Source organism: Lacerta agilis, chromosome 14 (genome assembly GCF_009819535.1).
Source record: "Lacerta agilis isolate rLacAgi1 chromosome 14, rLacAgi1.pri, whole genome shotgun sequence".
NCBI classification, from domain to species: domain Eukaryota; kingdom Metazoa; phylum Chordata; class Lepidosauria; order Squamata; family Lacertidae; genus Lacerta; species Lacerta agilis.
In genome coordinates this window covers 19,432,749-19,558,036 of record NC_046325.1, presented here as the reverse complement: position 1 = coordinate 19,558,036, position 125,288 = coordinate 19,432,749, and the positions used below count along the sequence as shown (strand labels likewise).

Genomic DNA, 125,288 nt, shown 5'->3' with positions numbered 1-125,288 from the left:
ACTGGATCCAAGTCAAGATGCATGGTGGAAATGAGAGTGGGGAAAATGGGAGTGGCGCAAATGGGAGTGGTGCAAATGGGAGTGGAGGAAATGGAAGTATTGGAAATGTGAGTGGCGGAAATGAGAGTGGGGAAAATGGGAGTGGTGCAAATGGGAGTGGCGCAAATGGGAGTGGCGGAAATGAGAGTGGCGGCCATGAGAGTTTCGGAAATGGGAGTTTCGGAAATGGGAGTGGCACAAATGGGAGTGGTGCAAATGGGAGTGGAGGAAATGGGAGTGGTGCAAATGGGAGTGGCGCAAATGGGAGTGGCAGCCATGAGAGTTTCGGAAATGGGAGTTTCGGAAATGGGAGTGGCGGAAATGGGAGTGGCGGAAATGGGAGTGGCGGACATGAGAGTGGCGGAAATGGGAGTGGCGCAAATGGGAGTGGTGCAAATGGGAGTGGAGGAAATGGGAGTGGAGGAAATGGGAGTGGAGGAAATGGGAGTGGCGGAAATGAGAGTGGTGCAAATGGGAGTGGTGCAAATGGGAGTGGCGCAAATGGGAGTGGCGCAAATGAGAGTGGCGACCATGAGAGTTTCGCAAATGGGAGTTTCGCAAATGGGAGTGGCGCAAATGGGAGTGGCGCAAATGGGAGTGGCGCAAATGGGAGTGGAGGAAATGGGAGTGGTGCAAATGGGAGTGGCGCAAATGGGAGTGGCGGAAATGGGAGTGGTGGACATGGGAGTGGAGGAAATGGGGGTGGCGGACATGAGAGTGGCGGAAATGGGAGTGGTGGACATGGGAGTGGCGGAAATGGGAGTGGCGGCAAAAGAGACCAACTACACAACGCCCATGTTGTGACATTCACTTTGGTGTCTCTTCTGCTAGCCCTTCTGTGAAAAAGCAATCTATTGGCTTTCCATCCTACCTATACTTGCCTGGAAAATATAGGCTGCTGGAGGACTCTGTTTAAATCACCACATGCAGTAGATCCAGGGAAACCTACCCCTACTTCTCTGATTAATACAGGCATTAGCCTTGCCATGTTTCAATTCCTTTGTAACCATTTGATCATAGTTTTAGCATTTATTATTAAATTTTGATCCCACCTTCCATCCATGGAGCTGAAGATGACATACATGGCTCTCCTCCTCCCCATTTTTATCCTCACAACAACCCTGTGAGGTAGGTTCAGCTGTATGACTAGATCAAGGTCACCCACAGGCTGACTGGAAATTTGAACCCTGGTCTCCTAAGTCCTAGTCCAACACTCTAACCATGACACCTCACTGTTACACCCAAAGAACCCCAGGATTGTCACTTGGAGAAGAAGCTGAGAGTTTTCCATCAATGGACATCAGTTGGAAGCTATGGTATTTCAGAATTTTACAGTGATGCTGGAAGTGATGCCTGTCGTTCCGTTCTTAAAAGAAAATTAATGTTTTTAATTGACATTTTTAAATGACGTGGAAACAAGTGGTAGATAAATTCAACACCTGGGACAAGACATAATAAGTTATGAACTTTAAATTGAATTTCTTCAGTCACTTGATCTTTTATTTGTGATGTTTCAGATTTTTTTAATTATCAATTTTAAAATAATCTTATAATTTTATAATATTCAATAAATTATTATAAAATACTTGCAATAGTTTTACTGCTTTATTCTTTGTATGATTATTATTTCTTCTTCTTTTCTCTTTTAATATTTGTGTGTATACACAAAGAGAAAGAGAACGTTTTTATGTACTATCTCTGTCTGCCTCAACTACCTCCATTTCTTTATGCTTTGCTGAGCTTTTTCCTCTTCTTTCTGCATCCTGCATGCATGCATATACAGTGGTTCCTTGGTTCTCGAACTTAATCTGTTCCGGGAGTCTGTTTGACTCCCGAAACCATTCAAAAACCAAGGTGCTGCTTCTGACTGGCTGCAGTAGCTTCCTGCACTCAATTAGGAGCCACGGAAGCCGCATCGGACTTTAAGCTTCCAAAAAACGTCCGCAAACCGGAACACTCACTTCCGGGTGTGTGGCATTCAGGAGCCAATTTGTTCGTGAGCCAAGCCGTTCAAGTACCAAGATACCTCTGTACTGAGTTAGAACATTGTGGGAATGGGCAGAGGCTAACAGAATCACTAGAACTACCTCCCCAGTAAATGCTGGAGATACTAAAGATTTAAACCAGACACTGGTAACCTCTGACCCTCCACTGTTGCTGGTCAACAACTCCAACCATCCCTGACCATGGACCATGCTGGATGAAACTGCTGGGAGGTGAAGCCCAACAACATATGGAGGGTTTCAGGTTTCCCATCCCTGATTGATACACTTACTCCATCTCCTTTACCTTATTTGGCTCTGGTGTCATTGTGGGATCTATCTCCCATATCTTTCTCCACAGGGAGACTCCAGGAGAGCCTTTGTTTGCCAACTCAAGTTGGACCCAGGCTGGGGTTGTGAGCTTGGGAAGATGCTGTGACGGCATCTACACTTCAGTGCCTTTCTATGCCAAGTGGATACAAGACAGTAGAAACAGGTTTGGTAGACAAAATGGCGGACCACCCATTACATGTTGTAATGCAAACCTACCTAATTCACACTACATGCAAACGAAAACACAGCTATCCTTTGAAATCCTCCTAGTTTTCCCCTGCAGTTATCCAAACAAATAATGCATACAAGAACACATACATTAGGAGGAAGTGTGATTAAAAGAGGACATACAAAAATATGTTACATTACAAGAAATAATAATAATAATAATTTTACTGATTATATCCCGCCCATCTTGCTGGGTTTTCCGGGCCACTCTGGGAGGCTTGCAAACATGCATATTAAGTAGAATTGCATACAAAATTACAAAAATGCACATTAAAATGCTAAGTACAGTGGTACCTCGCAAGACGAATGCCTCGCACAACGAAAAACTCACTAGACGAAAGGCATTCGCTAACGAAAGGGTGACTCGCAATTTTTCTATGGTCGTGCTTCGCAAGACGAAAATTTCAATGCATTCCTATGGGAATTAAATTCCTATGCATTCCTATGCATTCCTATGCATTCCTATGGTCGTGCTTTGCAAGACGAATTTTTCGCAACACGAAATGACTCGCGGAATGAATTAATTTCGTCTTGCGAGGCACCACTGTATTTTTGGTGATTGCAGGGAATCACACCCAATATACATCCCTGTTGGTTGTCATTGCTGTCTTCTGCAGGAGCAAGTTTCATGGTTTAACTATGAAGAAGCCCTTTCATAACATAACACAATTTTATTACGGTCAAAGACCACCTCTAAAAGCACAACTGGGACAGCTTTCACAAGAATAAAAAATACATTTAAAATATTGTACAACAGCTTAAAGATTAAAATCTGAGGCATAGATAGGAAGAATTATTATATTAACCAAAATCTTTGGAAAGACCTCGGTAGCAATTGATTCTATTCTTCACTGGTTTTTTTAAAAATAAAATTTATTAAAGATTTTCATGAAATACAAAATAACATGCAATGCCTCCATTTTTTTGTTCAGATTATAAAGACTTTGGTTAGATTCAATGTAAGACAATATGGTGTTCCTCATTGTTGACAAACATAATGACATCGGACCAAACATACACTCTCTTTAATTTGACCCCTCAAGACCCTTCAATTAATATGGTGATTTTTCAAGAAGTGCCATTTCCCAAACTTTCAAATAATATGTAAGATTAGCACCAGCAAGATCCTTCCAGAACAAGGTTAGAGTTAGGTCAAGAAATGGTGGTTTAAACAACAGCAGGTGTTTGAGTAAAGCAGAAGTAGCAGTACACTGAGAAGAAAATTGTGGTTTTATACAATTTATACAAAGGTTTGAGTAAAGCAGGGGCGCTGTGGTGTAAACCACTGAGCCTAGTGCTTGCCTATCAGACAGTCAGCGGTTCGAATCCCCGCAACAGGGTGAGCTCCCATTGTTCGGTCCCAGCTCCTGCCCACCTAGCAGTTTGAAAGCACGTCAAAGTGCAAGTAGATAAATAGGTACCACTCCAGCGGGAAGGTAAACGGCATTTCCGTGCGCTGCTCTGGTTCGCCAGAAGCGGCTTAGTCATGCTGGCCACATGACCCAGCTCCCTCGGCCTACAGAGTGAGATGAGCTCCGCAACCCCCAGAGTCGTCCGCTACTGGACCTGATGGTCAGGGTTACCTTTACCTTTACCTTTAAAGCAGGGATGGAGTAACACTGAGGGGACGGGGTTGTTTTTTTGTTAAGCCAGTTTCAGCAAGTACAAATAGCAGAGATGAGCACAACACAAAAAGCTACTACAACAAAGCCTTTCCAAACTCTGGAAACGAGCTCTGGATTCAAACCTTTTTTGAAACTGCCACTTCCCCCTGTGTGGCAGATACTACAGGGAAGAGGGTTGAAATGTTGGAGGGCTGAACTATACTGCATTACAGAGGGTTGGACTAGATGAGTCATGGAGGCTTAGCTATACAATTCTATGATTCTGTACATGCCACATAGCTTGCCGCTTGCCCTTTGCCCCTTACACAGCCCTACTGCACTCAGGTGCCATTGAGGGTGCTGTGATTTGTCCGTGTTGAAATAAGATTCAAAAGTCAGTCTGTCGCTGTTCATCCACCTCAAGCATCTGATTGTTCACTTCAGTCAGCAAAAATGCCTTGAGTCGGCGCTGCCTGACTTAAAGACACAGGAACCCGGCCAAAAAACCTCTCTCAACACCAGTAGCAGGATTGGGGAGATGAGAGGTCTGGGATTGTGGGAGAGGGTTAGGATTTGAGGTTTTGCAATGGGGCTTAGATAATTCAACAGACCTTCCAAGTCTCCCTATTTCCCAGGGATAGTCATGGATTTATAAAAGCTGTCCTGGTTTCTGATTTTATCCCAGTGTATCTGAAGAAGTGTGCATGCACACGAAAGCTCATACTAAGAACAAACTTAGTTGGTCTCTAAGGTGCTACTGGAAGGAATTTTTTTATTTTTTATTTTGTTTTGACTATGGCAGACCAACACGACTACCTACCTGTAACCACTCTTCCTTAGGCTGTCTCTATTTTCATCGGAGAAATGTTGCCAGGTATGGAGTCATGCGACCTCTGAGTCAAGGAGATAAGTAACAATATAATCTTTAGAAGATGTCTGAAGGCAGCCCTGTATTTTTTTAATGTTTATTGTTTTATTCAGTGCTGTTTTTCTAGAAAAAGAAGTGCTGGAACTCACCATGAACATCTCCTTTGTTCTCTTATAATGGCAATGGGGCCCACCTGAAAGGTGGCAGAACTAAGTTCCGGTGAGTTCTGGCCTGTGCTCATTTTCCTACTCATATTGAAATACTGCATCTCAATGAGGCCAAACTTAGATTCACAAAATGTTTAGGGGTATGCGTCCCGTCCCGTCCCGTCCCCCCAAAAACCACTGGTTCCAGCTGAAAAAAGCCCTGATTTCATTGTGTTTTTCTATATGTTGGAAGCTCCCCAGAGTGGCTGGGGCAAGCCAGTCAGAGGGACAGGATATAAATAATAAAATTATTATTATGGAAAAGGACATCCCTGTTTTCATCAGAGAAATGTTGGAGGGTATGTATTCAAAGAACTGAGATTTATATGCTGCATCCCCACTTCAGACTTAGAGAGACTCTCAGGAACCCAAAGAGGAGGAAATGCAAAGAAGCGCCACCCTTTCCCCTTGATATGGAACATTATATAGCACAGTGATTTGAGATCGAAGTTCAGCTTTTCCTGGCATTTGCTGGAAAAGAACCATCCGGAAGATACTTCAGAGAAGGACTGCCGAAACAGAAGCAAGTGGAGCATGTCGTTTTGCCCTCCTTACTGGTACTGCGGCTGCTGCAACTAACTGTGCTAAAAGGTGATGGATTGGTGAGTGGGAATCAATCCCTCAAGTTTTCCCCAACTTTCAGGGGTGTAAAAAGGAGACGGGTTTAAAGAGTGACAGCTCTAGACTGTCACTATTTTGCGGGGCAGAGGGATTCAATGACATAACCAGCAAAATCAGGTTGTGCATAACAAACCCACTTCCTAGCAAAATTAGATATTTTTGTGATGAGAGTGAGGAGAAATACACTAGGAAGTGGGGGAGAATATCTGCTCAGCACAGTGACAGCGAATCTCCCTGCTGAAAAATTAGGATGAATGCTCCATAAACAGGTTGCCTGTAAGGGGAAATTGTTTGTGGCAAGGGCTTAAAAAGAGGCATCCCTTCTCAAATGTATATCATGGAATGTTAATGGACTGAATAGTATATCTAAAAAAATTAAATAGAACTTTTTAAAGGGGTATTATATGCCTCCAAGAAACCCATATAAAATAGGAAACACAGAAGAATTCTAATTATTAAAAGACTGGGTTCAGAATTTATTTCAGCAAGTTCACTGTTCAAAGACGAAATTAACTATTATAGGAATGTATGCCCCCAAATAGTTAGAAATCAGAATTTTATAAGAATTTAGAAGAAAAAATCTGGGATCATAATAATGAAAATATAATTCTCATATGAGACTTTAATGGTATGACCTCTGTAGACTTGGACAGAACAGAAAGACACAGGGTTATGAATGGTGGGAAGTTACCTCTTACCTTCTTCCAATTTGTAGAGAATCTTGATCTTTATAACATATGGCGAATTAAACACCCAAAGGGGAAAGATATTACACACTTCTCAGAATCCCAAAAATCGGGAGGTAGAATAGATAATATTTGGGTTTCCAAGAAAATAGCATCAAGAACAAGTAAAGCAGAAATTTTGCCCAAAGTAATGTCAGACCATAACCCGACAATGCTGGAAATATCACAGAAGAAGGAGTATATGAAAAGGTGGAGACTAAATGAGAGTAACCTGAATGATGAAGATATAGTTTAAAAAGTCAAAGATACATTAGAGGTTTTTTTTTTCAAATTAATAACAAACAAGGGACAGACATTAATATAATTTGGGATGCCAGTAAGACATATATGAGGGGATTCCCCATCCAACAATCTGCTATGAAAAAGAAAAACAGAGATTGAAACTTCAACCTAATGCTTAAAGAAATAAGACAGAATGGAAAAGAATTGGCAAAAAAAATCCCAAGAACGAGGAGGCCAAAGTGAGGATTAGGATATTACAAATGCAAGTGGAGAATTTACTAAACAAAGAAGTCGTAAATAAAATGAAATGGCTCAAACAAAAAAACTTTTGAGTCAGCAAACCGTTTGAAAACTGAGGTTCCACTGTATCCTTTCTAAAGCTACCTTAGCAACTAAGATTTATTTATTGTCATTGTCCGTATATACACAGTATACACAACAACGAAAATCAAACACCCAAAGACCGGATTTACCATACACATTTGCACATATCTCCAACACTCTCATCCTTATTAAAACATAATCTATTAAAACATAACATAATCCAGAGTATAACATAACCTATTAAAAGCATAGCATAACCTAAGATCCTGTCTCATTCCCTACTACTCACTGCTTACTATTTCTTACTACTGACACTGAGATCATTATTAAGTGCAATCAAAGCTCTTGGATAGAAACTATTCAGAAGGCGTGTGGTTCGAGTTTTCATTATCCTGTATCTTCTGCCCGAAGGCAACAGTTCAAAAAGCTTGTGAGCAGGATGGGTGGGATCTCTCAGGATGTTGTGTGACTTCTTCAAACAGCGAGACGTGAAGATCTCGTCCAGGGTTGGTAGTTGGAGCCCAATAACATTCTGGGCAATTTTTATTATTCTCTGTAAAGCCTTTTTATCCGTTACAGAGCTGCTCCCATACCACGATAGTATACTATAGGTTAAGACACTCTCAATGGTACTGTGATAATAGGACAGGAGTAGGTGCTGAGATAGATTCAATCCCCTGAGCATTCTCAGGAAATACAACCTCCCCTGCACCTTCCTCACAGCCTTCCTCACTGGGTGATGTGCTTCTGTGTGTGAAATTGGGAAATGGAAAAGTCAGTTTTATTCTGTCAACCTAGTATCTTTTTTCTCCCTCTGGTAGATTAAAAGAGACAAAGAAGGGGGGTGCCCCTCTGTTTTTGAGGTTATTTGTTTGTTCATTTCTCCTCCCACCTTCCTTGGAGCTGGAGACTGCATGAACAATGTTTACTGGTGGTCTCCCTCCAAAACTGCTTAGCCTCTCCAAAGTTCCTACAGGGAAGTGCTTTGGTCAGGAAGCAAAGGTTCTGAGATTGGAGAAGGTGGCACACCCAGCTCCCTCTGCCAAGCCAAGGAGCAGGTACAGTATGTGCATGCAGAAATGAAGAGAAGAAGCAGTTTTGGAGAGATGCAAAAGCAACAAGAGGGAGAGCTGGGAAGGCACCTTGGTGGTGCCAATATCTCCCTAAAGGGAGGTGGAAGATCTGCTGCAAGGGGGAAGTGTATATATCTGTAAATCAGCTAAATATTACAAAACAACAACAACAATGATATATCATTATTGTTATTTTATTGTTTTATTGTTGTTGGCATCCATCTGTCCCCCACCAGAGGTATCACTCCTGCCCTAATACCCCATCCACCCCAATAACTACTTTTCACTGTTATTAATTGGTAATTGGTTATTTTTATTGATTTATTTTAAAACACTTACGTACTACTTTTTATCTAATTCTTCCAAACCTATAATATCACCCAAGCACTGCCAGACAGTTTGGCAACCATAGCCCAAGGCATGCAGACAGGAGGTCTCAGGAGATCAGCAGCGATTTGGGGTGCTGGTGCTGCTAGGATGCAGAGGATTGAGGGACTTGGGGGTTGTGTGCTGCATCTCCAGATTCAATGAAGGGAGCATTATCCTTTCACGCTTGATGCTGTATTTGATCCTAGAAGACATTCAGACCGAAATAAAACGTCTGTTATCCAGAACCGACTGGTGCTCAACCACTCAGAGGACACTTCCGAAGAGGGACAGCCATGGCAACTGTGTCTTTCATGCTGGCTGTGGGGCTTCTGCAGCTGACCATTCTACAAGGTGATTTATAGGGTTCGGGGAAGGCAAAAATCCCCTCCATGCAGCCTTCATTTCAGGGATAGGAAGGAAATCTTGAGTTATAAACATATTTTAATTTAAAAGCTTGCCACTACATTTCTTCCTTGTAGCTCAATGCAGCTTCTGTAGGTGATCTCACATTAACTACATCTTAACCTAGCAGTTCCTGCCAACCTAGCAATTCGAAAGCACGTCAAAGTGCAAGTAGTAAAATAGGTACCACTCTGGCGGGAAGGTAAATGGCGTTTCCGTGCTCTGCTCTGGTTCTCCAGAAGTGGCTTTGTCATGCTGGCCATATGACCTGGAAGCTGTACACCGGCTCCCTCGGCCAATAAAGCGAGATGAGCACCGCAACCCCAGAGTCGTCCGCGGCTGGACCTAACGGTCAGGGGTTCCTTTACCTATACCTCAGCAAGGTTGATGCATCTTACACCTTAAAGCCATGCAATGCAAAGGTGGGAAGCTATCCAAACAGCATTTCTCCTTCACCCAAAATCGCAGGCAATTGCTGTTGCTTTGACGAGGAAAGGAAACCACATGCTCAGGATAACACAGAATACTTATTTCTAAGAGCAAAGGATTTTGAGAGTCAAGTCTACCTGGCTTCATCATGTGTCCCTCATTCTAAACTGAAAGAGTGGAGGGGCAAACTTGCCCTCTACTACACTTAGAGGGAAGAATTATGCTAGGTGCTTTCTCTTGTACCCCTGCTGCTGCTACATAGAAGCATCTAAAATCTCTGAGAGCCTTTGTTCTGTTGTAGTCCTAGGGAACGCACCCCTGTTCACATTGCTTGCCAGTATGGAATACCCACCACATCTGAACCGCCCACATCCCCCCACAATTCCTTCAAGCCCCACCCCATAGTCACCTGCTCCTTGGAGCCAAGGCACTTTCAGGGGGCATTTTTAAGGGGGTGGGGCCCCTCAATGTTTAGAGGGTGTTCAGCTCTGTTCCCTGGCTCCTCACAACACTGTGTGTGTGACGTCAGGATGCTACGTCAGGTCCCCACAAACCTCTTTAGAAGTCCGTTCCTCTGCCCCAGCCCATTTCCTTACAAGATATATATCTTGTGCAGACACATTCACATGAAAACATGGATCTCAAAAAAAAAAAAAGTTTATTGGGAGCTTCTTGCTTTGGTTATGGATTGCATTGCATTGACCAGGTCCCTTCCCCTTGTTCCTACATACAATCCTATGCTATACCTTTCTTCTACAATATTTCTTACCTGAAGTACCTGCTTTTTCATTTTCCTCAGGTGCTGCCAACTCAACAGCAGGTAAGAGCAATTCAATATATTGGAAGCATCTCAATTCAATTCAACACCTTTATTGGCATATATATGACAATAAAATCATAAAAGAAAAAGGCCATCCATATTCATTATATTTATATTACATACAGTAAAAAGAGGATCCTCCTCAGCCTATTATGTAGATGGAACAGCCCCTGATTTAACTTCAAAGATCCTGATCAGAAATTGTACCAAAGTTCTAGTGAGTGTTGGGGAGTCATCTCTCAAAAGGAACTGCACCTTGAGTTGTTTGTTAGGTGGGGCCTCAAGCCATAGAGAGGATGTTATAAAATCAGCACACGGGGATGTTAAAAAGAGGACAGTCCAGAATTATGTGGTCTGGAGAGAGAGCAATTCAATATATTGGAAGCATTTCTGTGCAGGAGTTTCACCTGCGAGGAGATCAAAACCAAACAAGGACTGCTAAAATCAGAGGTCATGTTATCCAATCTCCTCACAGCAGATAAGATACTTATTAATGTGCCACATTAATATGAAGACAGTAGATCCAAATCAAGTTGGTTCCAGAACATTACAAGAATAGAACAAGAGGTTTCTCCCATTCCAGGTGTTCTTGCATGGTTTTCAGAAGCTATGTCTTCTAGATGACCAACTTCCTTAAGACATTAAGCCAAGCCACAAACAAGGATGGGGAAGCTAGGCTCAAGGCTCTCCCCATTCTCCATGTACTCTCCAAAGGCCACATCTCTCTCCAGCCAGGCTCCATGCTGTCCTTGAGTGGTTCTGTCTGCTTGGAAAGCATCCTTGAACTGTATTGGTGCCTCTTCCTTGCCAGAAGAGATGTGGGGGGATGTAGAAACCGCTGGACTTTTGTGTGGCTGAAATGTACCTTTCTCCACAAAGATAACAGTCTCATCCATTCCTTTGCCCACTTTGCCTGCAACTCTACCCACGTAGCTAAAGAAATGGAGGCCCACCCATCAAGCCTCTCACACAAAGAATCTTAATCCCTCACCCATAGAAACTTGAAACCCCAAGATTTTAGGAGGTTCTGCTTCCAGCTCTGGTGACAGTAGAGTTAGTGGGGAAAGTTCTGGACTGAGAGCCAGGAGTCCAGAACTCAGGGAGTCCATTGCCACATCTATGACTAGAGCTGGGTGGGGAATTTGATTCAGTTCACATTTAAAGATGAACCTACCTGATTAGCATTTTCTGAAACAATACATGAACTTAAACACAGCTCTCCTTCCAAATTCTCCCTTCTCCAGAATTCACAGTGCAGTTCTCCAGTCAGGTAATATGCAGGAAAGTGTGAATAAATACATATGTTAGCAATTACATACAAAGATGTATTATAGTAGGGGAAATAGTTTTGCAAAAATATTAACATTAGGGGAAATTGTACAAAAATGCTGGTGAATTTTCATTAAGGCCTTTGGGGGGGTGCAAAGTTGTGTGGAACTGAACTTAGAAGACTGGAAGAAACTGAAATTGATAAATTTGCCCATCTCTGTCTGTGACTAACTATGGGCACTTCTAATGCTAAAATGGAAAATTAAAAATACAACTGGGTTTCCCGAAATAATTCAGAAATTCAAGATTTAGCAATCAGAAACACACACACACACAGGCTGTAGCCCTATGATTAGGGGAAAGAGATTTTTAAATGTTCCATGTTCTCAATATTTGCATTTAGCTTTTATTAGTATATTCTAGAGAATATTGGTTTATCAGATAAAACAACTTTTTGCTATTCACTTCTTCAGTAATTTTTTCAAGGTCTCTGACCACTTACATGGCAATTAAGGCCAAAGTACAGGTGGTGTTAATTGGGACCCCAGTGTGGCAGGGAAGGGCACTCAGCTAAGCCTTTCCCTCAACTTTGGTTCTGCAGGGTAACCTCTCCCCCATGCAGAGGAGGGCCTAATCCTGATCATGGCTGTGGTGAGGCTAAATGGTTAAAGTTCCCAAATGCACACATCAAGGTCCAAATCCAGATCCGGGAGCCCACATTGGAAATCTGTGAACAAAAGATACTTCACTCAATGGCAAACCACATAATTAACACCACATGTAGCTGGGTCCTTGGTCTCATTGAAGAAAATGAGACTTACGTGTGATAAACATGCACAGCATTGGGTCACATGTTCTGAGGAGAAATTATTGGGCAATAAATGTTGTGTAAAGAAACAGTAAGTCAGTTTTACTTACCAGATTAAATGTTCACTAAATCCAGCAAAATCGATAACTGGAAATCTTGTTTTGAAGATTGCCAACACTGACTGGCAAACCAATTCAAATTCAGAAATTTTGATTCCTCATCTCCTCGTCATGTTCTGCTCGAACAGCTCCAAGATGGCTGTGCTGCAAACCATAATAGCAAGTCCTCTCATTTCCTCCTCATCCTTCACAGGGTGTGGGCAACCAATAACCTCTCCACGAATTGTTGGTGGCCAACCAGCCTCAAATGGGTCGTGGCCCTGGCAGGTCAGCATTTTACGGGACTTTTATCCTATTTGTGGAGGCTCCCTCATAGCCGAGCAGTGGGTGCTCTCAGCAGCTCACTGCTTCTTCAACAGGTGAGTATCTGATAGGTAATGCTGTGAAGCCATTATCAAGCGTCACCCAAAAGACGGCTCAAGGCCAGGCTAATATCCTCTGCCCTCCCTGTCAGCTACCTGGTGTCTCAGGTGTACGATGCATTTAAAGCAGAACCATGTCACTTTAAACAGTCATGGTCATGGCTTCCCCCCAAAAAATTCTAGGGACCATAGTATGTTACAGGTGCTCAGAGTTGTTAAGAGACTCCTGTTCCCCACACAGAGCTACAGTTCTCAGAATGGTTTCAAAAACCATCCCTCTTCCCAGGGAATTGAGCTCTTTTAATTGTAGTTCTCTGAGGGATACAGGGTTAGGGTGAGCAGCAGGAACTCAAAGGTCAGCATTGCCAGATCTATCTATCTATCTATCTGTTTGTTTGTTTATTTGTTTGTTTGTTTGTTTGTTTCTCCCCTTCTATTCACAGAATCGGGCCCACGTTCAATTACAATGTCCTCTTAGGTGCCTATCAGCTCTCACATCTCTCAGATAATGCAGTGATATCTGACCTGCAGCAGATTATCCTCCACCCTGACTACAATGGCCTGGATACCTCCAGTGGAGATATTGCTTTAATTAAGCTGAAGTCCCCTGTAAAGTTCACCAACTACATCCTCCCCATCTGCCTGCCAGAGTCCTCTACACAGTTCCCTTTGAATGAATACTGCTGGGTGACCGGATGGGGAGATATTCAATTTGAAGGTGAGGGGTGTTGTTCAAAAGGTTCATTCAGACTCTGAGACTCATCCTGATTCACCTGCATAAGGCTTAAATAGTGGTTAATATTACGGGTGCCTCCAGACTGGTGCTTCTTTGAGGGTGCGTTCTGCAACGTGTTTTTGCTCCATAATAGTGTATTAGTGGTAGATTTATACAGGGCAATCCACACATGATTCCATTTTTCTGCAATGCTTCTCAAATGTCCTAGCATTCTTACTATCTGGTAGGGCACTTCTGCACTATAGTGCAACAGAAGTAGGACCAAAAAAAAAAAGTCACAGTACATTTTTTATATCAGAAGTTAAAGGATTTCAGCAGGAAGTTACAGAACATGCACCAATGAGAAATGAAGCAGTATGTCCACCCCAAAACTTTTGCAGATGCGGGCAGTATTGAAAGCGGAATGCACAAACAAATGATATCCAGAAGGCCCCAACTCTAGTCCTTCTTGAGGCAGCTCCAAGGGGTTAGGTATAAGCAATTTTTGTGCATGCGCAGAACACCTAGAACTGAACCCCTGTGAAAGATGTGATCATACTGCACTTGGAATCCCCAAACCTAACATTCTGGTATGTGCTTGAATCCCTCCCACAAAATGCTGACTCTCTGGAGGCAAATTCAGTGCCAGGATTGTCATGCCGTCATCTTCCACAGTGCTTTACAGTATGAATTGGTGGGAACAGCTCGCTATACCAGGGAAAGAAGGAGGCATGGAATAGGACAGATGGGAGAGAAATTTGAATCCATTTTCATTTAAAGACAAACCTGCATAAATTGCACTTGCTCCAAACTATACTCAAACGAAAATATTGTCACCCTCTGAATTTTGCTATGCAGTTCTGCAGTCAAGTAATCTGTACAAAAATGCTGGGGGTAAAGTATGTATAAAAATGCATGAGTTAATGAAAATGCATGCATATATTAGGAGAAATTTGCACTGGGGTGCGAATGGATTTTCATAGGGATTTCTACCATAAGCAGAGTGAAGGTGGCAAGTGCTGAGAGATGTGAAATAGCCATGTTATTTGACTTTCATTCCAAAGCTAGCCTGCAGCTCTTAGGTGTAGTAGTGGCACCCCAGCTGGCCTACCCACAAGGCAGGCTTCAGCAGCCACCTCAGGCGGCAGAACACTGAGAGGTAGCACCCCTGCAAGTGTCCCACAGACTCCACCACTGGCAGAGAAGCAGTGGCAGTGACAGCCTTCAATGAGATCTGATGAGATCTCACCCAAATCTGCCATCGCTGCTGTTACCCAGGTAACAGAGGATTTGTGGGGGTGGGTGGCAGCACCAATGGCACGTTCCGGTTTTTCCGCATGAGCCAAATTGGGACATGCCACCCCTGAGTGGAATATGATATCCCACTGCGCATGCTAAAGAAAGCACCATATCGTGCTCTGAGGTGTGGTGAGTGCACCCCCTCCATGCACTCACTGCTAAAATTGTGTGTGTCTGAATGTACTTGAATGATTCCGGCTCTGGCTTGCAAGAGCGCTTTCCATTTCTCTCTCTCTCTCTTTCTTCCAGTGCCTTTGCCAGAACCACGAACCCTCCAGGAAGTCAAGGTGCCACTCATAATTCGAGAAGTCTGCAATATTCTCTTTAACAGTCGCCCAGTGCCAGGCCTGGGCAGGGATCCTGTCAAGCAGGATATGATCTGTGCTGGTTACCCAGAAGGTGGGAAAGATTCCTGCCAGGTAGGTTGCTCCATGACCTGTTCTTCATACAGCCATTGCAGGTGGCAGACAAAGGCATTTTAAAATCCCTGTATGTTATTATGTATGAACTTATATTGTGTGAACATGGTACTTAGCCATTGCTTACAAATTTGGCTCCAGCTAGGGAGATGGGAGAATCTGAAAAAATTGTCAAGTACCATTTTTCAAAGAGTTGTTGCTTTTGTTTCATCTTAAATATTGTGATGCTGCTTCTTTGGGCAATACCCCAAATATTGCAGGTGCCAGAGGCTGGCAGAATCACTAGAACTATCTTGTCCATTCATGCCTGATGTGATAAAGAATTATTGTCATTCCTCAGGGTTGTTTATTCAATTTTACAATTAACATTTACATTCAAACCAAAATCATAATCATCAGATTCCCTGAATCCTTGGACTTCCCTCCATGGGTTCCATTGTTAATCTTTTTCAACTGCATCGTATAATGTTCTCTATTTTTCCTTAAAATCTCATTCTTACCATAATTCTTGTTACGTTACAAGTGTTGTTAAAATCCTCCCATTGTTTTTAATTGTTTACAGTTTTCTCCCAGGTAACTTATAAATCCCCCCGCCCATGCTTTATTGAATTTGTTTTCTTCTTGGTTTCTGATCTTCCCTGTCATTTTTTTTAAAATAATGTTTATTAAAAATTTTAACATAAAAAAAATAGCTACAATAACAACAAACATAAAAACACAACAAATACAACAATTTACTACTTTCTTAAAAATAATGATACTTCCTCACATCTTGGTGGGACTTCCTCCTGTCTCCTCCTCCTGCGTCCCTTATGAATACCTTTTTTGTAACTTCCAAAATCTTCTAATTCTATTCTGTTTTCTAACAACAAAAAATCCATTAATATCTCCTACCTGTTAACTTATATTATATCCTTGTCTAATTAATTAAATTTATATCTTATCTTAATCCTTATCATCTTTTAGCTAAATCATCTATCTTCAACTCTACAACCTATCTTGTCCTCACATTATATCTAACTTTCAATCTTACAATGATCTTTTAAATACAATTTAAAAATTTTCCACTCTTTCTCCACGGCATCGTCCCTCTGGTCACGGAGTCTCCGGGTCATTTCTGTAAGCTCCATATAGTCCATCATTTTCATCTGCCATTCTTCTATCGTTGGTAATTCTTCTGTCTTCCAGTTCTTAGCTATCAAAACTCTAGCTGCTGTTGTGGCATACAAAAACCAGTTTCTATCACTTTTAGTAATGTCCTGGCCTAGGATGCCCAGTAAAAAGGCTTCTGGTTTCTTCTTAAATGTGTTTTTCAACACTTTTTTAATTTCATTGTATATCTTTTCCCAGAAGTCTTTCACCTTAGGGCATGTCCACCACATATGGAAGAAGTTTCCTTCTGTTTGTTTACATTTCCAGCATTTATTACTCTGACCATGATATATTTTGGCTAGTTTCACAGGGGTTAAATACCACCTGTACATCATCTTCATAATATTCTCTCTTAATAAACTGCATGCTGAAAATATTATATTTGTATTCCATAGCTTTTCCCAATCTTTCAACATGATGTTGTGCCCCACATCCTTTGCCCATTCAATCATTGTTGATTTTACCATCTCATCTTTAGTATGCCACTCCAGCAACAAATTGTACATTCTGGAAAGATTTTTGTTGTTTGGTTCTATTAGTTATTCTCCAACTTGGATTTTTCTATCTGAAAACCAATTTTTCTATCTGACTTGAATGTCTCGTTTATCTGGTAGTACTGTAACCAGTCTGTAACATGCTCCTTCAAATGTTCATATGGTTTTAACTTGAATTTCTCTCCTTCTTGTATCAAAATGTCTTTATATTTTGGCCATTGTCTGTCCATATTTGCTCTTTTATGGGCTTTAGCTTCTAACGATGACAACCATCTGGGCGTTTTCCTTTCTAACAAATCTTTACATTTCAGCCAAACTTTAAACAGAGATTTCCTAATTATATGCGTTTTAAATCCACTGTGAGCTTTAATCTTATCATACCACAAATATGCATGCCAACCAAACACATTATCATGACCTTCCAAATCTAATACATCAGCATTATCTAAGGTAAACCATTCTTTCAACCAACAAAAGGCGGTGAAGTCCAGCAATGGTCAGAGTTTCCCCCGCCCCTGATTATCACACTGATTCCAGATGCTTCACCGGATCAGGATTTAGAATCTGATGTCAGAGTGTTCACCGTAGATCCTCTGCTATCTCCCATCTCTTTCTCCACAGGGCGACTCTGGAGGACCTTTGGTTTGCCAGCTCGAAGGAGTTTGGACCCAGGCTGGGGTTGTAAGTTGGGGAGTTGGCTGTGCTGAAAGCCGCCACCTCGGCGTCTACACTTTAGTGCCTTCCTATACCAACTGGATCCAAGACAAGATGAGTGGTAGAAATGGGAGTGGCGGCAAAAGAGACCAACTACACAATGCCTGTGTTGTGACATTCACTTTGGTGTCTCTTCTGCTAGCCCTTCTGTGAAAAACCAATATATTGGCTTTCCGTCCTACCTATACTTGCCTGGAATATTTAGGCTGCTGGAGGACTCTGTTTAAATCACCACATGCAGTAGATCCAGGGAAACCAGCCCTACTTCTCTGATTAATACAGGCATTAGCCTTGCCACGTTTCAATTCCTTTGTAACCATTTGATCATAGCTTAAGCATTTATTATTAAATTTTGATCCCACCTTCCATCCATGGAGATGAAGATGACATACATGGCTCTCCTTCTCCCCATTTTTATCTTCACAACAACCCTGTGAGGTAGGTTCAGCTGTATGACAAGATCAAGGTCACCCACAGGCTGACTGGAAATTTGAACCCTGGTCTCCTAAGTCCTAGTCCAACACTCTAACCATGACACCTCACTGTTACACCCAAAGAACCCGGGATTGTCACTTGGAGAAGAAGCTGAGAGTTTTCCATCAATGGACATCAGTTGGAAGCTATGATATTTCAGACTTTTACAGTGATGCTGGAAGTGATGCCTGTCATTCCATTCTTAAAAGAAAATTAACGTTTTTAATTGACATTTTTAAATGACGTGGAAACAAGTGGTAGATAAATTCAGCACCTGGGACAAGACATAATAAGTTATGAACTTTAAATTGAATTTCTTCAGTCACTTGATCTTTTATTTGTGATGTTTCAGTGTTTTAAAATTATCAATAAATTATTACAAAATACTTATATTTTTACTGCTTTATTCTTTGTATGATTATTATTTCTTCTTCTTTTCTCTTTTAATATTTGTGTGTATACACAAAGAGAAAGAGAACGTTTTTATGTACTATCTCTGTCTGCCTCAACTACCTCCATTTCTTTATGTTTTGCTGAGCTTTTTCCTCTTCTTTCTGCATCCTGCATGCATGCATATACAGTGGTTCCTTGGTTCTCGAACTTAATCCATTCCGGGAGTCCGTTTGACTCCCGAAACCATTCAAAAACCAAGGTGCTGCTTCTGACTGGCTGCAGGAGCTTCCTGCACTCATTCAGAAGCCACAGAAGCTGCATGGGATGTTCGGCTTCTGAAAAACTTTCACAACCTGGAACACTTTCTTCAGGAGCCAAGCCGTTCAAGTACTGTACCAAGGTACCACTGTACTGAGTTAGACCATTGGCCCAGATGTTATGGGAAGGGGCAGAGGCTAACAGAATCACTAGAACTACCTCGCCAGTAAATGCTGGAGATACTAAAGATTTAAACCAGACACTGGTAACCTCTGACCCTTCACTGTTGCTTGTCAACAACTCCAACCATCCCTGACCATGGACCATGCTGGATGGAACTGCTGCGAGGTGAAGCCCAACAACATATGGAGGGTTTCAGGTTTCCCATCCCTGATTGATACACTTACTCCATCTCCTTTACCTTATTTGGCTCTGGTGTCATTGTGGGATCTATCTCCCATATCTTTCTCCACAGGGAGACTCCAGGAGAGCCTTTGTTTGCCAACTCAAGTTGGACCCAGGCTGGGGTTCTGAAGAAGTGTGCATGCACACGAAAGCTCATACCAAGAACAAACTTAGTTGGTCTCTAAGGTGCTACTGGAAAGAATTTTTTTATTTTATTTTGACCAGGCTGGGGTTATGAGCTTGGGAAGATGCTGTGAAGGCATCTACACTTCAGTGCCTTTCTATGCCAAGTGGATACAAGACAGTAGAAACAGGTTTGGTAGACAAAATGGTGGACCACCCAATGCCCCATGTTGTGACATTCATCTTGGTGTTTCTTATTCTGGCTCTTCTTTAAGAAACCAGCAGCCTTTCAGTCTGCCAGATAACAACATGGAATATCACAAACTGTCCACACCCAATGCTTTTTGTAGAATAGCTACAACTTCCACACATTCAGCAACAATGACTATCTGAATGGGCAGTAATCTGGGGAAAGGAATGAGAGGTGGCAGAGAAATTCAGTTCTGTTCACATTTAAAGGCAACCCAATATAATTTACACTTTCCAAAGCAACACACCAAAATATGAATGTGTACAAAAATGCATATATTAAAGTGTGTGTTTGAATGCCTATGTTAACAGAAATAATATTTTTGAAAATGCATTAAGTTAGATAAAATTGGTTTTGCAAATATGTGCATATTCGGAGACACACTAAAATGCTGATGATTTTCATGATCACACACATACACACATATACATGGAAAGGAAAATTGGAAATATTCCACACTCTAATGCTAAGTTTATTTTCAGGATGGACACACTGGTATGAAGTCTTGTGTCTGTGCACACAGCCTCCATAACTGTCAAGCCCTTACTTATCAAATTAATTCCATTCACATTTTAACGTACATCTGCCTGAATTTACACCAACCAAACCAATATGTAGATCGAAACTTGGGTATCTACTTAAATTCACACTTCTCCAAATGCAATTCTCCAAACTCCCCCCCCAAAAAAAATCCAAAACCACAAAGATGTGCATATTAGGGGGAAATGCATAAAGAAATGTGTGTGTTAATAATAATAATAATAATAATATTTATTATTTGTACCCCGCCCATCTGGCCGGATTTCCCCAGCCACTCTGGGCGGCTTCCAACAGAAATCAAATACAAAAATATCAAACATTAAAAACTTCCCTAAAAAGGGAAAATCATGCATTATATTAGGCAAAATTGTTTGCAAAAATGTATGAAAATGCACAGAAAGGTTTGTGAAGATTTTTTTTAAACTGCTGCAGAGATTGATCAAATTGAACATAAAACTGGGGGGGGGGAGAAACTGATAGAAACCCCAAATGACATGCTTGCCCATCTCTACCAATGAACCATACATCCTGCAGAACCTGGCCAGGCAAAAATGGGGCACTTAGTTCAACAAAATATGTTTCTGCCTCTGCATTAGCGTCTGGTAAATGGGTTGACTTTTGGGGTCACAAGCAGGAGAGGGCTATTGTCTTCATATCCTCCTTTTGAGGTTCCCTATAAGCATCTAGATGGCCACTGTGGGAACAGAATGCTGAACTACATAGGCCTCTGCTCTCACCTAACAGAACTGTTCTTATATATTGCTTACAAAGCACAATGTTATATTAATAATACAGCGCAGTGTTCAGCTTTCTTATGTTGCTGCTAAACCAAACTGATCCCCTGAAAATTGCCCTTTAATTAAAAGATTAAAATGGAACAAGTGCAATTGTCTCCTCAGGCAACAGGAACTGAAGAACATCCTTCAATGAAACTTGGAACTCCGTGGAAAGCGGGTGGCCTTGGAAAGAACAACTGGGAGGCGGCAGAGCTCCCCGAGAAGAAGGGTTGATAGTTAAACCATTCTGCAAATTATAGCTCTATGAAAGTGTCTCTCAAAAATGCTCTTAAAGTGGTGCAATAGTGCTTTCAATGTATAGTGTGAATGTCGCCTGAAGCAAAGAACAAAATGGCAGTCCCCTCCATTCCAGCTGACTATGTTGGAAGTTGGCTCTTCAGCCTTGGGGGCAGGATAGAGTCCTCCACCTCACCTCAGAACAGCATGATAGCCTAAGGGGCAGAGGGCTGGTTGTGTGGCACACACAGCTATGCCCTCCAATAGAGGAGAATGGCTAGAGGGCCAGGAGGAATGGCTGTAGAACTACAACCACCTCTATTAAGTAGATAACAACCTCCCTACCCCAGGCATCTGCCACCCAAGGAAGCCACCTCAGTCCGTCTAATGGTAGGGACATCCTCTGCATTCCCACAGTCAACAGTTGTGTGAATCTGAGTCAAGACCTTGTAGAAATACTCACTCTTAGCCAGATAGACTGACAGCCTGACTTCACTACATGTGGCCGCTTTGTGCATGTCAAAGGCACTCTGCACATGCTGAGTCAAACTCTTGGCAGTCAGTTCAAAATGAAAAACAAAAATGAATGATGGCATTTCTTTGTTCGAACCAGGAAGCAAATGTCTTTATTTGAAGTGATTAAGGTGTGGTGTAATTGTACAGAAAGAATGAGATTGTGTATTTATATAATGTGGTGTGTGTGTGTGTGTGTGTGTTTTCCTCCTTCTCTCCAAAATCAACAACCCTTCATGGTATACAGTACAGTCTTTCCAGGCAGGTGAGTCCAGAAACAGCCAGGTAGGGTGCTGCAGCTAATGGAGAACGCTTGTCTTCCTGGAGAGGGGAGGCGGCAGCATTGAGGAGAGGTCAGTAGCATTTAAGGGGGGGTTGCAGGAACATACAGGAAACTGCTTTATTCTGAGTGAGACTTTTGGTCCATCAAACTCAGTACTGTCTTCACTGACTGGCAGTGGCTCTCCGGGGTTCAGGCAAGAGATCTCTCCCAGCCCTACCTGGAGTCGCCAGGGATTGAACCTGCGACCTTCTGCATTCACAGCAGATGCTCTACACCTGAGCTAAGGCCCTTCCCTCAGAGGGAAGGAGGGCGGTCGAAGGAACATCATCAGACCTCTGTTTAAGCCATGTGCTTATTCTTAAATGAACTTCCATCTATTTAAGCAACGAGCTCGGGCTTTTCTCTCCATAAAGGTTAGAAACACTGTCTTTGGATTGAATATTAAACCACTTACCTGCTAATGCAGCCAGGAACGAGACCACAAAACAGGCAGGCAGAAATGTATGGCTTTTTTTAATGGTTAGCTCATAAGGGAAGGAGCCTGAATAGCCTTCAGCTATGAGAGGGAAGGAGTTTCTAGCAGTTAAAGTGGCAGGGCTCCTATATGCTGCAACAGGAACAAACCCTTCGTTCTGAGAAATCATTGTTTCGCCCTAGTTTTGGACTTCGGGAGATGATACTATTGTACTTTTAAAGCACATCCCACCACAACTGCTAAGACTCCAGGGAACTAGAGTTGGGAAGCGTTCTGGGAATTGTAGCTCTGTGAGTTCCCAGAACTCTTGGAGGTGGGAAATGTGTTTAAAATGTGCTTTAAATGAATATTGTGTGTGTGTGTGTGTGCACACAGCCTTAAAGTGAATTGTGAGCCTTGTCATTCTTTTCCATTTCACATCTCCCCCTTCAGGGGAAGTAAGGAGGACGCAGGGGGTGCATATTTTCTCAGTCTACCTCATACCTGTTTGCTGTACACAGAGACAGCTATTTTGCCTGCTGCGTCTGCTGCAGAATAATGGGAAGGAGAACTTGAGCTCTGTTTGGGCATCGAACAAAATGTGTGAGGCCGTCAATTGTGCAGGAGGCATGGAGGGCGGGGAGGGAGGGAGGGAGGGAGGGAGGGTGCCCCCCTGCACCAGGACATCCTTGCACCTGCCGGTGTCGCAGGGCGGGTAGAGTTTCAACAGGGGACGGCTGTGCCCAATCACAACATCTCACTGTGGAATGTTTGCCGCAGGAGCTCTGCCAGGAAGCTTGGCCACACAGGCACTAGGACTGGGGAGCTGGGAGATCTCAGGTAACTGGGAGAGAGCCAGGAGTTTTACTGAGTGGCCGAGAGGAAGGATTCAGGGAAGCCGGGCTTCTAAGTTGCATCTCCACCCCCAGAACTCAGGGAGACTCCTGTGAGCTCAGGGAAGAGGAAATGCCTCCAGGCCTGCCCTTTCACCTTTGGACATGAAATTGTATAGCACAGGTGACCGAAACTGAAGCAAAACAGCTTTCACCAAGAACTGGTTGGAGCAGAACTATCTCGAGGACACGGCAAAAGAAGGACCAGTGAAGCAAGCAGACAAAGGGGGGGAAACAATGGCAGTTGTGCCCTCCTCACTGCTGCTGGGGCTGCTGCAACTGATTGTGCTGAAAGGTGATTGATGGGAAGATGGGGCGGGGAGGGGAGGGGGGCGGGAATGAATGTGGGAGTCAGTCTCTTACGTTTCCTGCACCTTTAAGAGAAGTAAGATGGAGGACGGTGTAGAAGGGAGTCTTTGGGTAATCAGTGACACAGGTGGAACAAAGATACAGGGTTTGTGGCAAGTCAAGGGTGAACGCAGGCTGTGTACAAACCATGCAATTAAAGTGCGCGTGCACACATGAATCCTGGGAACTGTAGTTGTTAAAGGTGCTCTGTAAAGGGTAAACTACAGTTCTCAGGATTCTTCAGGGGGTGCTGTGGCTGTTTGATGTGTAGGCAGAGGCCTCTTCCCCCATTACCATTTTTGATATGTGAAAGAAAATGAGACCGCTAGAGAGTCATATCTTCAGCCTTCTCCTTTATCCCAAATGTATGGGGAGCTGGTTCAGTTAGAGACACTCTGCACATTCTCAGGTGCACTCTGAAAACAAAGGTTGAAGAGATGTGGACAGTATATGTGGTTAAGGAGATTTTGACATGCATTCACTGCATTCTAAAAAAATTGTTTTCAGGACAGAGAATCTGTTTTCGAAAGCCATTTCAAGGCACTTAGGATCCTATGTCTGTATTCTTCACTCCAAAATGAGATGAGACCTTGGGTGCATTCAAACCTGGGGGATATTGCATTAGTTTTCCTGTTTTTATAATGCTAGAGATCCTGTCCTGTTTCCTAATGTTCCTTTCAGACTGAAGTAAATGCTGTGTTACGGAACTGTGGCTTTTTAACCAATATACTGGCATGTCTTGCCCAATTGCTTTCACACCAGTGGGTGTGTACAACACAACAAGCAATGTCCCCCACCCCTTCTGCGCATGTGTGCTTCTGTTTCCCCCATTATTCTCCCACAAAAACAGCAGGGCATCACTGTATGCTGATATACTGCCCCAAATTCCATCACTTTACGTCTGTGATTTTCTGGGTTAAGGAGGCTACAAACAGATTTTTTTTTTCTGGAATCAAATAACCCAGAAATGAGCACTAAACATGTGCTATATTCCATTGTACTTCTGAAAATGGCTTTTACACCATGTGAAAACTCAGGTGTGGATATTAACAGTTAGGAAAACATCAGGAAAATGGAACAAACTACCTTGTGAATGCAGCCCTTGTTCAAATTCATATTGTTTTCAGTTATCTCAGCAATTGGGGGGGTATAATTTCTGCATTGTCTTAGTCTGTTTATTAACATATTTATGTCTGTGATAAATTAAATGAGGAGGATGTGGAATGCAGTTCTATTTTCAGGATTATTTAGCTATTGATTTTCCTTCCCGTTAGTCATGGCACTGAAGATCACACAAGCAGGGTTAACCGGTGGTCTCCCATCCAAGCACTGACCCCACAATCTTGTATCCAAGCACTGACCCCATACTTGTACCTGAAGAAGTGTGCATGCACACGAAATCTCATACCAAGAACTAACTTAGTTGGTCTCTAAGGTGCTGCTGGAAGGAATTTTTGTTTGTTTGTTTGTTTTAAGTCCAGCTTAGCTTCAGCAAAGTTTCTGTATTCTGTGCCTTTTTCAAGCCATGCCCTTGGCAATAGCAATCACAGAGGCAGAACAGAAGCATTTAGCTGGCGTCCTGTCAATTGTGTTGCCTTCCCCCACACACACATACACACACACAGTATATCGCAGTGACATTGTTGATGGGCAGTCAGATAAGTGCCACCTCCCTGGCCTCCCAACTTTTACTACCTGGGATGCGCAGGGTCATTGTGACAATTTTCCTCTTACGCACACATCCACTTTGACAAGGAAGGAAAACACATCCTCCGAAGTGCAAAACTTGGAATGTTTTCAGATGAACCTTCTATACCATTTCCCAGTTTCATTGCTGTGTTTACACCATGTCCGCATGACATCATCATCATTCTTTTGCAATCACCCTGCCCATATCTGACATTTATGGAAGATCTAGAGCATTAGCACAAAAATACTTAGATGTGGGTGCTTGTTAAAAATTGAATCTTTTTTAAAATGGGAGCTGGGTGGTATTGTTCATCAAGGAGAAACTAGCCCCACACCCAGACACCCATGGCTGCACATCTTCACCCCCAACTTGCTTCTCCTCTCTTAATTTCACCCAAGCTCTTTTTGTTTTGGCTCCTTGAGATAGCCAGACATGCTTTCACTTTCATTCATGCAAATATTGGCCCTGTAGAGCCCTTTGCTCAGGACCACTAAGTAGTGGATGTGAACAAGTTCCCACGGCTTGCTGTTTTAATGTTTAACTTTAACTGAAGACCTTCCAGCATTCTGCTATCTCTTAATGATGAACCGCTGTAATAATGTTCTGACCTTTAGAACAAAGACATGTCTTCCAGTTATATTTCATATGTGTCATTTTATGGAATGCATAGGCTGGGTTTCTCGATCTTGTAATGCAAATTATGGTGCGTATGTATCCTTGCAAAACCTACCCTCTTTGGTGGCAAACCAGTTGGGAATCTGAGGTGAGATTACCACCACCACCCCCACAGTAAAAGTTGTTCCCAGTACCAGTCACTGCCCAGAATCAAGAGAAAGTTTCAGATAGTTTACTCCTGCAGAAGATAAGGCTCAATAAGTTCTGGCTGTAGATATACTGTATAGAGCTTGTAGGCTTTTGCAGATACAAATATATACAGATACAGATACAGATACAGATACAGATACAGATACAGATACACACAAGTACAAAGTTTCTCTGTTGCTCTAAATAAGTTCAGTAATTCACTGGACAAGTAACACCGACTAATAGGCAAATACACCTGAGATGACATGCATTAATCACAGATATAGTCCAAGTTAGTGGCCATTGCTACCTCCTGGGGAAGCAAATCCCATAGTTTAACTATGCGCTGCATGAAGTCAGGATTTTCTAACAAAACTGGGCAGGGTCTCCCTTCTGCTCTTACCTACAAACTTATTTTTGTGCATTGTCTCTTATTTGAAATGTATATTCTCTCTTTTTTTTTCCAGATGCTGCTAGCTCCGAAGCAGGTATGTAATATATTGGAAACTATTTCTGTACAGGAATTTCACAGGACTGAGGGAGAGTGAACGGTTAAACAAAAATAAGCTCTCTCAGAATTATAGTGCTGATACAAACCTAACAGCCATCCAGTCCAACTTCTGATCCCAGCCTATCACAACCTAGTGTCCTCTAGATGTTGTTATATTCCAGTTCCCATCAGCCTCAGCCACCCTGGCCAAAGATGACAGAAGTCACAGTCCAAAAACATCTGGAGGGGCACAGGTTGCGTGAGGCAGCCAAAGCAAACAAGTTAAAGGTGGGTAGCCGTGTTGGTCTGCCATAGTCAAAACAAAATAACAAATTCCTCCCAGTAGCACCTTAGAGACCAACTAAGTTTGTTCTTGGTATGAGCTTTCGTGTGCATGCACACTTCTTCAGATACACTGAAACAGAAGTCACCAGATCCTTAAATATAGTGAGGGAGTGGGGAGGGGTATTACTCAGAAGGGTGGTGGGAATGGGTGATCAGCTGATAGGGATCCCCACTCCCTCACTATATTTAAGGATCTGGTGACTTCTGTTTCAGTGTATCTGAAGAAGTGTGCATGCACACGAAAGCTCATACCAAGAACAAACGTAGTTGGTCTCTAAGGTGCTACTGGAAAAAAAGCAAACAAGGTGTCCCATAGACATAACTGTATTTTTCCAGAAAGACTGCTTACCGCCAGCTGGAAAGGAGTGGTGCAGTCTGGTGCAGCCGAGGCAGTTTGTGGCAGCCTTCTGGCTTCGACATGGTCAGGAGAGGATGTCACTTCCTCCTCTATCAGCCGCACTGAGTGGTGGGGCTCACCCACACTTGCAGCCAATCACAGGCAACCTTGGGGGCGTTGGTAGGGAGCGGACCAGAGGGGAAACTTCTTCCGTCTGGTTCACTCCCTGGCCATAAAAGCCAGTTGCACTTCAGCCCCAGCCTCAGTCATGGGCAGCTTCCCCCACCCACCCTTTGGTTGCCATATTCGGGACCAGGGATGATTTTACCTTCAGACTAATTGGGCCTTTCAGGGAATTGGCCAACCTCATAGCAATTGTTACAACTTGGTGTCAGATATGGCATTGGGTTGGATCCTTAGTCTATTGGATGGAGGGGTGCCCTCCCTACTCCAAGGGATCGGGGTATCCCCTAAAGAGATCCTGGGAATTTTGCTACCACCAGTGTAATAGTATCAATCTTATCATCAAGGAGAACCTTGACATGAAAAGAGTCAGCAATTCCAGGTTGTTCTGTTAGTATTGGTTTGTTTATATGCTGTCTAACCTGTTTATGCAGATGACAATGTAATAAAATGTGTTTCATACATTCAACGTTGCAAGATAATGTACATAGTATTGTGTTTTGGGGGGGGGGCAAGATCATAAGGCTGCAATCGTTTCACACCTAGGACTAAGTACCAAATGACTCCAGGGGGGACTTACTTCTGGATAGGACATATATAAGACTGCACCATAAAATTGGACAGTGTTCTCGAAGCTACCAACATGAGTCTGACCAAACTGCGGGAGGCAGTGGAAGACAGGAGTGCCTGGCGTGCTCTGGTCCATGGGGTCACGAAGAGTCGGACACGACTAAATGACTAAACAACAACAACAACATAAAATTTAAGTGTTTACTTGCCGGGCGGGGGGGGGGGAATATTCCTCAAAACTCAAAAGGAGCAGTCATTGGAAATGTTACTTAGAAATTATTATACAAATAAATTTGCCAAGGCAAATTGAGATGTTTCATATCACATCTTGCCTTGTAAGAATTCTGGTTTTTGTGATCATTGCAATCTACCTTTCTTTCTTCTCTCTTTTTCACAGTCTGCGGACAGTCTGAGATATCTCCACGTATTGTGGGAGGGGATCCAGCCCCCGAGGGCGCATGGCCATGGCAAGTCATCTTTATGACAAACAGCCAGCCTATATGTGGAGGCTCCCTCATCAACGAGAAGTGGGTGGTGTCGGCAGCTCACTGCTTCCTTAAGTGAGTATCCAATACCTGCATGTCACTGGGGAGCCATTATGCAGCTTTGTCCCAGAGGCAGCTGTAAGGCCAGGCGAATATTCTGCACCTACCAGACAGCTACTTGGTCCCTTTGTCTCAATAACGCCAAAGGTGGTTTTTGTTTTTTTCCCCAAAGTGGTTTGGGAAGGATCAGTTGTTACTTTCTGCTCCTCCCCTTTTCATTACTTCCTCAGTGTTTTTCTTTTCTGGCCATACTCATAACTATTTCTAGAGTTCTTCTCAGAAGCTGAATCCTTCAGATTGCACATAAGGGGGGGGGCGGGGATAAGTTCTTTACAAGCCTATACCAATTCCTCATGTATCAGGATCCGGACAATGAAGATGGAGGGAGGGAGGTCTTTAAGAGACCAGTTGCAAAAGCGATGGAACTTTCGAGAACCAAAAACCTGCTGTTCCATGAGGGGAGCCATGGTGTCATGGCAGCCCCAACAATATTTTTCCTCTCCAGGCTATGTACCCAAGTGACTTAGACAGGCAGCTGAATCTTCCTACAACACTGGCAGTGGGACAGCTTCCTCCACCACACCTAAGGGAAGCGCCGGTTTAGCTTAGGCGTCTGAGGCAAGCTACATGCTGCACACAGCTGAGTCCACCCAACACCTGACAGACTCAAGAAGAACAGCTGCTGCCATTGCACCTTTTGCCCAAGGTGGCCACCTCCCTCTGCCCAATGATAGAGCCGTTCTTTCACAGTGTAGCCTATATGCCACAAAGCCGATGACAGGGGATAGTGGGAAGCAGAGGTGAATGTTATGAACAGTGGCATGTTTAAAGATGCATCCTGTTATAAGGCATGGTCAGCAAAGCATAGCCACTCAAAGGAAGCAGTCTTGCTTGCAGCCTCAGCAAGACAGGATCTGAGGTTGCACAGAAACCAAAATCTCCCTGCTTCTCTTGTTTTTGACTCTTGTTTTCCCTCTTCCAGCGGTTTCACACAGTATGATGTGCTGCTGGGGGCCCATCAACTCACAAACCCGCCTCCCAGCCTTAAGGTAACTACTGTGCAATGGGTTATTTCTCACCCTGACTATAACGGCAAGGATGGCTCTCCTGGAGATATCGCTTTAGTGGAGCTGAAGGCCTCAATGGATTTGAAGGACTACATCCTCCCAATCTGTCTGCCGGACTCTTCTGCACAGTTCTCTACGAACACAACCTGCTGGGTCACAGGCTGGGGGCAGGTTAAAGACGGAGGTGAGGAAAAGAGACAGGGCATGCTCTCATGCAGACCAGCCTTCCCCAACATGGTGCCCTCTAGATGGTTTGGACTACAATTCCCATCATCCCTAGCCAGTGTGGCCAGTGGACAGGGACAATGGGGGGTTGCCATCTAAAGCATCTAGGGAAGCGGTGGCGAACCTATGGCACACATGCCAGACTTGCCATGCAGAGCCCTCACTGCTGGCACACGCGCCATCGGCCCATCTGCACTGTTGTTTTTCCCATTTGTTCTCCCACTCCCCCCCCCACGCTACAGCTTGTGTCCACTGTTAAAACCTGGAAACTACCTTCCTTCCTTCCTTCCTTTCTTTTTTCTTTTTTGCTGTTAGCCGAAGATTGTGTTCGGCAATTGGTCTGTTTTTCAATTTGCTGCGTCAGTGGCTATTTCTGATTAGGCATAACAGTGTTCGTTTTTTAACCTTTATTGTGCTGGGGGTTTCTTTGGCACTTTGGCAGACGATGTCGGTGCTGCACGTTAGTTCCAGCGAAGGTATTATTCATCATTTATTTCTGTTCTCTCTCCCCCCCCAAAAAAAAAAAAAAGCTCAGCAGCTTTGGGGTGTCGCCCAAAAAAAAGCAAAGCAACTTTTGCGACCTGCCCCCGAAAAAGCTCCAAAACTTTGGTCAGCAGCTCTCTCCAAAAAGCTCAAAACACCTCAATGAGAAGCTCAACAACTCTGGGCACTTTGCGATAAATAAATGGGTTTTGGTTTGCAGTTTGGGCACTCAGTCTCTAAAACGTTCGCCACCACTGATCTAGGGAGAACCCAGTTGAAGAAATCTGTTTTAAATTTTGAGGGCCAAACTAAATATTATGTTGTTCATGCTTGCTTAGAATGACTACTTTTATTTTGGAGGGAAAGTATGCAACTGGGTTCGTGATTCACATTTGCAGGGAAGGGTTTCCAAACTCAATTACTGCTGAAAAATCAGCTTTTCACAACTGTTATATTACCCAAGTACTGTTTACTTCTAAGAAGCAGTAGAACAGGCTTCCCCAGTGCATGTTACCAGGGGCGGGGGTTTGTCTGAGTGTTCAAAGTGTGGTGTGTTCTTCCACAATGTGCTCACTGCTAAAAGTATGTATGTCCACACGAGGCACCCAGAACTCAGCTACATTGGCAAAGAAAAAGTGCTTTATATGTGTTATAACACTGTGACACCAGATGGCACTGTGGAGTCCCATCTTTCATCAATGTGATTTCCCTTTATGAAGTTTAGAATGCGTTTTCCTGAAACGTTTTTTTGGACGTGTCTAGATCCAGCCCCAGAGACCCTCTATTGCATTTCCATTCAGCTGTCCAATTTTTGTCTTCTGCAGAGGCCTTGCCACCCCCACAAACGCTTCAGGAACTGGAGGTGCCCCTCATTGACCGAGACACATGCAACTCTCTCTTCAACAGTGCCCCGGCGCCAGAGCTGCCTCAGAATCCTGTCCTAGATGATATGATCTGCGCTGGTTACCCAGAAGGCGGGAAGGATGCCTGTCATGTAAGATACTCCCTGCCCTACAAGTCATAAAACCATTGCCAGTCTTGGGCCTAGTATTATTAGTGAAAACCAACTGTTCAGAAGTGTTTACTCAGTTTACTCAGAAGTTTGCACAGGGGGAAGTTCTATCCCTGACTCTACAGTATCCTGAGAAAAGACAGGGAACTAAATGCACCGTAAAAAGATGTGTGCCTACAGAACCCCAAGCCATGTCTTCCTGACCTGGACCTAGTCCATGGATCAGCCATACCAGTCAACTGTCCCAGACACGCCTGATTTACAGAAGCCGTCTCGGCTTCTGATGAGCTCCCGGGATGTCCGAATTTGGCCCCCACAAAAGCACAGTCCCAAAAGAGGAACTTGGAGGGGGGCATGCTCTCAGAAGAGTCACTTAACTTATGCAGGACCTCCGCTCCGAAAGGCGCATGTCCCGATTTCACTCAGAGGCATGTTGGAGGGTTTGGGAGCAGCAAGCTTTTTTTTAGGGGATCTTTCAGTGCCAAACTGTACCGCCACTGTGTGGGGTCAGGGTCAACATGGTGGGAGCAGAGCCAATAGCAAATGATTGCTCAGTGAAATGAATTAGAGGTGTATAAAACGATGCCTGGTATAAAGGAAAAGGATACCTGTAGAGAGACAATTCGCCTCCCTGCCTCTCTCATAATACTAGAACCCAGGACCATCGAATTAAACGGAATGCTGAAGGATGCAGGGTGGGTGAAAGGAAATACGACTTCATGCATCGCATAGTTAAAACTGAAATTCGTTCTCACAAGTTGCAGCAACAGCCATCAACGTGGGTGGTTTTAAAGGGAGAATAAACAAATTCCTTGAGGAGAAGGCTGTCCACGGCCAAGAGTAGGAATGAGAGTTCAGTTATAGGGGCTTGCAAGTGAGACCTGAGCCTTATTCCAACTTAGGTAAAGGTACCCCTGACCCTTAGGTCCAGTCGCAGACGACTCTGGGGTTGCGGTGCTCATCTCGCTCCATAGGCCGAGAGAGCCGGCGTACAGCTTCCAGGTCATGTGGCCAGCATGACTAAGCTGCTTCTGGAGAACCAGAGCAGCGCACGGAAATGCCGCTTACCTTCCCACCGGAGCAGTACCTATTGATCTACTTGCACTTTAACGTGCTTTCGAACTGCTAGGGGGGCAGGAGCTGGGACTGAACAACGGGAGCTCACCCCATTGCGGGGATTCAAACCACCGACCTTCTGATCGGCAAGCCCTAAGCTCAGTGGTTTAGACCAAAGCGCCACCTGCGTCCCTAAAATGCAAGTTGCATTGGCCAACTTATCTAACCATTAACCCAAATCTGGTCTCAGGAGGCTTCCCATAGTCACGTTCCAGCTGCCATCTCCCCCTCTCTCTTTCTCTCCACAGGGTGACTCTGGAGGACCCTTGGTTTGCAGGTGCGATGCGGGTTGGACCCTGGCTGGGGTTGTGAGTTGGGGAGAGGGCTGTGCTGAACCCAACCACCCTGGTGTCTACACCTTAGTGCCTTACTATGCCAACTGGATCTCCGAAAATGTACCCAACATAACCTTTGTGGCATGCAACCATGCTGGATGGCACAGTGCCCCCATTATGACACTCTTCCTCGCGTCTCTTGCTCTGGCCCTCCCTTGAGGCGCCATCTCTCTACCGGCCTGCAGCCCGCACGGTACTGCTAACTAGACTCTGTTGAGAAGTATCCAAAAGGACTGTGTGAAGTAGGCTGGAGTCTCCGGGAATCTTCTCCCACTTCTGTCAAATTAATTGGGGCACATCTGCATTACCCATTTTTTAAAGAAAAAATAAAAGCTTTGATAGTGCTGGTGTTTACTGTCAATAACTCAGTTTTAAAAGGAAAATCCCCGGAGATAGTTTAAATTATGTGAATCAATGCCGCAGCTGAGGTGGGTGAAAAATGTTGAATTTAATCTCTTTATGTGGATGTCTTTGATGCAGTCCAGGTTTGTCTGTGGTACATTTGTTTACATCATCAATATGCTGCTATATTTACAAATGTTTCGGCGCTTGCACTCTCTGAATGCTCACGCACTCTTTTCCTCTCATCGCTCAGGTGCATACCTGGGATTACCAAAGGCAGTTTTGCAATCCAAACAGTGTCATTTGTCAGCACCTTTGGAGAATTACCTTCCTTAGGAACTTTTTTTTTTTTTTTGCACAATTTTTAACGTGCATTCAGCATGCGTAGCAATGCTTTGGTACTATCACATTGGGGGGAAATTAAAGGGATGATCTAGAGTGTCACTGTTTCGCAGGAGGAATCCAATTGAAAATTTAACTTTGCACAGTCAAAGGGGATTAAAGCGTTGTAGTCCAACAAACCCACTAAATATGAAAAAGACATAATTTTGGAGTATGCAAAGCAACAGGAAAATGCACTGGCATAACCACTGATTGAGAAGGAGCTATATAATCTCATTGAAGCATGGGGTGTCAGATTATTAGGCTATGTACTGTCTGCAGTGACTGTTAGCAGCTGTCCAAAGTTTCAGGCAAAGGACGTTCCCAGTCCTGCCTGGAGATGTTGGGGATCAGACCTGTGACCTTCTGCATGCAAGGCAGATACTCCTCTGCTGAGCTACGGCCCTTTCCCCATAGCTCAATGAAAACGAATGAGTGCAAACAATGAATGCTCAATAAACAGCGGACATCGTATAACCTCCAAGCCAATTTTGTGCTAAATAAGCAGCTCACCTTGGAGAATGTTTCCTGGTCACTGTGTAGTGTCTGTGACATGCATTTGTCTTAGTTGAGATCCCACCCCCCATAGTTTCTGTTCTACAGATTTGCAGCTTGATAGTTTGATACCAACGTTGTCCGGCTAGTTTCATCCCAGCGAAACATGGCACTTCATTACATATGGCTGAATTTCTCCCTTCCTGTGTTCATTTACTCTACAAACAGACAGACCAACATCCATTTCTAACCCACATGTGTCAAAGGCATCTCCGAAAACCAATCCAGGAGACAAAATATTAGCAGTGACTTTTTCAAGGGATGGGTAGAGGGAAACAGGGACTGTCTCGGATAAAGACCAACAGTTGAAGCATACCTGTGGGGTTTTCTTGTTGGTTGGGTGTTCAAACAGGGGCTGGCTACCAACTACTGCTCATGTTCACAGAACTGCTCATGACACAAGCCACCAGGATATTCTCCCACGAAGGATCTACCACCTATGTCTAAATTACTTGGGAACTGGGGAAATGGTCGATTGTTACATAGAAAAGTACCCTTTTAATTTCGACAGGTTGAGTTACATTTATCTTTTACCGATCTGTATTTCATTTCATTTCTCTGTTATTCCTCTGGATTCTTTCTACTGCCATCCGCTAATCCTATGTACTAATATTGACCTCCTGCTCTGAGAGCTATGATCCTTATGTAACCAAAATGGCATTATCCACCCACAGCAGGGGTGGTACTGGCAGGTTTGAAGGCACTCAGAATTTTGCAGAACAACAACAACAACAAAAAGTACAGTAGCCACAGAATGCTGATTGGCTGTTGGGTGGGGAAGGACAGAAGACAGATGGAATGGAGTAGCCCTGAAAGAAGGTGTGCCTGGCTGGCTGGCACCTGTGGCAGAGGAAACCTCTCCGGCACCCGGGGCAGCGCAGCTGGTACAGAGTGTGCATGTGTGGCATCCCACGCATGCGCTCTCCGTACAGAACGCCGCACATGCGCAGTCCATATGGGCTGCTGCTTGCACGGTGACTGTACAAGGTGCCACGTGAGCGCCATCCCGTACAGATGGCACGTGAGTGCGGCAGCCTGTACAGACACTGCTCTACAGCTGGGGGGAGGCAGGGGCCATCTTGTCACACCTCCCAGAGTGGAACCCCTGGCTGGCACATTGAAGAACACCCCTTGCAGATCCATGTGCTCTGTTCTTATTTTAATGGCTCTTCTCCCTTCTTCTGTTTCTGTTTCCTCTTTCAGTTACACCTTGTTTCTCTTCACTTATTGAACAAAAACAGGGTGATCTTTCAGATGGTGGCAAAGCTGTTTAAAATATTCAGAGGTGATACGCTTCTGAACACTAGTTGTTGGAAATCGTAGGTGGGAAGAGCTGCTGTTGCAAGCTTCCCCTGGGCATCAACTGAGTGCCATGATGAGATCGAGATGTTGGTCTAGATGGGCCACTGGCCAGGTCCAGCAGGGCTCTTCTTCTGTCCTTGATGTCCTCTGCTTCAGGCTCAGCCTACAAAAGACCAGGGTCCGGTCACTGTGAGCTGGTTGATCCAACCTGTCTATCGACACAAGGTGGCCATTCTGAAGCCCCAAGTGTGCAGGCAGCATGGGTCACCAAAGGCTGTGGGTCAAGAGCAGGAGAAGAAGTAGAAGCAAGGGAGTGGCAGAACTGGCACTCAAGAGATGGGCATCACCGCCACCATGGGCTGCTTTCTCAGCCATGGTGCGCTGAATCCAGTTCATGTAGGAAGTCACCCGTGTGTGGATTCCAGGACGCTTGGGCTTTGCACAGTCCACCCCAAAGCTCACCACTCCAGCCAGGAACCAGGTGCCATTCTGCTTGCAAGCTAAAGGCCCCCCAGAATCACCCTAGAGAGAAGGAGAGAGAAAGACAAGGAAATATAATATATTGCCTTATAAAAGGCCAGCCTTTTGTGCATTCATTCATTCATTCATTCATTCATTCATTCGTTTTCCAGTATTTGTAGACCTCTTTTCACTACTGTGTAATCTAGCCCAATATTGTCTACCCTGGCTGGCAGCAGCACCTCTCCAGGGTCTCAGGCAAGGGACTTTCTTATCACTTGCTGCCTGATCCTTAAAGTGGATATTGTTGTTGTTTAGTCAATTAGTTTTGTCCGACTCTTCGTGACCCCATGGACCAGAGCACGCCAGGCACTCATGTCTTCCACTGCCTCCTGGAGTTTGCAACCACTGTCCAACCATCTTGTCCTCTGTCATCCCCTTCTCCTTGTGCCCTCAATCTTACCCAACATCAGAGTTTTTTCCAGAGAGCCTTCTCTTCTCATGAGGTGGCCAAAGTATTGGAGCCTCAGCTTCAGAATCTGTCCTTCCAGTGAGCACTCAGGGTTGATTTCCTTCAGAATGGATAGGTTTGATCTTTTTGCAGTCCATGGGACTCCCCCAGCATGACAATTCAAAAGCATCAATTCTCCAGCGATCAAAGTGGAGATATCAAGGGCATTTTTGTATGTGATTTTCACTAACATACATAATGCACATCAATCTCTGACTTTTGTCTTCTGGGTTTCTGGGGGTTTTTCCTGTTGTTATTCTGTCTCTCACAGCTACAATAAACCTACCATTGCAATTATGGACCGGTCATTTCTTCGTCAGAAGGCAAACAGGCAAATTTAGCAGGGGATCAAATACTTTCCCCCCTCACTGTATGCATCTATAGGCACATTTTACCCTAGTATATGCATTTTTGCGCATATTGCTTGGCTGGAGAACTACATTTCAGTCCACATATTGTTTCAGATGATGCAAATTTGGCAACTTTAAATACCAGTGGAATCAGATTTCTCCCCCATCTCTAGTTCCAATGGCAGCCCTGTTTAGGGAAGTTTTTAATGTGTGATATTTTAATGTATTTTTAATCTTTGTTGGAAGCTGCCCAGAGTGGCTGGGGAGACCCAGCCATTTGGTGGGATACAAATAAATTTATTATTATTATTATTATTATTATTATTATTATTATTATTATTTGCAATATCTGAATTTGCAGTATTAAGCACTCATCTGGAAACACCCACTGTCCCTCTTGCATTGGAAGGCTCCAAGATCTTGAGATAAACCTCTTGCAGAAACCAGGGGTGCTTCCAGACAACCTCTTCATTGAGCATTCTCATCCTGCTTCCTCTGCAGGGAGATTAGACGATGTTGGCTATTTAATGAGCAACCATTCTGATTTGTCTGCAGGGAGACTAGACAAGGTTGCTTCGATGCAAGTGTTATATCCCACACTTCCCAGTGCATATCCCCATCGCTTTCTTGATCGCAAAGTCTGATAGTGTTTAGAGAAAACTCCCAATCAATAATAATTGTACCACCTGAATTTGCCAGTATGTGACTTGAATTCCCACTTAAAAGCAGTGGCTTGTCTGGAAGTGGCCCAAAGATCCACTTTTCTTGGCATCTGTATTTTTAAGGACTGAACTGTTGAACTGAAGCCAGCTTCTGGCTCTGCCCTGTTTCTATCCTAATCGACAGTCACCCTCTCATCCTAGCTGCCAGTTCCTTCCTCCCTGACCCCTCCCCAGTTTCCATTGCCCTTAATCTACTGCTCTGGTCCGCAATTACTTGGCAAGTGTCTTTATTTCCATCTGGGTACCCAGCACAGATCATGTCCTTGTAGATCAACCGGTGGCCCAGAGGCACAGTCTCGGTGCCATTGGAGTCCTCGTGGAACATCTGATCACATTCCTCAGTGCCTAGGATTGGCACTTCCAGCTCCTGCAACGTCCGAGCCATGAAGTAGCCTAAGACAAGGAAAGCAAAGGACCCAGATCAGCCACAGACTTAATGTCTCTTAGAAGGATATACCATTTAGACCAGGCGTAGGGAACCCTTTTTTCAGCCCAAATGCAATTCCCCTTTGGGCAAATTCCGGTCATAGTCAGAGTAGACCCATTTAAATTAATGGACATGACCAACTCATGTCAATGGGCTGCCTTGAAGCAGATGGCACTACAACCCGTTCTTACCGTCTGCGGAGATGAGGCCCCAGCCAGTAACCCAACACGCCATCCCTACAGGGAAGGTGCCAGGATCCGAAGAGCTCGGAAGGCAGATAGGGGAGATGGTTCGGGAGTAATTGACTGCCTCCTTCAGCTGCATGAGGGCGATATCAGCACTAAGTCCTTCTCCAGCATAAGACGGGTGCACTATGATCCGGCTGACAGCAGAGGAGACCATGCTGGGTGCAGGCTTGGGGAGCTCGTATTCTCCCAAATTTACTCGGAATTCGGGTAGGTTCAGTGGCCTGTGAGAGACAAGGAACAATAAGCACCCTGTGCGGTAGGAAGGCCTGGATTCAAATCCTACCTCAGCCCTGATGAAAGGCATTCTCTAATCCTACTCTGCCTCACAGGTTTGCCTGGTGGGTAACGTGGGGTTATTAACGATCAAGCACTTTTCACCCTAAGGCTGCAATCCTATAGCCACCTGGCAGGGAGGAAGCCCAGAGCCAGTCCTACCATTTGGTAGAGTGAGGCAGCTGCCTTGGGCAGATTATTTCAGCTGTAATTAAAGGGCAGCAATTGAAAGTTAGGACATTTGTTCTTATGGCATTTTTACTCCTACACAGAGTACTTTTGGGGCCATATTTACACCATACTTGTAAAGTGCTATGTTATCACTTTAAATAGTCGTGGCTTCCCCCTCACAGAGCTACAATTCTCAGAATGATTGATCCCTCTTCCCAGGGAACTCTGGGAACTGTAGCTCCATGAGGGAAATAAGGGCCTCTTACCAGTGCTGTTTTTTCTCAAAAAGGAGTTGCCAGAGCTCACCATGAATTTCTTCCTTGTTCTCGTAGAATAGCAATGGCACCCACCTGAGAGATGGTGCCAGAACTGAACTCCAGTGAGCTCTGACTGGGGGCGGGGGGGGGGGTGCCCTTCTCCTAACTTCTCTCAGCACGCTCAATAAACTACAGCTTCAAAAACAAAATGTTTAAAGTGATATAATCATGTTTGACTGTATTGTGTCGGTGTGGTCTAAAATGCTGCCCTAGGTTCCTTCGAGAGGAAAGGTGGGGTATAATCAATCAATTAAAAAATTAAATAACTGAACTGACTTGACTTGGGGAAGGAGGGAGTTGCCCTTTGCTGTGTTGTCTCCCGTCATCCCTGAGAAAACCCAACGGAACTTATGTCTGAGAAGCCATTTATTGGATTCCATGTACGTTGGGTTGACAGGCAGAGAAAACTAATTTGTACAGTTTTGTTCTCATCGTCCTCTTCCCTGCTGAGTTCTCTAAGGGCATCGCTGAGAGTGAGGCCAAGAAAGCCGAAAGGCAGGGCAAACCCCCCCCCCCCATTACTGGCTGTAAAAAGGAAGGCAAACAGGCAGGGGGCGCTGGATGAAGTCAATGGGGCAATAACACACACATTCTCAGTAACTGAGATAAAGCAAGGAAGATCAAAAGAGCCAGTCCCATAAATATATTCCTAAATCAGACATGTGCTTCGGGTTCGCTAAAGATTTGTGCCCGATAACAGTTAGTGAGTTGTGGCATGTTGGCATTGCAAGCATCGGATCGGTCCCTTCCTGAATTAATATTGCTCCTTCTCCCTGACACTGTCCTTCTATCGCCCTCTAGTGGGAGCAGTGCAGTCAAGCATGATTCCCTCTCACCCTTCAAAGCAATGAGCAGCCGTCACCACCCACTGGGACGAGATCAGGCTTCCGCCACAAATGTGCAGCCGGTTCCTTCGTATGCTGGCTTGCCACGGCCATTCCCCTTCGTCCGCCTTCTTCCCCCCGATGATCCGAGGGGAGAACACGTGGGGCCGTCCGCAGGCTGCAAAGGAACGGGGGAGAGGCGTCAGACATGGGGCAGAGAGCAGAGGAAAAGCTGGCGAGGAGGATCACCCTCGATGTGGTTTCATTGCAATTCTACGGCAAATGTAAGCCGCAATAAATGTTGCGGCTAATAGTTTTGTCTTCCCAGGGCATAGCTGTATCAGGTGGGAGCGGGCAGCTCTGTGCAGAACTTGCCTGCATGTGTAGGACTGGAATGGCAATAAAACGACACACGGGCGTCGTGCCACTCGCTCTAGTCAGATCACTGTCCTCCTGTTTTTTCCCAGTGGCCTTAGAAATATGTCCATCTTCAAACTGGCGGACCCACCAAAAATTTTCTCTTGGTTGTTGTGGTTTTTTAAAAGGAGAGAGGCAGAAAGAATTGTAGAAAAAGAAAAAAAGAAAAGAAAAAGAGGGGACCCAGGAGGACATTAAACAAGAAGGGGGTCTATCTCTCTGAGTCCAGGGAAATGGAAGCCACTTTTCCAGAGGCATCTCGGAGCCTGATCCCACTGATTTCTTGGAGGAGGGGGGGTATGCGTATCCCTTCCCAGAAATCCTCTCTCACCTCTTTGTGTGGAAGCATTTTCAGCACCTGCAAGAGAAAACGAGACAGGGTCGAATTCTGACTAGCCAAGGAGCCCCGCCCCTCCCTCATTCCTAAATCTGGTCGGTGGTGAAATACCGCTAAGCCTAGGGTGTGGCAGAACACCAAAGAGTTATTTCTTCTCCAGCACTGGATTTCATTCATTCATTCATTCATAATTAAATTTCTATCCCATCTTTCCTCCAAGGAGCTCAAGGTAGTATACATACATGCATGCTTCTCCTCCTCTCCATTTTATCCTCACAACAACCCTGAGAGGTAGGTTAGGCTGAGAGATACTGACTGGTGAAGTGAGCTTCATGACTCGAGTGGGTTCTAGTCTACCGTTCTACACTACACTGACAACAAACAACTCCCTTTCTCTCTGGCATTGCATTACCTAAAAGGGAACACGGAAGAAACCTAAAGCTTCCATGAGGGGTATGGAGACAGAAACCATTTTGGCCCAGCTGAGGCAAATCATCATACGCAAGCATCCCAATATGTCATTTGGGGATTTTATAGCTTCTAGGGTTCCATGCTGTGGCCCATTCCCTTCTCATAAGAAGACCCCTGCTGGATCAGGGCAATGGCCCACCTAGTACAGCATCCTGTTTTCACATTGGGCAGTTCTCTGTGGGAAGCCTAAAAGCAATACTTCACCTGAGATTCCCAGCAACGGTACTCAGAGGTATCCTGCCTCCAACAATGGAGAGAGAGAATAGACATTGTGGCTAGCTCAGTTGGTAGAGCATGAGACTCTTCATCTCAGGGTCATGGGTTCAAGCCCCACATTGGGCAAAAGGGTCTGCATTGCAGGGGGTTGGAATATATGACCCTTGTGGTCCCTTCCAACTCTACAGTTCTATGATTCTGTGCTCCATGAAATTGGTCTGATCTTCTTTAAAGCCATCCAAGTCGGTGGTCAACACTACTTCTGAAGTTTAAATATGTGTCATGTGGAGAAGTCCTTTCTTCTGTGTGTCCCAAATCTTCCAATATACTTCTTGAAGTAGCCTTGCTCCCAGATCCTTCCACCTCACAACCTACCAGAGCCCCCCAACTCCTCTCCCATAGAACTGGATCATTCCTATCCAAAGAAAAGCAGAATGGACAGCCCAGGTGAGACGCGCAAGAACTGCCCCCCTCTGGGAAAGAACAGGTCTTGTTCTCACATCCCCGGGTTGGTTAAAGGTTAAAAAAAGGTAAAGGACACCTGGAGAGTTAAGTCCAGTCAAAGGTGACTATGGGGTTGTGTGGCGCTCATCTCACTTTCAGGCAGAGGGAGCCGGCGCTTGTCCACAGATAGCTTTCTGGGTCATGTGGCCAGCATCTGTCGCAACGGAAAACCGTGACAGAAACCAGAGTGAATGGAAATGCTGTTTACCTTCCCACCACAGTGGTACCTATTTATCTACTTGCACTGGAGTGCTTTCGAACGGCTAGGTTGGCAGGAGCTGGGACAGAGGGGGATTCGAACACCGACCTTCTGATTGACAAGTCCAAGAGGCTCAGCGCCAGCCCCCACCAGCCCCCCCCCTCCACACAGACAGTCTGGTGGCTCACCTCTCAGCAGCAGCAGCAGCAGCACAATCTGGGAACAGCAGAATCTCAGCATGATAATCCTGCTCTGAGGTCAACGAGGGAAGGAGAGAGCGCTGGGCTTGATTGCTGAAGCACCCTTGGCACAAAACTCAGAGCAGCCTCTTGGTGTCACTGAGTACCAAAAAGGCTGCCAAGTAGCTAAATCCAAGCTGTTGGGTGCTGCCGTCCACCACCCACCTACAGCCACCCAGTGAAGCCAGCTCAGCTGCCTACTTTTCACCACTGGGAGAGCGAGGCTCCCTAGCCCTTTCCATCTCCACCACTGTCCCTCTAGTTGGGGAGCAAGGGCTAGTGAGCTCTTAGTTCATGAAACATGTGCACACCTACCTGCTTGCATGCACAGATGTGTGCCTATTGTAGGATTGCCACAAGCTACGAAGGATGGGGTTCCTATTTCTTTAAAGTTGTGGAACAGAGAATTTCAGTAGGCGTAGTTCACTATTCAACAGAGAGGGGAAAGCTGCTCTGCACGCCCACAGAAATTCTTCCTTCAACATTATACAAAGCTACACATTTGTTCCTGGGCTCCATTCAAGTTGTTGCGACTGACCTTTGAATGGTTTGTGATATGGGCACTCAGAGGACCAATTGTTCCTGGAACCCTATGCCCAGGGCCCAAATTTCATAGTGATGGTTTTGAGGCACCCCGAAAAAGCAAAGAAATGACTTCTCCACCAAATGTTGCAACTCCTAATAATAATTATTATTGTTATTTATTTATACCCCACCCATCTGGCTGGGTTTCCCCAGCCACTCTGGGCGGCTTCCAACAGAACATTAAAATGCAATAATCTATTAAACATTAAAAGCCTCCCTAAATAGGGCTGCCTTCAGATGCCTTCTAAAAGTCTGGTAGTTGTTTTTCTCTTTGACATTTCTCTTTGACATTCCCACCCCTGGAAGAGGGTCTGCCCCAAGCTAGTCAATCCCCTTTTCTCTAGAAGAACAGAAAATCACCACTTACCGGTAAGTACAGTACAGAATTCCAGTACTAATACTGGCTTAAAGCAGGGGGCGAAGGTTGTCCCTGTATTCAGCCATCAGGTTTTATTGGTATTACCTGTGTTCTTTCTCTGGATGCTTTCTCCTATACAGCTAACCAACATGGTGCCCTTGTGACAATGTTAGACTACAACTCCCATCAACCCAAGCCAGCATTGCCAATAGTCAGAAATTATGGGAGTTGTAGTCAATAAAACATTTGGAAGGCACATTGGCTACCTTGCATTGATTTGTGTTTGTTCCTTTAAAACTCTGGTTCCTCCTTACATTTCCAGATATTTTATTTTTCAAATCAAGCTCAGTTGCTTCTCATCTGTCGAGCAAAACAACGTGAGGAAGAAGGCAATACACAGATCGGTCCCCCACTGGAAGCTCAGTCTTCGAGGGTCAGCATTCAGACCTTCTGAGCTTTCTCTGAGGACAGGCCAACTTGCACGGCAAAGCAAGATGGCCACAGTGAAACACATTGGGTGAAGGTAGGGTGGGTCACAAAACGACATTGGTTAAGGCCAGGAGAAGGAGTGGAATCAAGAGGGTAGCCAAACTGGTATGGACATCAGTGGCTGCTGATTTCTCATGCATGGTTTGTTCAATCCAATCCATGAAAGAGGTGACTTGGGTGTAGATGCCGGGTTGAGAACCTTTCACACAACCAAATGTTATGCTCACTCCAGTCAGGAACCAGATATCATTCTGCTGACAGACTAGAGGTCCTCCTGAGTCGCCCTGCCAAGAAAAGGAGACATGGTCTCCATTACTCTCTTGAAAAGAGGCAACAAAATGCAGAGAGGGTTTGATAACCTGAAACAAATTGCATGGACATGTTTATTTATCACATTGGTGTCCATTCCTGTTTCTCGTTTTTCCAGTCTGAACTTCAGTTCTCCACATTTCCACATCAGCTTGCAATAATAACAGTAAAACTGAAGTCCTCACGAAATTTAATCAGCATTTGAGAGCAAATTTCTCCTGATATGCATCTTTCTGTACACAATTTTCCTTAATATGCACATTTTTGCAAAGCAATTGCCTCTGATACACATTGGTACCTTGGTAGTCAAATGCCTTAGTTGTCAAACAAATCGGCTCCCAAACGTCACAAAGTGAAAGTTCCGGTTTGCGAACATTTTTTGGAAGCCAAATGTCCGGCGTGGCTTCCGCTTGAGTGCAGGAAGCTTCTGCAGCCAATCGGAAGCCGTGCCTTGGTTTTTGAACCGTTTCGGGAGTCGAACAGACTCCCGGAACGAATTAAATTCAAGACATGTGAATCCATATTTTACATGTTATTTTGATTAACGTATGTATCAACATGCACACTTTGCCTTAGCACATGCAGTTTTGTACATATTACTTGACTGGGTAAATACACTGCCAAAAAAGCCCCCCAAAAACCCAGTATATATTTCAAAGGATGGCTGTGATGTTTTGCAAAGTGCAAATTAGGTAAGCTGTGCCTTAAATGCGAACCAATTTTTTAAAAAAATCCCCTTCTCTATCCTAACACACTGGCATTATATTATGTGACATTGCTGCTACTCTTTGAGATAATATAGGATCAACACCACTGCCTGTATTTCTGGACTCTCTTGGAGTGTGGTGGGATGGCACTGTCATGATACATACCGCAAAATTTACCACTACACCACTGTCTATATTTTCCAGGGCTGGACACTGCTACTGAAAACAAGTTTTGGTTTGGCTGTGATCACCACAAACTGACATTTCTGCCATCGCAGCCTCACAGGCTGCTCCTGTCCCCACCCCTGCAATATCCTACATCATTGTTATAATACTCTGGTTCATGATTCTTACAAAGCAGGCATCCTTCCCAACTTCTGAATGCCCGGCACAGATCATGTCATCATAGATGAATCTGTAGTCCTTAGGGATGGTCTTGTCACTACTTATGTTGTGATAGATTCCATTGCAGTCTTCAGGTTCTACAATCAGCACTTCCACCTTCTGTAGGGTCCGAGCAACTAGGGAGACTTGGGCAAAAGAAAGGAAGCACAGAGATAAGGCACAGTCTCAAATTTCACCGGACAACATTCATTACGGCCTTGCTGGCTTTTAAGAGCCGACCATCACATAGTTTGCTGGTTCAGAACACAAAGTTGCCCAGCTTGTAAACGATGGGCATGTTCTGAATCAGGTTTCATTCCCCACAAAAAAAATTCTGCAGCTCAGTGATACAGACCACACTAGCTCTTTCATCAAATCACAGCAAAGTGATTTAGCAGTGATACCTGCATTGCAAGGGGATGGACTAGGACTCTTTGGGTCCCTTCCAACTCTACTATTTTATGGTTCTATTAGGAACCAACTTGGTGGTCAATAGCACCTCCACCAGGCTGGAAAGCCAGCTCACTAGCTGTGCAACTACGCCCCTGAGAAGTGAGGGAAAGGCCAGAAGAGGAGGTGGCCTGTATTCACCTGCATCCTTTGGGACACGCTCTCTGCCAAGGCCAGGTGGAACTTAGACTGGCTTCAGGGTGAGGTTCAAGCTGGGTACCAGGCAGCATCAAAGCTGAATGCAGGGACTCAGGCTATGCTCTACAACCACAAAGCTGCTATGTTGATTCAGGAGGGAGCAAGCCGAGTCTCAGCCCTCTAGAACAGCAGCACAGCTGAGTCTTCATGATGAACCCCACACATCCTGGAAGAGGCTACCTTGCTTAAAAGAGACCAGCTCTCTCCACTACCCTCTTGCTGTGATGAGGTTGGGCGAGTCTCTGTTCAGGCTGGGCCCTCCGTGGAGTCTTCCCAGTCCAAAGATGGCAGTGCCACCTCCTTTGGATGGGGTCGTGCTGGCCCTACAGGTTCCTCTGGTAGAACTGCTTCTGGGGTGCACTTGAAGAGGACACTGAAACCTGGTCCCTGACACTTTTCTACCATGCTTTCCCCTACTTGTGATCATTGTTATGTGGGCGCTCCTGTCATCTTCCCAACTTCTTATCAACACAGTTTCCTGTCTTCCTAGTCAATATGAATCCCAGCCTCCTGCCTAAACCCTTCTTCTACCCTAAAGCCACAAAGCAGCGCCACCATCTCCAATAAACAGCCTGACTTAACGAGACCCCAAGCTCATTCTTACCTCCTTTAAAGGGGACGCCCCAGCCAGCAATCCAGCACAGCATCTGTCCGTAGAAGACAAATGGTTGAAAAGTATTTGGGAGGCAGACAGGCGAAATCATTCTGGAAAAATCCACTGGGTTTGCCAGCTGCACCAGAGCAATATCGGCACTAAGGCCAACTCCAGCATAAAATGGGTGCACTATGATCTTGCTGACATTGGCTGGGAACATGGCAGCCGTGGGTGCAGGGAGCTCATATTCCCCCAGGTTTACTCTGTACTCACGTACATTCAGTGGCCTGTGGGAGACAAGGAGCAATCAGTGACTTGCGCAGTGGGAAGACTTGTGTTCAAATCCTTACTCAGCTCTGAAGTTCACTAGGAATCCTTTGGAAAGGAGCCCACTCTGTCTTCAGAGGGTTGTTGGGAAGCTAATCATCAAGTAGTTTCCTCAGAAGAAAACCCATCCTCCTCGCCCCCCCCCCCACAAGATTTACTTCCATCGAAACAGGCTTAGATATTCAGAGAAAAATGGATGCAGTACCCAAGCGCTGTTCCTGGTTTCTGACACATGCTCTAAACCATTACAATACACCAAATAAGGATTTAAATCAAGCAGACACTGTGGACTCTCCTTCCTGAGAGGTTTTTAAGCAGAGGTTGGATGGCCATCTGCCATGGATGTTTTAGCTGAGATTGGACCAGATGAGATTGGACCAGGGGGTTGGACCAGATGACCCTGAGTGTCCCTTCCAACTCCACAATTCTGTGAATCAGTTGCCAGCATAATAGTGTTAATTCTGCATTTGATATGATGAACTCTTAACTGTGAGTAACTATTATAACCACTATTAATGTTGTATTTTATTAACGTGAATTACCGGTAATATTACTCTCTAGAGAGTCACATTTCAAGTTGTTAACTCTAATCATAGTTGCCAAAATGTAGTGGTTTCTGGCTAACACAGAGTTAACAGTCCACAGGAAGTACGTTCTGACACTGGATGCTCCACCCACGTATGGGTGTTCCTTTGTGTATGTTGTTGTTGCTTTTGTGTTTTTTCTGTAGGCTGGAGGAAGCAAAATGGAGTGCTCTCCAGGCTGAGACTGTTTCTCATATGTTTGTACAATAAAATGCTTTAGATTAGAGCATCTGTCTCAAGAAGCCTTATTTGAGACATAACATTTTCACTTCGAACATCTCGTTACACATATACTCTGCAAAAGGAAACAGCCAGCAGGAGTTACGCAGAAGAAGTGTGCCGGGCAATTTATGGTTGTTGGCGATCGGCCCGGAGAAGCTGAAGCATTTTTCCTCCTGGCCTGCTGAAAGACAAGTCACAAATTTTGCCATTTGGGGTATCAGCAACATGGATTTCTTGCACTGAAGAATTTCAATGGTGATGCTGAATCGCATTGTGTTGATGATGATTTGTAATCAGGCCCTTCATTCCAAAGGAGCTCAGGGTGGCAAATAGCAAAATGTTAAAACAGTGCAAATTTTAAATCAAGTAAAAGCATTTAAACACAATTTAAAACCGTCTAAAAGAATTTAGAGCCTCTAAGAATCATTTAAAAGCAATGCCATACCCTCATCAAATTCAGGGTTGCCATGACTTGTACCTTTCGGCCATCAAATGCCTGAGTGAACAGGAATGCTTTTAAATTTCAAGTGAAAACCAATACAGAGGGAAACAGGAGCATCTCACCAGGGAGGGCATTCCGCAAATGGGGAACCACCACTGAGAAGTCCCTGTCACACTGTGTCATAGGTCAATGCTAACTGGGCAGCAGCCGGAAGTGGCACTACCAACAGGGCCTCCCTGGCCAATCGTATGGCTCGAGATGGTTGATTAGACAAAAACAAACAAACAACAACAACAACAATTTATTATTTATACCCTGCCCATCTGGCTGGGTTTCCCCAGCCACTCTGGGCAGCTCCCAACCGAATATTAAAAGCACAATACAGCATTAAACATTAAAAACTTCCATAAACAGGGCTGCCTTCAGAAGTCTTTTAAACATGAGATGGTTGCTTATTGCATTGACATCTGATGGGAGGGCATTTCACAGGGCAAGCACCACTACCGAAAAGTCCCTCTGCCTGGTTCCCTGTAACCTCACTTCTTGCAGTGAGGGAACCGCCAGAAGGCCCTCGGTGCTGGACCTGAGTGTCCGGGCTGAAAGATGGGGGTGGAGACACTCCTTCAGGTATACTGGGCCGAGGCCATTTAGGGCTTTAAAGGTCAGCACCAATACTTTGAATTGTGCTCGGAAACGTACTGGGAGCCAATGCAGATCTGTCAGGACCGGTGTTATATGATCTCGGCGGCCACTCCCAGTCACCAGTCTAGCTGCTGCATTCTGGATTAATTGCAGTTTCTGAATCACCTTCAAAGGTAGCCCCAGGTAAAGCGCATTGCAGTAGTCCAAGCGGGAGATAACTAGAGCATGCACCACTCTAGCGAGACAGTCTGCGGGCAGGTAGGGTCTCAGCCTGCATACCAGATGGAACTGGTAGACAGCCGCCCTGGACACAGAATTAACTTGTGCCTCCATGGACAGCTGAGTCCAAAATGACTCCTAGGCTACGCACCTGGTCCTTCAGGGGCACAGTTACCCCATAATGGTTGGCTGCACTGATCTTCCCAACAGGCTGCTTTCGACTCACCCGTCAAAGCAATGGGCAGCTGTCACCACCCACTGGGATGAGATCAGGCTTCCACCGCACACATGTACCCTGTTCCTTCGGATGCTGACGGTCCATGGCCATTCCCCTTCATCAGCTTCCTGCCACCCAGTTAAACGAGCAGTGTGCTTCACTTCAGGTTGGCCACAGGCTGCAGGGAGGAACCAGGAGCAGTCAGAGGGGCAGGGAGCAAAGCTAAGATTGGTGAACACCAGCCCCATGTAGCTATGGACTCACATATCTTCCTCACCTGGTTGAGCAGAATTTTTATTGGTACCTGCAAAAGGAAAGGAGGCAGGAGTCAAGAAGGCAGGGTGGGAAATTGTGAGCATTAAGGTGGAGCAGCGGTGGCTGGTCTCCATTGGGTGGGAGGCAAGGTGGTCAACAGTAGGTGGTGCCAGAACTGGCAGAGCCAACTACAGTAATTTTAATTTTGCCACCAACCTCCTCCCTACTGAGTTCTACAAGGGGCAACACCAAGACTAAAGAGGAGAAAGATGCCAGTTAGTGCTACCTTCAGGACTAGAAGGAAGGGGAATGAGACTTTGTGCTGACCATCAGGCAAGGGCATTTCCCACCTGGCTTGCCCCGCTCTCCAGCTCAGGGGACCCTGGGAGCTTTCAGAATGGAGCTGCTGCCACAGGCATTATGTGTGACTTGTGATGAATGGAGTGGAAGACTATGGGTCACATGGGTGGGGAGTGTGAATGAATTCAAACATGCTTAGTTCATTTTTGGTTGTTAGTTTGCTAATGTTGTTAATACTGCTTTGTGGATGTTGAGTGCTGTAGCGCTTTGAATTTTATAATATGACTTTTATTGTGGTTATGCTGTTTAGCCTCTTTTTTAGTTGTTTTGTTAATAGTGTTTTACAGAAGGCGGTTGTTTTGCTGATTATTTGTCATTATTTACTGATGACTTGTTAATTATTTTATATGATTTATGTTGTAATTGGGATGTTCTGTTATTGTTAATTAATTAAAAAGACGCCTGCTTCTTGGGAGAAAAGCGATGATAAACCTAGTCAGCATCTCAAAAAGCAGAGACATTACCTTGTCGACAAAGATCCATATAGTTAAAGAAGAAGAAGAAGAGAAGAGTTTGGATTTGATATCCCGCTTTTCACTACCCGAAGGAGTCTCAAAGCGGCTAACATTCTCCTTTCCCTTCCTCCCCCACAACAAACACTCTGTGAGGTGAGTGGGGCTGAGAGACTTCAGAGAAGTGTGACTAGCCCAAGGTCACCCAGCAGCTGCATGTGGAGGAGCGGAGACACGAACCCGGTTCCCCAGATTACGAGACTACCACTCTTAACCACTACACCACACTGGCTCTCTAAGCTATGGTTTTCCCAGTAGTGATGTATGGAAGTGAGAGCTGGACCACAAAGAAGGCTGATTGCAGGAGAACTGATGCTTTTGAATTGTGGTGCTGGAGGAGACTCTTGAGAGTCCCATGGACTGCAAAAAGATCAAACCTATCCATTCTGGAGGAAATCAACCCTGAGTGCTCACTGAAAGGACAGATTCTGAAGCTGAGGCTCAAATACTTGGGTCACCTCTTGAGAAGAGAAGGCTCTCTGGGGGAAAAAACTCTGAGGTTGGGTAAGATTGAGGGCACAAGGAGAAGGGGACGACAAAGGACGAGATGGTTGGACAGTGTTATAGAAGCGACCAACATGAATTTGATGAAACTCCGGGAGGCAGTGGAAGACATGAGTGCCTGGCGTGCTCTGGTCCATGGGGTCACGAAGAGTCGGACATGACTAATCAACTAAACAACAACAACAACAACAACAACATTATGTTATTGATATTTATTGTTTGTAAGCCACTTTGTGACTCATGTGAATGAAAAGTGGCATAGGAAGGAAGGAAGGAAGGAAGGAAGGAAGGAAGGAAGGAAGGAAGGAGGCAGGCAGCTGGGGTTTGCCTGAGGGCAGACTGATGTGATGGATAGCCTCCATGGAGATGAGCCCACAGGAACGCCAAGCCTGGTCTATGGTGAAGTGTGGCCATGTCAAGAGCATGACAGAGCAAGCCACTAAAAAGCCACCAATGGCCAAAAGGAGATACCTTGGGTAGCTTCTAACACTGCAATGAATCTGCCTCTGGGGTGTTGATAAGAAACATCTTCTGAGTTCTGTAGTGCAGAAATAGGTGCACAGAGGAAATCCAGACCTCCCAAAAGACATTGAAAGGCAGACCATGTTTTGGTCCAGCTAAGGCTGATCATACGGTACCAGAAAACAGAATTCAAGTCCTCCCACGTTCCAGACTCTGGGCTCCGAATACACAAAGACATCTCTTCTCAATCACACATTTCCCCATGTTAGAGTTGCCAGGCGGATTCTGGCAAGGTCCCAGTGCATTTGATTTCTGCCTGCAAGGGGTTGACAAGTGAAATCTTCCCCAATATTGCATCTCCAAGAGAAAAGCAACCCATTTGAATGTTTGCATAAGATGCAGTGGGTCTGGCAAGGGCAAAAAGTGCTGCCAGAGCAGAGAATATAGTTTAGGTATTTGGGGCCCTGGATCTCATTTCTCAAGCCCCCTTAATTCCCACCAAACTTTCACCCCATCTACTAACACAACTGCTTTAACAACTAGAGTCTGCACCTAGGAATCTGCATATCCCCCGACTTCTAGGGCCTCTTGCTATGACCCACTGTCCTCTCAGTTAAAGTACCCTTGCCCTTTTGCTTCTTCCACTTTGTATCCCAACCCCAATTCCTCCCCCCCCCCAAGAGAATCCAGGAGTCCTGGATCATTCCTTCCCAAAAACGAGTAAAATTGGCAGCTAAGATGGGACATAGAACGGCTGCATCGCCTGGAGGGGGGAAGAGAACAGGGGTAGTTCTCACATTCCCAGGGGACCACACACACAAATATACACCCCTCCTGATCCCTTACCTCTCAGCAACAGGAGGAGCAGCACAAACTGGGAAGAGCAGAAACACAGCATGGTCCGGGCAGCCCTGGATCATCCAACTCTGATGCCAACCAGAGAAGAGACTGCTGGGCTCGGCTGCTTAGTCCAAGCAACCTTTGCAGGATCAGTGCACCAGGGAAGGAGCACAACCCAAGAGCTGGTGGGTATTGTCCTGGTGGAGTCTGCTTAGCTGTTCTTTCAGCATCTATCACCCCATTCACGACATTTATTTGCAGAAATTTCTACATCACCAATAATGAGAAAAAGTTTAATGTTGGTGAACAGCATAAAACAAACAATAAAATATGACAGTAATAATACTGACATATCTCATAGGTGGGGTTTTTAGGAGAAATGAGGCATTATAGAATTTGGGGGAATAATATAAAATTTGGAGGAATGATACAATACAGAATTTGGGGGATGGCTTCTGATCACAGGTTGTGGTCTGCCCTGCCTTCTATTTAGGCCAGCAAAGCACAGCCGCTGTGCTACAAAACCCAACAGGTAAATGATCTTCAGCTCTGCCTGTAGTAGCACCAGTGTAAACTCAACCACCATCCCATCTCCTCCCAGCCTTAATCCACACCCCAACCCTAAAGTTGTCAAGGCCCCCAGCATCCCAAGGCCTGAAGAACAAGGGGGTGGGGCTTGTGGTGTCATGATGAGGCAGAGCCACATCATGTCACAAAGTTGTAAACCCCTGAAAGTCAAAACTCTGCTATAAGGTAACAGCAGCAGGGAACGGGGCAGACAAATCTGTCATTTCAGTTTCTCTCCATCTCTTTTGAAGAGCTGCATCTGACTATTCAGGCAAGTGCAATTTTCAAAGGAGATAGCTGTGTTCCTATTCACATATTGGTTCAGAAACTTCCATTCATTCATTTTTAACCTATCCTTGCTACAGAGTGCACATTTCTACTTATATAGTTGTGCACAATTGTTCCTAGTAGTTGCTTTTGGGTGGTTTACCACTGCTACTGACCCACTCATGGGGGCTATGAGGTCAATTTAGTATCTGTAAGCTGCCTTGAGTCCCATCAGTGAAAAGGGTGGGGTATTAATAATTTTTATTATTATTATTATTATTATTATTATTATTATTATTATTATATTTATGCCATGTTACTGCTCAAACTGAATTGAGCATGCATAAGAGGAGGCTGACTAGATGACCTACAGAGCCCCTTCCAACTCTACAAGTCTATGATTCTTTGATCTCTTCCTGCCTATTTTCTTCTCTCACACATGCAATACACTTCTTTTTGTCACAATTTCCAAGCTACTTGAATCAGGAGTGCCAACTTGATCCCGTAACTGTGGGTGCCCAGGGCCGTGGGTGTCATGCAGCGTGCATGGCCTTGGCACCGAAATTTGTGGGTGCCAGGTCCCTTCATGGGGAATTTTGTGGGTGCTTGGGCACCCAGGGCCCCAGGAGTTGGCACTTATGACTTGAAGTCCAATCTTTATTCCTAACCAACAAAACAATATAGCTGCTTCAAACCAAAGTGGATGTAGTGTGGGTGGAGGAATGGAATGGAGTGATGGGGCAGGACAGGGCATGGTGGACCGAACACCCCACCCCACCTCCCACTGGTCAAATAAAATATTGATTGGACAACATAGTGCCTGCTGGTCCCTGGTGGCGAGACGTGGAGACACATGCAGATATGCCTAGCAGCCATTTGGTCCCATTGCCCAACTTCATTGTATACTTCAAAAGAGTCAATAATTTGTACTATTTTTGGACTATGGAAGGTGGCCTCATGGCTATGACATCAGCCTGATGAACTCCCCCCCCCCGCCCCGTTTTGCCTCATCCCCCTGCTTCATATAACATTTTGCCTGATGAAGAGCTCTGTGGAACCCGAAAGCTTGCCACGCTTCTGTGGTATTTGATTTAATAATGTATTAAGATTTTAGAGGAGCGCAGTTCCTCATGGGGCAACATGGCTACCTTTGTTTTGTTTTTTTACAGAACTTGGTTGAATCTGTATGCAGATTAACATTTTCAAAAGGCATTTCTCCGGATGTTTTCAAATGTACGCTTTGTTGAACCTTGAGCCCTAAATTTAGGGTCAATACTGTGATTGGGTGCTTAAACTGGTTTATTAAGCAGGGTCCTGTGCAGCTCCCTGGCTGGGGTTTCTCCTAGGCTAGAGGAAAAGAGGACGTTGATACATACAACACAATAGAAATAGCAAGTTCCCAGTCACCCGGACAATAGGGAGAAGCAAGTGCAAATCTCACGTGGGATCACAAAGCATACATGTCAGAAAGATTGCCTTTTCCTGACATGCAAGGTTTACACACGCAAGGTTGTGGCAAGGGGAGAGGTGGTGCACAGGTGTTAAGAGAATCCTCACCTCCCTGCAGTCTTAATTGACCACACCTTGGAATAATCCCTTACCACTGCGACTCTAGTAATCTTGTAAAAAGCTGGCCCTTTCTACCTGTCAGTTGGCTGCCGGTATGAGTGAGCTATGGACTCTATGGAGTCCATGAAACACAATGCTACAAAATGGTGGTCCTTCCAAGAAAGGGGGGGGGCTGTCTTTCTCAATATGGCAGCAGCCTCAGCCCCCAGTTACATAACGATCCTTGCGCTTGACCGCCTCATCCCAGTGGTCGTTGGGCAGCCTCCCTTGCCTCAGGGATGCGGAAACGACCTTCCTAAGATGGCTCCCGGCGATCGCCGTTTCTATCCTGCCTAGTAAGGCTTGCTGTTTAACAGGGTTAAAACGCCAGAGATAAGGATTAAATGCTTCCCCGGAGACCAGAGAGACGCAGGAGCCTTGACAGACAGATAGCATGACGGCAACCTTTGACCTCCCCCAAACTGCCGGAAGCAAGCCCCCGCGCTGCCGCCCCATAAAATGGGGCTTGGGAAGAGGAGAACTACGTGCAGAGGAGACCTTCTCAGCATGGCTGCGTTTGAGCGCGCCCTTCGCAAGATGGCAGCGATTCCTGTCATAACCCGCCTGCCTCGCCCCGCCCGCACCACCACCACCACTCTCCGCTCTCTCTTTTATCTCTATGGTTCTTCCTCGAGCGTCCCTTTGACTTAGTTGTCTATGGTCTTCCGCACCCAATCGAAAGCCGCCGAGCGCTCCCGAAGCGCATGCGCCGCTCCGCTCCTCTCGTCGAACCCGGCTGGGCCGTCCCGAGGTTGCGGTGCATGTTGGGATACTGGGGGTTCTTCTGCTTTTTCCTCTCTGGGGGGTCTGGGCTGAGGTTGCGGCTGCAGAGATGGTGAGTAGGGGAGGGGGAGCAAGAGAGGAGGGAGGGGGGGGCCGTCGGCAATAATAACAATAGTGCTGGTAGTAATAATAGTATCAGGGACAGGGATACTCTTTCCCTCCCACTTCCTCCGCCGGCCCCTGCCCCTCCGCGGGCCCCTTCACCTTTTTCTACACCCCCCATACGCCAGGTTTAAGCATCTCCCTCCCAACCCCCAGCGCCTCCCCTGTGGCTCCCCCCACCCCGCCCCATCTTCTTTATATATTCCTTTCTTTTTGCCCTCTTACCCTCCAATAACCCTGTTCTCTGCCTCCCCCTAACCCCCTACGATCTTATTTCGTGGCAACCATCCCTTTTCCCCTTTTGGGGGAGCAACCAATTCCCAGCCCCCCTCAGTTTCCCTTGTCAAAACGGGAGAAGGTCCCTCTGCGTCTCGTCCTCTTCTTCCCTTTCCTGTTTCCCTCTCTGCCCGGCATTGGGTGTGTGCACTCCCTTGTTGTTGTTCGCACTAATAATAGCGTCCAGGCATTTTTTTTTAATCCTTCCCTTCCTCCATGGAGCCCAGGGCCGTGTTTGTGGTTCTGCTCCGGCCCCCGAAATTTAATGCTTACAACAAACCTGTGCAGTAGGTTGGGCTGGGAAGGGATGATTGGCGGTCTAGCAGGAAGTTTCACAGTCCCCACCCCTTTTTTCTGGGATAGTCTGAACTCTAGCCCCACTCTAGAATGGAGCAGTGACACCCAATGACCTGGTTATAGTCCTTCTGTCTTTCTGCAAAGCATGCCTCATTTCTACTGTCACCCACCCACCAACATCTATCCTGTGTTGGTAATTCTGACATGCCACAAATGCACGTTAACACAGAGAGACTATGGTTGTGTTATGTTGTAGAGCATCACTAGCAAATAGGGAAGAGGATGAGATTCCTATGTTAGGTGACCTCTTATCTAAGATTTCCACCCACTCCCTAGTAAGGTTAAATGAGCTGTTTGACACTTCTCAAGCAAGGCTGTCCGTGCTGCTTTATGGGGGGAGTGGAAAATGCATTCAGTGATATTTCAGGATTACAGGAGCGGCAAGGAAAGGTTGAAGGAGCCTGAGTGCTCTTAGCTTGTGGAGCAGAGTAGGGAGATAAGACTTTTCAATATAAGAGGTTGCTTGGAACAGGATGCCACCCTACAGCCACTGAGAGTTGGGTGAGAGAAAGTTGTATTTGTTCTATTATTGTTTTTGTTGTTATTTTACTCCATCCCTCCTTGGTCTTCAAGGGGTGGGACAGGACTTGGGTCTCATCCTGTCCTATGGTGGGTCAAGACACCAATCTTTTCTTGTTTCCTAATTAAACTTGAGAGAAGGGGAAAGTGTTTGAAGGTGGCTTCTGTGTCTGAAAATGCAGAAGACAATTGCTCTAAGGAGCTGAGGGAAGCATACATGGTCATTCTCACTCCACCCCAGGCAATGTTATCGTCAAAACCACCCTGTGAGGTATGGTAAACTAAAGGAAAGTGACTAGCCTAAGATCACCTAGTCAGCAGGGGTGTCATGCAGATTTTCTTACTCCCAGAGATGTAACCAGCAAAGGATTGGTTTCTGTAGAATGGGTTGATTAAGCATCAGATAAGAGAGGCTTCCTTTCATGGTGAAGGAGAAGCTAAATGGCCCTTCAGGGACCCTCAAATTCTTAATGGAAAGGTATCCAAGACAGTCCTAAGATTTTCAACAGAGGAGAAAAGTCTTTGGATTACACCTCAAAGAAAATGAGCTGGAAAATGTTGCCCACATATGTGAGAACAAGGGCTAATGTGGATACTTGAAATTATGTACCTGCATTATATGCAGTGTCAAAACTGCTGCACTACCTATTGTGGGGTATTATTGTTTTAGAATTTGTCAGCCCTAAAAAGGAAAGATGTTGAGTCTTCCCCTGAAACAAGATCCAATGAACAGATTTAGAAATCAAAATACTGAGCCGATGGGGAGGAAACAGTCTTCATTTGGAGCTCTTTATCACTGGTGTTATTTCAGTGCACGAACATCTGACGTTGCAATAATGAGACTTACAAGTTTGAGTTCCAACATGAATGGAGACTGTTCCATGCTAGTTTAACTTCTTAAAGGATATTTGTTTGTTTGTTTGTTTATGGTTTCCTATGAAACATCTGAAAGTGATTTAATTAAAATACAATAAAAACATATATTAAACCGTTGCATATGTAAAAAATAATTTTGGATCCCATATCCCATTAGGATTTTTTAAAAAAACAACCTTCACTTAGAAGGCTTGTTGAGAGAAGTAAGTCTTCCACGGGTGCTGAAAAGCCAGTATAAACACCACATGATGTGCAGCAATTGCTGTCCATTGAGCACTTTGACTTGCATACCTGCAAAATGCTGGTTAGGACCATGAGAACATGGTATTAACCTTGTTTACCCAAATTCAAAATAAAAGTTACACCTGGATGCAGTCATTGTGCCCAGGGCATGTTGCACCTTGTGCCAAAAGAATTTTAAGGACTAGTCTACACATGCAGCAGAATGAGTTGGTTGGATACTGAGGTGGTAGAGCAGACTTTACCACATCTGGACGCAGGTAGGACACCACACTTTGGACTGCTTCTCCATGTAAAAATGTCCTGCAAGCAGAAAGCTAGAACACTAGAAAGAGAGGTTCTAGGCTAGTTGTTGATGTGCTAGTTCTCTAACAAAAGTGGAGTTGTTGTTTTTGTTGTTTTTAAGCTTTCGGGAGGATTTTGAAAATGTTGCTTTCCCCCCACCTACAGTCTGAAGTGGTTCAGTGCCTTCCACCAACTTGTACAGCTTTCAGGGTGTCTTCCCCAACTGGGCTTTGTTTCGTTCAAACAACTGTTAAAGGGAAGATCACCTTCATTGTATGCAAAAAAAAATCCTGGGTTGGTGTGTCCAGTTGAAAGGATTGGGGAGAGGGTGGTGGGGAAAGCTGAAGCCACAGAAAGCCAGCGTCAGTCAGAGCTGAGCTATTTGGTCAAATAGTCAGACATAGTATAATGCAGTTTCTATGAGTTGCTCCAACCTGTAAAATAGCCACTCACATGGACACTTGTGAAAGGTCATAACTGCCTTTAAGGAAGTGAGTAAGAATGCTCTTGAGAACTTAGAGGTTCTCTCTCTTCTTTCTTTTTAAAGTTATAAATGGCTTCCATGGCTGAAGCTCCTAAAAAGATGTTGTGCATCAGCGAATACTTGCTTACCATCCATTGCCACTTTTCCATTTGACAGGACGTCTTTTTAATGATCCGACGTCACAAGACGACCATCTTCACAGACGCCAAGGAGTCCAGTACGGTTTATGAGCTGAAAAGAATTGTTGAGGGGATACTTAAGAGACCCCCAGAAGAACAAAGGCTATACAAGGTAACGGGGGGGTGCTTTTATCTCACTTCAGAGCATACCCCAATATCCCTCCCTGTGGATTGCAGCTATTATTATAACAGCTAGTCCGGTCAACTTTTGTATATGGTATGGGTGGAGGGGGAGATACCATCCTTTGCCTAGGGGGGCAAAATTATCTTGGGCCAACCCGGGGCAGCGGTGATGCCCCTGGGATTCCCATTCACTCAGCTGTCATGCAGGCAACCTGCAGGAATCCTTAGTCCCTGCCCCCTCAAGGTAATGCCACTGCCCACAAATGGAGTGGAGCAGAGCTCAAGGCTGTGTGGGGCCTGCCCACTGAAAAGCATAGGGTTGTGGATTTAGCAAACACGTTGGCTAAATTTTTCACTCCGCTCTTCTCGCAGCCTGCTGGCATGCACCAGAACAAGTCTTGAAATATCAGCTCTACCCTTCGATCCTGCTGTTGCTCATTAAACACCCATCCCCATCACTCCCCCCCCCCCCAGGATGCATGTTGTGACGATGGCGTGTGCCTTTGCATGCTACAATCTGCTGGTGTTACGTGGCCACATTGCGGCCTGTCCTCACAGAGGCAATCTCAACTAATTCCCTGCTTGCTGTTCACCTCACCCCACCGTAGCAGAAGTTGTGTTGTGCTACCAGGTTAGTTTTTGCGGGGGGTTTTGTGCATTGCTAAGATTTAATTTGCTGTGCAATTGCCACTTCACCCTACAGGATGAACAACTGTTGGATGACAGCAAAACCCTCGGAGACTGTGGCTTCACCAGCCAGACAGCACGACCTCAGGCCCCAGCAACGGTTGGCTTGGCCTTCAGAGCCAGTGGTGAGTTGGGGTGTCTTGCTTTCTAGATTTGGGAAGGGGAAGGAATAGAATTTATTTGTTCCATGCATCTGTTGTCTGCCCTACAATTTGGGTACTTTTAAGCTGACTAGCCATTAAATCACCTGTTGCCATTCACGTTGGTGGAAATGATCAGGGCACCCGTTGCCTTGTGCAGGATTGAGTCGGTGGGAAGAATCTGAGTGCTGCCGGATCCTCGGCTTTTTCTCATGACCCTTTTTGACAAGGCGAATAGTGAATAGCTGCTGCTTTGGGGCAGAAAGCTGTCTTGCAGTGCAAAGGAATATGGGAGAAGCAGATAGGTGGTTTCTTTTTCCTTAGTTTGCAGGAGGCAAAGCAGAGAGATGCTACAATAATTTCACCCAATTCAAAGCATCTGTGTGAAACAGTATAGAAGTAAAATCCTCGTTTTAAGAAATACTTGTGTTGGGGCTGATATGGGAGTAAGCAGCTGCTATTTTGCTTCGCACTCTGCTCGCTCGTGCGTTTACAAAAGCTTTCAGAACAGGGGTTGGAAACCTCAGGCCTGGGATACAAATGCGGTCCTCTCTGCCTGGTCTTCAGAACTCTTCCCCAGGACACAACCGTGCACCAGCCATGCTTTGCATCCTCCTTGTCTCTTTTTGACTGTCTGAAACCTGTCCTTGAACTTGTGACGATACCTCTTGCTTGCCTAGATAGAGAGAGGGGTGTGCGAGTGTGTATTGAAAATTAGCCTACTGCACAAATGGAAAATTTGCCTTTGTTGCTCTGCGCTCTTTGACCACAAGCCTTGTCCACCACTGGCACGTCGGCCGCTCTTGGTTGACTTGTGGAATTGTTTGGTTCCAGCCTTGCTAGTTACCAGCTTGCACAAATTCAAACTGACCGTGTCGTCTTCTCCTCTTCTTCTCTCGTGCAGAAGATGCCTTTGAGCCCCTCCGCATTGATCCCTTCTCCAGCCCCCCGGAGCTCCCAGACGTGATGAAGCCCCAGGACTCTGGCAGCAGCGCCAACGAGCAAGCGGTGCAGTGAGAGGCCAGAGGGCGACAGAGCGAGCTGCACAACCCGTGGCGCCCCTTCCCCACCACCCACTCCCTCCCTCAACCCTCCAGCGTGGAGAGAGACATGGCACTGTCCCACCCCTCCAATCCAGATCCCCCTTTGACTCCGCCCCTCTCTATACAAGACCACACCTCCTTCCAAGCCCCTCCCCACTCATCAAACAGAGCAATGTTTTCATTTTTGGTTTTGGAAACAATAAAAGTTCAGCTGGTTTTTTTTTCCCCTTGTCTTGTGTTGTGGGCCTGTGCTATGAAACACATAAAGAACCCCGCTTTCGGGGACTGGGATCATGTCGTGACAACTAGCGAAAGTTTATGCCACACTGAATTTGTGGTGGTCTTTGAGATTCCAGCAAGCAGAGTCTTACGAGACCTTGAAGACTAGGACAGGCTCCAACTCGGGAATTTGTTGTGTGTTAAAAATGCTCTTCTAAGCCCCGGGGTAGGTATATTGTCACCGAACAAATGTTAATAGCCATCTCCCCTCATGCTGGTGGGAACTTGAGTCCAACGACACTTTTTTATTACTGGATTATCACAGTGCACTGCCCTTGAAGATGACTCAGAAACTCAACTAGTCCAAAATACAGCAACCAGATACTGACTTGGGTTCTGCTTGGATCTCATATAACCCCTTTAAAAACAGCTGCAATGGTTGCCAGTTCATTTCTGGGGCCAGTTCAAGGTGCTCACATTCATGTGTGAAGCCCTAAATGACTCAGGCCCCAGCTACATGAAAGACCACCTCCTTCCCTACAGACCCTCTCAAGTGCTAAGAGAGGCAGAGGGACCATCTTGGTAGTTTCTCTGCCCTCAAGAGGCTTGTGAGGCAGTAGCCCAGGAGAATGCATTTTCTATGGCAGCCCTTTAGTTGTGGAACTCCTGACACAGGTATTTATGGCACCTTTATTTTTGTTTCTGGCAACTGCTGAAGATGCACCTCTTTACCCTGGCGTTTGACATTTAAGGTGTATATTTTTAGAACCCACCTTAATTCTGTAGTGGTAATTTGTTTTGAACTGTTTGTAGAAATGTGTTTTGATGCTGTAACCCACCTTGTGGCCCTGAGGTAAATAAAGGGTGGGTAATAACTTACAACATCTAGGCCACAGGTTCCCCATCCTTCATCTACAGTGAAACCATAAACTGGGTCAACTGCCATAGTGCCATCATTCTCAAAGGACCTAGGAATGATCGTTTTTGCAAGGGAGCTAGGCATAGCTAAGGACTTACCTGTAATCCATCTAGTCTAGCATTTAAAATTACAGTAAGCCTGCAACACACACGGAGGTTGCGTTCCAACGATCCCGCCTAAACCCAAAATCACGTATAGCCAAAACACATGGGTACAATGGTGGGTAAGATTGCCAAAGTTCCCCCACCCTTTTTCTGCTCCCTTTTTACTTTTTTTTGCCAAATGCACGAAGCTGATTGTACACAAGATAAATGTGTGTAAGTTGCAGGCCGACTGTACTTGGAGAAAGCCTTGTTTTAAGATGATAATAATAATAATAATAATAATAATAATAATAATAATAATAATAATAATAATTTTTATTTGTACCCCGCCCATCTGGCTGGGTCTCCCCAGCCACTCTGGGCGGCTTCCATCAAATATTAAAATACATTTAAAATATCACAGATTTGAAACTTCCCTAAACAGGGCTGCCTTCAGGTATTTTCTGAATGTCAGGTAGTTGTTTATTCCCTTGACTTCTGATGGGAGGGCGTTCCATAGGGCGGGCGCCACTACCGAGAAGGCCCTCTGCCTGGAAACCGACATAAGGCCCTCGGCGCTGGATCTCAGTGTCCGGGCTGAATGATGGGGGTGGAAACGCTCCTTCAGGTATACAGGACTGAGATCTTTCAGCGTGGCTAGTTCCCAAAATTTCCAAGGATATTCTTCATGGTCTTCAAGCAGCACATTTTGTTCCCCAGCCACTGGGCCTTTTTAAAAAATTGAAATAAAACACAACTTATGGCACTTTTGAAAGTGGAGGTGGTCCTCTAGATGGCACTAGATTCCCATCAGCCATCCAGCATGGTCAATGGTCAGGGATGATGAGAGTTGTCATTCAACAACTGGAGGGCCCCAGATTTTTCTTCTCTAAGGGTAATTGGTTTTTAATTTACTGGTCTTTTAAGATTTCACAAGGCTTTGCTGATCTTGATGCAGCAGACTAATGCAGCAAAACCCTTTGCAGCCCACTAAAGGGTTCCTACCACAGAGCATCATTATTACCTTTTCGCAAGTCCATGGGGTTCCTTGACAGTATTTCATACAGCCTCAAATTCTGTCCCATTTAACTTAGCTGAATATGTAGATCGCCTCTCTGCACTGAGCTTCTAGCAGTGCACTAAAGGCTATTATCATTTTTCTGATCAAGAGCACCCCCTTTCTTTGTAGAGTATATATGTGGAGTGCTAAAATAGCTGCAAGGTAAGAAAAGGGACGCAGGTGGCGCTGTGGGGTAAACCACAGAGCCTAGGGCTTGCTGATCAGAAGGTCGGTGACGGGGTGAGCTCCTGTTCCTTGGTCCCAGCTCCTGCCCACTTAGCAGTTCAAAAGCATGTCAAAGTGCAAGTAGATAAATAGGTACTGCTCCGGTGGGAAGGTAAACAGCGTTTCCATGCGCTGCTCTGGTTCGCCAGAAGCGGCTTTGTCATGCTGGCCACATGACCCGGAAGCTGTACGCCGCTTCCTCGGCCAGTAACGTGAGATGAGCGTCGCAACCCCAGAGTCAGACACGACTGGACCTAATGGTCAGGGGTCCCTTTACCTTTACCTTAAGAAAAGAGGCTATTAAAAGTACCCATCTAAAGCATGGCCAGAAAGCAATCCCATCTGTGTCAGGCTCTCTCATTTCAGACCCAGCAGATATGCAGGAACAGATTCCTATTAAAATATATGCCATTCAATGTGCTTAAAAGAACAGCTCTTGCTCAATTTTTTTTTTAATTCATAGAATCGTAGAGTTGGAAGAGACAGAGGGTCATCTAGTCCAGCCCCCTGCAATGCAGGAATCTTCTTGCCCAATGTAGGGCTGGACCCCACAACCTGGAGATTAAGAGTCTCATGCTCTACTAACTGAGCTATATTTTGCACACACACACTCTTTCCACATCTGGCACTGAACATCAGGATACTATTCGGAGGGGGTTCTTTTGTGCACCAATTTCGTGACAGAAACCTATTCCTAAACGAACATGCTAATGTGGCTGGATAGATTGGTGGTAGCCTGAACCAACTGTCCTGTTGTCACTGAAGGTGTACTGTATATCGGTGATGAGGAACTATGCCCCCTGCCACGGGTTGTTGGACTACAGATTCCATCATCCCTGGCCATGATCAAGCTGGGTGGGAGCTGATGGGGCATATCTTCCCTATCCCTAGATTATGTGAAAGGGCAAAGTGTTGGGAGGCAGAGAAGAGAAGGATCACAGGTTTTTACAGCCCTCGCTTTCACTTCCAGGGGGTAGAAGTCTAAACTCATACATAGTAGGAACAAACCACCAGGTGGTGTTAAAACAGTTTCAAAAGTAAAAGATAGTTGGGGAGTCATTTTGAGGCGTGCTGGATTCAAACCGCCTAGCCTTGTCAAGAACATCCGAGTTGTTATCTCTCGCCTCAACCAACCATCCTATGACACCTCACGGACTTGTTGAAGAGATTAAAAAATAACAACTATGTATGCTGGCTCCATTAAAATGGGGGCTCAAGCAGAGGGGATAGGAGTGATTCAAAGCAGGGGATGTTGGTGAGAAATACAAACATAAACTTTGTTTTTAGATGATGTGTGTTGTTGCACACTAGCTTAAAAGAGACATTACCTGCTTTGTGAATGAAGGGAGAGTTGCCCCTTTCAAGGTGGCATTAACCAGATCCAAGTTTTGTAACTGGTTTTTTTAATTAAAAATTGCCCCATTAAACAGGGCCATGTTGTCACTGAATTGGCAGTGTTTGGTTTTTTATCAGTTGTGGCTGCAATTCTGTGTATGCTCACCTGTGAGGAAGTCCCACAGAAATCAATGAGGCTTCCTTCAGAGTAGATTTATATAGAGTTACACTGCAAACCTTGAAGCCCCAATTCACCCTTCCTCTGAGGAGCTTAGTGTGGTGTGCACGGCTCCTCCCTCTGCCGTTTTAATCCTCATAACAATCCTTCAAGGTAGGTGAGGCTGAGAGACTCCCTGGACTATTTCTGTGAGCTTTAGGATTGACTGGGGATTTGAACTCTGGTCTCCCCAGTCTTAAGTCAATCAATAGTTCCTCCAGGGGCCAATGAACTGGCACTTGCTGGCTGGACTGATGGGAGTCTGTGAAAATCTGAAACATCTTTTTTTTAAAAAAAAAAATTCTTTTCTTTTCTTTAAAAAAGGGGGTGCTTTAATGCTTGCAAGTGCAGAAGTGAAGGGTAGCATTTACTCCACATGAACTGACACAAAATTAGCAAGTGCATTTTTATATTTCAAACGCCAAGTTTCTGGTTTGTAGTATCTCCGCCCGAGTTAACAAGTTCCCTTGCAGCGCCTGCCGTCGGTTGGAGACCACGTGGTTGACTTCATGCAACGAGGCATGTGGGTAGAAGACGTTGGTTTGGTTTCGAATCAACCATGTCACGGAACAGCTAAGATGAGAGAACAACGTCCCGGTTGGGTGGCAGCAGTTTACTGTAACAGTCGATGTCTGTGCGAAGGGGAGACTCACCACAAATGGTTAGCATGGTCTGGGGGCCCTGTGCAAATGTCTTTTAAAGGCACGCACAGCTGTGACCACACAGCAGTCTTTAGCCTTTTCTCTGAAAAGAAGCTGCAGTCCTCGTGTAAGAGAAAACAAACTTTTGCGACTCTGAAATCCTTCAAGTATACATTACTGAGTTATGTATCCAGGCTTACTTGGGAGAAGGGTTGTCATGCGTCCAGGATTTCCCGGAAATATCCAGAATATTGCAGTCGGCAGCAGTGTCCTGGTGGAAATCGGTAACAAATGTCTTCGAAAAAACAGACGTATGGCAGTCCATGTCGTCAGTGCTGTTTTTGCCGATTTCCCATAAAAATAGCTCAAGAAAAGCTCAACACTATTTTTGTCCGTATGTTTGAAATATGGCAACCCCACTTGGGAGTAAACCTCATTTAACACAGTGGGCCTGTTTGAGAAAACCAGGTACTGGATTGGAGTGTACAACTGCAATAGGCTTTCAAGCTGAATTTATCCTGTGTATGTACAGTCGCGTTGTGGAAGCATGGGATTTCGTATCTGGGAATCTCTGCTTTTGGGGTTTACCCCCACCCCCAATAAAAGCAAATATCGGGTCCTTAAGGTTACAAAAGCATATGATGAAAAGTCATGGGTGATGCTTGCTGCAATATTTTATCGATAAATATTTCCAGTTGTTATAGAGCTAGATGTCGGTACTGGGTGTTGCTCCTTGCCCTTCCTCAGGCCTAGCAGATAAAATTATGTCTAAACAAATGCATGCAAATGTAGTTAATGAATTCAAGTTGCATAATTCACCTATTCTTGAGCAGAAGTAAACCCGCATGGCCACAGCAGTTCAGGCAATAAGCTACACTAAAATGATAATCCTATACACAGTGTCGCTGCTCCAACACCCTAATGTCAAGGCAGGATGACTCAAGAAACAGCAACAAAAGCAAAGTTTGTGTTGCACAGGGCTGCAAGGTTCCCACATATTTAGTTCACAAAAATAATATGCTTTTCAGACTCTTTTCCAATTCCTATGTATCAAAAGTTTGGTGGAAAATATTTTTCATCTACAACGTATCTTCCCCACCCTCAGTGACATTTTGATCTGGGGGACGTTAGCACATCCTCAGTACTAAATTGCTCCTAGGGTCCAGTATCACCACCCACAACCATTTTGTGGAGGAGTCTGCATTTTTAGGACATCTAGCTTGCTGAACCCAATGCCTTCTTTGACATACAGAGTGACACCACCTCCAGCACATCGTTTATCTTCTGTGCCCACTGGTCTTCTCCATTCTACCAGGTATCTATGGTGCCCACTATATCAATGCCACCCTGTAAGACTCCAGTTCATCTATCTTGCCTCAGAGGCTTCTAGTATTATCATGAAAAAACCACTTGTATACAGTATCTTTCCTCATAGAATCATAGAATTGTAGAGTTGGAAGGTAACTTAGTCCAACCCCCTGCTATGCAGAAGCATCTATGATAGGTGACCATCCGACCTCTGCTTTAAAAACTGCAAGGAAGGAGAGCTCACAATCTCCCAAAGGAGATCATTCCACTGTCGAACAGCTCCTACCGTCACAAAGTTCTTCCTGATGTTTAGTTGGAATCTCCTTTCTTGTAACTTGAAGTCATCGTTTCGGGTCCTACCCTCAGGAGTGGGAGAAAACAAGCTTGCTCACTCTTCCATGTAACAGCGCTTTAGATATTAAAAGGTAAAGGGACCCCTGACCATTAGGTCCAGTCACAGACGACTCTGGGGTTGCGGCGCTCATCTTGCTTTACTGGCCGAGGGAGCCGGCGTACAGCTTCCGGGTCATGTGGTCAGCAGGACTAAGCCGCTTCTGGCGAACTAGAGCAGCGCATGGAAACGCTGTTTACCTTCCCGCTGCAGCGGTACCTATTTATCTACTTGCACTTTGACGTGCTTTCGAACTGCTAGGTTGGCAAGAGCAGGGACCAAGCAAAGGGAGCTCACCCCGTCGCAGGGATTCGAACCAACGACCTTCTGATCGGCAAGCTCTAGGCTCTGTGGTTTAACCCACAGTGCCACCTGCACCCCCTTTAGATATTAGAAGATGGCTATATCTCCTCTCAGTCTCCTCTTTTCCAGGCTAAACATACCAAGCTCCCCCAACCTTTCATCATTAGGCTTGGTTTTGACACCATCTCGGTTGCCCTCCTCGGCACATATTCCTGAAATGTCCAGAAATGAATACAGGAGTTCAAGTGTGGTCTGACCAAGGCAAAATGGCAAAACCAGGACTTCCCTTGATTGAGACACTAGACTTCTGTTGATGTTGCCTAGAATTGCATTAGCCTTTTTTGCTGCTGCATCACACTGTTGACTCATGTTCAGCTTGTGGTCTACTCAGACTCCTAGATCCTTTTCACATGTACTACTGGAGAGCCAGGTGTCCCCCATCTTTTTGCAGCTGGTTATTTCTGCCTATGTGCAGAACCTTACATTTTCTCTATTGGAATTCATTTTGTTAGTTTGGGCCCAGTTCTCCAATGTAGTCATAGTGAATCCCTATTCTGTTTTCTGCTACCGCTCCTAGGTTGGTGTCATCTGCAAATTTGATGAGCATCCCCTCAATTCCTTCATCCAAGTCATTTATTGAACATTGAACAACAACAGGACCAGGACAGAACCTTGTGGCACCCCACGTGTCACTTTTTCTAGGACGACAAGGAACCATTAGTGAGCCCTCTTTGGGCTTAGTCAACCAGCTACAAATCAACTTAACAGTAACCTTGTCCAGCGCACATTTTACCAGCTTCTCTGCAAGAATATAATGGAGGATTTTGTCAAAAGCCAGACTTAAATCAAGATATACTACATACACAGCATTGCCCTGATCCACCCAGCTTGTAACTCTATCCAAAAAAAAAAAAAAAAAAGATGAGATTTGTCTGGCATGACTTGTTTTTGAGAAATCCATGCTGGGTCTTAGTAATCACAGCATCCTTTTTTAAGTGCTTACCAAATGACTGTTTTATCTGTATTAGCACCTTTCCTGGTATCAGTGTCAAGCTGAGCAGTTGGTAGTTACTTGGGTCTTCTCCCCGGACTCCCACACCCCTTTTTGAAGATGGGGACAACTTCTGATCGCCTCCAATCCACATGGAACTCACCCCTTCTCCAATAATTATCATAGGTTATAGACAGAGACTTTGAGCGCCTTTAGCACTTGCATTTTGTCCCATGGTGTTTTGCCCTTTCCGAATTGCTATCTTGTGCCCCTGCCCTTGCCATGCCTTGTTCTACACTTCCCCCATTAAAATGGGCATCACTTTTACCACATTCATCCCTAGGGGAAATTTGTTCCAAACTGGACCCACAGTTCCTGTCAGCTTCCCCACCCCACCCCACCCCAAAAAATCATAGATCTGCAATTGTAGTTCTGTGCTTATCACCCAAATTAGATCAGGATGTTTTAAAATTTCTGAACCTCCGAACACAGCATTGTGCCAGTTAGCAAACTGCTGTCACCACAATTTATGGTCCCCCTTGAGAGGTTGTGGACTCTCCTTCCTTGGAGGTTTTCTAAGCAGAGGCTGGGTGGCCATCTGTCATGGATGCTTTAGTTGAGATTCCTGCATTTCAGGGGACTGGATTAGATGACTCTGGGGGCCCCTTCCCACTCTACAATTCTATGATTCTCAGTATCCACTGCAAATTCTCAGGGTGCAATCTGTAGTGCAGTTCCATCTCTCGCTCACTTTTCGCACACTTGCGATCCAGCTGTGGGCGCTGGGGAGGGAGGGGGAAGAGATGCAAGCGCGAAATGGAGATGCACAGCAGGCAGAATGCCAGGAAAGTTTCGGAACAGGTCACTGAGTCTAAAACGCTAACAGGTGACAACTGCCCATCCCCCTACAAGCACATAACTGAACGTCTTCCTGCAAGTAGCCGAAGCCACAGGCCGACCACATCCTGCTTCACAAAAATGGCGCCAAAGGCCTCGCCCTCCCCTCCCCCTCCGCCCTTGGTGTGTTTCTGCCCATATAAGGCAATCAATGCAGCGCCACAGCTTGCCCCACAGCCTACCATGGGAAGTCAAAGCTCAGCAGCCTAGCAACAGCTCAAGCCTGCCCCACTTGGTGGCCAGAGGGCGTGGGGAGAAAGAATCTAGTAGGTCAGAGCGAGGGGGAAAGGGAGGTGCAGGTCTTGGAACTGGGACTCTTGGTTTTCTCTGTAGGAAATTTTGTGAAGCTAGGAGTTGAGGTTTCCTGGGTTCTCTGAGAAAGGAGAGCTTCAGGATAAGAGAGTAAGAATGAAGGAAGGGTTCAGACTTCTGCTTTCTTTGAAACTATACATGCCCCAGCTCTGCAAGGCAAGGGTTAGAGAAGGAGCAAGTAGGGGCGAATGACCCAGGATGACTATAGAATTCAGTAGGCTTGCACACGCAGAACCGTCATGCTCCTCTCAAAAACCGGCGTCCCCCACATTCCCCCCGCCCCGCCAGCGGCCCCCATATCGCTCGGAGAAGATCAGTTCTGTCGGATAAGGGTGGGTCCTTCCTGTCTCATTTGCCACGAGGTTAGAAAGAAAAGAAAAAGCTACTGAGATGGTGGCAGGAAATCTGCCTTAAAATGGTGAAAGAAGCCACCTCCTTCTCCAGGGCAAAAGCAAGCCGAACAAATGTGCAAACAAAAGCTGGTAATTGGGAGGCGTTCAAAGAAAAACCCCTCCACCTAACTTTGACTGCTCCATCTTGAAGAAGTAGCAAATTTTCCTCCATTCCCTGCTTTTCTGACCCATTCTGGCTCAAATACAGTGCTATATGTGTTGGAAGCTGCCCAGAGTGGCTGGGGGAACCCAGCAGGATGGGCAGGGTATAAATATGATGATGGTGGTGATGGTGATGATGCTTTAGAACAAACGAACACACACACACACGTCTTTTTCAAAAGCTGCACCTTACTCCAGCAATTTATTTATTTATTTTTGCTTCAACCACAGCCCCCCAGGAGTTTTTTGTGCCTCGTGCCTTGAACTGGGTAGCCCTATTTATTCTGTCCTTGAAAGGTTGCTCATGGCCATTGATCACCTGAGTCCTTGTGAATTTGTATTGACCCTTAATAGAGTAAACCCTCCTCACCCCACAATAACTTTATTTATTTAGTTAGGTTTTTTATTTATTAAAAAAAAAATCACCTTCCCTTAGGAGGCAACTTCTCTTTAGGCTCATTTCACAGACGAGATGAGAACTGAAGCAAAGAGAGAGCGACTTGCCCAAGGGCGCAGTGCGAATCCTGGGAGGGTTGGGGGGGGGAATCTTAGATCCTCGTTCAGGTCTCTTGCCTATGAGGCCACTCCAGCCTTGGGCTTTTTAAATCCTCCAGATGTACACCTTTATATACAATATCCCAGCTGCACTTCTTTTTTCCAAACAAACCCCCTGAAATTGCTTCTCTGAGGAGAGGGGGGATGTTTCTCAGAAAACGATGAAATTGCAGCTGGCTCTGGTGACAGTCCCAGCGACAAGTAGGCAGGAAGCAGAAGTCCCTTCCCCCACCCACCGCCACCCCAACATTCGCTCACTTTCACAGGTTTTGATTTGAGGCCTTGCAGAGACCACTCTGCACTGCCCTCCCCATACAGGCCTTGTCCCCCACCCCACCCCCAGTTTTGAGAGAATGGGGAAGTGAAGGGAACGGTATAACTGGAGAGGAAGCAGGTGGGGTTTCTGATGGGGAAGGGGAGGCTTACAAGCCAGGCCTTTTTTAGCTCAGTCAATAAAGCAGAAATTTGAAAGCCTGGGGGGTTATGCACCCATGACATCTCCCACCCGGGTTGAGAGGCTCAAGTGGCAACTGCGGCGTTAGCCCTAGAGACAAACTCCTAAGAAGAGCTTGGTGGAAAGCCTTTGGATTCATTAGAAAAGTGCCTCCAGCAAAACTGTGCTGTTTTTAATATTAAATTATTGTCATACATATATCCCAATACAAAATGACTTTAGAAGAGGTATTCTCACACCACCCCCTCCCAATCTTCAGCGCAACAGGAAATGGGGCCCCAGGAAAGGTACTGAGGGCATCAAATAACAGTACTTTCTGTTCGGAAAAAGCTGGTTTTCTTCATATGCAAATTAATGCAGACTCAATTAATCCGTATCAGCTCAATGACTCATTGACAAAGTTATCCGTTTCGATTTACTTACAAGAAATTCTTAATAAAATAAGAAATGTTTCTTTTGCCAGGTGCAGTCCTGCTCTTAAGCCCTGCCTGTTATGCAAGACAGTCAACCTCTTTATGGGTCCTGCTCTTTCTCAGCAGCCTGAAATTTAGCAAGTGGTGCTTTCCCCATCACTGTATCTGAAGGCTGTGGGAATGCCTCGGTTGCTAAATGTCAGGATGCTTTAAGGACACACTAGGACAAATTGGGGGGGGAGAGACTGTGAGAATGCCCTCCCCTAAATTATCTATCATACAGGTATATGCTGTGGTAAAATGGGGAGGCAACTGAATTGTGGGGTGGGAGATTTGTCAGGGAGATTTCTTTTAAAAAATTATGTTGTAAAACAGGCATGTACCTGAGGTAAAATTGCCTTCAAACCACCAAACTGGGCAGCCAAACCTGAAAACTAGAAGAGCTTCACCTCCCTGCCCCACAAATCCCCCAGCACTTTTTGGGAGCCAATAGGCTGCAAAATGACTAGCACAGATGGCAAGGGAAGGTTAATAACATGGCAGAGTGGGGAGACTTGCCATTTTTGTGACTTTTTGTGGCAGGCTGCTGCTAGACATTCACCTCCTCTTAAGAAAACAGGGTCAACAAGGCGGCTGAGGCGGCGACAGCCGCAGGGAACAGCAGCAGTCAGTGCTGGGTCAATAAGGATGAGAGTAGAGGAGATGGCAACCCTGCTGGGATCCACCTAAGGGAACAAGATGAGAGATCAGAAACTAGAGGCCTCTCCCCTAGTTAAATCCAGCCCTTTGAGTGGTCTGATATGCCGCCAGCAGCACTAGTTGCCTACAGAGAGGTGCGGCGGGAAAGGCAACTGCGGGCAACGGGACTAGCTGAGGATGGGCCCTGGCTCACCAGCCTCCCTCATAGCAGCCTGGTAGCATCAGGCAGATCACAGCTGTGCAGTAAAGAAAGCTACACATTTCCTCCCTTAACACAGGGGACTATCTTAATGGGGCAGCTTCTAGGTTCGGGGGGTTGGTCCCTGGGGAAAGCACCCTCTGGAGGACCCCTCATCTGTCACTGGGACCTGGTGGTTTTATCTGGCAATGGAGACAGCAGCAGATCTCCAGCAGTGCCGGGCAGCTGAGTCAAGCCTCCATTTTAGTTTCTCACAATGCCCCCAATGTAGCATCACTACAGAGCACTGTAGAATATTTAAATGGTGGCTACACTCAGCTCCCCAACGCACCCCAGAAGCATTGTCTGGCATGCCAGGCCAACGTGTTTGTTTTCTTAAACAGGGAACAAACGCAGGTGTCCGCAATGGACCCTACCAAGATGTTGTGAACTCAACAGCTCCCTAAGGACACCAGGTGTTGACACTCACCCAACTGCTTAATACCATTTCGCCTGATGGTTCCTGCTTTGAATGGCAGCGGCTCTTTCATGAGTCCCAGGGCAGAGGTCATTTCCAACATCCACTACCTCAGAGGTGGAGAAACTTTGGTCCTCCAGGTGTTAATGGGCTTGAGCTCCCATCAGCCCCAACCAGCATGGCCAACAGTCAAGCATGATGGGAGTTGGACTACAGCAATGCCAAGAGGGCCACAGGACCATTCTTGTTATGAGGTCCTTTCAACTGGAGATGGCAGAGATTGAACCTGGGACCTTCAGAACGCTCTACCACTGAGTTATGGTCTCTCTTCCCAAAGTAGAGGCTCAGAAGCAAAGATGAACCAGATGATACCAAACTGCAGACTGCTTTTAACGTAAAGTGGTTGAGGGAAACAGGAGGCTTACAACCGGCTAGCTCCAGTTTTTGTCCTCCTTGCTAGGTCCACCAACTTCGCTCATGTTAAAATACCACACAAATACACACACACACACCGCAAATAAGCCTCTCTTCCTAAGTCCCCTCTCCCCAATTCTTAAGCAGATGTGTGACAGGATTGTGACCTTGGGCGGTTGCCATGTGGGTACAGCAAGGCCCTACTGAGCAAAGGAGACTGTGAATTTGAGGGGAAGACAGACTATGCATGAAACTAGAGACAGACCGATGTGCGAGCCTGCCTTTGCTTTTCCTGTCTCAGGCTCTGGGCAGGATGTGGTTGCCCCGTCTCTCTTCTGACAAATGTTTCTGAGTCTCTGCAGTTCCCTCTCCCAGGCTAAGCTAAAACTCCCTGCAAAGGGAACTAGAGGGGAGAACACAAGCATATAGGGCAGGGTGACCTAATATGCGTCAAGAACAGAAGTGCCTAATGACAGAGCCATCTAGCCCCCTGGCCAGGAAGAAGTTTCTTGAAAGCTCACAGGCCGGGCATAAAGGCAACAAGCCTTCCTCACTGTTGACACATCCCGCCAGCACACACACAGGAGCAGCCATTACCTGGCATGGACTTGTATCTCCGTACATGGAGATTCTGTTTACCCATCACCACTGCTCTATCAATTAGGGCTGTTCTGAATCTCCTGCCAATCAGATTGAGAGTGCCCCCGAGTTATAGTGTTGAAGGGGGACAAAGAAACAAATTATATTTCCCAGGTGGACAGTACATAATTTCATCTGTCCTATCTAATCTAGAGAAACACAGCACTCTAGCCTTCTTCATACCTTAAGTCTAAACAATGGAATTTGCTGCCATAGGAGGCAAGAGAAGGACAAAAACTTGGGTGGGTTCCAAAGAGAATTAAACAGATTCATGCATAATAAGGCTACCAATGGCTACTAGCTACAATGGCTATGTTCTCCCTCCACTGTCATAGGCAGCATGCTTCTGAAGACCAGCTGCTGGGGAGAAGCTGTTGCACTCAGGTCCTTCTTGCAGATTTCCTGTAAGCATCTGGTTGGCTACTGTGAAAGGATGCTAGACCCCCTCCTTAACACCTGCATATTCCCCACTGCCCCAAGGTCTGATGAAGCCCTACAAGACTCCTGTCCCAAGCATCTTTCGGGGGTAGGACTACACAGCAATGTTTTATCGCAAGTCCCACTTGTTCCATCTGATAGCAAACTTGGATGTTCCTCAAGTCAAGTTGGGATCCACTGCTAACCACCAGCAGCCCTAATGCTTCTCCTCCTTCCTACTGCCAAGCAGTGGAACCTCTGCTCGGTTTACACTTTCCCTCTGAGTGGCAAAACAGACATGCCCCAGAGGCACAAGACAGGAAAGTGGGCAGCCGAACAGTGGGGAGTGAAGAAAACGCTCTCCCTCGGCATGCACTTTCCAAGAGGCGATACAGAAATGGCCCAGAGGCAGGAGGCAGGGCAGCAGAACAGTAGGGAGTGAATAAGGAGTGCTTCTCAAGAGAGGGGGACAGAGAACACCTCACCCAAGCCAGCCCCTCCAGACAAAAAAATGCCTGAAGCTAGACCTCAAGACAGCACAGGGGTGAAGCAGACCCACCCAAAAAGCACAGCAGGCTCTGGAGAACACATACTAGATATACTTTTTTAAAAACACTGGACATGGGAACCAATTTAACATGCATGTCTGTTTATCATGTAGCGCAGGGCTGGGGAAACTTTGACCCTCCAGCTGCTGCGGAACTACATCTCCCATCAGCCGCAGCCAGGGTGGCCAATAGTCAAGGCCAATGGGAACATGCATTGTTCCTCTTCTCCCTTTTCTCCTCACAACAACCCTGTGAGAGCTGTTAGACTGAGACAGAGTGATTGGCCCACGGTAACTCAGCCAGCTAGCTTCAAGGCTGAGTGGGTGTTAAAAATGAGGAAGCCCCCATGCAAATCTTAACACTTGAATCCCCATTTCATGTGGGATTTGTCCCTAGATACTTTTCAGACAGACAAATACATTTTCTAATCATGTTGCTATTTTTAAAATTTTTATAATTATTTCATCTCTGTTTGAACACATAACTGAAAAAGCAGGCTGCTATTATTATTTTTTTTTAAATTAAACAATGACTCGATACAAATCTCTGTCAGCCAGCCATCACACCCAAGAATTTGCCAAATAGCCATAGCTCGGTGGTAGAGCTGAAGGTTTAACCCCTGGCAACTCCAAATAAGCTAGGAAAGACTCTTGCCTGAAATCTTAGGCCAGAGTGTTGCTGCCAGTAGGTGTAGATCAGGGGTGGCTAAGCGACAGCTCACCAGCTACTATTGGCATGATTTTCCATCACTACTTTGGAAAGTAAATGATGAGGGACGTAACAATAAAAAAGATTGATGGCAAAAATCATACTCTTGTTTTCAAGGTTGATTTTCCTAACGCTTCTTTGTACGATTTCTTGAGAACAGAACACAGTCTTTGCTTCCTACCTAAGAACAGGAACCCAGGTGGCGCTGTGGGTTAAACCACAGAGTCTAGGGCTTGCTGATCAGAAGGTCGGCGGTTCGAATCCCTGCCATGGGGTCAGCTCCCGTTGCTCGGTCCCTGCTCCTGCCCACCTAGCAGTTCGAAAGCTCGTCAAAGTGCAAGTAGATAAATAGGGACCACTCCAGCGGGAAGGTAAACGGCGTTTCTGTGTGCTGCTCTGGTTCGCCAGAAGCGGCTTAGTCATGCTGGCCACATGACCCGGAAGCTGTCTGCGGACAAATGCTGGCTCCCTCGGCCTATAGAGCGAGATGAGTGCCGCAACCCCAGAGTCGTCCGCAACTGGACCTGACAGGGGTCCCTTTACCTTTACCTTTACCTTTAAGAACAGGAAAAGGCATAGAGGAGAATGACAAAAAGGACTGGCAAAAGAGCAATTCATAAAACTGATTGCCTAATTCAAGTAATTATTAAGTAGGGGTCAGGGGGTTACTACAATAGTACATGAACTCGTGAATTGGACTGAAACAAGTGACTGAGGAGAAAGCAGTGGAATGCCACCAACAGCGCTTGGTAAAGATAGAAGACAAATGAGTCTTAAACCAAATAAAGGTGACATTCTACTTAACCAGTACTTCACTCATTTTTAGAACTCACTACTGCAAAATGGTGGGTGGGGTTGGTCAACCATATCTGTGGCTTCCACAAATAAATAAATAACCCAGTGATGATTAATCAAGGAGGCCAAGGCGTACCTCACCTAGCCAAGGAGTTTCCAAACCTTGCAAATTAGTCAGAAGAATAAAATCTCAGGTCCTGGAAAACTTCCCAATTAAGGCTTCTGCAACAGAGATTCCCAAACGTTGTCATGATTCATTTCTCTAAGTTTAATGAGTGAGGTACCACAATATGCAGCTGGGAGCAGTTCAAGATTCTGCTTTTAACATTTAAAACCTTAAACTTAGGATCAGCCTACCTAAGGGGGCTCACCCCATACATCCCTGCTCATCAAATGGTGTATTTAGTTTGTCCTAGAAACTGGGCTTTTGGTGTGGCCAACTCCAGCATCAATTCCCAGCCAAAATTAGGCAGGCACCCAACATCATGATGTTTGGGTGCCTACTGAAGACATCTTTATTTAAGCCTTTCCGTAGGAATCTGTAGGAATGGTTTCATTGCTTTCAGAGCCTGTAAGAACCGTTTTGTTTTTAGAATTTGTATTTTTGTGTGTGTGTTTTTTTGTCTTGTTGCACACAATGGCCTCAGGCTGCAAAGTTGTTTTTATACATATGTAAAGGTAAGGATAAGAATTAAGAGGTAGAACGCTTGCTTTGTATGAAGAAGGTCCTGTGTTCGATCTATGGACACCAGTTTAGAAGCAATGGAAAAGACCCGTGCCTGAGACCCTGGATAGCTGTTGCCAGTCAGAGTAGAAAAAACTGGGCTAGGTGGACTTTCTATGTTCTATCCATGTTCTCATGTTGGTGGGAAAACGTTTAATTCCTCTTGCTGCAGAGCTGTCAGGATACCACAATTTCCATTTCCCCAGGGGTGAATTTTGCTTCTGCGGGGGAAAGAACTGTTCACCAAGAAATGGAAGCGACAGAAGCTTTTTCTCTCAGCTAGCCATAGCTCAGAAAATGGAATAGCTCATGGTGCCTAGACTGCCTCCAGCCCCTGCTAGATCAGCCCATTTAATTCAGCACCCTGCTTCCCAGGTACCAGCTAGATGTCTCTTGGATGCCCACAGGAAGGTGCTGAAGGCAACAGTCCTCACCTGTTGTTGCCTCCCGGTGGCTGGAATTTAGTGGCCAACTGCTTAAGGTAAGGGGAAGGAAGTTCCACGCAGCCACGACTAAAGTGGACCACTATATCCAGAGACAGCATGCCACCAAATGCCCACCGAGCTTCTCCAACCAGCCATAAAGCCTCGCCTCACCATCCTTATCCCTGCACTTTTCTCAGCTGGTCACGGCAGTAGATAGTTGGGGCCACGTGTTCTTACTACACTGCAAATGCCTTGGGAAGGGCAGAACCTTACTCTTGCTTTGGGAAAAAGAAGAAAAACAGAGATCCCAAATGCCTCAATACCTGACCATACCTTCTACCGCTTTCTGATGCGAGAAACGAATGGGTGCTTCTAGTTGTTAAAGGGTGAACATTTCAGTTTCTGCAACCATCGTTTCTTGGCTTGCATAAATGAAATAAATAACCCCCTCTCCTCATTAGATAAAATCTCCTGGTAAGCACTGAAAGCAACAGTGAGGGAAGACTGACTAATGTTATGTTGCCTTGGGGATGTGGGGTGTTTGTGTGAGTCTAGTTGGTGATTCCACTGGAGAAGCCAAGACAGGCCTAGAGAATCCCCATTCTCAATTGAGTGGTGGAACTGCAGTCTCTCCACTTCCTAAACATCCTCGTTTGTCCCAATCCATTCAGCACACATGCATCATGGGAAACACAAAGTTGTAAAATGCACAACCACACACCCACACACACTGATGATGATGAAGAAGAAGAGGAAGAGTTTGGATTTGATATCCCGCTTTTCACTACCTGAAGGAGTCTCAAAGCGGCTAACATTCTCCTTTCCCTTCCTCCCCCACAACAAACACTCTATGAGGTGAGTGGGGCTGAGAGACTTCAGAGAAGTGTGACTAGCCCAAGGTCACCCGGCAGCTGCATGTGGAGGAGTGGAGACACGAACCCGGTTCCCCAGATTACGAGTCTACCACTCTTAACCGCTACACCACACTGAACAATCCCCGACAAAACCTCCGGCGGATTCCAGTACCGTTCTCTCATAAAGCAAGTTAAAGCAGGGAATTAGCAGGAATACAGACCCCCAAATTGTAGTTTCATGAGAAACTTACCGAGCTGGGCTTGGTGCCCACGTTTACCACAGAGAAAGGCACTTCCTCCTTAGAAAACAGAACTAGGGAGAACCTGGAATCATGTAATGAGATCTCATTGAATATGGGAGCAAAGCAGGGGTGGGAGAGGGAGGGGGGGATGTGCTTTTCCAGAAAGGGTGGTGGTTGAGGAGTAATAATTAATATAATAATTTATTATTTATACCCCGCCCATCTGGCTGAGTTTCCCCAGCCACTCTGGGAGGAACAGAGAGATGAGATATTGGAGTTCCAAGACCAGGCTTCCCATCGCTTGACATTTATTTTGAAAAGGGGCCCCCAAGTTGGATTGGGGTGAGCATTTGCGAGAGTCAGTGTGGAACAGTGGCAAGTGTTTAACAAGGCTTGGGGTGGCTGGGCTCAAGTCCCCACTCAGCCACAAAGCTCTCTGGGTAGGCACTATCTCATCCTAGTCTACCTCACAGGGCTGTTGCAAGAACAAAATGGAGGTGGGGGTATACACTGGTCCAAGCTCTCTGGAGGGAGGGTGGAATATTTTTTTTAACAGATAAAATAGTTTTGTAACTAGGTTAGCATACTATTATTGACCCCAATGTTGTTTTGTGATTGTTCTCTATCTTTTGAACCTTCAGGGGTGGAAAGGCAAGATATGTATCGCTTAGGCAAGTCAACCAAGAATATGATTGAGTACAGTAGATAATCGGCTCTCTGTTACCTACACTACCTTTTTGCACATACCTGTCCCCTAGCCAGTATTCTGCACAGGTCTCAAGATGGGAGAGCCTTAGGCTTCTGGGGGCAAGAAGGCATTCCTGAAGGCACGCCCTTCCATTGTCTCCCAAAACAGATGGATGCCAGCAAAAACATGGGATCAAGTCTGCCAAATAAGCTGATTTAGTCCTGCCCCCTACACCCAACACTGGCTAACCAGGTGCCTCAAGGCCTATTGGGGGGTGGCTCTAAATGATTATTAGACAATTTAATGAAGGATAAGACTGTCAATGGCTACTGCAGGTGGGCAGAGTGCTACTGCACTCAAATTCTGCTTGCCGTCTTGCCATGGGCATCTGGTTGGACTAGATGGGCAATTGACCTGATCCAGCAAGCTCTCCCTTGTTTTATTCAGGGAAATCTCTGATAACCATACCAATTATGCCACCTTCAAACCAACAGAAAGTTTTAGTGGATATATTTCTGCACATAATGCCTGCAGAAAAAAAAATGTGAGCTATGGCCCACAGATTTTACACAACCCAACAACCTGAAAGGGGGGGGGTGTTCCAGCAATTATTACACCTCCCAGCTGTCACATATCTAGTTTTCTATCTCAGCCAACTTTTTTCCACTGCCCCAACACTTTCCAAAACCTTTATAAATGCACTACTCCCACCTTCAAAACTGTGTTATTTCGAATTGTAACAGTTTGGGTTAGGGTTGTATTCAGAATTAGGTGTATTAAAGAGTAGGCTACCACATTATAGCATGTGCCAGGGATTTGCCTTCTCCTCATGAGGAGAGCCCGGGCGAGAGTACTCCTCACGGGGAGAGCGGGAAAGGTGATCCTGCTAGTGGGGAGGATCAGGGTAGGGAACCTCCTCAAGAGGAGGTCTTGCTCAGGTACAGGGAGCCCCAGCCACTGCTGTCATCTGACTCCTCTCAAAGCCCATTGCCAGAGCTCTCTCCCGTGGAAGAGGAGGAGGAGTCGAGGGTCAGGGATGCTGGGCAGAGACCCAGCAGCGCCAGCCAGAGGCAATCAGAGGGGGAGTTGCAGCTTCCGGCGCCAGCACAGCATCGGGGGGTCAGGGGACACAGAAGACGTCGTTTCAGGGTGCCGAGGCTTTGGTGCTGGGCGGGAAACAGGAGAGGGGCACTTCCGGATTCTGCAAGTGACTGAGTGGTCATGTTTTTAGCTAGCTCTGCACTGTAAATAGTTATGCACAATAAAGTAATCTTTAGTGTAAGAGGATTCTGTCGTTACTCAGGAGCAACACCGTGGTGTACCCTGACAGCATGTCACAAGCAGACGGCAGGAAGAATGAAAAAGAAGCATCTGCTAGAGAGGTCTGCCTAGTAAAAGGAAGCCATCATCTCAGGATTTGAGGGGGGAGCAGCATTCACCATTCCTATTCCCTTGCATTCAGTCTTCCCCAAGCCACTGCTTTTCTGGCTCTCTCCCCCCCCCCAAGAGTCCTGGAATTCTCCAGAAGCCTTATCACGGTTCCTCAACGAGAAGTGTGGTACTTGTGGAAGAGTTGCTCAAAAGAGAGCTTGACCATCTCTCACATTCTCACGTTGTAAACTGTGACATGGGAGGGTTGACGGCATCCGAGTCAGGCCTAGCCAACAAGCTCCATATATCAGGTTAGCCTCTCTGTCCACCCTCCAGATGTTGCCAAACAACAGTTACCACCAGTCTCCGCAAGGCCAATGGCAGTATCTGGAGGGACAAAAGTTCCCCATACCTGCTGTAGGCATGCAGAGATCTAAAAAGGAAGGAGACCAGAAAGAAAATACAAGGGGAAAGAAACCAAAAGAAAAAGTTAAGACATATAGGATGGGAGAGGGTAGGAACAAGAGGCCTCTTCCAAAACCATGGGAATATCATGAAAAAATATCACTGGGCTCTAAGCAAAGCTGCATGGAGGTGTAGGGGGGGGGGAAGGAAGATAGGATATAGGATTGTTCAATAAAAAAAGTTGCAGAGTTTGTTTTTCTCTGTCAACTGAATTGCAGCTAGAACAACTCCTCATGCCAGCAGGTTACCTGGAAATTTGATATAGGAACCTAGGAGTTTGATTATATCCAACTCCAGATCTATCCAAGGCTGGTAGCTAAATATATGGTTGCATACCAGAGCCTGGGCATACACAAACTCACATGCAGAAGTTAGTGTGCGACACACACATAATTATTCAAGGCAAGATACAGAAGTAGAATAAGCACAGTACCAAGAGCCACCATGAAACACCTCCCAGCTGCAAAACTAACGCACACAGTTGGAACATAACACTACTGGAAGAGGAAAGACTTCTGCAATTCACTAACAGCATCTCAAAAGCCATTGGGCAGAAGTTTAACATTACCACAATCATAACACAAATAGAAAGGCTTATCCTAAATAAAACCATCTCGACCCACAGAGGGTCAGGTGGGCGGGGGGGGGGAGAGAAATAGAGATGGGACCAAGTGTGGGCGTCTGTCTAAGAAGCATGTTCCATAGCATGGATTCCACTACAGAAAAAAAAAACTCTGCCTACACCTCAGCACAGCTTCTTTGCACTACTTGGAAAAGTGCATTTGCAAAGCAGGGCACATGTGCATGCCCAACACAAATTAGCACGCAGGCACTTTGTGAATGAGGAAGAGTGTTGTGAGCTAGCACAAGTTCTCACTTCAGGGCCCTTATGAGATAACCTGGGGCAGCTTTCAGGAAACCCTAGAGGATTTGGATTACGGTTCCCAATCAGCTCCAGCCTGCGTTGTCGTCTAAAGCCTACACAGGACACCAGGCTAGCAAAGGCTAACTTAGGGTAAGAAAGGGAGCACTTTAAGCAATCTCATGAGGATTTTATTTGCTCTCCCCACCTAGTAATGAGCTGCTCAGTGAGACAGAAGTGTGGTGAGGAATGTCAGCAAGCAGCAACATCCAGAAACCCTTGTGGGGAAACCCAGAGTTGACTGTATTGCCTCCCAAAACCATAAAATAAACCATCACTCATACACACCATCCAACTTCTAGGCCAAGCCCAAAGGTCCTGTCTTTTTAAAGTTTTGATGAAGTGGGTTAGGAGGAACACAGCATGAGATTTGCCCCCTTTTGGCAACTTCCACACCCCTCAAGCTAGCTTTGCTTTAGGCACTTGTAAGAGGGCCAGACACACACTTGCAAGAGGTTCGGAGCATGTGCACAGGAAAACCTGCATTTGAACACAGCATGGGTGAAAGAGACCAGCCAAGTGTTGCATGCCAAGGTCAGCCTTCACTAAGCACTCATTCATATAAAGCGCCCGATAGCACAGTCGTAGCTCCACGTCCCCAAACACAGCCCTGAAAGGGCCCCAGAGGTGACTCCCCTTTCCACCACACACACCCCCCCCAAAAAAGAAAGGGCTCGAGAGAAATTTGTTTCGGTTCCGTAAGGTGCTTCTATAGTCAGGCCTTTGTTCCACATGTACACACCCTGCGCTTCACCAGAGGATGCAGGTGTCTGCGGCCCCCCGGGACCCTTCTGCCCCCTTCGCTTTGCTGGAGGCAGACCTAGCCAGGAGCTGCCCCCACAAACAGATCAACCACAGCTCCTTGGTGCATCAGGTGGGAGGGGTGTGCAAGACTTTGAGCTCGGGGCGGGGGGGGGGGGTTGTTTGCAATTTCCTGCCCCAGTTCAAGGAGAGAGGCCTCTTGTCGCTTCCTGTGGTTTGGGGCAGGGAGGGGAGAGATAGCAAACAGTCATGTGATTATCTCTCTCTCCCCCAAGTGGGAGGAGACGCGGGGCGGGCTCGGGGTGGCAAGGCGTCTATAAATGGGCCAAGCACTGGCACTTCCATCTCTTGACTTCAGCTGGCGACTGGTCTCCCCGGCTGGCCCGGTAGATTGCAAGCGACCAAAGAGGTAGACTCCTGTGGGCTGACAGGATCCCTGGGTGGGGAGTTGGGAAGAGCGGGGCTACTTGACTGCAGAGTCCTGGGTTCTAGCTGTGAATGCAGGAGGGCAGGAAAGGGCTGTGCAATAAGAGATAAGGCGACTGAGGCTCTTGGAGAGAGCACGCTGGATCCGTGTGCTGGGTGGGTGTTATGCTCTAAGACTCCTGGAGTTCTATCATCATGTCTAGGAAGGAATAAGAGGAAGAATGAGGCTGGTGTTTGGGAGATGGAAGGATGGGGATCTGGGCCAAAGCTAATCTTAGTCCGTCTTCTTGTTTGAAGAACAAAACCTGTATTTTTAAAGAGGGGCATGAGGAATTGGGAGCATGCGGGGGTGTTCATCGGCATGTAAGCTATTAGTCCCAACTCCCCACCCCCCTCCTAAACAGGCTTAGACTGGGAAGTAAGAATAGGGAAGTTCCGAAAGATGTCACACGGGTGGCTTATGCAAAGGGGAAATATGGCGGCATAGTCAGTGGGTGCACATTCATGCTTATTCAGGCCCTTCACTGAAAGCACCCTGTGAAATTTCAACATGCCTGCCATCTGCTGATAGGAAAGAAGACGAACACCTCTGTTCAAGCAAGCAAGTTGATTGAACTTGAAGCCATTTTCCTAACCTGTCCTCCTCCTCTCCTCTCTGGTTTTTAGGGCGGGCTCTTTTCTATTGTAGAAATGTGTGGAGTTTGGCAGGAACGCCCGTCCCAGCACCATTTGACCACAAGAGTCTCTTCGATGAAACATGAGCTGGTCTGGGATCATTGCCTGGGGGTCTTAGAGGACCGTTCCACTGCCATCGTGAATCTCGTTCCAAGAGACGTCTCTGGACCAAGGCAGTTGGTAAGATACGAGACATGGAGATCCTTTCCCCACTTTTGGAATCTAACAGGGGTAAGACGGGAGGGAGAATAAACACCATTTTAGGTTATTTTCCATTTTAGAGCATGTGGATAGTGAAGATAAGGCCTCCTTCATGCTGTGCCCAAGACTTACTTACAAGCAGTGCTCAGAAGGAAAGCCGGGGGGGGGGGGGGAAATTTTGCATAAAGGTGTTCAGGGTTGTGGGGGCAAGTAACTAATGTATGAAGGATTCAGTCTTAACCCCAAACAGGAACTTGCTGAAAGGGCGGGGAGAGAAAGTAAGAGATAGAAAACAGGAAAGGCAAGAGATACAGAGTATAGATCAGCCTTCGCCAACCTAGTGCCCGCCATCTAGGCAAATGAAAGCAAACAGACTCCTAATGTCCCCTGAATACTAGTCACTACATTAAAAAACACAAAACCTCATTAAGTTTTCTGTTAAACCAAATAGGTTGCATCCAACTAAGTTCTAATCAGAGTAGACCCACTGAAATTAATGAACCTAAATTAGTCATGCTAATTAAATTCAATGTGTATGCTGTGCGTAGTAGGATTAACATTGGATACAACAACCCCAGCTATTGTGGAAGGGAAGTTCCTACTATTTCTCTGTTGCTCTCTTGAAATCAAAGGTATAGCCACATAGTATTACATCGAACTGAACAAACCATTTTGCATCTATAATGGGGAAAGCCTGACAGCGCAGTCCTGTGTGTGTCTACTTAGAAGAAAGTCTCATTAAGTTTAATGGGCCTTATTGCCAGATACATGGGCGCAGGATTGCATCCTAAAGATTATGAGCAGTCCAATTCTCTGCCTGTTCAACTCAGAGTAAGTCCCAACTGCGTTCAGTGGGGCTTACACCAAAATTACATACACACAGGATTGCCGTCAAATTGAACAGAAAGCTAAACATAGACACAGCCATTTTATGCTGCTTATTACTGAACTGACGCTACAATACTATGGAATTTTACTCACGAGTAAGTCCCACTGAAATCAGCGAGGCTTACTTCCAAGTAAACCTGCATAGAACTGGGCTCCAAGTAAGTGGTTCTTAAGGCCTGTTTACGCATTAATAGTTTTATCTGTTTAATCTTAGTTGATAATCTATTTATCCTGCCAATTTATAGCAATATTTCCTTAATTTTTCTTAACTTATAAGACAATTCTATGCAGGTATATTAAAAGGAAACCATTACACTGTAAATAAATAGGTAAATTGTTCTATAGGTTTGGTTAAAAAAAAAACACCAACACTTCTGAGTTGCCAAGTTTTCTGCAGTTAGAACCAAAACATTACAAGACTAAGCCATTTCCACAAAACCTGTAGTTTATTCAAGATAAAACCTAGAATAAATTTCCCCACCCCAGCATATTCTCAAGATAGTTTTGCAGAACATGAGCCCCTCTCAGAGTGCCATACATGACTGGACCCTGTGTTCAATATGGTGAATTGCAACCAAACTTCCCGACTACCTAAATCTGCAAATCCTGTATGGGAAAGGAGGTTCCAAGAATTCCGCTCAGTGTCAATGGCCCTTTTCCCCAACCTTCACCTCTTTGCTCTACTAAGATCTACCAGGGTGAAAAGCAGGGTCCTCCTCATTGTACCCCAATTCTACAGAATTCTCTCAATTAAGAGATCTGCCAAAACTTCACATTACAACATTTTTTAAAAGGACAGTACTTAAAATATTTTATTTTATTTTTAAAAAAATGCTTTGATTAGAAATACAATGGTTGTTTTAATGGGCTTGGGATTGCAGTTTTGTCCCTTTGGGATTGGGAAGGAGGCAAAATACTTTTTAAAAATACACTTTCATTTTCCTTATGGTAGCCTATATGGACAGGGATCTAAGCAGTTACTTTGCCTCATGCAATGCATCTGTACTGACCTAGTTTTACATTTTAACACTTGCCGCTCACGCACGAGAGCGCACACACACAAGATCCACCGGCATTACATTTGTCTCGCCCATTAAACTGGCACGCAACCCGCTAATCACTTGCATGTTTCTAGCAAGGAGGCAATTATTAGATGTATTCAAATTATTCAACCATGCAACTAGCTGGCACCAACTAGTTTCATGGGCTATTGGATCCTAGCCTTGAAAACCTTTAAATGTTTATAATTCTGAAACTCAGTGATGTGTGCACTACAAAAAACATAACTATAGCTAACCTACATGTAAAATTGAAATCAAACAATCATAATATTTGGGGGACCGACTTTAAGAACTACAATAATAATAATAATAATAATAATAATAATAATAATAATAATAATAATAATAATTTGATATATGGTTATAGAAAGCCTCTACCCAGACAATTTTCTGAATCTTCAAGGCCAATTGCTCACCTCTCTTAAATTTCATCAGAAATAGCAGAGACCTACTCCAGACTCGATGAGCCACACACTTCAGTCTCCACAACTTTTCTTTCTTTAACTCTCTCAGGAAAATGTAAGATTTTTGGTTAAGGAGTTAAACACTAAAAAAAGCAATGCCAAAAAAATTCCCCCTCAGCTAGTTTCATTAGAATGCTCTACTTAGTTCCCTATTCAGTTTGTCACCACTTGTGAAAAATGGTTGAGCTTTTCTCATAAACCAGGCAGTAAGTAACCTCTAATACAACGTCCCCCAGTAAACTACCCTCTAGATTTAAACATGTGAGACAAAAATTCTAAGTAGTTATAGCACAGCAGAACATAGGCTCTGGAGCAGCAAGGCAAACTATCTGGCAATCTTTCAGTTGAGTTATGGAGTTTCGAGTAGGGTACCTGGGTTATGCCCTCCGCTCATACGTTGGGTGAACCAGAACACATATATTATTATCAATTGCCAGAGCCAGTGAAGTCAGAGGTGGCTAGGAGTCAGGTCCTCTGTTCCAAACTTTCCCAGACTTATTTGCCATTATGACTATGAATAGGTCAGACACTCTCAATGTGCCCAGCACTTTAAAGAGCAGCAACTAAAACGCCAGTCCCTGCCCCGAGGAGGTTACAAAGGGAAGGGTTGAGAGTAAACAAATGAAAAACATGTATCCAGCTTATTTGTACACAGTTAGCTCTAAGATATGGGGATTAAGGGACTATGCCAAATGCTACACAAACAATGTGGGTTTTTGAGGAGTGATCCGACAGAAGGGGTGGGGTGGGGGACTTCTCAATAGTTGTGCTGGGAAGAGAGTTCCAAGCACAAAAGACAGCAAAGGGGAAGGGTAGAAATTGGATTATGGTAGCAAGAGTCGTCTGGGTGGTGGGATAGAAGGGGATGAACACAGAGGCATTAGCTCTGCCAGTGCTTTGTGTTCACCTTTAGGCTGAGGGCATCAGCATGCCGCCAATGGCCACATGAACTGGGTCCTCATTTGCCCTTTCTTCAAAGGCAGCCAGCTCCAATGGCCATTTGAAAATCCGAACCATGTGCACTTGTTTTTGTTTCTTTCAGGTTTTTATCTGTGCGCATGCCTTAAATGAACTTTTACCTTTCTGCAGAGAAACAGAGGCAGGCCCCTTTCTCAAAGACATTGAAAGGAACCAGGCATGGAAGGAGGAGAAGGATAAAGGCAAGTAAGTATTTGCAGGTGTAAAGGAGCTTTTAAATATTTGCTACAATATTTTGCTGAACGTGCAAGATTTTAGTCTCCTTCAGTTTTGTTCTCCGCTTCATAATGCAGAATTAAAGCCTTATGTAGTCTGTGAGCCCTATGGGGGAAGGAAGGACGTTTTTTTAAATTCTGTAAAAACTGCTGTCTCACCCAAAACCCACAAGGCAGGGTAAGTCAAACCTCCCCTCCTGCTAGTATCTCTCTGTTATTTCACAACCAGGGAGCTGCCAGCGGGCGGGCGCAGGGGAGATTAAGGGGGGTGGGCAGGGGTGGGGAACAGCTCACAAACAGCCAGCGACGAGATGAAGAAGACGCCGAGAGCCAACCCATCACCAGCAGCTGCACTTTATGGACAGTGGACTCATCCATAAAGTAGAAAGCACTACTAAACGCTCGTGTCCAAGTGTAGTGTTTCCTACTTTATGGATGAGTGTACTGTGAGCAACGGAGGCAACAAGGAGGAGCGGAGACTGGCACAAGACCAAGGAAAAGGTGGAGGGGAGGGAAAGGCGGAAATGCCACGTGGTCGTCCACAGGAAAGCATCATGGTTGAACACACACACACACACACACACACACACACACACACTTAGCCGGACTGTCACTCAAATACAGATGCATCTCTTTCCCCAAAATATAGCACATGACACTCCCAAGAATAATGCTTTTAACATGTGACTAATAACTGAATCTAAGTAGGAGGTGGGGGTGGAGGACATGACCTGGGCCCATTTATTGGCACCAACTAAGGATGCTCAGAAGTTATTCTGCCAATACCCTCTTCCCTCATGCAACTTTGCTACAACCTGCGCATGATACCTTCTACCCTGCCACATACCCCTACCTAAATATGCTTTTAGAAAGTGCAAGGGTTTGGGAATTTTCTGGGGGCAGAGTAGGAGGCGAGTAAAATATCGTAATTCCATGATACTTGGTACATGTGCATGGAAGCTGCCCATACATGTGCAAACACCCCATGACCAACATACCCTTAAAGACCTTCTTCGTTTCGGTAACTGTCTGAAGGTCACTAGCTGTGATTACGTGCTTGAAAGGAGAGGGGACAGGTATTACAGGATGTACTGTACTGTATGACCACTTGCACTACAAAAATAAACTTTCAACACAGTTGCATCTTTGTACTTATTCACAAGGGTGGGGGAAGCTGTGCTTGGCCGGAAGGTGCAGGGAGGGTGGGGGAGAGAAGAAACAGGAGCAGAATTTCACAAGTGTATCTCACTTTTTAAATTTTCACTTTAAGAATCAGCGCTACAAATTTTGCCAACCTATGCCGTAAAATTTTTGGCTTGGCTCCAGAGCAAGTCACTCCAATTCTGATGAAATCAGTGTGGAAAGTTACTCATGACCTAGTGACATCCTACTGGTTTCATTGTGAACGAAGTTCAATCAACCTGCTCTGGATTCAAACCGTTACATGCAACCAATCCACTAATCCACGTACAGCTGAAAGCATCCTACTGCTAAAGCAAATTCTACAGCATCACCGCATGATACAGACAAATGGGCACACAAAAAATGAATCAGGCAACACAGAACCAAACTCTGGGGGTATACTGCTCATCACCGCAAATCTCATGCACTGAGATTCTTAGTTTCCATTTAAAACCTGTAGTCTAAGGCAGGGGTTTCCAAACTGGTCAACAAGCTTCATTCCACATTGTGACACTGGATTTGTGGTTTAGGATGGGAGACAGCACATTCATCACATTAAATATTAGCACTGGTTCTTAATTGTATTTTATTGTTTCTCACACTTCTTATTTTACAACCTGAATTTTATGGAATTTAGATTGTAATACAATATATAAGAAATTAAAGCAACCGTAAAAATAGCTTTAAAAATAAGCATCTGGCACAGTGCATTACAGCTGCTCTGGCAGACAGAAAAATAATTAAGTAGTCTGCCACGATCCTAAGCAACTATCAAGTGGTCCATAGGGAAAAACACTTGGGAAACACTGGTCAAAGGCAAAATAATGGAAAAACAGGGTGAAAACAAGGTGGCAGTTGCAAGTAAGGCATGGAAAGGGAACCTGCAGCCCTTCAGATGTTTCTGGACTAAACTCCCATCAGCCCATGTTAGCTAAGGTTCATAGTGGTTGGGAGTCCAATGATATTATCTGGTGGGTCACAGGTTTCCGAATTCTGTAACAAAAGGATCAGAAAACAGGAAGGGGGAGTATTTTACCAGAAGGGCTGAGGGGAATATTCTGTTCCACCATTTTGAATCTCAGTCTTAATATTGCACTCAGCACTCCCACACTTACTTTGGAGCTACTTCAAGTCTTGTATGCCCTGAAACCCAGATCAGGAATTTCCTGCCATCGGCTCCTGAAGGGACCCTCAACTGGCCAGAGCTGGGTTGGGACAGCCACCCCCCACGCATTCTTCTGGGGTTAATGAAGACCTGTCTGTCCCATGAGAAGACAGAGGTGAAGACTAGGCCAGGAAACTTCTGTCAAGCTTTGGAAGGGACCGTCATTGGGCTTAAGAAAACACTTGTACCGGTAATTTCAGAGTTACAAACCATGACGGGTGCCTTGATTTGCCACCATGCCACTTATTTGGTTTATAATATAGAATTCTCTATGTGCATTCACTTCAGCCAAGAAACTGGTACAGGTTTATTTCCAGTCTCTTGCTATGCCCTTGAACTTCAACCATGTTCCAAGTCCTGCAATTCCAAGTTAAGAAGACCTCTCTGAAACCAGAAACAACTCCTTCACAGTGGCAAATATCCCCTTTAATTTAGAGACAGTGGCAGCAGCCCAGTCTTGGGTCCATTCCAGTCTGGCTTCAGACCTGATCACTGCCTTGGTTGCCCTGGTTGAATGCATCTGTCACGAGAGATCTGGAGAGCAGTGTGACCTTGCTCATTCTCCTCAATCACCCAGTAGCTTTTGCTACTGTTGACCACAGTATCCACCTAGAGATGGGGTACACCATGCTTCAGGGATTCCACTCCTGGTTCCAGGGCCATTTCCAGAAAGTACTTATGAGAGGCCACTGTTCAACACCATGCAAGTTGTATTGTGGTATCCCACAGGGTTCCATATGGCTCTCCCTGCCCCCCACCCCATGCTACTTCACATCTGTATGAAGGCTTTGGGAGCTGTCTTCCAGTAATTTGGAGTGAAGTGCCATAAATATGCAGATGATACCCAGCACTCACTCTCTCCCTGTGTGTGTTCCATCTGAATCAGGAGCAGTGGTTGAGGTACTGGACTGGTGCTTGGAGGCACTGATGGGCTGGATGTGGACTACTAAAGCTGAATCCTGGAAAGACCAAGATGTTATGTGTCTCAAGTTCTTGTGCCTGGGAGGTAGAGATGGCCTGGCCTAGACAGGGTTGCCCTCCCTTGGAAGGAGCAGGTCCACAGATTGGCAGTGTTCCTGAATTCAACCCTATCACTGGAGACTGGAGACTCAATTGAGTTTGGGGGGCTAGAAGTGCCTTTTTCTAGCTACAACTGGTTCACCAGTTATGACCCCTTTCGACTAAAACTTAGGACACTGCACTCTACGCTCTGTTAACTGGTTGCCCTTGGAGACCACCCCAAAACTTCAAGTGGTACCAAAAGCAGCAGTCCAGATTACTGGCTGGGGTTCTATTTAGATCTCCCCCATTTCAAAACCGCTACACTGGTTGCCAGTTCATTTCCAGGCCCAACTCAAGGTGTTCACAGTAGTGTTTAAAGCGCTAAATAACTGGCCCCCAATACCTGAATGGATTCTTCCTTCCCTACAGGCACTGTCAGAGGTTGAGATCAGCAAAGCGAAGTCATACTGTTTGTTCTACCGTCATCAGAAGCTCAGGGTGGTGATGGTCCTAGAGACGGCATTCTCTGTGGGATCCTCTGAATTGTGGAACTCCCTCCCCACAGAGATGAGTCTGATTACTTCATTATACAGCTTTTAGTGAATGCTGAAAGGATACCTCCTTACCCTGGCACTACAACACACACACACACACACACACACATACGTATGTATGTATAAGCACCATATTATTTCTGCAATTGTACTTTATTTTAAACTATTCATGCATTGCAGAGGACCTGACCAGATCACCTTTTGAGGTAATTTCCAACCCTAGAATTCTATGATTCTGTGTTTTTAACATTGTGATTTAATTGCGGTAACCTGCCCTGGGACCCGAGTGTGAAAGGAGGAGGAAGTTGGCAAGACACACTTTCTGTTTCATTCTGAAAAGCACAGCTCATTTTAAACTTCACTGGCACAGCGGAGGAGAATGAAAGAGAAACTGAAGTGCACACAGCAGGTCAGAAGGGGGGAGGCAATAGGAAGGAAACTTAACATTTTAGATTTTGGTTGGCAGAAGGATCTTCCCTCCCAACCCCACAAGTCATTAGCTGAGGCCACAGCTAGCCTGTGAGCTCAAGGAGGCTTAGGCCTTGTGTCTCCAAGGTGTTTAAAGTACAGTGGTACCCCGTGTTACGCAAGCGATCCCATAACACGGGCATACTTAACTCAAACACACACCCCCCAAAAAACCGAAAACCCAGAAGTAGCGCGATTTGAGTGCTTCTGCCCATGCACAAAGTGCGCAGAAGCGTTCTGCGCATGTGGGGGTCTCGCACGCTCCGGAAACGCTTCTGGGTTGCAGGCGTTCTTAACTCCAACGTCTGCAACCCGGGGTATGACTGTACAGGGAAGCAAATTTTGGTTTAGTGTTTAGCAGCAGCTCTCCCAAGATCAGTGAAGCTCAACAAAGCACAAGATCTTGAGAGGCAGGGCAGGGGAGAAAGGGAGCATCGTTTAGAGTGTGTATCTTTTTTTTTCTTTAAGCAGGTTGAAAAGAAGAATAAAGGGGAAGAGGGTGGTGGTTTTAAGCTTTTTTAGCAAAGTGGCCAGGACAAGAGGGTACACAATCTGAACAGCTGCACTGGCAAGAAATGCATTTTCCTTTGTAAAGCAAGACCAAAACACACACTAGCCTGTGCAACAGCAGACTCTAGCGACTATTATTAGACATGACAGCAGTGCTATTTCCTCCTCCTCCACCACCACCATCCCATCTCACCCTTCCAACACATTTACACAAGAAATATTAACGCGCGCTCTCTTTTCAGTCAAGGAATGGGTTTAAGGGAATTTAATTTGTGATATAAGTAAAAGTTACAGAAAACTTTGAGAGCCAAATGACTGAGAGCACCTGAACCATGTTGTGGCTGCAAGGAAGGAAAACTCACTAGGCAAAAAGTTCGGGCAACCATCTGGATCCAATATAACCAGTCAGGATACAAATATATGTGGATTCCTATTTCACTGTAATCAACATTATACGCCTATATCAAATTTTGCAACTGAGTCCACAGGAGAGAAAGCGAATCCTAATGTTTCCCATGTCTGCAACACTGGGGTACCTCTTGTTTCTTACACACTAAATTTTCAAGAGTGCCCTATTTTTGTCAGGCACGCTTGAGAACTTGCTCCAAAATGAATTTGTCTTGCATAATGAGATGCTATGCCTTTACTACTTTCCCTTTAGAACTTCTGGGCTCTCACTCTTTCCTCTCCATTATCAATCATACTTTCCTACTAAAGGGTGCATCGAACAGAGCCTCATCAGAGTCCCCTTTGCAACCAACATGGCAGAGAACGGAGCTGGTCCTTTCCTGCTGTGGTCCTGACACTCTTAAGTATTTTGCCCAGCAAAGCCAACTAAGAGTACATATTTACAGGGTATTACAAAGGTGTATCTTCACTTGATTCTTGAATTTTCTATCTGGTTGCCTGGCTTCGCCAGAATGACCCAGAGTATTTCTTTTTTTAAAAAGAGGATGTGTAGAATTATTTATTGTTACTCAATGTTACTCTTACTATTTATAGCCACCTTGACTATAAGAAAAGGGCAAAGAATATCGTTTCTAACTAAATTTTAAAATCCACTTTAGAAATACAGGTGAAACTCAAAAAATTAGAATATTGTGTAAAAGTTCATTTATTTCAGTAATTCAACTTAAAAGGTGAAACTAACATATGAAATAGACTCATGACATGCAAAGTGAGATGTCAAGCCTTTATTTGTGATAATTGTGATGATTATGGCGTACAGCGGATGAAAACCCCAAATTCACAATCTCAGAAAATTAGAATATTAAATGAAATCAACAGAACAAGGATTGCAAATAGAACAATATTGGACCTCTGAAAAGTAGAAGCATGCATATGTACTCAGTACTTGGTTTGGGCCCCTTTTGCATCAATTACTGCCTCAATGCGGCGTGGCATGGATGCTATCAGCCTGTGGCACTGCTGAGGTGTTATGGAAGACCAGGATGCTTCAATAGCGGCCTTCAGCTCTTCTGCATTGCTCGGTCTCATGTCTCTCATCTTTCTCTTGGCAATGCCCCATAGATTCTCTATGGGGTTCAGGTCAGGCGAGTTTGCTGGCCAATAAAGCACAGTAATCCCATGGGCACTGAACCAGGTTTTGGTACTTTTGGCAGTGTGGGCAGGTGCCAAGTCCTGCTGGAAAATGAAGTCAGCATCCCCATAAAGCTTGTCTGGGGAAGGAAGCATGAAGTGCTCCAAAATCTCCTGGTAGGCGGCTGCATTGACCCTGGACTTAATGAAGCACAGTGGACCAACACCAGCAGATGACATGGCTCCCCAAATCAACACAGACTGTGGAAACTTCACACTGGACTTGAAGCATCTGGCATTGTGCGCCTCCCCATTCTTCCTCCAGACTCTGGGTCCTTGGTTTCCAAATAATATGCAAAATTTGCTCTTATCAGAAAAGAGGACTTGAGACCACTGTGCAACAGACCAGTTCATTGTTTCTTTAGTCCAGTTAAGACGTTTCTGACGTTGTTTGTTGTTCAGCAGCGGCTTGACAAGAGGAATACGACATTTGAAGCCCATCTCCAGGATCCGTCTGTGTGTGGTGGCTCTTGATGCACTAACTCCAGCCTCAGTCCACTCCTTGTGAAAGTCCCCAACATGTATGAATGGTCTTTTCCTGACAATCCTCTCCAGGTTGCAGTCATCCCTGCTGCTTGTGCACCTTTTCTTCCACACTTTTCCCTTCCGCCTAACTTTCCATTAATGTGCTTTGATACAGCACTTTGGGAACATCCAACTTCTTCTGCTATTACCTTTTGAGGCTTTCCCTCCTTATGGAGGGTCTCAATGATTATTTTCTGCACAACTGTCAGGTCAGCAGCCTTTCCCATGATTGTGATTCCTACTGAACCAGACTGAGAGACCATTTAAAGGCTCAAGAACCCTTTGCAGGTGTTATGGATTGAGTAGCTACTGCACCTTTTCACAATATTCTAATTTTCTGAGATTGTGAATTTGGGGTTTTCATCAGCTGTACGCCATAATAATCACAATTATAACAAATAAAGGCTTGACATATCTCGCTTTGCATGTCATGAGTCTATCTCATATATTAGTTTCACCTTTTAAGTTGAATTACTGAAAGAAATGAACTTTTCCACGATATTCTAATTTTTTGAGTTTCACCTGTATGCTGTTGGCTGTCACCATGTGGTAACTGAACGGTTCAACTCTCAGAACCTGGAGGGTGGCTTTATAAAGTGGGAGGGCCAATGTACTAATTAAGCAATCAAATCTCTACATCTGAAAAACTAACACACTTAAGACATAGAACTGCAATGTCAAAACAAAGCAGAATAAAAAACCTCAGACATGTAATAGAGGTCTTCTTTGACAAGCCAACACCACAGAAGAGGCAGAGAAAATCTCAGGGATTCAACAACAATTTCTGCATTTCGTAAGTTTTTTATTTGACAGAAAAAATCTCCTTGCTGTACATATCAAAAAAAATTAAATGCTTTTAAGAAATATGAAGAAACTTCTGTCCCATCCCTCCCTGATTTAGGGTTTCTCGGCTTCTTTCCAGCAGAATTTCTCTCACCTTCCCTTGTAAAATGCCTGTCTGCCCCCTTTCCAGTCCCTATCTTGACCCCTCCTGACCTGGCTCAGCTGATCAGTATGAAAGAGTCTGCTTTGAGGGAAGGATAAAAAGGAAAAAGAGCACCGCATATTAAAATCTGTTTGTTTTGGGGGGCGGAAATGGTCTAATGCTCAAATTGTGCCACCATCAGAAGTCAACCCCACTGTTGCAGGCTACAAGCAACACCTCATTTCTCCCAAAAAGTTTGCTTGCAGTTCTCCTGAAGCAGTGGGTCACAGAAGGAAAGCTTCTGAATATTCAGCAGGAGCCCCCCACCCCAGCCCTGAAAACTAGGGGATCCCCAAGGCCAACCTGCCCTCCTTCCCCTTTTTTTCCTACAACCCTCCACCATTACAGAGAGGGGTGCCTGAGAAACGCTAAATCAAACAGATTAGCTCACATATATCTCCCTACTCCCCACCCGCCCCACCCTTTTTGTGTTTTCTTTTATTTAAACCTTTTATGTCTAAATCAACAAAAAGGAGACCCCTCTCTCAAAACACAGAAGTAAAGATTTTAGCTGTAAAACGCACAGAAAAAACGCTCACAAGAGAGAGAGAGAAAAAAAAATCAAATGAACATCACCAACTGTTGGGAAGAGGAAGAAGAGGAGCGCAGAGACGGCGGATCCTGGTGGGTGCTGAGCAGAGATGTCCAGGGAGGGGAATGTAGCTGCCGACAAATGATGGGCAATAAAGACAGGGACAGTGAAGGAAAAACTAATGAGAATAAAAAGCCAATGGCAAATGAAGAGGGCCCCCCACGCAAACACACTGGCTTCCAGTGGGCTTCAGGAGGCAGGGGGCTCCCACCTGGGACAGCACTGTGGGAGGCTGGGGTGGTGCAGTCTGTGGTTGCAAGGGCAAGGGCTTTCCAGATTCTCCAAGAGGCTTAGGGGGACCTGGAAGGGGGCAAAGAGAGGAGAAATTAACAAGCTTAACTCCCAGGATGGGCTACCACCCGAATTTCCCAGCCTAGGGGCAGGCCACCTGCCCCAGGCACTTGCAGTCAGAGTGAAAAATGTTGTGAGGGAGAAGGCAAAGCTTCGCAATGCCCACTGGAGAGGCTCGGACAGCCTAATGTATCTGCAGGCCATTAGGGAATGAGGCAGGAAGGAGTCCACAACCCCAAATACAAAAACCCACAGAAGGCCTGCTTCTGAAGTGAGCAGCCCAAGCCCACCTTCAGCACACATCTTGCCCCCCCTCCCCCAGGAGAGAAGAACTTGGGACTATGACATCACATACCAGGAAGCAAAAGAGGCTACAGTAACAACCTCTACATATTTGTAATACTTTCTACCTGTGTGGTGGTTTTAATGGATGATTTTAAAAGTCAGCTGCTCTGGAGGTCAATCTTGGTTTGAACACAAGGTGAAGCAAATATTCCCCATACAGTGATGTCAGAAAGGTCTACTCAATGTTCTATCAATTAGTTTACTAACATTACTAGAAGGAAACTTCCCATCCAGGAAGTTAAGAGTCTGACCTACTAAACTTCCACAGAATTACAGTGCAGCTGCACCATGTGCTTTTCCCAGCCATCTATGACACGATTCTGCAACTCAACTGCAAAGATCAGCAGGAACATGGAACAGAGCATTTTCTGGGAGACCACACCCAAGGCCATTCACTTAGAGCAGAGGGGAAGAGCTGCAGCCCCAGGGACCAAGGTGGCCCTCTAGAGCAGTGTTTCCCAACCTTGGGCCTCCAGCTGTTTTTGGACTACAGCTCCCATCATCCCTAGCTAGCAAGGCCAGTGGTCAGGGATGATGGGAGTTGTAGGCCAAAACAGCTGGAGGCCCAAGGTTGGGGGAACACTGCTCTAGAGATCTTTATCTGGCCCTTGGACCTCCTCCCAGACCACACCCAGAGCCAGGCTGTGTGTTTTTACCTGACTGGAATGTGTGTCCTTAAACTATCACAGTTCATCTTGCTTGCCTGAATGGAGGATAGAGAAACGGGGGAAGTGGCTCTATGTAGAAACCTGTCCTTACAGGATGCTTTTTGCCAATAATTCAAATCTGGAGTTGCTGGGGGTTTTGCTGAATTACTGCACTTTATGAGTTGTCATATTTCGTAAGCCACCTTGAATACTGTCAGAAACCAAGCACATACTACCTTGAAGTTCTGCGGCGGGGGAATCGAGGGCTGGGGGAATTGCGTCGACGTTTCCGGCCTGGAGACCTGCTGATGCTTCGTCTGTTTTCTCTGCGAGGACCTGTCCCTGGACCCTGTTCCTGGACAAGCAAAGGAAGGCACGAAGCTGATCCAAGTTATCTTAACTCCAATTCTCACATATCCCTCCCTATTCCAAACAGATCCCTGGCCACCGCTTCCCTCCCTCACAATCCCAACATGATGAGAAGGGAGGCTTAGGTACCTACCTGCGTCGGTCCCTTGGAGCTGAAGGCAGCTGGACCGGAGGGGATACCCGGCGGCGTTCTGCTGGGGAGTAGCTGAGGGAGCGTGAATCACGCAGGGAGTCAATAGGCTTCCGGGGGGACTGCGTGACCTGAAGGGAGAGAGAGAGAAGGTGGGCTGCTTAGAGTGTATTCACCACACTTGGCCCTTCAGCTAGGGAGAAGAAAAGAACTTGTGTGATTATTTCCGGCAAAATGCTGGACAAGAGTAAAGCATGGACACACCCCTAGGCTTTACCCAGAGCTGATACCCATTGCACTCGTACTACATGCAGAGTTCAGAATCCTCGCGTTTTTAAGGACGTTTCCAATTCAGTACTAGTTCCGTATTTTGGGAGCCCACACATAGATTCTCTCTGTGGCCTCATTCTTTTCACTGAATCACTTGCAGGTCAGCGAAAGAACTAGCAAGTAATGCAGCAGCAGCTGCTGCCACACAATTTCCTCCTTTGCCATAACTCATGCACTCACTCTAGGCCAAAGGGTGGGTGGCAAACAGTTAAGGGTAAGTAGGGTCAGCATACTCTCTGGAAAGAGTCCCCTTCTTGCCCCATCAGGCCAAGCCCCAATGCTGGAGTTGTTTAAATCCTTAAAGCTGCAAAGGCAGGCTACAGTATGTGGGGGAAATGCCTGGCAAGATCTCAGTTGGGTGGAGGCTAAGCAAGCTTTCTAGTGGAAAGGACTTCGGGGCTCAGCAGAAATCCGGGCTGCTAACAGTGGCTTTCGAGAAGAGGTTGATGCAGAGCAAGCCAACAGATTCCAGCTTCCTTAACAGAATCATGAAAGCTGCCTTATACAGAGCCAGATCACTGATCCATCTAGCTCAGTCCTGTCTACACCAGGGATGAGGAACCTGTGACGCTCCAGATGTTGTTGGACTAGAACTCCCATCAGCCTCAGGGAACATGGCCAATCATCAGGGATGACGGGAGGTGGGAGTCCAACATCTGGAGAGCCAGAGGTTCCCTAGTCCTAGGGATCAATGATTGTCAGCAGCTCTCCAGGACTTCAAGCAGGGGTCTCCTACCTGGAGATGCCAGTGGCACAAGAGCAAGCCCCCCCCCCCAACTACCACACACAAACACACAAAATCAGGCCCAAAGTCTTCTGCACCTTTGTTACCCACCTGCAACACTTGGGACTGCTGGCATTCTGCTACACATGCTCTTTTTACACCATTTTCACTAGCAATGTGGTGCCAACAGCCACCCTAATTAAAGAGTTGGAAGAATGGAGAACAGTCCCACAGGACAGTCATAAAGGAGGAAGGGGCTGGTCCAACCCTATACTAAAAGAAAGCCACTGCCAATAGGTCATGGCATCATTCCCTTGCAGCAGATTCTCAGCTTTTTCACCAGTAACCAATAATACTTACTTCCTCTTCTCTGGAGACGGCTTCTTTTTGGGGACCACTTTGGCTGGTACCTGGGATCCAGTCTTAGGCGACGAGGGTGAAGCAGAGGAGGACGATGAAGATGAGGAGGAGGCAGAGGAGGAGGAGGAGGATGTGGAGGAGGAGGAAGAGGAAGAGGAGGAAGAGCTGCTGCTGGAACTGCTGGAGCTCTGAGAACGGCGCTTACGTTTGCCCACTTCCAAAGGCTGCTCATCACGGTTAGCCTCCTTCAGCACTGGACTTGGTGGCCTGGGGCGGGAGAAGAGAAAATGAAGGTTAGTATCAAGTTCAGACACACAGGGCAATTGTATTAAAAGGAATAAGAGAGGTATTGGTGGGTTACTTCTAGAATCGTCATTTTTGTTTCTTTGCCAGGGGAAACTGATACATTAACCTTTGGATCATGGTGTTTATGGGAAAGGTCCTGGAGACTAGCTGCCTTATCCCCCCTTTACATTTCTGTTATCAGAATGGTTGCTGCTGTTCCCACCACACCAGAAAACATTAAAGGCTTCTACGCACATTGCCCTACTGCTACATCAAAATGGCTACATCTCTCAAGAGGCCAGTGTCACCTCTACGATTGCCAACTGGGACAAAGCAGAGACCTGGTGAGTGAAACACTTTTTGATAATGGGTGGGGAGCCTGCGCCCCGCAAGCTGTCATTGAACAGATTTCAACTCCATCATCTCAGAACCATTGGCCACAATGGACATTGCTGATGGAACTTGGGAGTCCAACATCATCAGCAAGGACACAAGTTCAGCCCCTACTTCAGGTGTTCTTAGATCAATGTAGAATCATCATCTTCAGTAGGAACAGCAACCTCACTAGTAAGCTGATGTCAAAGGAGGTTCTCATTCCTGCTGAAGTTCAAAAATCAGAACAGTATTTCGATTAGTGATTCTAATGATCAGCCTCTTCCATCTCCTCAACTCTTGCTTCCTCTTCCCATTCTCCAGTTCCCTAATGCCTTGTTTTCTAGTTCTATCACCCCAAACCATATCAAAAGGAAGTATGAAAAGTACACTAAACTAGAATCTTGGGGAAAGAATCAAAGGGTGTTCACAAACCTAGCCACATGCATTTCATGTGTACAAACACATGCTATGCAAGGGAGCCCTGCATTTGGTTTCACCAGGTTTGCTTTAAAAGAGCAAAAGGCTTGCATGGGGCCTGCAGTGCAGATTTAGAGCCCAAATTCCATGTGCCTTCCTGCTACAAAGACGCAGTGAAGTGAAACAAGGTTAGCCTCTGGTGGACAAAGGCCACCATTACAGCATTTAAAAACCATTTCAGCTAACATGAATAACTTTATGAGATCTTTAAAAACTAAGAGGTAAAGTCTTGAAGAGGGTGAAGAGCCCTGTGCCCTGCTAGAGATGTAAATATTCCTCTCCTCGGCCATTAGGCTGGAGTGGAGAGGAAAATTACCAGCTGAGGTGGTGTGGGTGGGGGACAACACCTACTACTGACAAGCAGTGCCCAAACAGTTGACCAAGAGTGAAGGCACCCCTCAGGCCACAAAACGTTAGCAACCAGTTGAGCTTTGCATAGAAATCTTACAGAGAATAGTATCTCTTTGTTTTCAAGGTCTTAGCTATTTCGCACTCTCAGCCTGCATAGAAAAGCACACACTTCAAGTTATAAGGTGAAATGGATTTTGTCCCCCAAATTTTCATGCTATAATGTGAGTCTTTCAAGGTGCTACAAGTGGAAGGCACAATGTGGAGTTGTACAGTGGAGGAGATGGTTGGAAAACAAGGCACAAAGGATTAGAAGTAGGGATAACCTGAGTAAATACAGCAGAACAGGTGACCTAGAAGTGAAGACAAGATGCAAGATACCAGCAGCTTCATCTAAGACAGGCATGAGCAATGATTACTAGCAACTTAAGAGAGAGGGAACGGGGGAGGGGAGAGAGAGAAAGAGAAAAATATGGGCTCTTACTGTTTTGGTACAATCCCCGCCTCAAGGTCTTTTGCCGGCTGATCCAGGGGGATGGACTCAGATGAGCTGGATTCAGAATCGGAATCAGAAGACGATGAGGAAGAGGAGGAGGAGGAGGAAGTGGTGGAGGAAGCAGATGAACTTCTCTTCACCTTTGAAGGAGTAGGGGGTAGTGGAGAGGGGAGAGCCAGTTGTGGGGCAGTAGAACAGCTGCTCCTGGTGTTCTCCTCCATGGCAACAGAAGCCAGCTGTGGCTCAGCTTCCAGGGTGGGGAGGCGCCCTGCAGGCCTCTCTGCTACTTTTCCTTCAGATACAAACTCTTCTTCTTTGGGGGCTGGGGCTAGCACAGAAACCAGGGCTGGCAAGGGGCTGGAGGACTCAGAGGAGGAGGAGGAGGACCGAGCTTTAACAGGAGAAGGGGAGTCTGCATGGGAACTGCTTCTCCCTGACAAAGGAGCACCAGCAGCTGTCTCATCCCTAACTGTGGAAGGATGAAAGACCTGACTCCTATCTCCAGGGCTGTCTCGGACAGTCGTGGAACCACCATTCTTTGACACGGCAGATGGAGCAGGAGACAGGGCCTTTCGAGCTTTGGGAGAGTCCTCACATGGTGGAGTTGGAGTGCGAGGGATGGCAGTGTTGCTTTTGCTGTGCCATAGCGAGGGTGCTGATGACTTCTCCTGGGTGTCAGACTTGGGGTATTTCTCCAGCACAGGAGGAGAGCGGGATTTCCTTCCCGGAGAGGTGCAGATTTCTCGGGAGCCTGATCTGGAATGCTTCCTCACAGGAGATGACCGAAAATCAGGAGACACTCTGGACCCAGTGCTTTTGTAGGTTGCTGTTATTCGCGGGGCATCTAATCTGGGGGGTGAACGGGATGCATTCCGGCTGGTAGCACTCCGTTGTGGTGACAGCCTAGACATCTCTCTCCGTGCTGGTGATCGGGAATGGCCTCTGCGCGGTGAGGCGACTGAGCGCTCACCCTTCCATGTGAAGCGAGATTTGTCTTGACGGGAAGGGGATCTTGAGCAGCTTCGGCCTGGGGACGAGATGGACCTTTCCCGCCGTAATGAGCCCCGAGACTTGTCTCGCCGCCTGGAGAGCGAACGGGAGCGACTCCTCCATGACAGAGAGCCAGATCTTCCCCGTCGCAAGGAGATTCGAGGTCGGTTGTCACAGTGAGATGACGATTCAGACCTATGTGGATGCATGCTGGTGTTTGACCTCTGCCTGGAGCGCGATCTGGACCTCTGTCTCAGAGGTGTTCTAGATTTCCGTCTAGGGCTCAATGGTGACATAGATCTCCGTCTTCTTGTAATTGGTGTTCTAGACTTCTCTCTGGCTCGTGGAGATGAACCAGACCTTCGACGCCGTGGTGGGGTTCTAGATTTTATTCTGGGTCTTGGGGAGGATCCAGATCTGCGACGGCGGCGAGGTGGGCTTCTGGACTTCATTCGTGGTCTTGGGGATGAACCAGACCTGCGTCGCTTGGTGGTGGTTCTTGACTTCATTCGTGGTCTTGGAGATGATCCAGACCTACGTCGTCTGGGGGTGTCCTGGACTTCAGTCTGGGCCTTGGTGGTGACCCAGACCTACCACGCTTTGGTGGAGTTCTGGATTTTGCTCTAGGTCTGGGTGGAGACCTTGATGTCCTGCGTCTTACAGGTGTCCTTGATTTTACTGACGGTCTGGGAGGTGACGGAGATCTGCTTACAGATTTTTCTTTTCGTTCTGGTGAAGACTCTGAACTGCTCTCACTGTTGTGTATTCTTGGCTTCTCTTTAACCTCTGAATACGACCCTGACCTGCTCCTCCGAGGTGCATCTCTGAGTGCCTCCTTCTTCTCTACAGGAGAAACCTTTGAAGTCTCACTTGCTTCTGGAGAAGCTCCAGGTCTGTTGTGCTTTGCAACAGCTGGAAGTGTGCTGTTCTCTGGTTCTGGTGATGAATCTGACCTGCTGTGTGCTGGCGATGATACAGATTTGCTTTTGTTGACTGAAAGTGTTGCAGAGCGACTCAGTCGTGGAGGTGATCGAGATTTATCGTCTTCTGGAGAAGACGTTGATGAAGAAAGGATGAAGAGGAGGAGGAGGAGGAGGAGGAAGAGGAGGAGGAAGAAGAGGAAGATCCAGATCTACTTCGCCTTGATGGAATCTCTGACTCTGTGAGTACCGATGACCCAGGCTGGCCTTGACTTGGTGGAGACTTCAATTTCTCTTTCCCAGGGGGAGATGAACCTAATTTACTTTTCTGGAATGGTGATGCAGCTCTCTCCATTACTGCCAATGATTTGTTGTGCCTTGCAGGTGACCCAGATTTTGACTTTATTTCTTGTGATTTATTTTGTTTTGGGGGAGATTTAGATTTGCCATTTAGTTCAGGAGATGATCTGGACCCACTTCTCCTCATAGGTGATCTAGACTTCTCTCTCACTACTGGAGGGGAGAGCCCAGGCCTGACCTGAATCAACGGTGATGTGACTTTCTTTGTCTCAGGAGAGTACTTGGACTTGCTCCTGGAAGGAGATTTAGATTGCTCCTTGACCAATGGAGAGGAACCAGACCTGCTTCGCCTTGCTGGTGATCTGGATTTCTTCAACTCCAAAGAGCTGGTTGTACATTTTCCCAGTGGTGAAGTGGATTCCTTTTTCAGTTCCAAAGATGATCCAGATGTAGTTCGTCTTGGAGGCAGAGATTTCTCCCTCAAAGCTGGAGGTGATCCAGACAAGCTCTGCCTTCGGACTGGTGATCTAGGCTTTTCTTTTGCTGCTAGAGACCTTCCAGATCTGCTTCGCTGCAACGGGGGTGTAGACTTTGGTTCTGGAGAGGCTGTTCGTCTTGGAGGGGATAATGAGTTTTCTTTTGTTGATGACTGAGAGGAACCAGACCTGTCTCGTCTTGGAGATGATCTTAATTCCTTCTGCAGCCCTGGAGAGGACCTTGACTTCATTTTCACTTCTGGAGAAGACTCAGACCTGTTTCGCCTTCTGGAGGATCCAGACCTGCTACGTCTTGCAGGTGAGTTAGATTGGCTTCTTCTGGAAGACACTTTAGATTTCTCTTCAACTGAAGAATCATCAAACTTCTTTGTATGTCTTGGAGATGAGCCAGATCTGCTCCTTGAGGACATGCTAGATTTATTTTTGACTGCTGGAGGTGTCCTGGATTGACTTCGCCTTGCTGGTGATCTGGATTTCTTTTTTGGTGTTGAAGAACCAGACCTGCTTTGCTGTGGAGATAACCTGGACTTCGTTTTCAGCCTGGGTGAAGAACTAGAGCGACTGTGCCGTGGTGGTGTTCTTGATTTTTTCTTCCTTGACCTTGGAGATGAACCTGAACGACTTCTTCTAGGAGACAACTGTGATTTCTTCTTTGCCTTTGGAAGTGATCCAGATCGACTGCGCCGGGGAGAAACACGTAATCTGCTTCTTGATTCAGGAGATGAGCCAGACTGGCTACGCCGCAAAGGTTTTCTGGACCTCTCTCTCATTTGAGGGGAGGAACCAGATCGGCTTCTTCTTGAAGAAATTCTGGAGACCTTCCGATCCGGAGATGACACAGACCTACTTCGCCTTGCTGAAATCAACGACTTCTCTCTCCTTGGTGATGAGCTTGACCTCCCTCTCCTGGGAGGGGTTCTGGTTCTTGACCGCCCTCTTCTGGGTGGAGTTCTGGATCGAGATCTTGCTCGTCTGGGTGGAGTTCTGGATCGAGACCTGCCCTTCTTGGTGGGGTTCTTGAACGTGACCTCCCTCTTCTTGGTGGCGTTCTTGACCTTCCCCATCTCCCACTATTTCTGCTTCTAGACCAGCCATGCCTTTGGGGAGTTCTAGAACGAGACCAGCCACGCCTCTGAGGTGTCCGTGATCGGCCCCATCTTGGAGGACTTCGTGAGCGTGACCTGCCCCACCGCTGGGGTGTTCTTGACCGGCCCCGCCACTGAGGGCTGCGAGAACGGATCCTTCTCGGAGGAGTACGTGAACGGGATCGAGCACGTCTCTGAGCAGAACGAGACCTTCCCCTCCTCGGAGGTGTGCGTGATCTGCCTCTCTTAGCTGGGGTGCGTGACCGAGATCTACCTCTTCGAGCAATGGGTGTTTGGGAGAGAGATCTATCCCTCCGACTGGTCCTTGACTTGTTGCCCCTGGCTGGAGGGGTGCCCGATAATTCACGACGAGATGTGACCTTGGCACCCTGCTTTTGCCCAGAGCGGGAGACTTCGGGGGATGAACTAGACCTCTCTCTGTGTGTGGAGGTCTTCTCTTTGCCTTGCCTTTTAGGAGGCTCCTCTGGAGAAGAGCTGCGGGAAACTGGGGCTGGCTTGGTTGCTAGGGAAGGAGAAGAGGAGGAAGAAGAGGAGCAGCTACCACTCTCTGAAGGAGAACAAGAGCCCTGAGGTGGAGAGCCATCGGGTGAGTCCTTCCTCAACTTCGTCTCACTGGCTTTAGAAGTAGGAGATGAGGCAGCTGCCAGCTTCTCCTTCTGGTCAGTCGATGATTTAGCCTTGGATGGTAGAGTCCCATTACGATCCTCTGTCTGCTTCTTATGGGGTGGGGAGACACTCTCCTTCGAGGAGGGATGCTTGTGCCCCGAGACTCTTTCCCGAGAAGGATCACTTGGCATAGGGGAGCGATGCTTGAACCTTGAATCCCGCTCAAATGATGGAGAGGATTTCCGATCCCCATGCCGAGCAGACTTCCTCTCCTTTTCTCTTTCCTTCTCTCTGGCAGGAGATAAAGGGCTGCCAGAGCGCTGGCGGGTTTCACGTACTGGAGAATGCTTGGACGTAGTTTTCTGGACAACAGGAGATTTAAAAAAAAACCTGTTAGTATTACAACTCCGACTCCATGATTTTCCTCCTCCAAATATAATCAAGTCCTGCTGAAATCCCTAAGGAATCTCTGTTGCAAGTCACTAAAGTATAATCCCATACCTCCCGCTTTTCTCTGCTTTCTCGAGGGCTTGGGCTCCTGCCCCGCCGGACAGGCTCAGGAGAAGATGAGTGTGTTCTCTCTGGCAGATTCTTGGAAACTGCCTCAGTTTCCCCTTGTTTCCGTGAAGGTGCTGAGGGAGACTTGCTCTGTCGCCTTAAGGGGGCCCGCTTCTGGGCTATGGTGCTACCTGACCTGCAGATGATAAATAACTATCAGAGGCTTGAAATGTGAGTTATTTTCAATAGTCTGCCCAAGTCTGAAATCTGGTTTCAATAACATTGGATTGGGGTGAGGAAGGAATAGAGGGAACTTTGGATCTCCACCCCAAAGCCGTACCTGCTACAGGAAGCATCTGAAGAGGAAGAATCATCTGGGGATGAGGAACGATCCCGTCGGCCTTTCTGAGATGCAGACTCACTAGTGGACCTAAGAAAGTTAGAAATGTGAGCAGAAAGGATACAAAAAAAAGACCACCTTTAGCAAGGAGGGATCTTGGTAGTGGCAAGAAAAACGTGATTTTTACCTCCTGCGTTTCTTTTCCTTAGATTTGTGTTTGCTCTTGGACTTGGGGACCTAGAAAAAGACATTTGTTTTGAAACATTCTGGAAACATTTCACAGCCATTATTTCCATCTCAGTTCCTACAGTACCCACTGCTGAACATCCCCATCCCTAGGAATAACCAAGAAGCTATTACTAAACTGATGTACCTAAAACAACCCGCCACACAATTCATAACAAGGAGATCAATGCAACATGTAGCTAGTAATGTTGGATGTAGATGTGGGACAATCAGATTCAAGTCACCACTCAACAATGAAAATCACAGGGTATTCTCTGAGAACTCAATTTCTCAGTTCTGATTGGTTGAGAATACAAGTAGAGTAAAATCAGAATTGCAAAGAACTCTCTATACCCAAATGCATTTTTAAAAACTTAAGACTCACCTGTGCTTTCTTTCTTTCTTTGACTCTGACCTACAAAAAGAAACAGGGTCTTATATACTTCAGCTTATTGCCAGTCACCTAACAACATAATAGTATGCCCAGAAACCTTGATACTGGATGAAAAGTGATGACTTCCCTCCACCCCAGTCCTACACAGGATGCTTTCAGACAAAGAATCTCTGACAATAAATAGCTGCATATAGGGTGAGAAAGGCCCCAAACTCTACATCATTTAACCTTTTGAAGGGGAAGACAACCGTATCCCACAGAAAGCAAGAGGTCTGTTCTCTCATGCACACTTGGAAGACAGAACCATAAGCTACTTAGGGAACACTGAAAATAACCATCAGCTGAAGAGATGAAGATCCTACAGCCCAGTCTATCACACTAAGCCAGCCTGTCTCTCCCAAGACAGCCCCTTACCTGTGTTTCTTTTTCTTTGAACTTTTCTTCCTCTCCCTCCGAGAAGGAGATCTGCTCTCAGATCTTGAAGAGACAAACGAAAGGGACATGTTACGTGTGGCAAGGAGTAAGGGAGACCCACACATCCCAGATCCCTTACTCTCTCCCCTCACTAATGCACCCCACCAAGTCAAACTCAAACTGACTCCCTCTTCTCGCCACATCTCACCACTGCCTTTACTCATGCACCCACCTGCCTCTGTCTTTCTTCTTTTTCTTCTTCTTCTGTTTTGGGGATGGTGAGCGGGAGCTGCTAGACTCTTTAACAAGACTGGGAAAACACAGAGAAATGATGAAAAACCAACTCCCAAACAGGCTCCAAAATAACAGCTCTGCCTTCCTTCTTTCCTCTCCCCATTCCTCCCAACAAATCCCCAAGCAGGCAACTAGGCTGCCAAATAAAAATTCTCAAGTTTAGGGGCATTAGCATGCACACCACAAATGGTATATTAGGGAGTCCCAGTATCGTTAACAAGCCTTACAAAAATTATGTCAAAACTACAGCCAGTTAATCAAGCAAAGAGATCAGTAACTCATGTCAAAATACAAATCAGATTTTAAATACAAATATATTTAATAAAGATATCATCTGATGTAATCTTACCCCAAGGCAAGGCTTGTATTATATAGTACAGTAAACATCAAACAGCTTTTATCAAGTAATACCTATTTCTTAAACAAAACTATACAATAGTTTCCCAATCCATGTAAAGCGACAGGAGCTCAAATGAGGTAGGCACAACCATGTCTACCTCCCCAACTTCTACCTTTCCTTTCCTCAGCAAGGATGCCCACATACCTATACTGCTTTTGCTGTTCCTGCTGCTGCTTAGCTGCTGCTGCAGCAGCTGTTGCTGCCTCCTTAGCCCTGCGGTTGGGGTCAAAGGAGCTGCCATCCACATAGTTGTCACTAATTCCAAAGGCAGCTCTGAGCCTCTCGTTCTTCTTCTCATTGGCCTCAGCCAGCTGATGGGTCTCTGTGACACTGGAGAACAGAAATAGTTACTACAGGGGAAAACTAGAGGTTATGAGGCAAGCCCGAGGGAAGTATGGGAAGAGCAACAAGCCCCACAAGGAATGGAAAGGAGGTGGGGCGCTAATGAATCAGTCAACTCATCAGAACCAAAATCCACCAAGATGCCTTACTTACGTCGGCTTCTGCTGCTGTTCCCCCTCCTTGACCACTGCTACATCCTTCTCCAAAAGCATCATCCGAAAAGTGGCTACCTTTTCCTGGATCTCCCCATCTCCATACCTGGGTTGAGAACACCAGAAAATATTTTACAAGGCTTACCAGATGGGTCCCATAAACAAGGTAACCAGTCTCTAATGAGGTAGTAGGCAGTGCTGCTAAGGAACATGAATCATAACAGATTCAAAACACTGACTACTTCTATCTAGCACTGCATAGTACTTATGACTAAAATGTAAAACAAAGACTTAAGCACATTCCCCCCCATCCTGACCTAGCTAAGTGTCTTTCTACAAACCATTATTCTCTCAGCCTCAAGCTTCCTGAGATCTGCAATTCAGAGATAATATTACAACAACTGTGCATAGGAGAATCATCATTATCAATAGAGCATTTGACAAGAACTTCAAAGTATTTTATAAAAAGCTAAGCAATGTTGTTACTCCCCCCCCCCCAAAAGGAATAATTTTCTACTACAAATGAAAATGTAATCTTCACTCCTGGAATCCAGCAAAACTAAATTTACAAATTTAACTCTTCTTGCAATACACATAAATTGATTCAACACCTACTAAATGTAAAGTAACTTCACTCTGCTTGTTTTTCCTATAAATAAGCTAACACTACATATATTATATCTGAAGCTTCTTGAAAGCACTTCTGAACAAGTCCCACTGAAACCAACAGGCAGCAAGCGGCCAGTGCCACAACGCATATGTACACCTGGCATGTATAGTTTATGACATGATTTCTCATGTACTTTCAACTCGAGGCAGCCAAAAATTAATGACGTCCTGCCATCACAAAATGGTAATACATATAGGTGGTTTGGTACTATCAGCAGGCAATTACCGACATCTAATCCATATTTAGAAATTACTAAATTCTTTGGCAAAGTATTTTCCTTGTGATAGTGAGGTCCAGTTTAACTTTCCTCAAGCATAGTAGACATTTACTCAGGAGGTACTAAGACTCAGCCCCCCTATTGACTAATACAGAGAATTGACAGATCCAGAGGCTCATCTTTAAGTAGAGGATGCTTTTTCCCCACTCCCACTCACCTCTCCTAAGTATTTGTACCTATTTCATGTAAATTCTTCTCCAATTCACCTTTCATGCTGAACTTGTACCTCATTCCCCCACCCCACCCTACCCTCGAGCCTGGTCCTTGAACACGTTCACTTATTCTTCCCATTTCAGTTTTCCTCTTCTCTACTCCTAGTTTATTGTTACCTGTATTATTATTCATAAATATGTAACTTTCCAATTTCTTTCAATACCTACTCTCACCCTTTGCCCTTAGAGGAAGGACAGCTTTTCCTTCCTTGCCCCTGCATCCTAACTTTGTCTACCTTTCATCATTGCTGTGCTAACAGATCAGATTAATCGGTCGGTTACCAAGGTTGCCAACTAAAGAAGGCAGAAATCCCTGGTGCAATGCCCACATAACCCCCACATTCCGAAATCCCACATACCCCACCTTCTTCCACAATTGCTATCAACCTTATTCATTCAACAGCTGCCGCTGTCTCCATGCTTATTTTTTAGGCCCCATTGTTATACTCCAAATATCTCTGCTTCCCTATTGCCTGCTACAACCTACCCCTGCTCTTCCATGAGTTCAGCCAACTCTAAGCATTTCAGCTCAACCTTCCGCTTGCGCTCGTGGTCCAGGATGTCCTGGTTGGGTTTTTTAACCAGGGACGACTCCAGCTTCCTCAACTCCTCTTCTGACTTGTAGTCAGTGCGATCTTTCTTGTGGCGCACGGCCGAGAGGTTGCGCTGCACGTAACCGTTGGTGCCGCTGCCCCGGGGAGTGGGGAGTCCTATCCCATTGTACATGGCGCTCACAGGCTAGCACCGACGGTGCCTCTAATGCCTACAGGGGGGGAAAGAGGGTGTATTGCTAGAGCAGAGGCAAAAGAACAACTGTCAGCTTCTGCCAACATTTTCCAAATACCAGGATGGACCCATGCCTCTCCACAATCAAGACTGAAAATATAAATGCACAGAAGAAATCCATAGAAACCATGCGGTGCAACATGCTTCCAACAAATTATGTACTTATGGTGACTCCAACCTGAATCTAGTGCCAAACACATTATTGCATTTCAGACTTCCCTTCCCCATCTTCAAATTCCATCTGCTCCCCCAGAGAACTGTCTCACATGCAGCCTCTTACCTACATCTTTCCTGTTCCAACACTTTTCCTTTTATGAACCTCCCAGAAACCGGATTTTTTCCCCCCACCTGCTCACAGGATTTGCTTAAATTTACTGATCCCATCCCCTAGAGAGCAGCGACGATAACAAAACCCTGGAGCCTTAACTTCCACTCTACTGAACCCCTCTTCCTATTTTTACATTTTACACAAATACAACCCTATCCTTTGTCCCCAACCCCATCAGTTTTCAGCCCCCAGCTAAGGCTACAATCCTGCTCATTATTATCTGGGAGCTCAGTCGGACTTACCAAAAAAAAAAAAAAAAAACGAATGGCCTGCACACACTCCCCTCCTCCCTCACTATCCCATTTGATCCTCGTCCATAAACGGCTGAAACGCCAGCCCGATATTTTCCCAATCTGGCTCCAACAACCCCATTAACCTCCTTCTTTGAAGGCCTGAACCACCCCCTCCCAATCTTGTTATAACCTCCCTAGTCCCTATGAGGTTTCTAACCGGCTTAAAGGCCTGTCGCCCCCCACCACATGCACACACAACCTGGCTACCAGCAATCCATTCCTATATTCCCCACCTCCAAAAAGGCCTGGACAGCCATCTCTGTAGCAGTTTCAAGCCCCACCCCTGCCTCTACCCACTACTAGGCCTTTCCTCCCTCCCCAGGAATATCCACACATACACACACCCCTACCTATTAGGCCGATTCACCTCAAGGCCTGATGGAGCCGTTCGAGAGACCCTCCCTCTGCCCGCACCCCAGCACTCAACCCAACACCCGCCCACGCATGCACTGCGTCCGTGACGCGCGCCCGCGGGCCCCTCCCCAAACCCTCTCCTCCCTCCCCCTGCGCGACTCCCGAGGACGGGCCGCCCCGGAGTAGGCCTCTCACCCGCCTCCCTCGCGCTGCCCAGGGAGGCCGCTCTCTCTGCCTGCGCCACTCGCTCGCTCTCTCGCGCTCCCTCACCCGACAGCAGCAGCAGCCGCGGCGCAGGCGAAGGGTGAAGGGGAGGAGGGGGAAAGGAGGAGAGGCGGAACCGCCCCCCTTCCCGTCCAATTCGCTCGCGTCCGTCCCTCTCCTCGCCCGCGGAGTTATGGGAAACGTAGTCCTTTCCTTCGCGACCAAGACCCCGAAGCCAATAGTTCCCGAGGCATGGAAAAGACTACAAGTCCCGGCATGTATCGCAAGCAGCGCGAAGGTCGGACGCCATTTTCTAAAGCGCTCTGGGGAAGGGATAGAGATGGGGGGGAAGGGTGTTTCAGGAAGACTTTGCCCTGCGGTGGTTTTTCCTTTCGCTCTCACCCTCACTTTTCCCCCCTCTCTCTCTCGTACAGCAGTCACATCGATGCGCGACGCACTTCGGGAGGCACAACTACTGGTGCGTGAGGGAGCGGGGACAGGACGAGACGAGACAGAACCGTCCCTCCCGTCAGCCACCGCGCATTCCCAAATTAGAGAAGAGAGGGGTAGAATCCAGAGTAGAAAGCCAACTCTCGCGAGATTTCATTTGGAAAAAACCGCGTTGCGTCTATCGCGACGCAAAGTGTTAGGCGCGTGGTTAGCGTGCCTTCGAAGCATGCCGGGAACTGTAGTTCAGCTGTTACCATTGCACCATAGCACTCGCACACTTATCCTACAAGCGAGACAACAACTTCCAGAATGCATTGCGAGCTGATGTTGCTGCATTTTCTTTCCCGTTTCCCCTCAGAAAGAGGAAAGAACGGGGAATTTTATTCCTAGAGGGACTTTCCATAAAGCCCAAAGGGAAAGGTTGGCGGGGAGGGGAGGGGAGTGGATCTTCCGTTGCGCTGCAGACGGTGGATTTTGGGGGAAGTTAGGGTAGCAATATCTCATTATCAATGTAGCCTTCTGCCATTTTGTCAGCCCTGATATATACTCAGCTTCGCAGCGGGATGAGCAGGGTTTAATTCTCAAGAGTCACATTACATTTATTTTTTAAGAAACTGCATTACCCAGAATGCACTGAATAAAATACGGACCCTAAACCTTCTGGGAAATGTAGTTTTACCAATTGGATCATTACCGGATTTACGTATAAGCTAAACAAGCTATAGCTTAGGGCCCCACTCTCTTGGGGGCAAAAAAAAATTGAAGTAAAAAAACAGGGTATGTACATTTCCAAAATGAAGATAAAAACAAATAAAATAAAATCTACATACCTATTAGGTCCATAAATTACCAAAAAAACAGCAACAATTCGTTGTTGACAAAGGACAGCTGGATATATAAAGGACAGCTGGTCATATAAAGGGCCCCATTACCTTCCGTAGCTTAGGGCCTCATCAAACCTAAATCCGGCCCTCCACCTTTCATAGCCCTCAGAATAGCCTTAAGCCAGTGGTGGCCAAACTTCCCTCTCCAGCTGTTTTTGGACTACAATTCCCACCATCCCTGGCCACTGGTCCTGTTAGCTAGGGATGATGGGAGTTGTAGTCCAAAAACAGCTGGAGGGCCAAGTTTGGTCACCACTGCCCGAAGCTAGGCTTCCTGAACTTTGGCCCTCCAGATGTTTTGGGCCTACAACTCTCATGATCCTTAGCTAGCAGGACCATTGGTCAGGGATGATGGGAATTGTAGTCTCAAAACATCTGGAGGGCCGAGGTTGATGAAGCTTTACCTAAGCCATACATGGGAACTTCCAGTCTAGGAGCTTGCAAGGATCACCAGAAACGGCCCAGCCAAATGAGACAGCAGCTGAGTTACAACCTCCTACCGAGCAACCTAAACTTTATTAACTGGAATACTCTCCTCAGGGAGGTTCAGCTGCCACCTTCATTATACACCTTTAAGCGCTTTAGACTTTCCTCTTTAACCAGGCCTTTCACTGATTGACATCCAATGCCCTTTTAAAATGTGTTAGGGGTGGGGAATATTGGGTTCTTTTTGTTTCTATTTTTATTATGTCTTTTGTGTTTTTATATTGTGATTTTATGTATACCTGCCAGTATTATTCATCTCGATCCTGGACTGCTGATCTTCAAACATTTAAATTTTTTGAAATTGGCCAGAACTGGCAATTGTAGCACTGTTGCCAGGAAATGCAAGGCAAGCAATGCAGAAAGGTGGGCTTCACCAGCCACATCGCCAACTGCCCCACAGGCCAGTCCTCCAACAGGTGAGTCGATAGCTGTCTTGCTAATCCCCACATGAATAGGTGGTACTGCAACTGCATTCCAAGTTACAAGAACCTCCAAGAAAATAAGCCTTGAAAAGACAGAAGGGCAAATGGGAATATTAGAATGTAAGTGTATTGATGTAACGTTATCTAGAGTCTCTGTAATAAGCTAATGAACTCAATTCTGGAGCACAGGGCTACAAATACGAAAGCAAAGACTACACCACACCAGCCTTCCTCATTGCAAAATGTCTAGTAAACCTTTCACATCCGTTCTTACATATACCTGAGCGGGGAAGCAGATCAAGAGTTTGGAATGCATAGTGCATGAGAAAAGCTGGAGCCACTGGCCATATTTGGCCAAGGAAGAGATGATTAAGATGATGACAGAAGCTTTCAAATATCTAAGAAGCTAAACAAGAGAAGGAATAACGTCAGTTTTCCTAGCCTAGCAACTAATTTCTGTGGGAAATTGTCGTACAGTAATGGAATCTCAGCTGGTATCACAAGCAAAAGTTTCATTTGCACTGCTATGTGATCTGTTGCTTTTAATGTTCCAGAAAGACACAGTCTTGTCCATTCATATTTTACTGTGTTAAGTCTGATTCTGTGCATGTTCACTAAAACATCAGTCCCACTGAATTGGACTGATGAAGACTATATAGGATTGCAGACATGGTTGCACTACATCATTGATTCTCTACTTTTTAAAATGTATTTTTGGCTTTTTTCATATGTAGAGTTCTTTACTTCTAATACTTCTAATACTTAACCATTCTCCCACACCTGTATTTTTTTTTTTTTAAATATGCTTTTATTGATTTTCTTACATGGTAAAGATTATACATTCCAAATAAAATGCAAAAGAAACAACAAATTACCAAATAAATATGTATAAATCCTTAAATTCCTAAAGAAGACTTGTATTATATAATTCACAATTTCTTAATTTCTCCATATGACTTACAATCTCCTCATTGAGGGTTCATCCTTTCCCCCCTTTTATTATCACTGCTTCAATATTCCTTATCGCCATTTCTTTCTTTTGTTATCTCATATATTCTTTATCTAACTTACAGATTGCGGAGTATATTCAAAGCATGTCTAGGTTTTCACTTGTGGACAATGTTTAATTAAATATTCTTTATAAATTCCCCATTCTTTTTTATACCTTTGGGTTGGCTATCTCCTAATTGTCTCAGTCATTTTTGCTAATTAAAGATATTCAAACAGTTTCTCTTGCCATTCCTATTTTGATGGTATCATTTCACCTTTCCATTTTTTTGCAACCAGTATTCTCGCTGCTGTTGCAGTGTATAAGAATATTCTTCTTTTTCCTTGGAAAACTCTGGTCCCAATATCTCCGAGAGGAAGGCTTCTGGTTCTTTTGTACAAGTTTGTTTGAAGAAATATTAATTTCTTTGTATATCATATCCCAGAATTTTTTAATTTTATTGCAGCCCCACCACATATGAATCATTGTTCCTTCAGCCTGTTAACACCTCCAGCATGTGTTTCAGCCTGTTCTGTACATCTTTGTTAACTTGCTGGGAGTTATATACCACCTGTAGAACATTTTCATATGATTTTCCCTTAGTGTGTAACAGGCTGTGAATTTCCAATCTGTATTCCATAGTTTTTCCCATGCTGACATTGGTATAAAGGTAAAGGTAAAGGGACCACTGACCATTAGGTCCAGTCGCAGACGACTCTGTGGTTGCAGTGCTCATCTCGCTTTATTGGGCGAGGGAGCCGGCGTACAGCTTCCAGGTCATGTGGCCAGCATGACTAAGCCGCTTCTGAAGAACCAGAGCAGCACACAGAAACGCTGTTTACCTTCCCACCGGAGCTCACCCCGTTGTGGGGATTCGAACCACCGAGACAGGGTATGTACCGACCTTCTGATCGACAAGCCCTAGGCCAGGGGTCAGCAAACTTACCATGCCTCGGGCCGGTGTCTCCAGCACCGATCACACTGTGGGCAGGGGAGCGTGCACCCATACGCGTGCGCACACTCTATTTCTGGTGCACTTCCGGGTCGGAGGAGCACCAGAAATAGCTTGTGTGCATGTGTACAGGCCTCCTCCGACCCAGATGTGCACCGGATATAACGCACAAGCTATTTCCGGTGCTCCTCCGACCCAGAAGTGGGCAGCTGCGCTGCGCAGCACAGCGCTGGTAAGAGTGGGCGGCGGCAGCGGGCGATGGGGGTTGCCGCGGGCCAGATACACAAGTCCCTTGGGCCTTATCTGCCCCGCGGTCCTTAGTTTGGGGACCCCTACCCTAGGCTCTGGTTTAACCCACAGCACCACTGATTTTTTCCTTATAACACCACCCACGTCCCATTGGTATATTTTTCCCAAAATCAATTGCCCACTTGGTCCTGACTTCCTCGTCTTTAACCTCCCATTCAAGTAGGAGTTTGTACATTTTGGAGATTACAGTACTTTTGTCTTACTATATATTAATTCTTTTGCCAATTCTCACACCTCTATTTTTCTTTAGCTTGTGCCTAATACTGTGGGGTTTGTTGAGTTTGGAGCAGAGATGCTGTTGCACAGGAAAACTGGAATACCTCAATTGTGCAGCTCTTTTTCTGGTTGTTAAAGTGTTTTCTTGCAAGAAAGTCACATTTGTCTGTTGGTTTTGCTTTATCAGGAACCTGCTTGCAAGAGATTCTGAGGAACGACGGGTAGCCCTGTACCATTTCACTAAGCACGCCCTGCCCTACAATGAGGAATGTGGGGAATGTGATGCTTTTCATTAAAATGTGGGTGAAGAGTACAGAAGTGAAGCTCTCAAATCAAGTAGCTCTTGAAGCTTGAACAGCCCTTGTAAAAATGCCTTGCCATTGTTTGTGTGGACACAGCCACCAATCCTACAAAAAAGAAGCCCAAACCTTTGGCATCACCTCTTCAAGGTAAGTGTGCCCTATTGATACTGTTGACGCAAATAAGTTTTGCATGGCTTCTCATGCCCTGCTTAACTCTCTCCCGTCTCTTTTCCTGTCATGGCCACAGGAAGGAGCTATAGCTTCGCAACCCACAATAACACATCCTGCCTCCTGCCTGAACCACTGCTAATAATCAGAAGGTATTCCTGTTACTCCTGTTTGCACAGAAATGGAATTAAGGTTGGAAGACTGTCTCCACTTCACTGTCCACAACATGGAGACTGGGCACTGTTGGTCTTAAACCTCCAGAGGCATAAAATGCAAGGCTTGCTATGTTTTCTGAAGCAGAAACCAGGCAGACTTTAAGTATTTACAGTCAGAGGCTATTGCACAATGTAATGACAGTAAACAACAAAAGATGAATTCTTTTATACTTCGCACTCGGACTCAAAATTATAAAGCAACACAGGCTGCGTACACACTATACGTTTAAAGCGCATCACCTCCCCTCAAAGAATCCTGGGACATGTAGTTCACTCCCTCAGAACTGCAATTCCCAGCACCTTTAAACTACGTTTCCTGGTATTCTGGGGGAAGTCATGTGTGTTAAGTGCATTGTGCATATGCAGCCGCAGAAGGGAATGTCAACTCTATCGCTACCAGTGTTACGTGGGCCTGGAATCCTTTAAACTGTGTGGCCATCTCAGATTAAAAACATGCAGCATACAATAGTGGTGGAAACCTGTGGCACTTGCTGAACTATAACTCTCAGCATCCCTGACCATTGGGAATGGGACCATTGATGGGATTTGCAGTCCAGAAATATCTGGAGGGCTACAGTTTCCCCGCCATCTCACATGACAGACATCTTGGTTTATATTCGTCACTAAGCATTAAGGTTGCCCCAGGGCAAGATCATGGAGCTATACAACTATGCTACAAGTTCGAAAGTGATGCCACAGTGGTTTGCCAGCCTTCATGTCATGTTTGCTGACATCTTTGTAACTCAGAGTTGGTCAGCCAACAGGCCGGGTGCCAGAAGCCAGCTCCCCTAAAGCACGTCCTTGGGGATCCTGCCAACTTCCATTCTGTGGATATGACCAAGCCAGTGTAGACGTTGCTGAGACAGGAATGCCAACATAATCATTCTTTCCCAAACGTGCATCTATATGTATGAATTAGCATGTGCAAATTTTACGGCAGTCTCTTTGTGTGCTTAAGCCAAAGAAGTGCGCCATAATCCTCATGCCACAATAAAATGGGTTGTCTTGAAGGTTTCACAAGGCGCTTCACTGTGGCAGACTAATGTAGATAAGCAACCCTTCTAGCCGTTGCTGCTATTCCCATTAACTAGTGAACCCATGTATTAGTGTTAAGAGAGAGGAGGGAAAGAGAAAAAAATATCTCATCTACTTTCTCCACCCAAAAGCAGAACCAATAAAGAGAGGTCGCCATCCCATTGTTCTCTGGAACGTTGACTGAGAACAGCGGCACCTGCTTACGCAGGACTCCCGAGTTTCGATGTGCAGAAAAGACAGAAGGGCAGAGGAGGGGAGGCAGCAACAACTCCTTCCCACTGGGCAGGTTGTAACAAGGACACCTTGGACATAACTAAGGAGCTCAGACGGGCAAGCAAATCCCCAGGGAAGATCCCTCCAGGAACTCAGGAGGGGAATGGGAAACAGAGGCAATTGTAGCCATGGGCTCCAAAGCACTCCGCCCATCAGCGCTGCCAGGCAAACACAAAGCTATGCTCCTGTGTTATTTGTGGGATCAAAGCCAAGGAACAAGCAGTTCCTGGAGGCAGATTCCAAGATAATGACTCCAGCGGAAAAGTGAGCAGAGGCCTAAGCCACACACACTCTCACACAAAACCATCTTCCCCGACAGGTGGATCCTCAAATAACTGAGGAAGCAGACTGGGTGAATATATGTCAGCACCCAGCAAACTCAGGCCTACTGGGGCTGGGCCCTGGCCACAGGACAAGTCTAGCCTGAACAAAAATAAAAAATAATAATTTAATTATTTATACCCTACCTATCCAGCTGGGGTTCCCCAGCCACTCCTCTGTCAACCCTCCCTGCTGTTCCCACTGCTATATACCGGTATACATAGCTGTCAACCCACTCTTGTTGTTTCCCAATGCAATAATAAGGGAATTTCCCGCAAAAAAACCAGGAAAGGTTGACAGCTATGCTCTGGGTGACTTACAGCATATACATTATACATAATAAAAACATCAAGGGTTACAAACCTTCCGATACAGGGCTGCCTTCAGATGTCTTCTAAAAGTTGTGTAATTCTTTTATCTCCTTGAAATCTGAAGGGAGGGTGTTGCATTAATCAGTGCAGGGCTTCCGTCATGTTTTATCTCCTGCGATACACTGATGTTACATCTGATGCTGCAGCCCAGGCATTGCATGGTGGGAGATTAAGCATGGCAGTTTCCCAGAGCCAATCAGCTGCTCAGTTCCCATCCCACTGCAACCTTGCCATGTAAGCCCATCCAAAGGGAAGAGTGTGGCAGGCAGCTGTTGTACCAAGTGGCTACAAAAACCAGTGGCCCCCCCAGGGCACCCCTCAGTGCCACAGGCAGTCCATTTAAGCTTGGCACCAGCCCTATGAGCCAGCGAACGTATTGATAAGAGTGTTGTACTAGGACATTCCCCACTTAGCCACGAAATTTGCTGGGTGATGATCTCAGGGGTTATCTTCTATTTTTCAGCCAAGCCTACCTGGCAGGTTTGTTGTAAGGCTAGAATGGAATAACGTTCATGATTGCCACTGCATGTTCCTCTACAAAAGGGAAGGATATCAAATTTGATAGACGTGTCCCTGGCATGAATTTTTTTTTTTTTAAAAAGGTATTTATTCTGATTCTGCGCTTCCTCCAAAGTGCTAAGGTGGCATACATGGTCCGCATGCATTATCTTCCAAAGATGCCTATGGGGTGGGTCAATATGAGAGATTGTGAACGGCCCAAGGCCAACCAGTAAGCTTTGCACCATTTCAACATGTGCACAGCATTTACAAGGTTCCAGATGCATTTTTATAAGAGTTTTGCACCTGGCACCCAGAGGCAGGAGGGGGGAACCAACTTGGGAGCCATATTGATGAGCAGAAAAAATAGCATGAAAGAGCAATCCCTCCCTAACAACGGCTCCTCTGTTCAAATGGCAGGCTTCCGTGGCTGCTTTATGTGGATCAAGAACGACCTGTCTCCCATTCTGCCACTCTTAATGGCTCCCAGAACCTTGCACCTGAGGCAACTGCCTCACCTTTCCTCACTGAAAGGCTCCCTCAGGTTCCCTCATCCTCAGCTTCTCTCGCACACAACAGCCTCCCCAGAGCACGATGGCACACAGCCCACTTGGACTTCCACCATGACCTGGGTTTGTGTGTGCTGGTTGTGTAAAGGAACATGTCACCCTATATAAACTAGTTCCTTGATACTCAGGTTTGACTCAGCCCCAAATAACTGACTCATGGTCAGCTCTGAGTTGCTGACAATTCAGCCCAGCTGGGGGTTTGGCTCTAGGTTTTTCAAAACAACATCCTGGAACAACTGTCTCTCACCCCTAGAGGCAAGGACTGTGACGCAACAGGACTCACTCACAAAATGAAGTATGTGCTCTGCTCCTATTTATCGAAAGCAGTCTTGGTTTCTGGAAAATTTGTGTCTGCTATGCGTGTCCCTACTTTTGCCTCCTGGTGGTTCATTGCTAACATTTTGAGCAGAGGTGCTGAAGGGGTGACCTTTCAGATATTGTTGGCCCTGCAGATGTTGCCAGACCACAATTCCCATCCAACCCTGACCATTGGTTGACTGTCTGGAGCTGATGGGAGTTGGAGTCCAATAATATCCAGGGGGGTGGGGTGGGCACAGGCTTCTCACTCTTGGTCTATAGCAATTAGCAAAAGGTTGAGAAGCTGTGACCTCCAGACTCTGTTGGACTCCAATTGCCATCAGCCCCAGTTAGCATGACCAGTGGGGGGGGGGGCTGAAGTCCAGCATCATCTGCAGTTGTCACAGACTCCCCACCCCTGAATTAGCAGGTGAACATAAGCTCCTTTAGATATTTGGTGATGCCATTCATGATTGCTTTCTTTACCCATCTAGCCAGCATTGCCCCCTCTGACCGGCAGCAGCTCTCCAAAGGTCTAGTAGTCAAAGACAAACACTATACAGACGTACTGTACCTTGGAAGTCAAAGGAATCCATTCCGGAAGTCTGTTCACTTCCAAAACGTTCAGAGACCAAAGCGCGGCTTCCGATTGGCTGCAGGAAACTCCTGCAGCCAATCGGAAGCCACGGAAGTCGCATTGTACGTTCGGGTTTCTGTCGGAATACGTTTCACGGATCCGCCATGGATTCATATTTGTTTGGTTATTTTATAAGGTTTTCGAGATCTACTTTTGGTATAACTGCGCGCAAAAGCGAAAGTGAAAGCATGAATGAATAGTGTGGTTCACTTATGAGATTAATCCGCCTTTATTTTATAGTTCCGGTCATGTTCAAAGTTGTTAATGAGCGTTAAACTTGCTTCCCGCCTTTTTGGAGGGCAGCAACAGTGATTTTATTGGTTGAGGCATTGATAATGATGTCACGTTTGTTCCCTAATAAAAGGCAGAGGCACCCCCGCTTAGAAAAAAGGTCGCATGTTCAGTTTGGGTTAGTCAGCCACGTTCTCTTTTAGTTGGGTTTTAGTTGAAGTCAAGTTTAGTTTAAGGGATTAGGAGCGGGCTGGATGGGTTGGATGGGTTTTTCTTTCAGTTAGAGTTAGATCGCGGAAGATCATTCGGTTTAGCCTTAGTTAGGTTTTCTTTTAGGTTTAGCCTAGGGCTAGAATTGCGGAAGATATTTCGGTTTTAGTTTTATTTAGCTAGCCTCGCGGAAGATTGGGCGCGCAGGGACTTTAAGCTTAGGAGAACTTAGCTTAGGGACGAGCCTACGCGGGTTCTGCCGAAGCCACTAAAGATACAACCGGTGTCCTGTCTTCCTTTGGGGAAATAAGGGGAGTAAAAGGTTTAAAGTAAAATTTTTATTTTCATTCAACTGGTCCATCTATTCAGAGTCAGGGTATATTCATTTTCACGAGGCAACTTTTCACTAAGAAGGCAACTAGGAACTCATACACCTTCGGAGTCATCAATTGGCTTACTCAGCTTCCTTCGGATTGTGAGACTTGGCCGGCGACCGTGCTCAAAAGCACGCGGAACGCTGGCCGCTTTCCCCGCAACTGGTACCTCGTGCATGACTATTTCAAGTTGCGCACGAGGAGCTCCAGCACCCAAACCCCGACAGGTTTCGAAGAACGTTCGAAAACCAGAACAATCACTTCAGGTTTTCGATCGTTCGGGAGCCAAAATGTTCGACTCCCAAGGCATTTGAAAAACCAAGGTCCGACTATTAGATCCATTTGTTGGTACCTGCGACAAAAGCTGCAGCACTCCTGTCTGCTGTTCCAGTCCTCAGTCATGCTTCCCTCCACGATACACTGCTCCATTCTATTCCCCCTTTTTTTTTAACCCCAACCGTCAGCATTGCATGACCACTGAGCACACCAGGTCTTCATCTGGCTGCTTCAGTGGCAGGGTGGACACCGCCCCGCCCCCAAAAAAGAATTTATTTTAGTTTTGCAAACCTTGAGATTTCCCTGACCATGCTGCTACCTCCCTCTTGTGCATGGATGGTAACAGTTTGGCCACATAAGCATCACCACTCACACCTGAGTGTCAGACATGGAGGGAGTAAGTGGGAGCTACAACAAAGCGTTGCAGTGTTACAGGGCTCCTGCTCAGGACCGCGGTCACCCCATTCCACTCTACCTGGCCCCCACTGGTTCTCTGATATTTTCCTCCAGCAGTCAGTCAACATTCTGCGGTCACCAAGCATGTTCCGTCCTGATTGGACCATTACGGTATTACGATATTCCTTCCCCACTGCAGTAAGTAATTTACCCCCCCTCCAAAAAAATGTTTTTTTGGGGGGGGGGTTGGGTATGTTTACAAACTTCAGGATTCTTCCTAACCTGTGGGTGCCTCCTTCTTGTACTAAAGGCCCAGGAACAGACCCAGCTGGTTTCTATTCTGGCCTGTTGTCAGAACTAAAAGCCAAGTGCAGACAAGTGGCAGCGGCAATAAAAGTAGATCTCCTGCCCAATCCAAGCCAGGCATCAATTCCTGACACACAGGGAACAGCTCTCAGGAGGCTACTGTACTTTCTTTTTCCGTAAATGGCCTTGGCTTTCTACCAAAGCACCAGTTTACAGTTTAAAATAATAATGGTTTGCAGCCTTCAGAGATATTATGCAAAAGGGGGGAAAGGAGGAGAGAGAAGTGGATCTGGGAATATAGAAAGTTGCCTTATACCAAATCAGACCATTGGTCCATCTAGCTCAGTGACTGGCAGCATCTCTCCAGGATTAGAGTGGGGGAGATATTTCCAGCCCTACCTGGAGATGGTGGGGATTGAGCCAGGGACCCCTTGCATGCAAGGCGGATGCTTTTCCACTGAGCTACAGGTATATCCCAGGAGGGCCAGACAGCAGCAGACAGGCAACACTCTGAAGAGAACTGCCAAGCAAAGCAGCCATAGCATCTGCTATCAGCTTAATTTTCCCAGAATGCCTCTGAGCATGGAACCCAGAGGCATTCTGGGGGAAAAGAAGACAGCAGCATCTGCAGTCACCTCAGCCAGTGCTTTGCTTCAGAGTTCTGAGCCCTAAAATGTTTTTTAAAGGAAATACTTCATTGTATGTTATTTTAAAAGGAAGTTGGCATCAGTAGCCATGGGCTCTCCAGGGTTTGTAGGGAGCAGCAGAAAACAACCTTTCTCCCTCCTCTATATGACATCCTTTTATATATTTGAACATGGCTATCATTTCAGGATCCTGAATTTGATATTCCAGATTTAAAATCCAATCTTGATTTGATATCCTGGCTTGTTAAATACAGTTTGCTGAGTTGGAATGTCACAAAGAACTGGAGAAGCTTTAACTGTCATATGTGGAGGAGAGTGTGAGAGCCCAAATCAACACAAACCATGGTGTGTTTCTTATATCAGATACAAACAGAGATGGCAAACATATGAAATTTTCCATTTAATTCGATCATATCTGCCCTGGTTGAAGAGGCTCCACGCTTTCCCCTGCTCTGCTACTTGAAATCTGGTTGAGCACATTTTGAAGTGAAATATTTACACAATGGTGTGGCCCACACGCAACGCTAAGCCAAAGCATGATTTAGCGTGAACAGAGACAGAGCAAAAAACGCTGCCACTCCGCTCCTCCCCTGCTCCTGCTGCTCCTATACAACCTGGAGCTAAGCTATGATTTCAGTTTACCATGACAGTGGTACCTTGGTTCTCAAACATAATCCGTTCAGGAAATCCGTTCCAAAACCAAAGTGTTCCAAAACCAAGGCATGCTTTCCCATAGAAAGTATTGAAAAATGGATTAATCTGTTCCATACTTTTAAAAACAACCCCTAAAACAGGGATTTAACATGAATTTTACTGTCTAATGAGACCACTGAGCCATAAAATGAAAGCAATAAACAATGTACTGCAGTCACACAATCAATCAATCAATCAATCAATCACTCAGTAGCTGAACTGGAGCCGCAAAAACAAAAACGCAAAATAAATAGGAAAAACAGACAGACCTCAGCGTAACACTCAAAACCGAAGTGTGGCACTCAAAGCAGAAGTGGAACAGTCAAAATGGAGCATGTTCAGCTTCCGAAAAAAGTTCGCAAACCAGAACACATACTTCCGGGTTTGCAGTGTTTGGGTTCCAAGTTGTTTGAGTACCAAGGTGTTTGAGAACCAAGGTACCACTGTATGTGCAAACCTGAGCTAATGGTTTGCCTCACTCCAAACAATCCATGAGCTGCAGCCAAGGTTTGTTCTTGGTCATTCATGCTTGCTCATTTACGTGTAGGCATAGTTATGCTAATAGCCCATTTCACGTGCCACAGTAAACTGTAGTTAATGGTTTACCCTAAACGCAAAGGTGGCTCCTGGTTCACTCCTTCCCTACTGCAAGCAAGGACAAAGATCGAAGATTACTGGCTTTGAGTTACATCCGAATTGGGAATAGTGGTTTGTTTTGCTCAGACAAACCATGATAGATAAGCCAAGAGCAATCCTTGATGCCACATTGGGGCTTATTTGGAATGAAAGAAGCCACAATCCCCAGTTCAGAAACAGAGCTAAGCCAGTGATTGATAGCTCCTGCCTGAGCTAGGTGTAGATCGAAATGAGAGTGTGTTCAGTTAGCCATTGACTACGGTTTACCTTGGTGCGTGAGAATGCAGTCTTATTACCATCAAAGGATGGAGGCCCTTGTGAGATACACTTGAAGTAACTGAAGTAAAACTACACAACTATCTAAAGAGCCTCCGCTAAGACCATTATGTCTCTAGAGTATAAAATTAACTAAGTGTACCTCTG

At 45.8% G+C, this 125,288-nt stretch overlaps 6 protein-coding genes across 6 annotated transcripts in view; 4 read left to right on the top strand and 2 right to left on the bottom strand.

Annotated features, from left to right (window-relative positions):
• The window catches only part of LOC117057553 (serine protease 27-like), a 13,203-nt gene extending 10,743 nt beyond the window's left edge, over window positions 1-2,460 (top strand). Inside the window, exons 6-7 of the mRNA XM_033168403.1 lie at window positions 1-107; window positions 2,383-2,460. The exon at window positions 1-107 is cut by the window's left edge and continues 130 nt beyond it. Coding sequence (XP_033024294.1) covers window positions 1-107; window positions 2,383-2,460 — 185 coding nt within the window. The remainder of the gene's footprint in view (window positions 108-2,382) is intronic.
• Window positions 2,461-8,887: 6,427 nt separating this feature from the next.
• Window positions 8,888-18,026, top strand: LOC117057552 (serine protease 27-like). Its single transcript, XM_033168402.1, has 7 exons — window positions 8,888-8,966; window positions 10,246-10,266; window positions 12,656-12,821; window positions 13,268-13,542; window positions 14,398-14,438; window positions 15,051-15,257; window positions 17,525-18,026. The coding sequence occupies exons 1-7, from the start codon at window positions 8,909-8,911 to the stop codon at window positions 17,768-17,770; spliced, it is 1,014 nt and encodes a 337-aa protein (XP_033024293.1). The 5' UTR covers window positions 8,888-8,908; the 3' UTR covers window positions 17,771-18,026.
• Window positions 18,027-28,340: 10,314 nt separating this feature from the next.
• LOC117057551 (serine protease 27-like) lies at window positions 28,341-33,110 on the top strand (the record flags this gene model as incomplete). Its single annotated transcript, XM_033168400.1, has 4 exons — window positions 28,341-28,543; window positions 29,457-29,779; window positions 31,128-31,297; window positions 32,680-33,110. Coding segments are annotated over 4 exons (942 nt in total), but the record flags the coding sequence as incomplete, so codon positions are not given.
• A 2,043-nt stretch (window positions 33,111-35,153) lies between these two features.
• On the bottom strand, window positions 35,154-54,725 carry LOC117057550 (prostasin-like). The gene is made up of 13 exons (XM_033168399.1): window positions 54,633-54,725; window positions 51,699-51,959; window positions 49,037-49,063; window positions 48,769-48,937; window positions 46,043-46,393; window positions 45,455-45,477; window positions 44,834-45,009; window positions 41,981-42,044; window positions 40,397-40,423; window positions 39,661-39,826; window positions 38,007-38,284; window positions 37,603-37,781; window positions 35,154-35,868 (listed from the first exon to the last, which is right to left on the bottom strand). The coding sequence occupies exons 2-13, from the start codon at window positions 51,748-51,750 to the stop codon at window positions 35,611-35,613; spliced, it is 1,770 nt and encodes a 589-aa protein (XP_033024290.1). The 5' UTR covers window positions 51,751-51,959; window positions 54,633-54,725; the 3' UTR covers window positions 35,154-35,610.
• A 105-nt stretch (window positions 54,726-54,830) lies between these two features.
• ELOB (elongin B) lies at window positions 54,831-60,452 on the top strand. Its single transcript, XM_033171156.1, has 4 exons — window positions 54,831-54,969; window positions 58,213-58,347; window positions 59,062-59,170; window positions 60,090-60,452. Exons 1-4 carry the CDS (start codon window positions 54,967-54,969, stop codon window positions 60,200-60,202), a joined length of 360 nt encoding a protein of 119 aa, XP_033027047.1. The 5' UTR covers window positions 54,831-54,966; the 3' UTR covers window positions 60,203-60,452.
• A 35,762-nt stretch (window positions 60,453-96,214) lies between these two features.
• Window positions 96,215-111,820, bottom strand: SRRM2 (serine/arginine repetitive matrix 2). The gene is given in 19 exon segments (XM_033168398.1): window positions 96,215-96,224; window positions 97,444-97,530; window positions 97,532-97,549; window positions 97,710-97,837; window positions 99,117-99,387; window positions 101,090-102,635; window positions 102,638-103,162; window positions 103,165-104,815; window positions 104,818-105,882; window positions 106,022-106,214; window positions 106,359-106,448; window positions 106,546-106,595; window positions 106,965-106,998; window positions 107,392-107,454; window positions 107,624-107,701; window positions 108,230-108,415; window positions 108,581-108,685; window positions 110,226-110,501; window positions 111,695-111,820. Coding segments are annotated over 18 exon segments (6,339 nt in total). The 5' UTR covers window positions 110,465-110,501; window positions 111,695-111,820.
• Between the last annotated feature and the right edge of the window lie 13,468 nt (window positions 111,821-125,288).

Bases quoted from the DNA above. Each gene is read 5' to 3' on its own strand.
- ELOB (XM_033171156.1), top strand. The intron at 58,348-59,061 runs GTAACGGGGGGG...TTCACCCTACAG, and splicing joins AAGAACAAAGGCTATACAAG to GATGAACAACTGTTGGATGA. The intron at 59,171-60,089 runs GTGAGTTGGGGT...TCTCTCGTGCAG, and splicing joins CTTGGCCTTCAGAGCCAGTG to AAGATGCCTTTGAGCCCCTC.
- LOC117057552 (XM_033168402.1), top strand. From the start codon at position 8,909: ATGGCAACTGTGTCTTTCATGCTGGCTGTGGGGCTTCTGCAGCTGACC. The intron at 12,822-13,267 runs GTGAGTATCTGA...TTCTATTCACAG, and splicing joins GCTCACTGCTTCTTCAACAG to AATCGGGCCCACGTTCAATT. The intron at 15,258-17,524 runs GTAGGTTGCTCC...CTTTCTCCACAG, and splicing joins GTGGGAAAGATTCCTGCCAG to GGCGACTCTGGAGGACCTTT.
- LOC117057550 (XM_033168399.1), bottom strand. From the start codon at position 51,750: ATGCTGTGTTTCTGCTCTTCCCAGTTTGTGCTGCTCCTCCTGTTGCTG. The intron at 49,064-51,698 runs GTAAGGGATCAG...TTCCTTTTGCAG, and splicing joins GCTCCTCCTGTTGCTGAGAG to GTACCAATAAAAATTCTGCT. The intron at 38,285-39,660 runs GTGAGAGGGAAT...TGTCTCTCACAG, and splicing joins GCTGCTCATTGCTTTGAAGG to GCCACTGAACCTACCCGAAT.